This window comes from Mustela lutreola, chromosome 7 (assembly GCF_030435805.1).
Source record: "Mustela lutreola isolate mMusLut2 chromosome 7, mMusLut2.pri, whole genome shotgun sequence".
NCBI classification, from domain to species: domain Eukaryota; kingdom Metazoa; phylum Chordata; class Mammalia; order Carnivora; family Mustelidae; genus Mustela; species Mustela lutreola.
This window is the reverse complement of record NC_081296.1, coordinates 52,533,186-52,655,891: the sequence shown is the minus strand read 5'-3', so window position 1 is coordinate 52,655,891 and position 122,706 is coordinate 52,533,186. Positions and strand designations below refer to the sequence as shown.

The 122,706-nt window shown below is 43.1% G+C and overlaps 3 protein-coding genes across 12 annotated transcripts; 1 reads left to right on the top strand and 2 right to left on the bottom strand.

Annotated features, from left to right (window-relative positions):
- Positions 1–1,560: 1,560 nt before the first annotated feature.
- On the bottom strand, positions 1,561–32,174 carry SLC24A1 (solute carrier family 24 member 1). Its single transcript, XM_059180845.1, has 8 exons — positions 30,180–32,174; positions 16,554–16,674; positions 12,735–12,821; positions 11,536–11,624; positions 7,124–7,735; positions 6,297–6,386; positions 5,282–5,448; positions 1,561–4,173 (listed from the first exon to the last, which is right to left on the bottom strand). Exons 1-8 carry the CDS (start codon positions 32,079–32,081, stop codon positions 3,924–3,926), a joined length of 3,318 nt encoding a protein of 1,105 aa, XP_059036828.1. The 5' UTR covers positions 32,082–32,174; the 3' UTR covers positions 1,561–3,923.
- Positions 32,175–43,896: 11,722 nt separating this feature from the next.
- INTS14 (integrator complex subunit 14) lies at positions 43,897–80,761 on the top strand. Of its 10 annotated transcripts, none has more exons than XM_059180839.1 (13): positions 43,905–44,010; positions 44,355–44,440; positions 48,796–49,062; positions 51,309–51,416; positions 55,354–55,509; positions 56,297–56,415; positions 56,865–57,007; positions 65,589–65,681; positions 66,150–66,294; positions 67,657–67,790; positions 76,147–76,265; positions 78,115–78,180; positions 79,910–80,761. In XM_059180839.1, the coding sequence occupies exons 3-13, from the start codon at positions 48,841–48,843 to the stop codon at positions 80,159–80,161; spliced, it is 1,557 nt and encodes a 518-aa protein (XP_059036822.1). In that variant the 5' UTR covers positions 43,905–44,010; positions 44,355–44,440; positions 48,796–48,840; the 3' UTR covers positions 80,162–80,761. The 10 variants fall into 10 exon arrangements, 9 of the variants coding, with proteins under 9 accessions (XP_059036818.1, XP_059036822.1, XP_059036823.1 ...); XM_059180834.1 differs by having other exon boundaries at positions 43,981–44,010; positions 48,779–49,062; XR_009355424.1 differs by lacking the exons at positions 43,905–44,010; positions 79,910–80,761 and adding exons at positions 79,225–79,493; positions 79,582–79,898 and having other exon boundaries at positions 44,017–44,440; positions 48,779–49,062.
- A 451-nt stretch (positions 80,762–81,212) lies between these two features.
- On the bottom strand, positions 81,213–120,725 carry HACD3 (3-hydroxyacyl-CoA dehydratase 3). The gene is made up of 11 exons (XM_059180841.1): positions 120,461–120,725; positions 103,018–103,060; positions 100,831–100,904; positions 99,406–99,570; positions 97,497–97,548; positions 95,514–95,624; positions 90,410–90,537; positions 88,703–88,815; positions 86,962–87,068; positions 86,255–86,386; positions 81,213–82,846 (listed from the first exon to the last, which is right to left on the bottom strand). Exons 1-11 carry the CDS (start codon positions 120,545–120,547, stop codon positions 82,770–82,772), a joined length of 1,089 nt encoding a protein of 362 aa, XP_059036824.1. The 5' UTR covers positions 120,548–120,725; the 3' UTR covers positions 81,213–82,769.
- Positions 120,726–122,706: the final 1,981 nt, after the last annotated feature.

Below are 122,706 nucleotides of genomic sequence, written 5' to 3'. Positions count from 1 at the left end.
CTCTAATACTTCAGTGCAACTAGCAAGTGTTGACCTGTACAGAGAAGGCTGTGATGTTTTATTTCTAAATACATTGTAAGTACACAGTTAGAAGAGACCTGTGTGTATGGTAATGTCAGATGGCCCAGTTATTTTTATTTCTCCCACTAGAACTTGAAAGCTGCTGTTAGACACTTTATTCCAGACCAGCAAAGGAAAGGGCAGGCTGCTTCTTTCAGAGAGCCCTGGGCCCCCTCTTCTGCTAGGGTTAGGCTGCTCTGCCCTTCCTGTTTGGATATCAGACTAAGTTTTCTTTCAGAATTGCGTTCGTTGACAGCAGCACACCAGTCAGTTTACTTTCATATTCTCAGACTTATTCTTCTCATCCCTTTATACTGGCCTCTTCCTCTGGCCTCAAAGCAAGTACATTTGCTGGCTGAATTATTTTTGTTTACAAAAATTAGCTGTTCACAAATTAATATAGGAATTTGTCTCTTACACAAAAAGTCTGTGCTTGTGCTTATCCTCCAAGATGCCAGGCTCTACTGATGAAGTCTCGGCGGCCTCTCCCTGGTTGCTGTCATTTGCGTGGCTCCCTCCCTTTGTCTGTATAGATTTTTTTTTTTTTTCAAACATTGTGCTGTGATGAAACCACTGGAGCAACTGCCAGGCTTTTCTATAAATGAAATTCTTCAGGTTTTGCCTGCTCGTCACAGTAAGGGGCCTGAAGACCCAAAGCATGCCTTTGGCTATGAAGGCAGCCTGAGACCAGGGTGTGCCACTGGGCTCTCTCTAGTGACCCCCACTCTCTGCACTGGCAGAGACAGCTCTGATCACAACCTCTCTTTGTATCTTCTGTGGTGACCAGTCCCCAAACGCATTGCAAGTGACACCTGGGGTGGGGAGGGGCCTCCCACAAAAAAGGAATCAGACCCCAAGGGTATTCATTGGCAAGGAAGGCCAGCCAGTTCTTCAGATGTACCTACTGGGCTGTGCTGTAAATACTAAATTCTGGTTCCCACCCTCTTTGGTACTCAATCTTTAAAGAAGTGATAATTAAAATATAAACAGTGGCATAAAAGGCCAAGCCTGTAAATTTGGTGGTTTTTTTTTGTTTTTTATTGTTTTTTTTTTTTTTTTTTTGTCAGAGAGAGAGAGAGCGTGAACACAGGCAGACAGAATGGCAGGCAGAAGCAGAGGGAGAAGCAGACTCCCTGCCGAGCAAGGAGCCGGATGTGGGACTTGATCCCAGGACGCTGGGATCATGACCTGAGCCGAAGGCAGCTGCTTAACCAACTGAGCCACCCAGGCATCCCAAGCCTGTAAATTTGATAAAAGCATTTTTAGATTGATTGATGGAAGAACCATTTTACTATGTAAACATTTAAAGAGAACACCGTTCTTCAAAAATATGAATGGTATTTTTTTTTCTTTCAATACTATATAGAACTTTAACCCATTAAGTCAGGGAGAGGCTCACATTTTTAGAAATCGGGCCCAAATCTATCACCAGGGTCACCAAGGAAATGCAGCCCCCAGAGGGATGAAACCATCATCTGGGTAGCCACTGTCCTCCAACTGAGAAGCTCCAGTGGGACAGTTCATGCATCCTAAGGCTGAATGAGTAACCTGGGATTTGTCCCCGTGACTAGATAGGTCACTTTGCCTATCACATGAGAGGACCATCTCACCATTATCTTGACACTTTAAGATGATCCTTCACGCTAAACAGTATAATTTTAATAAATTATAGATTTATAAACATATAACAAAAAATTTCATTTCCAAGCAGAACAAATTGATCTTTTAAAAATTGTATAAGTTTTCCATCTCCCTGAAGTCTCCTTCCTCCCTCCCACCCCAGTGACTTCTTATACATCCATCAACACCCAGCTTTCATTTCACTTGACCCTTTCTGTCACAGTGTGATGTGATCAGACCTTCCTCTCCAAGCAAAGGGAAATACCAGACATCCAGCAAACTGATCATGAATGGGATGTTAGATCATTAGAGTTGACTTTAATCATGAAATGTCTGTTCAGCACTTTCTCATAACAAAATGTTTCACTGTCCAGTACTCCTCATCCATTCTGGGGAAAATATTGGAACCCAGGCTCTCGGGTGATGTCCCTGAGTTGGCTGGAATTGGCTGCAGATGTGCACAGTTTGGCATTGGAATCACCCTTCTGACTCGTTCTGTCCTCCTGTTCTTGGGCCATGCCATATGGAGAGCAGGCAATGCAACAGCACCAATGAGGATAACTAAGAATATGGAATGACTATGTTTCCATGGTTATCTTCTCAAGCATTCCAACCAAGTGACCCAAAGATACAGATTAACTCATCCATGTTTGCAGAATAAAATACCATTAGGACTCACAATTTATTGAAATTTAATAAAAGTCATTTCCAAAGAATGTGAATCCTGGGGCAGGGAGGCAATTAATTAATTAATCAGCCCATCCTAAGAGATGAATTATGGACTTAAGTATTTTGAACACCAAAAGGTTTGATTTTTTTTTTTTTACATCACATCTGTCCTGCTATCTTCTAATCTTCAATGAAGCCTCTCATGTTCATAATTAAAGCTGTATTTACCATCATAATCTATAGTCACCTGAGCTCCTTCTGCTCTGAAACTAGGGACACAGAACTGTTTCATTTCTAATGTGTCCCTTAAATCAATGCTAGTAAAAGCAGCAAGCGGTGGTTTTTAATATGCAAGCACTTCAAATTCCACATGCAATGTTTAAATAGTGACACAATTTGTACAAACACAAAAGTCCTTTAGTGGAAGCAGTAATACTCTCTATCTCACCATGTTGTCATCATGTTAAACATTTTTGGAATTTCTCCTTTATAACTGCCTGGAGATCCACTTATAAGCCACGCAGGAAATCAATCGTCTTGCTTTATAATCCTATCTAGGGTGACACAAAAATAGCATTACCCCACAGGATCTCTTACTTTATAAATCAGACTTGGCTCTACTGATTTTGGGATCTCTTTAAAATTACTCCTTTTCTTACTCACTAGTAGCTGCTGTCACTGTTAGGCGGGAATATGCTGGAGGAGCAAAGCCAGGACTGCTTTTGTATGACTGTCTAATCCCTCAAGGTGACCACTTGGCGGAGACAATACTAACTTGGATTTTCTAGTAAGTACATATGTTTAAATAGCCCTTAGAGTAGTTTTCCTTCCCTAACACTCCCACTTCCAATTCAAGGGTGATGAATAAATTTTAATTTCTTGGGCTACTTACTTTAATTTCAGTTTTGAGAAATGCAGCTGTAAGAGCTAAGGTAGTCCTTTTAAGCTATAAAATACTGGTATACATTTTACTGGACTATGATGTATAATGTAATTGATTCCTATTATACATTTTTTTCTATAGTCTTAGTTCCTTAAACTCACCAATAATTAGACCTGTAATATTTACAAATCTGATTTAAAAAACAAGCCACATTTTAAACAGAAAAAGAGAGGACAGCAAATTGCAGCATGTGCTTGGGCCAGAGGCCCGGGGATGCAGTGTAGACCACATCTGCATCTTCGGATCAACAGCCCTTCAGGAATGATCAGGGACTGTGGGCATGGGGGCTTGCCTTACTGCTACTGTGCCTGTCCCAGCCCTCACCCCCAAGTTATCTCTCATTCAGAAAACCCTCTGGCTCCAGAGGTCCTTCTACGGGCCTCCACATGATAGCTGCCAACAGCAGTCAGGGGCAGGAGCTCCATCCCTCTAGAGGGGAGATTGTTAATCCACAATGAGCTGCAGGTGCTTCCAAGGATAATGTTCAGATGACATTCCCATCAGAGGCTCTTGGCCACTCCGGTCACTCTCCTGGACCATGTTCATTCTTTCATTAATGTGACAAGAAGTACAGTAGCTTCTGGCATGGTTTTTCTGATCCATGTCCATTGTGAGCAACAGTGACTCTGACTCAGACAGATACGGGACAGGAAATGATTCGATCTTCTAACATCACGCTGATTATCAGGAATATAAAGTAAAGGAGGAACATCGTGAAGCCCAGGATCTTGTTCATTCTCCATTTGCATGAGGCAATTGAAGAGATCACAAACAAGAGCATGAGGAAAAGCAAAACAATTGCACAAAACAAGCCATTGCTGCTGACTGGAACAGGCTGTAATCCATTGATGAGAGAGAAGAGCAACCAAGGGGCAGGCAGACTGCAAGATTGAAGAGAAAAAAGTGAATATTCTTAATTTATAATAATCCTACATATAATAACCCCACATATGTAAATACTTTTATAATTTATAGTGTTTTATAATTCATATAAATATATATAATTTATAACATTTACATTTTATAATGTATTTTATAATAAAACAATTTACAAATTTATATAATTTATATACTTATAAAACTCTTATAATTTATAATTTAAAAGCACTTATTTTTACACACACACATACACACAAAGCCTATGAAATAGAACAGAAAAGATTAGCCCCATTTCACAGATGAGGAAACTTAAGTTCAGGGAAATTGAAATTACATGCCCAAGGACTCACAGCTAGTAACGAGAAGACCCTAGATTAAAACTGAAATTTTCTGGGTCCAAGTGGGTTTTTTTCTCCATAATTCATGACGTGCGTATGAGAAACCCAGATGGGTTGATGTTTGACTCTTTAATCTCACAATTTCTATAAGCACTATCTCAGGCTAACATGTTTTTAAAGTCTTCAGTGATCGGGGCTCTCCTGTGCCCCACCCCTCCATACACACACATACACAAATTCATATTAAGGAAACAAAAGTCCCTTCCCAAAACTGGGTTATGCCTACGAAAATGAAAATAGCCCAGAGGTTCTATTCTGACAAGTTGGGAGGAGGGGAAGGAGAGTGGGTACAGGAGGGTGCTGCATTTACTTGTTTAGACAAAATGCTTTTAGAGCCTCTGAGCTGGCAGGACCCCAAATGCCAAGGAGCAGAAATATCAGGAGGTGAAACTGAGTCACTGCTCCATCCAACCCCACTTCGATGGAAGTCAGTGAGCAGAGCATTTGACTGTATTTGGTAATGATTTGATGGACTTTGTTTTTCAACTCATCTATAAATTCTACTTGGTTACATTTCAGGCAGCATTTTTGTCCTATTATCCCATCTGGCCGTGATGGATGGGGAGGACACTTTGCTGCCTTGTAGACACTAATAATATAAATGCCCTATTATTCCACGTGTAAATAATGAAGCAGAAAACCAGCGAACAGAGCCGACACAGTGTTTCCCAGTCATACTTGATAAGCCTTCGAAAGCAACTTTGCCACTCACCCCACGGTGATATCAAATATGTTACTGCCCACAGAGCTTGACACGGCCATGTCTCCCAGGCCTTTCCGAGCGACAATCACACTGGTGATGAGGTCAGGAATGGAAGTGCCTGCTGCTAGGATCGTCAAACCCATTATTTCTTCAGAAATCCCTACTGTTTCACCAACCTGGTAAAAAGTTACAGTGATAAGAAAGCACAGCAACAGCAAGGGGAAAACCTGAGGCTCTTCAAAGCACCAACCACATGCTATTTCGTGCAAGCCCAACGCCTTTCCACAGAGCCCAGCACTCTCCTTTAGCCTGGGAGAGATGGGCCACACAGAGAAAGAGCAGGGCCCCTGCTCAAGGCTTCAGGGAATGACGCAGCTCTTATCTAAATTGGACTACAAGTCTATCTTTAATACCACCTCTAACTGTCATTTCAGCTCCAACACCTCCAGCTTCCCAAAAGAACTGCCCCTCCAAAGACTTGTTCATTTCATGTTTCCATTTCCAGAACAACCATGGACACCTGCTGTGGGCCAGGAACTAAGTTAGAGGCCAGAGATAAAAGTATGAGCATCACAACACTGACCCTACTCCCAGCCTAGTGAAAGAGAAAAACTTATAACCAGCGATCCCAGGTAGAAGAGAAAAGCCACGGGCACTCGGAGGAAGACTGACAAAATGCCCAGCAGAAGGCAAAACTGAGCTTGCTCTCACAAGTGTGCACTGCATCACCAAGTGGAGGGGAGCAGGGCATGCGTGACAGAGAAAGCCTGGAAGAAGGCTAATAAGCAATGGTTAGCTGGATCAGCCCTTGATCTATGTCAGGCTGCAGCGTGACTGTAAGACAAGACCCACACTTGAATATACTACACTCACCAGAATAAAGAGTCAACTTTTGAGCCTTTACAAACAATGTAGGACCTACAAATTCACTTGAGCCTCACCATTGCCTGGGTACTAGACCTTCACCCTGAAGGGGAGAAAAAGTGCCCTTGGGCCCTGATGATGCAGGATTTAGTTCACTCACCTGGTGAGCCCACCATACCATGAGGTATGAGAACATGGCAATCCACATGACAGATCCCAGGAAGGTAAAAACAAAAAACTTCTTAGACTCCTATTAGCAAAAAGGAAGAGAAATAAGTCACAGAGGCTAAAGGTCTTTGACCCCTCCGAGGGAGCCCCAGAATCAGTGACAGGATCTGCTGGGGGAGTGGTGGAGAGGATCTGGAGATGGTCAGCTGAGATCTGGGTCTCCAGTGAGGACCCTGAGATGTCTGGGGAAGGAAGGAGATGGCGGCCCACTGGGCATCCGGCCAGCAGGGCATTCAGCAGTCACCAAACTGTGAAGGGAACTATTTGCTTGCCCTAGAACCAGACTGGTCTAGGCGTGCCGTGTGGTATCTACAACCTCCTGCTGCTCTCCTCACCTTCTGACCCCGAGGTAGAGTATGGACAGCCTTTGGGTAGGGCCTGTTAGTCAAGAGCTTTCCCTATAGATGAGAATTCTGGGTAGAAATAATACTTTCCCCCTAAGTTTTCAGAATATCCCTGGGACATATTGGTTGGGGGAAGGGGGAACTTGGCATTATTCCCATATTAAAGTCAAGAAACTGGTAATAGGAATTGTACTAGTTCACACACTTATAGTGATGGAAACAAGCCCATTTGAGGGCCTCCCAAGCCTACCGGTATGTCCCCCTAGGCATGGGGTCCCTTCTGGAGCTGCAAGGTGCATCCCAGATACTTTCTGTGGTTGAGCCCTGCCAAGCCAGTTTGCCCCATCTTCTCACCTCTTGCATGAGAGGCCTAAAGACTCCACAGACTCCCTGGGATACAGCAGGGAGAACTCACCAGCCTCCGGACGTCGGGCACTGTCAGCCACAGTGGGAACACAATGGGCAGGAGGAACAGGTAAATGGCCTGCTTCTTCCTCGTCTCGGGCCACTCCAGGGACAAAGGCTCCTCATTTGCCTCCTCGTCTTCCTCCTCTTCCTCCTCCTCCTCCTCCTCTTCCTCCTCCTCCTCCTCCTCATCTTCCTCTTCCTCCTCTTCCTCCTCTTCTTCCTCCTTTTCATCTTCACTTCCATGTCCTTCTCCTCCCCCTTCAGCATCTCTATCTTTCTCATCACTTTTGGCTTCACTTTTACGTTCAGCATTGAGTTCCTGCTCCTCATTTTCACCCTCGTCAGCTTTCATTTCACCATCTTCTGCCTGGAGTTCACCTCCACCGTCATCAACTGCTTCTCCTTCTGCCTGGAGTTCACCTCCAGGATCACATTCATTGGCGCATTTTCCTTCTTCGATTTCACCTTCATGTTCACTTTCTCCTTCTGCTTCAATTTCACCTTCACCTTCCAGTTGAGTTTCACCTCCGCCTTGTTGTCCATTTTCACCTCTACCAGGAGCTTCAGCGTCTTCACCTGTCACTTCACCTGTGCTCTCAGCCTCAGCCACCTCTCCTTCCTGCAAGCCAAAGTCAACAGATTAGTGTGGAAATAACTGCTCTGCTTGTTTTCCTTCCCAGTGTTTCCCCATTTTTGTTATTGTTGTTCTCAGAATGGATCTACAAACTTGAGTATGAGGAGAAAACTAATGCAGTCATTCAGCAAAATTCTCTTCCCAGCATTCCCACCCAGTGGTTGTCCTGTCTATACTCGATCATTTTCAGGGATGGAAAACTCACCACCTCAGGTGGCTTCTGCCTCTTGACAACTCTGATTAAAGTTCTTATTTATGATAAGGTTCTACACTCTGTGTATAGGTTGACTCTTTGAAGCTACACAGAACAAAGCTAATCACCCTTCCACAAGACAGCTTTTTATCCTGAGTTAGAGATTCTCAGGTTCTTCCATCTTTCTATGCTATTGCCCAGAGCCTCCTGCCCATGTTAGTGAACTCGCTCTAGTTAAGTTTATACCCCGGGAGGAAGCTTCAAAAACTGAACACAGAACACCACAGAGTGGAATAGGACTATCACCTCCTTTTCTTAGAAATGTGCTTCCATTAATGTTGTCTAATATAGCTTATCTTTTGGTGGTTACATGGCTGAGTCTACTAAAACTCCTAAATTGTCATATATCTTGTATGTATGAAATGATGATAATAATACCTACTTACTGGGGGGTTTTTATGTGCCAGGCACTATGCTAAGTGGCTTAGATAATAATAGCACTTAGTGTGCTTCATGAGTCAATTAGTTTATAGTACAGACAGAATTAAATCCATCTAACAGATGGAGAAACCAGGGTATAGAGTAGTTAAATAATATACCCATGGTTTACATAGTAAGTGATAAAGTTGGGCTTTGTAATATGGACAGTCCAACTCTCGGCCTCTTAACCACAAAGCTGTCCTGCTTTGCAGTTGCCAAGGCTGAAAGAGACCTTTCAAAGCTGAGTAGCTTGGGGAGCTTAGTAGAAACACAGATTTGCAAAATAAGTGAATAAAATCAAAGAAATGCAGATGTCCTGGCCCCATGTGGACCAACTGAATTAGAATCTCTGCGATGAGAAGCCAGGAATCTATTCTAACGTGCTCACAAGTGCTCCTAATACATCCGCTTGCAGACCAGTGTTTGGCCACAAGGGACTGACTCCATATGTAATCCAAAAGCCACTAATTCTGAGTGTCCACAGATTAGACACCCAACTGCCCTATAACAGCATGCCTGGCCAGTCCCTCGAGCAAATGACCTGAACTGTGTGCCCACAGGAGTATGTCATCTATAAAAATTTCATGACACAGCCAGCCTCCAAGGGATGCTCAGTGAGTCTCAATTCTGCTGCATATTCAAATCACAGGGAGGCCTTAAAAACTTTCATGCCCAAGGACCCACCCCAGATACTCTAACTTAATTGCGCATTTTTTAAAGTTCCTCAAATTATTCTAATACGAAACCCGAGTTGTAAACCTCTGATGTAATGGTCAAATATTAATATTCATGGGACCTGGGCTGTGAATTGGAAATGAACAATGAGAAGATTTTAGTCTGGAATAAGTCCTGCCCTCCCTCCCGCACCTCTACCAGGAGAGAAGGTTTCCTGGAGGAGATGACAAGTCATTTAAATCCATAGGTATCGGAGTATCTGCCCAGCCTGCACCCTTTTCTCTGAGAACTATCACGCCTCACACCCTCTGAGCCAATGGCTCTTTTTTTTTTTTTTTCTGTGTTGGAGTCAAAACACCCCACCACTCCCTGCCACAGTTGATTGGACACAGACTGGATCCCTGACCTGGGACCTGGTTTGAAGAATCCAGTATCTTCTGATACTGGAAGCCAGTCATTGGTTTATCCCCCTGTGGACTAGAGGCCCCACGTGGGGGATTAGGGCTCTGTGTGCCCATAAGAAAGCAAATGAAGCCGGGCTGCCAGGCGAAGCTGAGTGATAAAGCCTGCACACAGAGAAGGGGACCTGAAGGAGAGCAAGACAGAGAGCAAGAAGCCACTAGGGTCACAGATCTCCACTCAGGACTTGGTACAGTTCTTTGTGAGACTGATCTTTCCCTGGGATTCCAAGAGACACCTCTGTAGCTTCTTAATTCCTTTTTTTTTTTTAATATAAATTTTTAAATTAACATATAATGTATTATAAGCCCCAGGGGTACAGGTCTGTTAATCGCCAGGTTTACACACTTCACAGCCCTCCCCATAGCACATACCTTCCCCAATGTCCATAACCCAACCACCCTCTCCCTACCCCCCTCCCCCCAGCAAGCCTCAGTTTGTTTTGTGAGATTAGGAGTCTCTTATTGTCTATCTCCCTCCCAATCCCATCTTGTTTCATTTATTCTTTTCCTACCCCCCAAACTCCCTGCCCTGCCTCTCAAATTCCTCATATCAGGGAGATCATATGATAATTATCTTTCTCTGATTGACTTACTTCATTCAGCATAATACCCTCTAGTTCCATCCATGTCGTCACAAATGGCAAGATTTCATTTCTTTTGATGGCTGCATAGTATTCCTTTGTGTATATACACCAAATCTTCTTTATCCATTCATCTGTTGATGGACATCTAGGTTCTTTCCATAGTTTGGCTGTGGTGGACATTGCTGCTATAAACATTTGGGTGCACGTGCCCCTTCAGATCACTACGTTTGTATCTTTAGGGTAAATATCCAGTAGTGCAATTGCTGGGTCATAGGGTAGCTCTATTTTCAACTTTTTGAGGAACCTCCATGCTGTTTTCCAGAGTGGTTGCACCAGCTGGCATTCCCACCAACAGTGTAGGAGGGTTCCCCTTTCTCCACATCCTCACCAGCATCTGGCATTTCCTGACTTGTTAATTTTCTTAATCCCTTTCACTTGAGCTGGCCATAATGAGTCTACTCAGGACACTCATGATGCCATCAAGATGTCTTAGACACTGAATGCAAAACTGCTGGCTTAAGGATGATACAATTGACTGTTTCTGGGTGTTAAACAAAAAAAAAAAAAAAAAAAAAACAGGGATGGAACTTGTCAACTAAATGCTTATTTACTGTCATTACTCAACCCTAACTGAGCATAGCTGTGCCTACCAGGTGTTGCCTCTCTGTGGGAGAGACAGACAGCTCAGATTGTGCATCCTGCCCTCAGGAAACTCACCACCTAGCAGAATAACTAAGACTCCTAAACAGAGTATGGGGAAGGCTGTGCTAGGAGCCCTGAGACAGGGACCAAGTACAATAGGCGTTCATTCATCTGGCGGGGGGTGGAGGGGGTCAGAGAAGCTTGATGGCATGGAGGCATATACAGTGGCCTGGAGAGGTGGATGAGAGAGAGAGGAAGGTGGAGGGGGAAAAGGTATCCTGAGGGGGAGGAAACCAAGGCCCGGAGGTAGAAAAAGCATGGAGATAAGGAATCCAGTTGGCTGGAGCCTGGCAGAAGAAGAGGCTTTGTGGCCATAAAGACAGCGGCGGCAAGACTCTCAAAGCCCTGTGGATAAACCTCAGGGGGTTCCAAAGGCATCCAGCAACCCTCCCCGCCACATGTCTTACTGCCCCCTAGTTTCTGACAGACACCCTGAGAGTCACCCTTATGTTCCTATGGCATGTGACAGTTGGCAACACATTCTCATATATGGCATCTCACTCATACTGAGGTGTTAATGTGAAGTAACTGACCCCATGAGGTATGTGATATTCACAGAAACAGCAGGCTTACCTCAGAGGAATGAACCTCCAATAGAATTTCAGACCTGCAGGAAGGAAGGATTTGGGGCCGGCAAGTCCTTCCTTGGTCCTCTTAAACTCCACCACCAAGGAAGAGGCTGGTGCCTACCTGACCACCGGGATCCTCCTCCTGATCTCCCTTGACTTCTGGAGCAGGGGCTGTGACCATGGCCTCAGGAAGCTGGGCTGGCTCCTCCTCTTTAAAAGATAAACACGGAATAGGTCAGAAACGTCGGCCAGGTTCCAAGGGCGGCTGTCAGAAGCTAGTATAAGGGGCTCTGGGCTACTGGACCTGTCTACCTCGGCATTTCAGGATGTCTGGGGAATTTCTTGTCGATAGGAAAAGCAACATGATGTGACATGAACTGTTACTGCCCCATCCACAGGGATAGCTGCGGATAAGAGGACAGCTGGGAGTGGCCATCCTTGCTCCCCCTGTATTCACAAGCATCTAATCCTGACCAGTGTGGCCAAAGATCCTAGGAACAGCTTGGGCAACAGAGAGAGACAGCAAAGTCCCAGCCCTCAGGGTCTAACCTTTCCTCTTACCCCCTACACGGAAAGGGTTCTGGTGACTTCAAAGACAATAGCTTGGAAGCCTTGGAATAGTATTGCCAGGAACAGAGACTCAGAAAACCTGGAGAGGCAGGTTTAGGAAGAGGCCCTCACTTCTTGGCTCTGCAGCTTTAGGTAAGTCACTCGACCTCTCAGCTAGTGTTTCCTTGTCTGTTGAATGGGGAGAATGGCTGCTGAATGGGGAGAATGGCTGCTGCTCTCCCTCCCTCCAAGGATTGCTGCGTGCATTAGGCAGGCCTGGTGTGCGGTGCAGCACCCACAGGCCAAGAGCTCTCGTACTCTCTCTACCCCCGCTGCCACAGGGATGCTGCTCTTCTGTATTATCAGACCCGTGGTGTCCTTCCCTCCTGGGGTTGCTGATCTTGGACCAATCCCTAATAGCACTGTCCTTGTGTAGAAGTGACAGGAAGAAGAAATGGAGCCCAATAGAGTCTCCTCTGGGACAACATTTAGTGAAAAAGAATCTCACTCACACACACACACACACACACACACACACGCAGCCTGGCCTGGCCCATCAGAGGAGAGTTTGCACAGAGCTGTCCAGGGCCTCCCTCAGGATAGCAATCCTTGCAGAAAGGGAAGACCCCGGGAAGAGGAGGCTGACATGCGGCACCAGATTATCGCTCCAACTGACTGGCTCCCAGAGGCCAAGAGGCATGTCTCAGCCCTGGGCCACCGGGAGGGAGGAAGGTGGCAGGAGGAAACCTAGTGGTCTGGCCATCCTCTCACCTTCTGGTTTGTTCTCTGCTTTAGCATGAGGCTTGGCTTTGGCCTGCTTACTCAAGCTCTCCTCCTCCTTGTCCTTGGAGTGGCGGGCTGCAAATGAGAAAGGGAACACATCTTATCTGGGACCCTTCAGCTAGGCTGATGAGTGGAGCGGCCAATGCTGCTGAAGCGGATGGGAAGAGGCTGGCCTGGGAGTTGGGGTCTGGATGCTGGTCTTACTAGGCTCACTCATGCCACCCAATTCCCAGACTTTCACCCTAAATCCCCTGCATCATTACTAACTGGCTGTGACCTTAGGCAAGTCACTTCTTCTCTCTAACCCTATCTCTTCTCTGGTAAAATGACATGGTTGGACTCCGAGGCAACAAACGGGATTTATTTCCGTTGTGAGTTCAAGTGCTGGCTGTTAGAGCGCGAGACTAAGGAGGACTCTGATCCAGGGTGGGGAGGAGGTGACCGTGACTCATCAGTGATGTGTGCAGTGAGTAGACCAAAAATGGCAGAGAGATATTTTTGCCATCCTTGAACAAGATTATCTCTTTGGTCCTTAGCCGCTCACTTTCCACGAATCTACCAGAAGCTCTACTGTACTGGTCACTACTGGTAACCGTGTTCATGAGACTTCCTTTTCTGGTCAGAAAAGCTGACCTTTTCCGGTCAGCTGACCACCAAGCTCCCTGCCATGTGCTTTCTAACCCCAGGTACCTGGAGCCCAGGGAGGGCCTCCTTCCACATCCCTGTGTACACGCTTGGCCAGCAGCCCACAGAGCACTCCGTGCACAATAGTGCTGCTCTGACATCGAAGAAAAATGAGGAGGGCAACCTCCTTCAATGTGACGGTGTCGTGGGCAACATGCAAAGCACTTTACCCGTGTGGTTCAAGGTGGGAGACACGGAGACTGAGGCGCAGGGGCTCACGAGGTCCTCCTCACGGCTGTGTGGCCCGGGAGGGTGAGCTCAATGGCACATGTGATCAGGCAGCGAGGTGCCGTGGAGTCTGTTCTGGAGTCCAGGCTGGCTTCCCCTGCAAGTGCTGGGCCACCTCAGGAAGCTTGCACACCCTTGCCAAGGCTCAGTGTCCCCCTCTAAGAAGTCAACATCATGAGACACACAGCTCTGATGGGAGGGTCCATGAGACAAAATAAATAAAAATATTATTAACTGGTATGATTAAATTTTGCTGTGTTAGCTGGAGTTCTGGAGCCACAGAGCCTGGGTTTGTATCCTAGTGAGGCCACTTGCCAGTCGAGGGCCTAGTCAACTGATTCCTTACCCTCTCTGTACCTCAGACTCTTCCTCTGTAAACTCTCACAGGGTTGTTAAAGGAATACATAAACTGATCCATGAATGTGCTTAAAACAGGACCTGGCATCCAGAAAGCCCCGTATAAGCATGAGCTACAACAAGGACGAAGTGAGTAGTTGAGAGCATCATCCTTCCCAGGAAGCAACTCTGCAGGGGCCCAGACTCCAGAGGGTTTGAGTTAGAAGGGACCCTGGAGATCCTCTGGTTCATGACACAGACAGATGGAGGAGGTGCAGTGCAGAAAGCTGCCGGGACCAAACGCTGCCTGCATCCAGGATGGGCAAGAAAAATAAACAGGTCTGGAATTTCCTCCTTTCCGCCTGTCTCCTACATGCTCTGAGTTGGTTCATCTGTAGCTATGTCTGGCAAGAGGCTCCATCCTGCGGGGCCACCCCTCGGGCACACGAGGCCCTTCCAAGAGTCCTGGTGGGCGGGCCCTGCAGCTCCGCGCCAGAGCCGAGATGTCAGGAAGCCGGCATACTACAGCCTCCCTCATCCACACAGCTTCGGTGCCCCCATGGCACAGATGGAGCACTGCCGTCTTCTGCCGAGCAGCACAGAGTTGCTGTTATCCCAGGAGAGCTCCTTTGGGTTGCAGTGCTGGCACTGAGAACATCTGCTGACTATGGGCTAGAGGGGCTGGCAAGGAAAATCAAGTCCTCGTGTTTCCTTCTGAACTCTCCTCGAATACCCTAACCTCTCATCTCCCACGGCCCTGAGGAAGGCAGGTCAGCTGCAGGGCCTCTTTCTGGTCCCCTCTCCCTCTCTCTCTCATGCACACACACACACATCTAAGTGAAATCACCATAAAAGGCATGGGATCCCAGAGAATAGAAGCCCTTTCCCACGGGAGGGGAGAGCTCAGACCACACATCAGCTCTGTGGAAAGAGCTGGAACACCTGGAAAGGGTGGAAACATCTGGACAGCCATTTGGAACCAGCAGATGGAAACACAAACATGTATCTGGAAAGTCTTGGGAACAAAGGCCTTCATCACTGCTCTGCAAGGTCCCAACGCCTCCTGGAAGAGGTCTCGGGGTGTAGAATCAGAGCAGAACTTCATCCCACATTGTATCACATCCCATCACCTGCCGTGAGGCCCTTTCCAATGTACCAAGCCTGTTTGTCTTGCTGGGGCTCACTGTCCCTGGCTCGCCCAGAGCTCGTTTCCTCAAATGGCCTCTCTGCTCTCAGCGCAGCCAGATCATCTCCTACTTAGTATCAATCTCCTCTGACCTCGGCCGGGCCGGGCCATCACATAATCTTGTTAGTACAAGTAGGTCAGCTGCTGGTCATGGGAGTGGCCCAGGCAGGAGGGCCTGTGGTCCCATTCAGCAGATCTTTATCTTCAGGCTCTTGGTAGAGTCGGTGATTCCACAAGGAGTGGCCAAGCATAGCCCCGAGATAGGGTTTCCTTCAGAGCCCCAAGCCAGGTGTGCCTCCAGCACCGATAACCCACAGGCTGCTGGGTGCTGCAAACTCCACTCTCAAAGCTCCCAGGGTACTGATACTGGTGGGGGTGGGGGGAAGGCTCTCGCAATGTCTGTTGAGGCTCACCCTGAGGATTTTCAAAGGAAGGTTTGATCATCTCATCTTTGTCTCTACTTCTCCCCGTCCAATACCCTTTTAAATACCCAACAACTCAATACTGTATCTGCAGGGGATACTTCAGGGCGAGAACATTCTGAGCACACCGCCCCCTCACCCCCCACCCCCCCACACCCCGGCCAACATTTGTCCCTGAATCAGAAATGTAAGTCAGGAGGCTTCCTGATGCTCATGAGTCGGTCTCCAGGGTCATAGTCAGCTCAGGCCTCTGGGGAAGGGGCCCAGAAGGCAGGGCTTGGTAAGATGGATGGTGAGAAGCTCAGCTACTCCCATCACTTGTCAAGTTGGACCCCAGGCCCCACTTTACTTTGAACCCCTACCACCCCCAGAAGTGGTCCTGGCAGCTCCTATGGCATTCCTGGCTGGGGAGGGGTTAGCAGTTTTCATGGGACTTCAGAGCTCAACACGGAGCACAGGGGGGTACCACTCAGAGGTTCCAGGCTGTGGGGTCCTACAGGAGGTACTCCCAGGAGTGGCCCTGACTAGTCAGCCTGGGATAAGCTGCCTGGCTGGAGATTCTGTGGGATACTGGAGCCGACTTGTGGGTGGTAGGCCTTGTAGGGAAGTCACTGAAGGCAACCCCAACATAGACTGGAGCAGGGCACACAGCACTCTTGGCCTCACCAACTACAGAAAAACTCTTTTACAGGAAGCGACACGGAGACAAGGAAGTCGTGGGATGCGGATACCTAAGGACCTTAGCTCCTGTTGAGTCCTATGCCTTCGCTCTGCCCTGACTCCCAGACTGCTGACTTCATCCCCCATCTCTCCTCTGCTCTTGATTCCCCACTCTGCCCTCATCCTACCCACTAGGGTAGGGACCTAGTTTTGCAGGTCCCTGTTCTTGTCCAGCTGCAGGAGGGAGGGAGCGGACAAGAGACCGCGCAGGTCTGGGGAGGCCTTACTTACCTTCTCCCAGAGGGTCCAGGCTGTGGAGCATGAGCTGGAAGATGGGGCTGCGGATGGTACTGTTGTGCAGAGAGGCCAAGCTCCTCTCTCGTGTCAGCACTGCTGGGAGCACTGCCGGGAGCTGAGCAGAGAAGAAGAGGGCCTCAGTGGGCCCTGCCCAAGCTAGGGAAGGAGCCACACGCACGAGGGCCTCACTATCCCTGCCCCCTCCCTTGGAGGGCAGAACAAAGCACAGGAGCCTTATCCCGGCCTCCCCCTCCCTTCACCTCCATCAGGAGCATTAACACTGCTTTCTTTCCCAGCCTCCCCTCACTCTTCCATGACTGGATAATTCTACGTACTGAATAATTCCCCAAGGTCTCAACAGGGAGCAGACAATGTGCACGACACATAACGCATTACCTAGGGTCTGTCCTTCCCTGAAGATTCACTCTCACAGAAACACACTCACCCCCACACGCAGACCCCCTGTGCACGGGTTCACTTCACAGTCCCCAGAGCATCATCCTGCTTTATCATTGCCCCAGCCCCAGATAAGCAAGACCGTGATCGCCTTCTACAGAAAAGGAAATGGAAAGTGAACGAGGCTAGGTGGTGTATCCTAGGTCCTGTGGGGAGTAAATGAAAGACTTGATACTAGCGCTCAGGACTTTCAATTCCCAGTTCTGTTCCTTTTTTTCTACCCACAGATGCTCAGGAGACCTTCACAGGCACACACATACTCACACCTATGTGCACAGATACCCACATGTGACACACATAGAAATATCATCTGATTTAGATGCAAAGGAGCATCTAAGACAGACCAATGCTTGCTCAGGCCCTCGCACCCCCCACCCCCATTCCCATCTCTCCGGAGCTGAACTCCTCTGCCATCTAGTGGCTGTGGTAACACAGTACTCCACAGCAGGCCTAGGGATTTTCTTAGGTTAGGACGATTTCATTCAGGCCCCAGCCTCTCTCCTCTCCAGGAATCCCATAATTCTTTCCAAATATCCCACCACCCAAAGGCAGCTAAGATACCAGAAACCTCAGACTCCCCTGCTTCCAGTGCCCCTCCTGTGTTTCTCTTGTTTCTGGAGCATTCCAAATCCACAGGTACTTTTTAGATCAATTCTAAACGTTGGGGCTTGAGTTTGTCTAGTCCACAGTCATTTTACAGATGCAAAAGCTCACACAGCAAGCCAGGGGCAGAGCAAACAGGGACATTCTGGATTTAGCTCCCTAATGAGCATCTCCTCCCAGGCCACCTTGGAGGTGACAGTCCCTCTGGCAAAGGAGCTGGCTCCTTCCCTGGCTCGCCCTGGGAGCACTCCCAGAAGCATCCCAAGCCTGAACCCCACCTAGGACCCTCGGCATCAGGGCCACAGTGCCTAAGTTCTATGGCTGTCCTCCGAGACCCTGCGGTGTCCCCCTGGGCAGACGCCACATGGCACCCACCTTGACCCTCTTGTTTTCCTGTAGCTCATCCACCATGACTGCCCCATGACTGGGCTGCAAATGGGGACTGGAGCTATGGGATGTTTGGAGAGATGCTTGCTCTCCCTCCCTACTACTCTCTCTCTTCGGGGAAACCTCAGGTGGGAACACAGAAACACACCCAAAAATAACCTGCTCTCAGGAGATGTTTTACCATATCCAAACCCCAGCCTGGCCTTTCACGGTCTGGCTTCCGCCTGCACACAGTAGGCCCAGTCAAATGTGTCCACTGTCTACACTTCAGTAACACCAACTGTCTTTCAGCCTCTCAAAAGGCAACATCCTCTTTACCCACTCTGAAACCCTCATCGCGGGACCTCTCTCCCACGCTTGGCACCCTCCTTCCTTCCCTCACTCCCCATATTTCAGGTCTCCATTTACATGCCACCTTCCTCTGGGGAGCTGAGGTGTTGTCTCATTCTCTTGTATAGATTCCTGTTCTTCTCCTCCATAGCGCTTTCCTCAATTTATTTGTGTGTTAAGAAACATTGCTAACGTTGTTAACAAACATACAAATAAATTAACTGCCCCCCCAGCATCTTTTTTTTAAGATTTTGCTTATTTATTTGTCAGAGAGAGAGCATAAGCCAACGGAGAAGCACGCTCCCCACTGAGCAAGGAGTCCAACGCTGGACTCGATGCCAGGACCCTGAGATCATGACCTGAGCGGAAGGTAGATGCTTAGCCGACTGAGCCACCCAGGTGCCCCACCCCCCACCCACCACCCCCTACCCCCAGCATCTTGAAGAAAGATTGCTTATTTCATTCACCACTATGTGTCCAGCAGAAAAACACTCTTGGGCACTTCGCAAAGGTTCAATAAACACTTGTTGCATGATGTGTGGATGAACTGTCCTCTAACTGTCCCCAACCCATTCCAACTCCTGGGGCCTTGTTCATGACTCTTTTCTCTGCTTAAAACGCCTTCTCCATTCCTCCACATCTACCAGTTTCTCAGAAAATTCAGGGTGAATTTTTCTATAAAGTTTTCCTGAATGGCCCCTCCTACTCCCCCCCCCCCACCCGGCTCCAGCTCCCCGTGATCCCTCTCTCCTCAAAAGCTGTATAACAGGGAACACATTTTGTGTTATCAAAATCTGGCTCTGCGATCAAGGGTAAGCACTCGGGTCCTCCAGAAGCTGCATGGCAGCCAGCTAGGAAAAGAGACAGCCCTAGAAAAATCTAAGACGGAGGATCACTAAACACACAGTACTTATTGTCTGCACCACTAGCCTGCCGCCTTGCATTTACCGCTTTATAATGCCATTTGAACTTTTAAAAGAATTATGTTTTAACTATTCACATATGTGAGTTGTCTACCCAGCTAGGCGCAATTTTTTTTTCGAAGTGACAATACAGTCATCTCTATTCTCCTAACCTGCAGCACAGTGTCTTGTATATAGTAGGTGCTCATTAAAGGTGAGCCGACTAAATAGCTATTCCTAAGGAGCTTCTAGTGCTATCTTCAGGCAACATGGTCACCAACAGTTGCCCCCAATACCTGTCATCACCTCCCCATTGCTGGCCTCTATGGCCAAAACTAGAACTGGACTTGCTACCGTCTCTATTTCAACGCAGAAAATGAAATAGTGCCTGAGCCAGGGTGCTTCACCCCCCCATCCTCCCAATTTGTTCATTCATTCAGTTCTTATTTCCTGAGTACCTGCTGCTTATAGGTCAGTGTGCTAGTGCTGTCAGGACGCAAAGATGTCGAGGACACGGGTTCTATGTCCAGAAAGGAACTGGAACCAATACTGACAAAGTAGGGGCGCCTGGGTGGCTCAATGGGTTAAAGCCTCTGCCTTCAGCTCAGGTCATGGTCCCAGGGTCCTGGGATGGAGCCCCGCGTGGGGCTCTCTGCTCAGCAGGGAGCCTGCTTCTCTCTCTGCCTCTCTGCCTACTTGTGATTTCTGTCTGTCGGATAAACAAATAACATCTTAAAAAAAAAAAAAAGTACTGACAAAGCAGAAAGTGGCACAAGAAATGAGAAGCGTAGATGAAGCCGCAGTGGCAGGAAGGACAAGAAGGTTCCTGAAGTAGGCAGAATTCGAGTGAGCTTTGAAGGATGGGGGAGGTTTGAATGCTGGACACAGATGACTAAATGAATTGAATGAATGGATGGATGAACCAATGAATTTGCAAACGAATGAAACAGAGCAGAAATAACCAATCTTCATATGAAGGGAGCACTTCGAATTTCTGAGCAAATCCCCTGACTCTTTCATGACACGCGGTAGTTTTACTGGCATGGTAAGTACGCCTGCTGGCCCAGCCGTCTCACTTTTATCCTGTCCAACCTTCACCCAGTGAGTTTCTGGAGGCAAAAAACCAGGAGGAGCCAGGGTACCCTTTGGGGTAGCTAGTTCTGTCCACAGAGGGGCAGGAGAGATTGACTTCTGCCCCATGATGCATGTGCCTAATGATTTTTCTGCTATTCAGATTTACCCAAAATATTTCTGAGTTCATCGTTCTTTGCACATATCAATATCTTCTGAGATCAGCATGTACTTCCAATTTTCTGAAGCCCTTCATATCCAGTTTCTCATCCAGGACTACTAACTCCACGAAGCACACAAGGTCAGTATTATGACTGCTCTCTGACAGATGACAAAACAGAGATGCGGGAAGAGTGTGGCACTTGCCCACACTCACAAAGTCAGGGTCAGAACTCTGACCCCCTGATCCCCATTAGAAGTATGTTGTTGCTGTTGTCCTTTACTAGCTCGCATTTCTTTGCCCAGGCAAAAATAAGATAATGAGGCAAAATCTCCATTCCCTAGTGGCTTTGTTCCAAATTATTGACATTTTAGGTAAGTGGACACGAATGCTCTTCTCCATTTAGATGTGGATGACGGGTCTATTATTGGTAGCAGTCCTGGCAAGTAGGTGCTTTCAGAATATGCTCTTGGTACAAACACATTTCATATCCAGCTCTGACACCAATCCATCGCCCCTCCCCTCTCTTCAGCCTCATTACCCCACCTTCTCCTTCTCCTCATGAAAATTAGCAAAGGGAGCAGACCGAAGAGGATGTCTTCATGCCAGCCAAACCCCCCAGCACCTGTGATGCATCTTGCTGAGGCTGAGCAGTGGGATCCCTTGTAGCTGCTCCTGAAACCCTCAGGGGGCTCTGCCTCCTGACATCCGATTTCTATCTCCCACTAATACAGCAGTTAATCATTGGCTTCTCCCCTCCTAGACCATCCAGGACACATTCCCTGAACCATGTATTTTAGTCTGTGATTTTTTAAAAAGATTTTATTTATTTATTTGACACAGAGAGGGAGAGATCACAAGTAGGCAGAGCAGCAGGCAGAGAGAGAGGAGGAAGCAGGCCCCCCGCTGAGCAGAGAGCCTGACATGGGGCTCCATTCCAGGACTCTGAGATCACAACCTGAGCTGAAGGCAGAAGTTTAAACCACTGAGCCACCCAGGCACCCCTGTGATTTTTTTTTTTTTAATATTCATTTAACAAGTGTTTTTACTGAATTCTTGGTCTGAGTCCTGCCTTTACCCAAGTTACACTCCAGTAGGAGACCCTTCACTCTAGCCTTTTTCTGCGTACAGTCTTGCGGTCTGATCCACTCATTTTTTCTAAGCTGGAAACCCAGAAGTCTACCCAAATTCCTCCCTCTCCTTCACAGCCCACATCCAATCAGCTGTCAGACCTAGTTTCTAAAAGTCCTCAAATTTAGCTGCATCTCTCCTGCCTACAGTCCTGTAAAACCCTCCTGATTCCTGATCTGTTCCTCTTCCAGTTCATTCTCCATCCTTCAGCCAGAGTGATAATCTGAGCAAAGCACAGATCGCATCCCTCCCCCGCAGGAGCTTACTGTCCTCACAAGGGAGTCCAGACTCCTTAGCTGAGCACCTACTAGCCTCCTCTTATCTCCAGTCCAGCACTGTCCAATAGAAATAGAATGCAAGTCACATACATAATTTTAACTATTTTAGTAGCCACATTTTTTTTATTAACACACAATGTATTATTTCCCCCAGGGGTACAGGTCTGTGAATCATCAGGTAGTAGCCACATTTTTTAATGTAAAAGGAACGTATGAAATTGATTTTAATAATATACTTAAAATATAATATACTTATATATATACTCAAATATACTAAAAATATCATAATTCAACATGTAATTAATATAAAAAGATCAATGAGCTATTTTGGCCTTTTTTTTTTTCATACCAAGCCTTTGAAGCCCAGTGTATATTTTATACTTACAGCATCTCTCAGTCCGGATTTGCCACATTTCAAGAGCTGAGTGGCTCCATGTAGCTAGTCTTACATGCTTTTTCTTAAAGAGTGTCAGGCCCCAGAAAATTTGGATCAATTCCCACTCTGCTAGGCGGAGCTCATCAAGGACTTGGGACTGTGCCTTTTTTGTCACTGTAACCCCAGACCCTACATGGGCCTCATATAAAGGGATTCAATAAATGTTTGCTGAATGAATGAGCATTGGAGCTTTTTATGGCACAGACCTAGGGCCTCCCCCTCCCCCTCTCACTCCCTCTCTCATCCTGTCCTCGATTTTAATTACCACACGTTGTCAGTGATTCACAAATTTCTAGCCCAGACCTTGCTCCTGAGCTTCAGGCCCATGTGGGTAACTGCCTCCCAGACATACCCACTTGGAGGTGCCGTAGGCACCCAAACTCATCACTCCTGACTGGAAACCCTTGAGTAACCCTAACCCTGTCCGTCCTCGAGTCTTCCCTTTTTCACTGGGTGGGACCACCATCTACCCCGCTGCTCAAGGTGAAAACCTGGCAGCATCCTTGACTTCTCTGGCTGTGGCACCCTCCCACCCACTTCATCACCAGTCCAGATGACTCTGCCCTTAAAACATCTCTCAAAGATACACATGTTGGATGCCCACAACAGCCTTCCAACTGGACTCCCTGTTTTTACCCTCGCACACTTACGGTTCATTTTCTACACAGCGGTTAGGACCGACCTCTTAATATGGCTCTTTGTCACTTCCTTCCCTGCTGAGCATCAGTTAAAATCCAAAGTCCATATCTGACACATAAGGCCCGGCAGGAAGCCACTCCCACCTCTCTAGCGTTATCTTGCTCTACTCTCCCCTTATTCACTGACCACACTGGCCTCCATTTCTTTATTCCAATGTACTGAGCTCCTTCTGGGCTCCAAGCCTTTGCAGATGTTATTTCCTCTTCCAGAATTCTTCCCCATGGAGCACGGGGTGATTTCCCTTGTCATTCTGCAGATCTCTGTTTAGACCTTTCTCCCTCCAAGAGGCTTCTCCTGCTCTCCCTCACAAGAGGGGTCCGCACCTCCAGTCCCTCTCCACCACAGGCACGCTTAACTTCACCGCCCTTGTCACTCTCTGAAATTACCTTTTTTTTTTTTTTTTACTTGTTTAGTATCTATATGCCCACTCCCCACACTAAATAAGGTTAGTTTTATGTTTCCAACCTATTCAGGTGGCAGAGTATCTAGAAACCATGCTGTTATTTGTAGACCACCAATATCTAATTTCATACTTAATCCCATCATATACACTAAGAGAAAATATTACTGTGTAGCAAGAATGCATGTAAAATCTCATTTACATGTACACATGCCTCCATGGAAACCACAAGCTGTTGGACCAGGCACAATCAGGTATTTGAATTTTTCTATTCCTATTTGTTTGTTTCTCATTCATTCATTTTGTCATCTTCTAGCACCGACTAGCAGGTGAACACTAAAAAAATGTTATGAGGAAAAGAAGCCTTAAAACTGAGAATTCTACTCTTGTCATCTTTTTCTGACAACGGGGAGGAAGCTAACTATTCCCAAAGGAGGGAACCCTTGGACAGTTAAAGGAGGGAACCCTGGGTGGCTCAGAGCATGCAACTCTTGATCTTAGGGCTCTGAGTTCAAGCTGCATGATGGGTGTGGGGCCTACTTAAGAAAAAATAAAAATAAAATTAAAATGTGTGAATATTATCTTTTTTTTTTTAAAGATTTTATTTATTTATTTGACAGAGAGAAATCACAAGTAGATGGAGAGGCAGGCAGAGAGAGAGAGGGAAGCAGGCTCCCTGCTGAGCAGAGAGCCCGATGCGGGACTCGATCCCAGGACCCCGAGATCATGACCTGAGCCGAAGGCAGCAGCTTAACCCACTGAGCCACCCAGGTGCCCCGTGTGAATATTATCTTGAAAGAGAGAGAGAGAGAAAGCTGGGAACACCTCAGCCCAAGCTAGGAGGGGCTCTTTGGGAGCTAAGTGGATTCCCTGAAGCCTAGCATGAGTGGGGTCCACAGAGCTGGAGAAGTCTTCCTGTCCATAGGGCTTCCTGTCCATAGTCCTGCTGTCTCCACAGCAGACAGCTGGTTATACCGGTCACTGATAGAAGCCCTTGGAATAAACGTCAACCTCGACAAGGGGAGGACTGGCCCCCTTAGGAGGCACCTGGTTTGTCTGCTTAGGGGGTCATGTTCATTGCTTTAATTCAAAACCCTTGCCAGGAAAAAAAAAAAAAAAAAAAACATAAAACAGTTCCCAATGCATTTAAGAAAAGAGTGGCAGACTTTTCCCTAGAGTTTCACATTCTGAAGTATTCTTGAAGGCATAGTGTGTGGACAGGGACCCAAAAGGACCCAAAATAGCTTGTTCCCCTCCCACCTTGGATTCCTTTTTACCACTGGTGCCCCTCAGGCCATATTGCCAATCAGCATCTCCTGCAGATGGCTGGTCCTTGCTAGCTAAGTTGGGAGCTCGCAACTCTCTCTATAGAGAAAGGCCCGTGGCGCTTCCAAGCACAAATAGATAACAAATAGATAAAGCTTTTTTTTTTTTTTTTTTAAGATTTTATTTATTGGGTCACCTGGGTGGCTCAGTGGGTTAAGCCTCTGCCTTCAGCTCGGGTCGTGATCTCAGGGTCCTGGGATCAGGCCCCACATCGGGCTCTCTGCTCAGTGGAGAGCCTGCTTCTCCCTTCTCTCTCTGCCTGCCTGTCTGTCTACTTGTGATTTCTCTCTCTGCCAAATAAATAAAAAAAATCTTAAAAAAAAAAAAAAAGATTTTTATTTATTTATTTATTTAGGGAGAACTAATTACCATCTTCCTACTGAATAAGATTACTAAGAAAAGTAAATAGATAAAGCTTTTTAAGCCAGGTAGATGCATCAGCTTTGCTGTTTGTTGGCCTTCTGTGACTATGCATGGTCACCGCAAGTCAGGTATTTATCATTTCAGGCTAGTATAAATACACTGCGGGGGGGTATAGTTTGTACTCAGGTATAGAGCTTCAGAGCAAGCGAAGTTAGACTGTATCAATAACAGGGATCATAAAAGGCATCCCAAACCAACTAAATGCCGGTTTGACCAATATTGTCTAAAGTGTCTTAGCTTTTATTTCTTTCTCAGCCAGTGTCAAAAGAGAGACTCTAAAATTTTTACTATGTGTCTGTGTCCGACGCTACACCCTTTACTTTTTTTCTAGAAATGCTCTTAAGTGAATTCTTTTTTTTTTTTTTAAGATTTTATTTATTTATTTGACAGGCAGAGATCACAAGTAGGCAGAGAGGCAGGCACAGAGAGAGGAGGAAGCAGGCTCCCCGCTGAGCAGAGAGCCTGATGTGGGGCTCAATCCCAGGACCCTGGGATCATGACCTGAGCCAAAGGCAGAGGCTTTAACCCACTGAGCCACCCAGGTGCCCCTCTTAAATGAATTCTGATAGGATCATCCCCTCCCCACCCCCAGAAAACCCCTTTACCCCAATTCTAAGTTGTCAGAGCAGGATAAAAAGTAAAGTGAAAGGCCCTCCAGCTCAGAAACTCTACAGATATCAGCTGGGTAAATATCCAGCAAGAAAACAAATCATTCTCTGCTGATCTCGTCTCCAGGCTGCTCAGGAAGAAGACCCACAAGTATGTTGGACTTGGGGAAGCAGCGTGTGGCCGCTCCCGTTTGTCGCTGTATTGTCTGTGGCAGCTTTCATGCTACAGCAGAGCTGAGTAGTTGTGACAGAGACTGCACGGCCTGCAAGGCCCGAACGATTTACTGTCTGGCCCTTTACAGTAGCAGTCTGCCAACCCCTGCATGAGATCGTCATCCCACTCACTTTATAGATCAGCAATCTAAGGCCTGGTGGGAAAGCAAAGTGACTTCCTAGCACTTTGTATAGTGTTCCTTCCATGACAGTTACTCTGGTCTGTGCTGGTGCTTCTCATTGAAGCGCTTACAGATAAAGGTTTGTTGAATGGCACTGACTTGCCCAGAGCAACAGGGGCAGTTTGCAGCAGAGCCTGAGTTAAAACCCAGAAATACAGTTTCACGCACCCGTGGTGAGAACCACCAAGAGCTATGGAACGGGCTGAGTTAATGATCCTCTCTGAGCCTCAGTTTCCTCATCGGCAAAATGGAAGCTGCCATCTATCCTTGCAGGGCTTTCGTGAGAAATCGTTGAGATCATGTACATATGGAATAGGCCCTCCATAAGCAAGGAGTCCCTCCCCACTCTTCTCTCTCTCTACCCTGGAACCCCTGAATTGTTAGGGTTTCCTGAGGAAACGGAACCACCTACTTAGCACCTCCTGCTAGAGACGAGAGCCCGGGCTTGCCTCTTTGGGGGATAAAAAGATTGTTCCCCCATGCACTGGCAACGATGAGTCTGATGATGTAGCCACCCTCTCCGCACCTCACCCCAGGCTGGCAAGAGAGGAAGGGAGGGGCCCAGATGTCTTTCCTGTTCCTGTTTCTCTCCAAAGGGAGCTGGATCACTCTGCCCTCCATTTCTCTTCCTGCTGCTTAGACTTCGCGACCACCTGTGGCTCTGACCTTGCCTGCCCAGCCTCCCTCCTTGGCTCCTTACTCCTCTGTCTGGTCATGCCCCACTTCTCTCCGGCTTCTTCAGTTTGGAGCATGGCTGATGGAATAAGCCACTTCCCTGGTCCCCTGCTTTCCTGGGGAAGGGAACCATTAGTCAGGGAGAGGTGTGAGTCAATAGGTCAACAGGAGTGAGACAGTAAGGCATGCTTATTTTCATGTTGAAGTGAAAGAGTTTACAGGGGTAAGGACACCCTCTTGCATAAACCGCAAAAACGAATGCCAACACAGTTTACTAGATCAATGATTGGATTTCCAGAAAATTGTTTCATGAATTCAAAACTGAATGGCTTGCTCCTAGTCTATCAGTGAAGTTCAGGATAATCTATCTCCCTCTGACCGGATCATAGGTTTCAGCTACCCAAACACAGACATAAAGATAGAAGTAAAGACAGTTCCCACTCTTTCTTTCTCTCTCTCTTTCCCTCTCTCTCTCCTTCTTTTTGGCTTTTAGATACCTAAGGTGAAATCCAAGTCCACATGTTTTAAAAACCATTTCAAAATAGCCATAGTTGTGCTCACTTCGGCAGCACATATACAAAATAGTCATACTCCAGGATTCCTGGGTGGTTCAGTCAGTCATCTACCTTCAGCTCAGGTCATGATCCCAGGGTCCTGGGATGGAGCCCCGCATTGGGCTCCCTGCTCAGCAAGGAGTCTGCTTCTCCCTTTCCCTCTGCCCCCTCCTTGTGCTCTCTCTCTCTCTCACTCTATATCAAATGAATAAAATTTATTTTAAAAATAGTCATAGTTCTTATTATTTTGACTAATTTTTAGTGAGAAGTTGTTAATACTGCAAAGTAATAACTATAGGTTATTTTATTTTATTTTTTTTTTTAAAGATTTTATTTATGGGGCACCTGGGTGGCTCGGTGGGTTAAGGCCTCTGCCTTCAGCTCTGATCATGATCCCGGGGTCCTGGGATCGAGCCCCGAGTCTGGCTCTCTGCTCCGTGGAGAGCTTGCTTCCTCCTTTCCCTCCCTACCTGCCTCTCTGACTACTTGTGATCTCTGTCAAATAAATAAATACAATCTTTAAAAAAAAAAGATTTTATTTATTTATTTGTCAGAGAGAGCAGGCAGTGTACAAGCAGGGGCAGCAGCAGGCAGAGAAAGAAGCTGAGCAGGGAGTCCCACATTGGGCTCTGGGATCATGACCTGAGCTGAAGGCAGATGCTTAACCAACTGAGCCACCCAGGGGTCACTCAAAGATTTTATTTTTAAACAATCTCTAACCCAGCATGGGGCTCAAACTGACAACCCCAAGACCAAGAGTCACATGTTCCACTGACTGAGCCAGCCAGGCACCCCTAGATTTTTTTATTTTAAAGAAATAAAGATTGACTTTCAAAAGTATAACCAGTAATTCAACCTGTTGTTGTTGTTGTTTAATGCTGTTAATTAAGATTCATTCTGGATTTGCTTGAGCAAATAAGAACAGAGTTGTGATTGGCACCACGCTCACTGGTTGGCAAAGAGCTGCTAGTACCGCCCTAGAAATCTCTTAAGCAGGTTACAAATTCTCCTTTGAAATCATGACTATGCTTCACAAGATCTGCTTTGATGGTCTTGCCCTCGCAAAATGGAAAATTCAGAATCTGTAGAGCTTAAATGAAAACAGAACTACTGATAAGGACTGGGAGGCCGTTCAGAGGCATTTTGAAAACAGCCTGATGTATACCAAGGCATTTGATGCTTTTCTCAGGGGAGAGTACCAGGCTTCTGGCCACCCTCAGCAAGGCATGCCCTGAGGACTGTAGTAGGAGGGAGGCCCCTGTTTCTTCATATTAAATGTAATGCTCTGAGCCTCCCTTTCTTTTTTAAGCTTCTGGCCTCATGGAGCAGTAAGCTGACAGGCAATAGCACTGAATAGGGAGTTCAGATACTGGGTTCCCATTCTGATTCTGATACCTGCTGGCTGTATAACCTTGAGTAGGACATTTCTTTTTGTGGGGTCATCTGCAAATACGGCAGCTGGAGCTCAGTTGACCAGACCAGACAAATAACCACTGTGCAGGGTCAGCCAGAATTAAACTCACCTGGACAATGATCATTAGACAGGACCTTTTTGGTAACTCGTTGGACTCTGTTACAATTTCTACCAGAGAAGGGAAATGAAGGGAGGGGCTGGTCCAAGGTCACACAGGTAGTTAGAAACAGAATCAGATTAGAATCCAGATTTCCTGACTCCTACTTCTGTGCTCTGGCCAGAATACTCCATCATCTCAAATATCCTAATGGAAGTACATTTCATCTCTGTTGCGTCATGTGTCTCCCAGACATGCTACTGAATTTGGTCTCCATCCTGCCCACTCATCAAAACTGCTCTGGATTAAAGAGCTAAGTCCTTGCACTCTTGCACGCAAAATTCTGCTTGTGCCAGTGGCTTTTCTGAAACCTGAAAGAGGCAGGCTGAGAGCCAACCTTTGCCTAAACCCACCTTTTAGGAACAGGAAAGAACCAGGGTCTGTGTTCCCTAAGGCACCTCACCTTGGAGTCAAGGAACAAAAACTTTGAGATGAATTTTCAGAGATAACGTCCCCACCTTAATCTCATCTTCCAGGTTATTGAACCACACACTGAACTTAGAAGGAAGGTCCTTCGCAAGGGCAAAGAAATTCTTAAGAAAGAATCTTGGAGCCAAGAGAAAGCCTTGGGGTTGGAGCTCTGGTATCTGGTCTCCACTTGGTAAGAGAGAGGGCCCTGCACCCAATGCTGGCTTGTCAGTGGATGAGCGGAGCTCTCATCTTAACCAATATATCAAAAACAAAAACAAAAAACCTCCCCCTTGTCAGACCCTATCCAAGCCACTAGCTCCAAACCCAGAATGTGAACAAACAGGATTAAACGAAAGTGAAGGTGCTTGACAAACCATAAACAGCATGCACATGGAAGAGATTATCATTTTTCCCTGTCTGATATCTCCTTGGATATTCTCCAAAGCCCAGCTGAGATGTCATTTCCAAAGACCCAGTCAGATCAACCCAAGTTCACATCTTGGCTCCACTGCCTATTTGCTCTGTGACCTTGAAGAGTGGTTTAACTTCAACAGTCCTCAGTGTCTTCCCCTGCCAATGGTGGACCATAATAATAACCATTGGGTGACTGGGAGCTGAGCCAAGGTCACTCTTGCCAACTGCCTGGCAAAGTATAGGACTTTAAGTGTCTATTGACTAGCAAAGGGAACCAAAGCACCCATCCCTTGAGGTCTGACCCAGCAATTTCCACTCCTCAGTCACTGGCTTCTCCTCATCTTTTTTGTCCCAAAGGGGCTACAGAAACTTGAGCCAGCCTGTCCTTACCTTGCTGAGGTCCCCTAGGGCCATGACCTTGGCCACTGGCCTCCTGCTGAGCTGCTCCTTCACCCAGACCTCGACCTGCTTATTCCACTTCATGGTGAACACATAGAAAGCATAGCCCAGCAGCAGCAGCAGGCTTTCCCACCAGGCAATGAGGCTGTCCAGGAAGAAGATAATGAGCATTATCAGGTCAAGGATGTAGAAAGAGACATCACGGAATAAGGGCCACCATGTGAGATTGAGGATCTCCCGGGAGAAGAGGGCACAGGTGCCAATGACAAAGAGGATGTTGAACACAGCAGAGCCCACGATGGTACCAATGCCCACGTTGCTGTGGGAGATGAAGACGCCAATGAGGGAGGTGAAGAGCTCAGGGGCAGAGCCTCCAGCAGCCATGAAGGTGGCACCCGCCACATCATCAGAGATCTGTAGTTTATCTGTGATGACACCCAGGGCTGGGACAAAGTACTCATCGCACACAATGGCCAAGGCCACAAACACGTACATCATGCCAAAGATGTGCAGGACCACCCAGCCCTGTTGCCGCTGCTCTATGCTGAACAAGTCTGGGGGGTACTCTCCCTTGGTGTGAAGGTCTGGCCAGCCAGGAGGCAGTGCTGAGGGACTGGAACTGGGCACCTCTGGGATCATAGCTGTTGTCAGGCTGGGGGAGGCGGCAGGGGGCACCACTGGGGCTGGCTCCACAACCACACAGTGATGGACCTGGATGGTTGGATTTGCCCTGGCCTCGGAGGATGCTGAGGGCCTTGGTGCCGTGGAAAGTCTCTTTGCCAGCCCCCAGAAGGTGGTGGAAGAAATTCCAGTGGTCGATGCACTGGTTCTAGACAACGGATTACTAATACTCCAGGTAGCGGTAGAGGCTTTGGTTTCTGTTGGGCTACTGCCTGTTGTGGTGCGTATTGTCACTTGCCCCTCAGAGATGACTGTGGTGTCCTCCAGGACCGTTTCCAGAGGAGGTGTCAGCTTGTTCTTTCTCGCTAACCCCCGGGGCTTGGTTGATCTATTATTGTCCACTCTTCTGGTGGTAGTCAGGATGTTCTCTTCTGTCATACTCCTTGGAGAAGTCAAGATGTTTGTTTCTATGTCATTTACCAGGAAAGTTGGGGTTGTATGAATTTCTCCCTTGAGAGTAGTTGGGGTGGTTTCCTCTACCATTCTCTTAGTAGAGTTGGTCTTCAATATTTTGGTGGTTGTCATAGCTTCACTGTCTTTCACTGTTGTTCTGGGGGTGATCCCATGGCTCTTTGTCATTGTCATGAGTGGAAATGGGGAATAATTGCCTACTATTCTACCAAGTGGAGATGGGGTGTATTTCTTCACCTTTCTCCCAGCCTGAGTTGGGTGGTAGCTCTGCATTTCTCTGCTGGGTGGTGTTGCTGAGGTATGATTCTTTACTGTTGGTCTGCTTGAAGTTGGGGTGTAGTGATTCAGTACTGTGCTGGGTGTGGTTGTGGTGTCTTCCTCCATTCTTTCTGTGTCTGCTGCTGTTAGGTTATAGTTATTCTTGAGTGTTGTTGGAGTGGTGTTGGCTGTCCTTCTGGGTGGATAGGGAGTATTCTCCATTGTTATGCCAGGTGTTTCTTCACCCCTGTCAACTGTAGCTTGGGGCACCAATGTATCACCTGCCATTTCAGAGCTAGCTCTTGGAGGGTCACTGCTCACCATCATCATATCATTGTTAAAGAGGTCACGGCTGGCCAGTTTTACAGGGTGTTGGGAAGACACTGCTGCCCACAATGAGGGGAGGCCCTGGGAGCTCCTCAGGTGCTGGTAAATGGAACCGAAGATCAACGTTCCCAACAGGAAGAGGAGGCGACTCCAATGAAGCCGTTTTGGCCGGAGAAACCGCCTCTCCCGTGTTCCCATTCTGATCAATTTCCCCATGATGGCCAGTTATGCCTGGTTACAGAAGACCTCTCATTCTGTCCGTGAAAAGATGGGGTCTGTTCTGGCGTTCAGGTTGGTGATCAGTGAAGATTTCTCCATGAAGCCCAGCCAGGGGGTATCCACAAACCTAGAGGGTTTAAAAAAAAAAAAAGTGGTTATTTGCCCCTAAGAGGAAAGCTGGGATCCATCAAAACCCTAGAAAAGAGTGATGACAATTCATGTAGGGGCCTTTATGCTAGGACGCAGTTGTTTCTGCTGAAACAAAACTACCCCTACTGCCTGTCTCAGAGAAAAAAGCATTAGTGGTCCTCTGTGTTGTGTAGGCATGCCAACAGCCCAGGTTCCTGAGCTGGGTCTACCTAACCCTCTTTGGGATCCCTACAAGAGGCCTACCAGCACCCCTCAGGTCCAAGCCTGAGTTGCTAGCAGCTCAGTCATCCATAGTTCATAGCCCAGGCCACAGATCTCACCTGGTCCGTGGCAGGAGGAAGATAAGGAGACATGATTTTAAGCTTTAGACAAAAACAGGCAGCAGTGGAAGGCAATGTTGGGAACTTCAAGGCTGTGCGTGGGTGTTTTTTGGTTTTTTTTTTTGTTGTTGTTTTTTTTTTTAATGTTTTGTCCCATTTAAATCAATTCCACAGTATCACCCATAGAGGGCAAAGCTAATGTGATGATGCTTCCCAGACAGTGTGATGTGGTGGGAAGAACATGGAGAATGGAGTCAAAGTCTTGGATTTCCAGCCCTACTGCTTTCCAGCTGTGCCACTCTGGACAGGCTGAACCTCACTGCCTCATCTGTGAAATAGGCATGATAATAGATGTGAGTGATAATAGATGTGTCAGGGAAACTGACATCAGGAGTCCAAGGAAGACTTGTTTTTCAGTATACCCTGATGTTCAGTGTAACTGTTTAACATTTTTACCCTGTGCCATCTCATGATACTTTAAATTTAAATTTAATTTAATAGAAATAACAATAGTAACAATAATACCCATCACAGGAATGTTGAGAGTAAAAACACATAAGTTCTATAAAAAGCATTGTACAGGGGCACCTGGATGGCTCAGTGGGTTGAACCTCTGCCTTTGATTTGAGTCATGGTCTCAGGGTCCTGGGATTGAGCCCTGCGTTGGGCTCTCTGCTTGGTGGGGAGCCTGCTTCCTCCTCTCTCTCTGCCTGTCTCTCTGCCTCCTTATGAGCTCTCTCCCTCTGTCAAATAAATAAATAAATAAAATCTTTGAAAAAGCATTTATACAGAATCAAGTGCTACATAAGGGTTGATTTTATATAAAATTTTAATTTTGTAGTTTTATTTTTTTAAATATTTTATTTATTTATTTGACAGACAGAAATCACAAGTAGGCAGAGAGGCAGGCAGAGAGAGGCGGGGGAAATAGGCTCCCTGCCGAGTGGAGAGCCCGATGCGGGGCCCCATGCAGGGCTCGATGCGGGGCTCCATCCCAGAACCCTGAGATCATGACCTGAGCCGAAGGCAGAGGCTTTAACCCACTGCGCCACCCAGGCACCCCTGTAGTTTTATATAAAGGTTTGATTCTATATTTTTCAGGAGGGGAAGAAGAACATGAAGGGCTCTGAAAAAGTCCTCAGTTTATAAATTAAGTAAATATTTATTAAATCTCTAGTTAGTGTCTACAGATTATTATAAAACATTAACTAGAAGTGGTTGGTTTTGCATTTAAAGGAATATATTTAAAGTGAGATGAGTAACTCAGAGAGTCTTAGGTCACTTAAGGTAAGAGGAATTACAGACACTAGTTAGCGCAACTCCCCATTTGAGACATGCAGAAGCTGAGATCCAGAGAGGAGCTCCACTTGCTCAACATGGCACAGCTCGTGAGTGACTGTGAGCCTTCTAATGCCCCAATCTTCCCAGCAGGCCACACAAATTAGAGACGCAAATGCATTTGTCTTTTAAAGGAAAAAAGGAACAAGCAAAAGAAGAAGTACAGAATAAGTACATTTCCTTCTCTGGTCCTTGATCCTATAACCGTCTTTCCACCATCTCCCTGCAGCTGCTGTCCCATGCCCTGAATTCAACTCTGTAGCAAGCCTGCTTGACTCTCCTAAAGAAACTCTGGAGAAGGTCTTTCTTTCTGGTGTGCCAGTGATGTCTAACAGAGCTGAGCCGACACCCCAGCTGACCCCTCCTATCTAATCACATCATTTACCTTCAAACTTGGACATCTGAGTATCTTCTTAGTTCTGGAAACTTGTCAGAATCCAAGGTCTCAAAGAGTGAGTCTGAAGCTGGACAGCAGAAAACACCCCATTCTTCTGTCCCCAGCTCCCCTACGGAATTCTAATTCAAGGCAGGGTCGGGTGTGAAGGGCATCTCAGGGGAAGAATATCCAATCCCTGCTAATACTCGCCTCTAAGAAGCTTATCAGGGCATTGTACAAGCCCTGGGTCCCAGTGCCTCTGCTAGAGCCCGAGAAGGTGGGCCTTCCACGGGGAAACAGATGGGCTCTCCGCGGCCCCCTGTGGTCAACAGGCAAACGGGAAACTTCCCAAATTTGGCTCTAAGCTCTAGGAATGAGAGATGGTGCAGGGTTCCCATGCTTAGGGGGAAGAAAGATCTGGAAAGATCCAGAAGGTGCTCTGAGGGAACCAGGAGAAAGTGCTTGGGGCTTAAGAGATCAGAAGACCTCAGTTAACACCAGGCTCTGTTTGCTACTGTGTGATTCTAATTGTAATCTAACTGTATGTGTGGAGATAGTAATACCAGATCTTCCTCTTTGTAGGGTGGGTGTGAGAATCAAAATTAAAAATGAGGAAATACCTGCTCAATTTCACGGTGAACTTAAAACGGCTCTAAGAAATAGTTTATTTTAAAACATGGTCCATTCAGAAACATGAGAGAATGTGGGGAAAGTACTCTAAACTTTGCAGCATTTGGCACTTGAAAAATATTTTATTAGGCCTAAGGGAAATCCTCTGTGGAAAGAGCACTGACAGATCTCCGGAGAGCAAGAGGGGACATCCCAAGATACCCAAGGAATTATGCCTCCAGCTCAGGACTGGAGGTGTTGAAATGAAGGTGGGGCAAGGCAGTGGGAACTTATGACCCTTACCCACTGACCTGGAACCCACTTTAATCACCTAGCTCTGCCTGATCTTTATTGACTGCTCCTTCCACCCCTCCCTGTTTCCCCCAGGGATAGAGATCACATGCAGTTTTGATTGTCCTCCTCTGAAATAGCAGGTAATCCCTCACCGCTTCACCCCTTGCCCTGCTTTATCCAGAGTGGCCTATAAGGTAAGAAGGTGCCCAGGTCCCCCTGCTGAAGCGCACAAGGGTACCCACCCCCTGCAGAAACACCGAGAAGGGGGGCTGACCTCTGCCAGTCACCACGTCCTTGTCTTTAGGCTGCTGCAGGCAGAACCAGATCTAGTTACTTCCCGTCTCACCCCCGCTGTCTAACAGCCTCCACATGGCCCAGAAAGATGGAAAGACGAGGGGTGCCAGAGTGATTCAGTCGGTGAAGCAGCTGATTCTTCATCTTGGGTTCATGAGTTCAAGACCCACATTTGGCTTTAAAAAAAAAAAAAAGATAGAAAAAGGAACCAAATTCACAAGGTAGAATTATGAGAGATCTTTTTTTTTTTTCCCCTAGAATAATTCCTCTAATTTTTACAATGCTATTTGTGCCATACAGGAAATTCAGGGGAGAAGCAAATTCCCAGAAAATGAATATTCCTTTTCTCATATACTTATAACTGCTGCCAAGGAGTTCTTTCTAGTCTGTAACCTAAATCTCCCCTGCTGGAGTTGAGCCTGGTTCCTCCTGTCTTGTTCTCAGGGATTGTGGCACACTTGAAATCCAGGCTGTAGAGAGGTCTGCAACTCAACCAAGAGTGGAAGTATGGCCCGGACAGGCAGGGTGCGCGCGGGCAAGTTATTTAACTTCTCAGTGGCTGTAAATCTCTCCTGTACAATGAGGATGATGATACACTATCTGCTTGGTAGGCTCGCTGTGAAGAGAAAGTATATTAATATGTAAAACATACCAACAGGGTCTGGTACTGTTGTTGTTATTCCACTTGTGGAGACCATAGCCTGCTAGGGGCAGCAGGTCCCAGAGCAGTCCACTGTGACAACACCGTACCGTGTACTTACTAGTGTGGTCGCCTGACTCGTGTCTGCATCTCTTACTAGTCAGGGAGCTCCAAGAGGACAGGGATCTTACCTGTATATTCATGACTGAGTCCCCAGAGTCTGAAACAGTGTCTGACACCCAATAAATATATTGTGGACGAAATGAAAAGGGACATCCCAGTGAGGAGATGCTCCGAGACAGGGTGCCTGAGCTACAGACTGGGGTGGGAAGGTGAGGAGGAAATGCCCACTCACTGAGGTTCCTGACCATTCAGAAACAAAGTGCTGGAGAAAGACCAGTACCACTGAGGAGGGAAAGATGATCTGCTTTGTTCTACCACGTCGTCTCATGTTATAATCTCCCTCCAAAAGGGTGGCAGGACAGGTAGGAAAGTATGGGCTCTGACCCTCACGGTAATATTGCTAATATCAGGTCTGAGGAAGGCAGGGTATAGAAACTATGCAAGTCAGCAAGGAGGCCTTTTCCTCCCCAGCTCAAGGCCTTTCCCATTAGAATAGGAGAAAGAGGGAATGAGATTTTTTGCCCAATGGCAAAGGGTTTGTGGCTAAGGCTAGTTTATTTCTGGGCCCACATCTGGAATTGAGGTTTGACCCTACAGCTGCAGAGTAGAAAGGAGATGAGATTTGGCAGGGGTTTGCAAAATCAAATGCCTTCAGGGCCTGGGTGAATAAAATTAAATTAAATTAGCTCTACTCAAAGTCAGCAGAGAGTAATGAGGGCTGTGTCTAGACAGAGAAAGAATGACCCATCAGTAGTCATTCCACTGTTAAAACCATTTAAAAACATTAAAAGGTAGACAAAATGAGCTGAATTAGACCTACAGGTACTACTTTGCAACATCTAATAAAGTAACAAGTCCAACCAGGAGCAAGTCTCCTAAGGTCTCTCGGAGTCTGGCCCCTCATTTATACAACCAGAAAAGCAGAGCTTCTGGTTGGGAAGATGGAAGAGGTACAGTGTGAGCCTGTAGGAAAGTACTTAGATCTGTCAGGCATGGAACTGTCACAGCCCAAGACCTTTTGCTGGTATTGTTTTCATTGTTCATATTATATTGTTTATGGGATACTTTTTTTTTTTTAAGATTTTATTTATTTATTTGACAGACAGAGATCACAAGTAGGCAGAGAGGCAGGCAGAGAGAGAGAGAGAGAGAGAGAGGGAAGCAGGCTTCCTGCGGAGCAGAGAGCCTGATACGGGGCTCGATCCCAGGACCCTGAGATCATGACCCGAGCCGAAGGCAGCAGCCCAAACCACTGAGCCACCCAGGCGCCCCTATGGGATACTTTTTTTAAAGATTTATTTATTTACCCATTTATTTATTTTAGAGAGACAGCACCAGTGGGGCAAGGGGCAGAGGGACAGAAGCAGACTCCCCACTGCGGGTGGAGTCCAAGGCCTTAGATCTCACGCCCCTGAGATCATGACCTGAGCCAAAATCAAGAGTTGGATGCTCGACCAACTGAGCCACCCAGGCACCCCTATAGGGTGTGGCTACACTGCTGTCACTGGTGGGAATAAGCCAAGTAAGCCCCCACACATCCCACAACACTTCATCCCTCTAAGCCAGTGGCTAGAGCCATACCTGAGGCAGGGAGCTGCAGGGTCAGAGTCAGTGTTTGGCCTTCTTAGTCAGGTACTCACCCGGAGGGGCCTGGGGCCTACAGGAGAGGTCAAACAGTGGAATGACTACTGATGGGTCATTCTTTCTCTGTCTAGACACAGCCCTCATTACTCTCAGAGGTCATCCTCTCCAACCCTCAGAGGCTTCAATGTGGCCACACAGAAATCCCCACAGCACCAGTAAAATGAACAACTCCCCTCTAAGTAAAACTTGCCTCATCAGTCTGATTTTACAAAGGAATACCAACTGAAGCAACAGTGAGATTTTTTTTCCTTATCAGTTGACAAAGGCTAAAAAATGTAATATCCAGTGCTGATGATAATACTGTGAGTTATCAATCTGATACAGTAGCAAAAGAGACCTTGTTAAACTGGAAGTCAGGTCATGTCCCTCCTCTACTCCACTTTCCAGGGCTTTCCCCCCATGTCAGAGGAAAAGCCCTTGCCACATCTACAAGGCCTATTCCGACATTGCTTGTAAGAGCAAAAATTGAAATCTATCGAAATTTCAATGGACAGGCACTTGGGTGGCTCAGTGGGTAAAGCCTCCAACTCTTGATCTCAGCTCAGGTTTTGATCTCAGGGTCGTGCATTTAAGTTCTGCCTTGAACTAAAAAAAATAAACATCAATGGAAAACTTGTACATAAATGGTGTCCTAACTTTCCAATAATCAATTATATAGCAGTTCAAAACAATGAAGATGATGCCCAAGATACACTGATATACTAGTAATAATAAAAACAAGATATAAAGGAGAAACCACCAAGGTTTTTATACACCTTGCAGACTCCTATTCTTCTAATACTGACTTTAGTGTCAACTTCGTCCCAGGTCTCACTTCCATTCCAAAGGGGAAAGTGTTCATCCTCTCCAGCCCTCTACTTCCAACTCAGGCTTGGTCTTTGGCCCAGGCTTCAAGTGTGGGCCTCTCTTGGAGGGAAGGGTTGGGGAGGATAAAGGGTGGAGTCCCACTTCCACTTACCAAATCCTTATTTAGGCCACTGCATTGTTTATAAACACACACACACACACACACACACACACACACACGCATGCTCCCAAGCACTCTAGCTTTGAATAGAGCCCTTTGGGGAGGGGGAGACTTAAAGGCAGTTTGTGGTGTGGGGAAATAAAAGAGTCGAAAGAAAGATGAGGAGTTGTGATTCTCCCATTCCCCTCCCTTCCCCTCTTCTAACCCCCTAGTCCCCACCACACACACATCCAGTTTGGAAGGAGCCTCCTTCCAACCTACAGACTCTTGATTTTGGAGCAGGTCATGATCTCAAGATTTTGAGATCAAGCTGAGTGCAGCTCCGCACTCAGCAGGAAGTCTGCCTGAGATTCTGTCTCTCCCTCTGCTCCTTCCCCTACAAATGTGCTCTCTCTAAAATAATTTTAAAAAATGAAAGAATGGAAGGAAGGAAGGAAACTAGTTTTGTTTGCTTTATCTGCCTTTTCACTGGAAGATGCTACCAAAGTTTTAAGAGGGTGAGGGGTGAGCCTGGGAAGAAAGATGCAGGCCCAGATCATGAGGCACCTTTAAAAATTTAGTTTGTAGGGGCGCCTGGGTGGCTCAGCGGGTTAAAGCCTCTGCCTTCAGCTCGGGTCATGATCTCAGGGTCCTGGGATCCAGTCCCGCATTGGGCTGTCTGCGCAGCAGGGAGTCTGCTTCCTCCTCTCTCTCTCTGTCTGCCTCTCTGCCTACTTGTGATCTGTCTATCAAATAAATAAATAAAAGTTTAGTTTGTAATGCTTTTCAAAGAAGAGGTTGTCCTAAATAAAGAAGTTCCATTCTACTTTCTTAGACAAATGTAATATCAAATTATCTCTCTTTCCTGCTTTGAGTTTTTTGTTGTTGTTGTTTTCAAATAGTCTCTTACTTCCTTCTTATCTTCTTTACACAAATGCATACCCAATGTTACATACCAGACCCTTGGGAACCAGTGGTGGGTAAGCCTCACCCTATTTAGAGTGGAGATGAACTGGTATTGTGTAAAATCTCTACTTTGTTCAGTGAGTTTTTCTATTATTTTAGCATAGAGAGAAGTTTTGTGGTTTTCTCAAATGTTGTGGAAAGATTGAGGAGGATTGAGAGCAATTAAAAGAGGGGAGATCACAGTTTCTTCATGAAAGGCACACAAGGGAAAAAAGACATGGAGGGAGAACCTACAGATGACAAGAGACTTCAGAGACGGCATGTCTGGATCTTACTTGGTTCCTGACTCAAACAACCAAAGTAAAAAAAATAAAATTTAGGGGCACCTGGGTGGCTCAGGGAGTTAAGTGTCCAAATCTTGGTTTCAGCTAGGGTCAAGATCTCAGGGATCAAGCCCCACAGCGGGCTCCACATTCCACATAGAGTCTGCTTGAGATCCTCTCCCTCTTTTCTGCCCCCTCCTCACTCATGCTCACATTCTCTCTCTCTTTCTCTGAAAAAAAAAAAAGAATAAGTTTTTAAAAAATTTTTTAGTTTAGGGGCACCTTGGTGGCTCAATGTGTTAAGCCACTGCCTTCAGCTCGGATCATGATCTCAGGGTCCTGAGATCGAGCCCCATATTGGGCTCTTTGCTCAGGGGGGAGCCTGCTTCTCTCTCTCTCTGACTGCCTTCTCTGCCAACTTGTGATCTTTCTCTGTCAAATAAAGAAATAAAATCTTTAAAAAAATTTTTTTTAATTTTTTAGTTTAAAAATTAAAAAAAAATTTTTAAGTAAAATTTATGATATTTTGAGATAACTGGGTATTTGAGAACTGGTATTTGATGATATTAAGGACTCATTTTTAATTATTTTTTATTTGATAATGGTATTATAATTATTGGGTTTTTGTTTTAATTTTTTTAAGTCTCTCACTGTTATGAGAATGCAAAGACAAACTCCACAGACTGGGAGAAAATACTTGCAAGATACATAACCGATAAATGAATGTTATCCAAAATACACAAACAACACTTAAAATGCAACAGTAAAAAAAAGAAACAACCTGATTTTTAAAAGTGCAAAAGACCTGAACAGAACAGACCCTTCACCAAAGAAGATACATGGATGGAAAGTAAGCACATGAAAATATGTTCAACATCTTATGTCATTAGGGAATTGCAAATTAAAACAACAGTGAGGGGGCGCCTGGGTGGTTCAGTGGGTTACAGCCTCTGCCTTCGGCTCAGGTCATGATCTCAGGGTCCTGGGATCGAGCCCCACTTTGGGCTCTCTGCTGGGCAGGGAGCCTGCTTCGTCCTCTCTCTGCCTGCATCTCTGCCTGCTTGTGATCTCTCTCTCTCTGTCAAATAAATAAATAAAATCTTTTTAAAAAATAAATAAAAATAAAGCAACAGTAAGAAGCCTCTACCCACCTATTAAAAGAGCCAAAATCGAGAACACTGACAACACCAGTGCCGCTGGGGAGCAGCAGGAACTCTCATTTATTGCTGCTGGGAACGCAAAATGGTACAGTCACTTCAAAAGACAACTTTTTCACAAAAGTCTAGTTTCTCACAAAACTAAAAAGCTCTCGCCATATGACCCAGCAGTCTCTTTCCTTGGTATTTATTCAAATGAATTGAATACCTATATCCACACAAAACCGTCACAATAGTGTTTATAGCAGCCTTATTCATAATTGTCAAAACTTGGAAGGAACCAATATGTCCTTCAGCAAATGGTGGTACCTCCAGACAGTGGAATATTTATTATTCAGCACTAAAAAGAAATGAGCCATTAAGCCATTAAGCCATAAACAAACATGACAAAAACTTCAGTGGGAATTACTAAGCAAAAGAAACCAATCTGGAAAGGCTACATACATTCAGGGAAAAGCAAAACTATGGACACAATAAAAAGATTAATAGTCACTGGGAGTCGGTGGGGGGTGGGGATAAAAGGGCAGAACACAGAGAATTTTTAGAGCAGTGAAAATACGCTGAATGATACGACAAGGGTGGCTATCCGAATGCCCCTCGAGCCCCAGTACCTAGCACCTATGAGTGGCCTAGAATTTCTGTCACTAACCTTTGCTTTTGCCAGACCAGAGACCAAACCACTCTGCCTTTCAAAATCCTCTGTTGATGTGGTCCACTGTTTCAAAGCAAAAATAAATAAATAAATAATGATAGATTATGCAAAGGAAGTTATTTATTGATTCTCTCTAATGTGTGTGTGGAAACATGCAAATGAAAGTCTCTGGAGTGAGAAAAAGAAATTCATTAGCCATCTATGCCTTGAAAAACAGCTCCTGAAGAACTTCTAACTCTTTGTGCTAGTGTTCTCTGATTATATATTCACTGAAAAACCTTCCGATTTTTCATGGGATTCTAAGACTTTACAAATAAAAACAAAAGACTTAACAGTTGCCTTAAGTGACGCAGTACCCTTGGCAGTTACATTTTACTGTTCCATTTTAATATATCGCTCTTTTGCTTCCGTAATCTCCTGAAAGCCTATGTTCAGAACAAGGTTACCAAAATCTGATCACCCATCAGCAAACTAATAAACTTAAGCTTCAGAACTGGGGAAGGGAGGGCGCCCGGTGGCTCAGTTTGTTGGGCAACTGCCTTCGGCTCAGGTGGTGATCCCGGAGTCCTGGGGTCAAGTCCCACATTGGGCTCTCAGCTCCATGGGGAGTTTGCTCCTCCCTCTGACCATTTCCCCTCTCGTGCTGTCTCTCTCTAATAAATAAATAAAATCTTAAAAGAAATAAAGTAAGAAAACAAAATAACTGAGGAAAGTAAGTCCATGGAGCTAAGCTGGAACTACCAGGAGAACTGCGACCCTCTGGCTGAGTCCTCACCACTTTAGGGGTAACTAGACAAGTCCCGTGTCCTGTACACATTCTTGGCCACATACCTCCCAGGAGGGAAAGAGTTAGAAACTGTGACCAAGTAATCAGGATGCAGCCTTACTTACCTAGATCCCATTATGTTCAAGCATAATAAGGTTTTGAGACAGCGAGGTTAACCAAGTTGGGGAAAGGAGTTCTGAAGCAAAAAGGACAATCTGCAGCTCCCCAGGCCCTGATGCTGGCAGAGAAAGTCTCAGGGACTAACTCTCTCCTTTGGCCACCTTGGACATCAGGAGGAGTCGGGGAAAGAACAACAAACAACTGGAACCTTCACTCTCCCACAGAACAAGCTGTGAAAAGTCAGACAGATTGGGATGTTAAGTTCAAAGCATCCTCCCTCCTTGCCTCACCCCCAGGAGGACCTCACCCCATCCCACCAACTAAAGGAAAAAGAGGCAGAGGTCTTTTTCTGTTCTCACTTGTAATCTGTGTGGTACAACAGGATTCTTTGAACCACAATTACCCAGGCCTGCTTCTCCCTGACATTTCCTGGCTCCCTACGTGGTTAGAAAGTTACTTCTTGCCCCCTCAAAGACCGGAACCGGGCTGGGGCTGCTACGGGGCACCGGGTGGCCAGAGGTGAGGCAGGGAGGGCCCATGGGGCCTCACGGGGAAGTCTGAGTGCAGATCCCTCAGCCAGACACCTCACACTGTCGGGAGAAGCAGTGAACCTTCCCTCAGAGAAGGGCGGGGGGCGGTTGGGGGAAAGAAAGTGAGCCTCGTGCTGAGACCCAGAGGGAAAGTCTTAACTTGTCCATTGGCTGGGGTCAGCTAAGAAAAATATATGGTGTACTTAGCAGGAGCCCTCCTCAGCAGGGCGTATAGTTAAAGAAGAGTTTGGAGAAGATTCTGTCACCTGGTTCAGAGGACGTGAGTGAGGGGGCTCAAGAGTGTGGGCAAAGAGGTGCACGCGTCAGCAAGTGTGAGGCAGGTGCACCAACAAGCCCAGGTGAGTGAGGAGGCTGGAGTGTGAAGGGCCTGAAGAGGTATCTCTTCAGAGAAGTGGGCAGAGGGCCAGAAGGAAAGAGAGAAGAGCCCGAGAAGGGAGAAGAAGGGAGGAAGAGAAGGAAGGGGAGACAGGGCCCGGGCTCCCCAAGGTTGGGGATATTGGGGAGAGAGGTCCCAGCGCTGTGGAGGGACGCCGAGGAGGGCGCGCCCCCTAGCGGCGGCGCCGCGCCAGAGCCCTGCCGCTCAGGCCTTAAAGCCCCGCCCCAGCCTCGTGCGCAGACTGGCGCCGGCTTCCTTTTTGTCCCGCGGCCTCTTCGTTCCGGCTGCGGTGCGCGGGCGGAAAGTTTACGCGGACGGACTGTGCCGGCGATGGGCGCGGGGTGAGTCGGGGAGCCCGAGGGCCTCGGGTTGTACTTCGTTGCTTGTGGAGCTGCAGGAAAAGGGGTCAGGGGTCGGGAACGACGCGGAGCCGGCCCCCGGCCTTCCCGCCGCCCCGCGCGGTCTGTGCGGCGCCAGTTCCGGGCCCTGCTCCCGGTCTCGCCTCACCCGGTAGCTCGGGGTCGCGGGCCCCGCGTGAACACCGCGATTCGGGCCACTTGCTCAGGCCCTTTTCGTTCCCCCTGCCCATAAGACTTCCAGATCTCAGTCGGGGGTTTGGACTGATTTTGAGGTTAAAAAAAAAAAAAATCACTCCCCGACTGCGATTCAAATGCTGTATTCCCAGGCTGGCGGTTCCGAGATGAAGTTGTATCCGAGAACCCGGGAGGCGCTCCTCAGGGCAAGGGAAGTCAGGCTGGCAGAAACCTGAGGGTAGGTAAGGACGCTAACATGAATGCCCGGACTCCTAGAAACCCGAAAAATTCGAGTGGAATCACGCTCGGAGAGCGAAACAGCTGAGAATCCATTCTTTTGCAGTCAGTTGCCAGCTGCAGGGAAGTTGTAAACGTGTTTAGGTGATTTGGCATTAAGGCCGTCAGGTGGCTGGGGTCTGTTCTCAGGCATAGACTGTTGAGAAAGATGGCTTGTAGTTGTCTTAGCGTTACATGTAAGCTACTTTAAATAGTACTTCTGGGAAAGGGGGAGAATTAACCCAAGTGAGAAATACTTCTCGTTCTCAAAAAGTTGCTGGACTGTGGTGGGCATGGAATTTTTTTTTTTTTTTTTTAATCCGGCCTAGAGTGCTGGAGTGAATCATCCTTCAAGAACATGCAAGTCCCTCCTTTAATTCTGTGCTTACAACTTAAGTAATGGTTTCCCTTGATTTTCCACTGTTAAGAATGTGGATGGACGCCAATACATCAGTAGGGAGAAAAAGCCAGCTCTAGAGGTGTTTGCAGAGAAGGCAAGACTGCTGGCTATGGGCACCCTTTCCCGTGTTACAGCGTATTTCAGGGGCCAGAAATGCTTTTTTATACCTGATCTAAATCTTTATATGCTTTCCCAGTCTCCTTGAAGAGTTGAGGAAGTACTTCCCATGATATCCCCAACTTTTTTTTTTTTTTTTTTTTTAAATAAGAGCGAGGGAGAGAGAGCCAGTAAGTACAGTGGTAAGGGGCAGAGCAAGAGGGAGAGAACTCAGGAAGCACTCATCAGGGCAAGGGAACTCAGGCTGCCAGAAACCTAAGGGTTGGTAAGGACCCTAACAGGAATGGGTGGGCCCCTAGAAACTTGAATGGAATCCCACTCAGTGAAACTGCTGGGAATGGTAAAGTGGCTTCATGCACAGCATAGAGCCTCCTGCAGGGCTCAATCTCACAACCCTGAGATCATGACCTGAGGCAAAATCAATAGTCCCCTGCCCAACCAATTGAGCCACACAGGTACGCCCCCCCATCTTGTTCCTCCCCTCTGAACATTTGTTTATTTGAGAGCATGCACATGTGCGCAGGCATGTACATGGGGGACAATGGGCAGAGGGAGAGGAAGAGAGAGTCTTAAACAGACTCTCTGTTGAATGTGGAGCCCAATGTGGGGCTTGATCTCATGACCCCATATCATAAACTGAGCCAAAACCAAGAGTCTGAGGCTTAACCAACTGCACCACCCAGGTGTCCCTTTCCAGCTTTCAATGATGAATAGGGGTCTACATGGAAATGGGACTACCATGTGAGCTGGATAAGCTCTATATGTGGGCAGAGACACAGGAATCACTAGTATTTGCTTGAATGAGGAGGAGAGAAGGAAATGTGTTTCTGGTTTCCCGAATTAACATTCATCCTGTGTTTTGCCAAAGAATGTTCTGTGTGGTGCCTAGGGGTAGTTTATTACTCATTATCAAATATTTGTCAAGCACATACCCTGTGCCAGTTACTGTGATAGGTTCTGAGGAGATGTTGGTGGGCACCATCTGATCCAGTCCCTGCCCTCAGTGACCTTATGGGCTAATATAGTATAATTGTACCAATATTATACAGGGCTTCACTTCTTGAACAACACTAGTAAGACCCAGAAAGAAAATAAAATAAACTGAGAAGATGAAGTAGTACCAAGTTGATACACTTAAGCCCATACATTTTACACTAAAGGAAACCCACAGGCTCTGAGGCCTGTTGAGTTTGACTTTGGGCACAGTTTTAACAAGCTTGATTACCTGGCTTTCTAGCCCATAGTAGCCTAGAAGAAGCAAATTAGGGAATTACTGAGTTAGATAGAATGTAAGCTGATGGACTAAAAATTAATCATAAAAAGGCACCAAAACAGCACAACAGCCTGGACCCCTTGAATACAAGGCATTGTTTCTGTGTATATTCTATGTAATCCCTGTTTTATGGGACCTTCATGGTAATTGTGTAGAAAAGGGTTAAATGGGAAACAGGGTTAGCAAGTTCAAACTGGATTTTTTGCTCTAGAACTTTTCAGTGTCTTTATTAATGCCTGAACTCATTTTTCTTGGAGCATCTCTCCAGAACAGTGTTCTGCAGCACACAGTGCTGGTGTGGGGGTGAAAAAAAAACAAAAACAAAAACAAAACACCAAACCTGAGAACAGCAGGGTGCTAGGCAGTATTAGTGTTTAGAGTGGTGGTGCCAAGTCATCATAGAGTAGGTTATGTTTTGCACAGTGTTTAATGAGGCAGAAAACAGGGATACATATTTTAATTTTGTCTACCAAAATGGCTAAACATTTTGGAATTTTAAAGAGTCTGGGGAAGTAATTTATATCCCTCATTTGATCTTTATTGACGTTAGATACATGAGGCACTACTGTATTTGAAATGTGTCTCAGGCCGCTATGTGGTAAAAAGGCTTTTCCTACTTCCCTTGAGTCCCTGACCCCTGTTTATAACCTTGCTTACATGAACCATTATGTTCTGAGTTCCTGACAGCCTATTTACAAGTGGAATTTTATAATACGTTTGTAGTTGGATACTTCACTGTAACAAGCAGTTTGGCCAGTGTAAAGTGTTTTTGAAGTAAGTTCCAAAAAAGAGGGGCCTCTGGGTGGCTTAGTTGTTAAGTGTCTGCCTTCAGCTCAGGTCATGATCCCAGGGTACTGGGATCGAGCCCCACATCAGGCTCCCTGCTTGTCTGGAAGCCTGCTTCTTCCTCTCCCACTCCCCCTGCTTGTGTTCCCTCTCTTACTATGTCTGTCAAATAAATAAATCAAATCTTTAAATTTAAAAAAAAGTTCAAAAAAAGTGAGCATTTAATTTCTGAACAATTTTGTCCATCCAGGGTCTTCCCTAATTGTATATATGCAGTGACTTTTATGAAGGTGCAATTAGAATATACGTACAATCCTATGACCTGCTTTCTGGCATTTTATATAAATATTTCTCATATTTAAATACATGTCTTTTATTTATAGCTATATAAGAGTTCATTATGTCAATATACTATAGTTGCTTATCAGCAGAGTAGCAGCAAGTTGTATCCCCATGAGCAGGTCTGTATATTTGAACTTTCTTGTTTATTTTTGAGAACAGAACTCTTTTCTTCATGCTAATACTCCATCCGTAATTTTAAAGGAGTCTGTTTTCTCCATTTCTTCTGCATATTGACTTTTTTTTTTTTTTTGAAGATTTTATTTATTTACTTCTTTATTTATTTATTTAGAGAGAGCCTGAGCTGGGGGAGGGGCAGAGGAAGAAGGAAAAACAGAAAGGAAGATCTCAAGCACTGCCAAGCATGGAGCCTGATGCGGGGCTCAATTCCAGGATCTTGAGATCATGACCTAAGCCAAAACCAAGAGTCAGATGCTTAACAACTACAACTGAGCCACCCAGGCAGCCCTCTGCATACTGACTTTTATACATGATTTCCAGAGATAATGTCAGCTGGTCTACATACTCTTTCATTTTGTTCTTTTCCCTCACAATGAAGCATTGTTTCCCAATTTACATACAGCATTACTGAGCTAGTAGTAGTTTACTGCTTTTGTCATGCTTAATGATTTCCAGCTTTATCTAATTTGGATTATGACTCTACTAGCCCTTTAATTTTTACATTTTACATTCATTTTATTAATAAAAATGGCATCAAGCAACAAGATAAATGCTCAATTACTGCTGTATTGATTAAGAAAGTGATGGTGCCCCCAAAAAAGGGTTGCTTGTCAAAAAGCACCACCGTGTGACAATTAGAAATGTTCCTTCATAAATTAAGTGTTGGGGAAGCAATGTAGGAATATTTGTTATATTCAGTTGTATAAACTTTGAAATTATGAAAGTCAAGGGCTACCTGAATTTAATATATTTTTTAATAGAAATATGTGGTCCTTGGGGCACCGGGGTGGTTCAGTCGGTTAAGTGGCTGCCTTAGCCTCCAGTCCAGGCTCCAGGGTCCTGGGATCGAGCCCACATGGAGTTCTCTGCTCAGCAGGGGAGTCCGCTTCTTCCTCTTCCTTTGCTTGTGCTCTCTGCCCGCTTGTGCTTTCTCTCTCTCTTTCTCAAATAAATAAAGAAAATCTTGAAAAAAAAAAAAACATGTGGTCCTTGAGTTATGGCCATTTAGTGGGTGATTCTAGGAGTTCACACAGTGAATTAAGTTGCTTTCCTCCCTCTGAAGTCTCTGCAGTTTTGCCTTTACCTCAACTTAAATGAGGTTTGCTTTCACTCATTTCTGCAAAGTTTGGTTAAAATTAGGGTGGGGGAAAAAACCTTTTTTCTCTCTGTAACATGTAAGACCTAATCATACTTATTTTCTACAGCATTTCTCTGTTCATAGCTGTTTGTTTGCACTCTGACCGGGAACACTGGGATCATTTTCATCATGCCAACAGTGGTGGTAATGGACGTATCCCTTTCCATGACCCGACCTGTGTCGATCGAGGGGTCTGAAGAATATCAACGTAAGCACCTAGCAGCCCATGGTTTGACGATGCTGTTCGAGCACATGGCCACAAATTACAAGCTTGAGTTTACAGCTCTGGTGGTTTTTTCCTCACTTTGGGAGCTGATGGTTCCCTTCACAAGAGATTACAACACACTTCAGGTATAAAAAATAATGAGTTATTATATGTACAGGGCCCAGATTTTTAGGAAGGAAAATAGTGTTATCATATTGCACCAAATATTTATAACTTGGACTTTTTTTTTTTTTTTTTAAGATTTATCCATTTATTGGAGGAGGGGGAGGAGCAGAGGGAGAGAGAACCTCAAAGCAGATTCCGTGCTGAGCACTGAGCACAATGATCTCAGGACCCTGAGATTAAGACCTGAGTGAAAACCAAGAGTCAGGTGCTGAACTGACTGTGCCGTCCCAGTGCCCAATATAACTTGGACTTACTTAATGTTAAGTGTATGGATATGATATCTGAATATGGTTATAAAACAAAGATTCACTGGGGCACCTGGGTGGCTCAGTGGGTTAAGCCTCTGCCTTCGGCTCAGGTCATGGTCTCAGGATCCTGGGATGGAGCCCCGCATCGGGCTCTCTACTCAGCGGGGAGCTTGCTTCCCTGCCCTCTCTCTCTGCCTGCCTCTCTGCCTGCTTGTGATCTCTGTCTGTCAAATGAATAAATAAAATCTTTAAAAAAAAAAAAAAAACAACACTTATTATGACCATCAATCTATGGGCATAATATCTGCGTATAGCTGTGAAACAAAGATTCATAACCAGTAATAAAGGCCTTATGCCTTTGGTAGAGCTAGGAGTTTGAGCTCTGAGTTGTTGCCTTATTTTCTTCCCTGAGTTTTCTGGAATTTTCTGTGGAAAGGAGAGCATAACAGGATGTAGTTCCCCATTCTCTAAGATTCAGGGTACTTTAAATCCAACACCTTATTATTTTCTACTTTCCTATAAAACTTGAGATGAAAAATAGCCCTTCCTTATAAAAACCTTTATTCTAGAGTAATTCAAAATATTTCCTCTCTAATAAATACCCTTTGATTTACAGATGCCAAGAAATTATAATTTTTAAACCTCAGTTGATAGTTCATAAGGTGTTGTCTGGGATACGCCAGAGAATTTGCTTTCTGACAACATCTCTAAGTTATTATTTCCAGCAGTACCTCATAATGGTCAATAAGTGTGGAATTAAAACAGTTTAATACTTGTTGGGCAGGTTAGAGATCCAGGATCAGTGTAGTTTGATTTTTTTTTTTTTTAAATAAAAAGTAATAAGATTTTGTTAAATCATTTATTTTCTCAGTTGTTTCTTTTTAATGGTACTCAAAAGCTCTTTAAAAATTGCACTGGAGGGCGCCTGGGTGGCTCAGTGGGTTAAGCCGCTGCCTTCGGCTCAGGTCATGATCTCAGGGTGCTGGGATCGAGTCCCGCATCGGGCTCTCTGCTCAGCAGGGAGCCTGCTTCCCTTCCTCTCTCTCTGCCTGCCTCTCTGCCTACTTGTGATCTCTCTCTGTCAAATAAATAAATAAAATCTTTAAAAAAAAAAAAAAAAAAAAAAAAAAAAAAAATTGCACTGGATTTCTTGTAAATGAATAGTAAACTAAGGATTTTGGATGTTCAGCAGTTTTGAAATTTAGAGAGTTGCTATCTGAGTTGTTCTGAGTAGTCGAGAAAGCCAGGTACCCTGGAGTTCTACTGATGGGGCTTAAATCTAGACTCTGTCACATCGAGGCATGCAGCCTGGGAAAGTTACCCCATCATTCTGTACCTTTGTTTCCTCATTTTAAAAATAGGTCAGTAGGGGCACCTGGGTGGCTCAGTTGCTTAAGCAACTGCCTTGGGCTTAGGTCATGATCCCATTGTCCTGGGATCGAGCCCTGCATCTGGCTCCCTACTTGTGGGGAGCCTGCTTCTCTCTCTCACTCTACTGCTCTGCCTACTTGTGCTCTCTCATTCTCTCTGTCAAATAAATAAAATCTTTTTTAAAAAATTAGTTAATAATTTATACTTTACAGAGTGTTGAGATAACTAAATGCATATGAAGTGCCTAGGTTGGTGTTTATAATATAGTCAGTCAATGATTTTTGTCTTTTTTTTTTTTTTTTGGCGGGTTTAAAAGTTCTTCATTTTAGTTACTTTCTTCAGGGATCCCTTACAAAGCTATGGTGGACTTTTGACTCTCACTTGAGAATAGAATAAAGGGAAGCTCTTTTAATTGTCCTTTGTGGTTGAGGAAGCCTGTTTTACCGTTTTCTTTGAGAAAATATGCTTTGGGGCTCTCAGAAACACAATGTCCCCTGTGTAACTATTCATGCTTTGAACAGTTTATGTTGTTCTCTAATAACAAAACAGTACAAAATAATGAGCAATTTTATCTTTTATTCGATCAGGAAGCACTAAGTAATATGGATGATTATGATAAAACCTGCTTGGAATCTGCGTTAGTTGGTGTTTGCAATATCGTTCAGCAAGAATGGGGTGGTGCAATTCCTTGCCAGGTAATGATCAATTCCTTTTTTCCTAAGTTAAACCGTTAAACCATTCCTTTTTTCCTAAGTTAAAAACCATTAACCGCTGAGGTGATTTGATTTTCTTTAGGCTCTGACACAGCATGCATTGTAATTTCTATAAACTGCATTATACAACATTATTGGTATCTTTTTTTTTTTTTTTTTTTTTTTTTTTAAAGATTTATCCATTTGACAGAGAGAAATCACAAGTAGACAGAGAGGCAGCCAGAGAGAGAGAGAGAGGGAAGCAGGCCCCCTGCTGAGCAGAGAGCCCGATGCGGGACTCGATCCCAGGATCCTGAGATCATGACCTGAGCCGAAGGCAGCGGCTTAATCCACTGAGCCACCCAGGCGCCCCAACATTATTGGTATCTTTTTAAAAGAAGGCACTAAGTCAACACTAATATGCTCAGAAAACAGCACAGTTATGCCTTAAGGAGAGCATTCTCCTAGCATATTGGCTTATTGCAAACTAGTACTGTTTGTATAAAACATGAAGGGCTCACAATTGAGTTTCAGAGCACTCACTGTAAGGGGTAATTGTAATTTTGAGTGATAGAATTATAAACATCAGTACAAGATAGTCTTCATTATCTCGGTGTAATATTTATTTAGCAAATGTTTGACCATCTCAACTGAGTTGTCTAAAAGATGAGTATGAATGCCATATGATCTGTTGCCCTTCAGATCCACAGTAGATCCACATTAGCATCAGATGAGAACAGAGTATTAGGATAAAAAGAATTAGAAGTTTGCTATAAACAGGTATAAACATACCTTGGAGATATTGTGTGTTTGGTTCAGACTATCAGAATAAAGCTGACGTTGCATAAAGTTGAGTCAGTTGAAGTTTCTGGTTTCCCAGTACGTATAAAATTGTTTACACTGTACTGTAGTCTATTAAGTGTACGATAGCATTATGTCTAGAAGACATAATGTCTATACCTTAATTAAAAAATACTTTATTGCTAAAATGCTAGCCATCATCTGAACTTTCAGCAAGTCATAATCACTGGTCTCAGAGCACTGTAACAAAGGTAATAATGAAAAAGTTTGAAATATTGCAAAAATTACCGCCACGTGACAAACACAAAGCGAGCAAATACTGTTAGTAAAACGGCACCGATAAACTTGCTCAGGGCAGGGCTGCCGTAGACCTTCAGTTTGTAAAAACTGCAATATCTGTGAATATATTGCAACAAAGCACAAAAGTAAATATGCTTGTGCTTTGAGAAGTGGTAGTATATTTTAAAGGAGAAAACAAATCACTAAAAGGAAAATTAGAGTAATCTACAACAGGAGTCAGCAAGCTTTTTGATATTTGTGACAACTTCTCAATTCCATTGTCATAGCGTGAAAGCAGCCACAGTTAATAAATACATAAATGACTTTATTTACAAAAACAGGCAGTGGGCCATAGTGTATGATTTTTTTGTTATATGGTCAAACACCAGTTCCTCAGTAGTGTCAGTGGCATTACTGGTATTTATTTTTTAACTAAGAATAAGATTGTGGTTGCCTGGGGGTGAAGGAACAGTAGGGAATTGACTCAAATGAAGCATAAGGGAAAATGGGAAGTGCCAGGACTGGTCTTTATCTTAATTGTAGAAGTGGTTGCTCACCAAATATAGTTGGAAATCCCAGAACCATATACTAAGAAGGATGAATTTTATTGCATGTAAATTATATCTCAGTAAACCCGCCTTTTAAGTTTGTTTTTTTCTTACTACAAAACCACCTGTTTTACAGAGTATGAGCTCATGGGTTAATGAAGACCCTGAGCTGTTACTAAAAGGTGAAATCATTTTAATAAATGCCATAAATGCCTTTTGATCACTTTCTTTACAGAAATAAAAATGTTTGGCATTCCATAAACATTGTTTGGTAAATCTGCATACAGAATACCATAAGAATATATTGTATATTGAATAAATGAAATTTTGTTGTCAGTATCTTCTGAACTGGAAGCTAGTAGATAGCAGTTTCCTTTGCTGTTGCTTCAGTCATTTTAGAGAAGAAATTCAGAAAATTTGTAACAAGGAAGGTCTTGTGCAACACACAGCCTTCTGTCTGTTAATATTTTTTCTTCCTTTACAAAAGGAAGAATCTGAATTTGAGATGTCCTATACCCTGAGGGCCCGGGGCCAGGCCTGGATCCACTTAGGTTTGCTTGATGAGTTTTAGAGTGAACCACGTCCAAAATACCATACTAGAGATAGAAGTTATTAGTGATTATTTTTATAATCAGTTACTGTCAAATAGAGTTGTTTTAATTTGGAAATTTGTTAACCAGGGTTTCAGACAGCTGGACTGTGTCTCATTATCTGTGTAGTCTGTCTCATTTTGACATTGCATGAAAAATTTCATACTGAAAAAAGTTGGGGCAGAAGTAAATCATTATATAGCAGTTGTTCGTATAAGAGGAAACTGCCTTATCTAGTCAATTGACTGTCTTCCCAGAAAATGACATCTCTCTAGGTGACTGCCATTGAGCATTCTTTGACTTTAGAAATGAGTGTCAGTCTTGGTACTTCACATGGTACGGTCACCTAATACTGCTTTAATGGCCCATTATTATCGAGTTACAAGGCTAGGGTAGGAAGAGCAAAAATAATCCTCGCCTGGAATGCTTGGAAAATCTGCCACCACATAGGATCACTGAGGCAGTGAGGAAGAAATTTAGTTTGTAACTATTTTCCATTGTTGGTATATTTTGAAGGCTTTTTCAGATTACAAATTGGTTAAGGGTGTGTGCTTTGGTGAGTGCTGTGAAGTGTGTAAACCTGGCGATTCACAGACATGTACTCCTGGGGATAAAAATATATGTTTATAAAAAATAAAAAATTTAAAAAAAAGGTATATTATAGTCAAAATGACAAAAAAAAAAAAAAGAATGTACTTTAAAGGCTTATAATGTCTGGTTAAATGGCTTTTATAAATACATTTTTTTAGAGCAGGAGAACGGCAGAAGGAGAAATAGCAGGCTCCATGTCCAGCATGGAGCCAGACATGGGGCTCGTTTTGACAACCCTGAGATCATGACCTGAGCTGAAATCAAGAGTCAGACACTTAACCGACTGAGCCACCCAGGCACCCCTATAAATACTTTTTTTTTTTAGGATTTTATTTATTCATTTGACAGAGAGCACAAGTAGGAAGGGCACAGGCATAGGGAGAAGCAGGCTCCCCCCTGACCAGAGAGCCTGATGTAGGGCTCGCTCCCAGGACCCTGGGATCGTGACCTGAGCTGAAGGCAGAGGCTTAACTGACTGAGCCACTCAGGCGCCCCTATAAATACATTTTTAAAACAGTTGTCATCTTAATTGACCATGGATAAAGTTTGTCATCTTTGAAAATAGTGTCGATGTCAGACTTCTGTGCTGATGCTTCCTAGGGTCACATGTAAAATAGAACCACATGTCATTCTTGACGTCCAGTGCTAGGCTCTAGTTTTAATACAATTTAGTATGAGTTGGTTATGATTTTAAGTGTTTATAAATAGATACTATTTTTTAGGTTTAATTAGATAAAATACAGGAAAGTGCATAGATGTTAAACACGTAGTTTACTGAGTTTTGACAGATGCACACACCTATGTGTAACCACCACTCCAGTTAAGATCTAGCACGTTTCCATTATCCACCAGTTTCTTCACTTTCCCCTTTCTAGTCTATATCCCCCCAACACCCCACAGCTTCTATTTGATTTATCTTAGCTTTGTTGTACCTGTTCTAGAACTTCATGTAGAGAATCACACAGTGTGTCCTCTTTCACTTGACAGAATGTTTTTGAGATTTATTCACCTTGTTGCTTATCTCCCTGCAGAGGTGGGTTTTTCAGTGTAAATACCATTAGGGAGAAATGAGACTGCTTTAAATAAATATGTTATTTCATGTACAAACCTTCTCTCATTCCTTGCAAACAGGTTGTTCTGGTGACAGATGGCTGTCTTGGCATTGGTAGAGGGTCACTGCGACATTCCCTAGCTACTCATAGTCAACGAGGCGAGAGCAACAGGTTTCCGCTACCTTTTCCTTTCCCATCTAAGTTATACATCATGTGCATGGCAAATCTGGAGGAGGTAATACTGCGTTCTTTTTAGTTTGATTGGATACATTTTAGGACTTTATTTTTAATATATTCCATTAGTTTTATATTGTATATACTATAACATTGAACTCCATTGCTTTCAGCTGAGGCTAATCACTAAATTTGGAAGGCTCTAGGTCTCAAATGCTTTTTGAAGATTCAGAGTGTTGTCCATCTCTGGAAACATAGCCGGCAGGAGTTGTTATCTATCCTGCTTCCCACAAAGACTCTTCAGATGCATAAGAGTTAAAATGTTCTTTTTGGTATTAGACATTTACCGTGTTTAGAAATTCTTATGTCCATTCCACCAGAAACACGGACAGAAATGTACTTGAACTTTTTTGGTAAAGTAACATTACTGTGAAGTATGCTTTATTAAACTCTACTTCCTGGTTTTCCCATTTATTTGGGAAAGTTATTTAACATTTGTTCACCTCAGTTTTTCTATCTGTGAAATGTAGATAATGATAGTTCTCACAGAAAAGATGTTAGAAACACTTTGGAGAAAAGATACTGTGTAAATACCAACTGTGGTCACTTCTGAGAATCTTTGTAAAACTACTTCTGAGTAAAATAGCTCTACTGGTATCATTTTATATAGCATTCCTCTTGGTAACCTTGAATCAAAATTGTTACAGTTATTTTCGCCTCAGGTTGTTTAAAAAAAATAATCTCTCTTATTTATTGCCTGTGTTATTGTGATGGGTGTGACCTTGGTGTGCTGATAATAATTTGGCATTGTGTGCCACTTTAAAAGGGTCATCTGTTTTGCTTTGTAGCTTCAGAGTACTGATTCCTTGGATTGCCTTGAACGTCTCATAGATTTAAACAATGGCGAAGGACAGATTTTTACTATTGATGGCCCCCTGTGCTTGAAAAATGTACAGTCTATGTTTGGGTAAGTATATGCTTAGAGCTTTTTTGCCTCTTACAATCTATTATTATAATTTGATATTCAGCTATAATGTCTGTTTCACTCTTTCTAATTATTGTCATTTCATTTTCCCCAAGTTGCACAATTTTTAGACAAAATGATTGGTAGTAGTGATTTTTAAAAGTTCATTCCCTTTTAAATTAAGTGGGACTAAATCAATAATGCCTATAGATACTGACTTCCTTATAATGACTCGGCAGTTTCAAAAAATTAACTTGCTTTTGGGCTTTTCAAAATTGAAATTTCCTCACCAAAAATGTCAGATTTTGTTCTATTTCACAAATGGTCAGATCATAGTTTTAAGAATTGATTTGAAGGGAAACGTAAACTTAACATCTTGAAAAAATTACTTGAAATAAATGATATGTATCGTAGAAATACTCTTCTTATAACAATTAATTGTCATGTTCTAGAAAACTGATAGATCTGGCGTATACACCTTTCCATGCTGTTCTCAAGTGTGGCCACCTCACTGCTGATGTGCAGGTCTTCCCCAGACCAGAGCCCTTTGTTGTAGATGAGGAAATCGATCCCATCCCTAAAGTCATCAACACAGGTGATGTGTTTTTTTTAACTTTCTCTTAGTTCTTTTGTTATCTTTATTTCCTTATAACTTCTCGCATCTTCTCTATCCAGGAGGGTTAAAAAGAAATGTAGATTCTGACACTAGGGTGCTGTTGTCATCACCAGTGTATACATTTTGAATGGAAGGAGGTGTTGCCAAAATGGTGGCAGGCTTGTGGTATTTCATTGTGATCTCCAATCCTAGTAACTATAGCCACAAATTACTAGAGTTGGAAATCATGACCAGATTCACTAGCCATGAAATCCCTGAAGTAATTCTTAATAGAGATACTAAGATTGATTAGCATCATAATTAAGATAATCTTTGAAGAGCTAGCTTCTAGATTTGGCTGTGATTCTTCTTGTGTGATCCTGGACATGTCATTTCCTCTCATACTGACTGGCTAGGTGAGTAGAATCTCTAGATGAGTCATGGTCTCTCTAAGGTCTCCACTCTGATACACCGTACCCCTAGAGCCCTGCTGCTTGTATTTTCACTAAAAGGAGACATGCTACTGCTTTTCCCTGGTTTGTGCTGGAGGTGTGCTTGGCTGAGATTGGCAGAGTGAGTCAGAAGTCATGAGGAAGAGTGGAGAGGAGAGTTGTCTCCAGTTGGTGGATGGACTCCTTGAGTGGTGGGTACACATTCAGCCATCACGGTTTCATCGTTGTACCTTCAGTGCCTAGCATAGCATCTGATGCTTAGTAGGTGTTCACCAGGTAAATGTCCGGTCAACCAGTTATAATAGAATTAAGTGCACAGTAAATATTCATTTCACTTATGGGTGTGCAAATTTGAAGGAGTCTGAGAGTAAAGGGCATGCAGAGGCTTTTTATTTTTTGTGCCTTTAGCCTCTAGCTGTCTGGAAGTCAACATTCATCTCTTTCATGGACTACTGCAGTGTGTTAAGCTGTGCCAAATGTTTTGTTGCCTTCAGACCAGCTATATTCTACTTCCTTCCCATCCTTTTTTTTTTTTTTTTTTTTTTTTTTTAAATTACAGTTCTTTTATTTTTATATTTTTTTTTTTTTATTTTTTATAAACATATATTTTTTATATACATATATTTTTATCCCCAGGTCTGTGAATCACCAGGTTTACACACTTCACAGCACTCACCAAATCACATACCCTCCCCAATGTCCATAATCCCACCCCCTTCTCCCCAACCCCCTCCCCCCGGCAACCCTCAGTTTGTTTTGTGAGATTAAGAGTCACTTATGGTTTGTCTCCCTCCCAATCCCATCTTGTTTCATTTATTCTTCTACCCACTTAAGCCTCCATGTTGCATCACCACTTCCTCATATCAGGGAGATCATATGATAGTTGTCTTTCTCTGCTTGACTTATTTCGCTAAGCATGATACGCTCTAGTTCCATCCATGTTGTTGCAAATGGCAAGATTTCATTTCTTTTGATGGCTGCATAGTATTCCATTGTGTATATATACCACATCTTCTTGATCCATTCATCTGTTGATGGACATCTAGGTTCTTTCCATAGTTTGGCTATTGTGGACATTGCTGCTATAAACATTCGGGTGCATGTGTCCCTTTGGATCACTACATTTGTATCTTTAGGGTAAATACCCAATAGTGCAATTGCTGGGTCATAGGGCAGTTCTATTTTCAACATTTTGAGGAACCTCCATGCTGTTTTCCAGAGTGGCTGCACCAGCTTGCATTCCCACCAACAGTGTAGGAGGGTTCCCCTTTCTCCGCATCCTCGCCAGCATCTGTCATTTCCTGACTTGTTGATTTTAGCCATTCTGACTGGTGTGAGGTGATATCTCATTGTGGTTTTGATTTGTATTTCCCTGATGCCAAGTGATATGGAGCACTTTTTCATGTGTCTGTTGGCCATCTGGATGTCTTCTTTGCAGAAATGTCTGTTCATGTCTTCTGCCCATTTCTTGATTGGATTATTTGTTCTTTGGGTGTTGAGTTTGCTAAGTTCTTTATAGATTCTGGACACTAGTCCTTTATCTGATATGTCGTTTGCAAATATCTTCTCCCATTCTGTCAGTTGTCTTTTGATTTTGTTAACTGTTTCCTTTGCTGTGCAAAAGCTTTTGATCTTGATGAAATCCCAGTAGTTCATTTTTTCCCTTGCTTCCCTTGCCTTTTGCGTTGTTCCTAGGAAGATGTTGCTGCGGCAGAGGTCGAAGAGGTTGCTGCCCGTGTTCTCCTCAAGGTTTTTGATGGATTCCTTTCGTACATTGAGGTCCTTCATCCATTTTGAGTCTATTTTTGTGTGTGGTGTAAGGAAATGGTCCAATTTCATTTTTCTGCATGTGGCTGTCCAATTTTCCCAGCACCATTTATTGAAAAGGCTGTCTTTTTTCCATTGGACATTCTTTCCTGCTTTGTCGAAGATTAGTTGACCATAGAGTTGAGGGTCTATTTCTGGGCTCTCTATTCTGTTCCATTGATCTATGTGTCTGTTTTTGTGCCAGTACCATGCTGTCTTGATGATGACAGCTTTGTAATAGAGCTTGAAGTCCGGAATTGTGATGCCACCAACGTTGGCTTTCTTTTTCAATATCCCTTTGGCTATTCGAGGTCTTTTCTGGTTCCATATAAATTTTAGAATTATTTGTTCCATTTCTTTGAAAAAGATGGATGGTACTTTGATAGGAATTGCATTAAATGTGTAGATTGCTTTAGGTAGCATAGACATTTTCACAATATTTATTCTTCCAATCCAGGAGCATGGAACATTTTTCCATTTCTTTGTGTCTTCCTCAATTTCTTTCATGAGTACTTTATAGTTTTCTGAGTATAGATTCTGTGTCTCTTTGGTTAGGTTTATTCCTAGGTATCTTATGGTTTTGGATGCAATTGTAAATGGGATTGACTCCTTAATATCTCTTTCTTCTGTCTTGCTGTTGGTGTAGAGAAATGCAACTGATTTCTGTGCATTGATTTTATATCCTGACACTTTACTGAATTCCTGTATAAGTTCTAGCAGTTTTGGAGTGGAGTCTTTTGGGTTTTCCACATATAGTATCATATCATCTGCGAAGAGTGATAATTTGACTTCTTCTTTGCCGATTTGGATGCCTTTAATTTCCTTTTGTTGTCTGATTGCTGAGGCTAGGACCTCTAGTACGATGTTGAATAGCAGTGGTGATAATGGACATCCCTGCCGTGTTCCTGACCTTAGCGGAAAAGCTTTCAGTTTTTCTCCATTGAGAATGATATTTGCGGTGGGTTTTTCATAGATGGCTTTGATGATATTGAGGTATGTGCCCTCTATCCCTACACTTTGAAGAGTTTTGATCAGGAAGGGATGTTGTACTTTGTCAAATGCTTTTTCAGCATCTATTGAGAGTATCATATGGTTCTTGTTCTTACTTTTATTGATGTGTTGTATCACATTGACTGATTTGCGGATGTTGAACCAACCTTGCAGCCCTGGAATAAATCCCACTTGGTCGTGGTGAATAATCTTTTTAATGTACTGTTGAATCCGATTGGCTAGTATTTTGTTGAGTATTTTCGCATCTGTGTTCATCAAGGATATCGGTCTATAGCTCTCTTTTTTGGTGGGATCCTTGTCTGGTTTTGGGATCAAGGTGATGCTGGCCTCATAAAATGAGTTTGGAAGTTTTCCTTCCATTTCTATTTTTTGGAACAGTTTCAGGAGAATAGGAATTAGTTCTTCTTTAAATGTTTGGTAGAATTCCCCCGGGAAGCCGTCTGGCCCTGGGCTTTTGTTTGTTTGGAGATTTTTAATGACTGTTTCAATCTCCTTACTGGTTATGGGTCTGTTCAGGCTTTCTATTTCTTCATGGTTCAGTTGTGGTAGTTTATATGTTTCTAGGAATGCATCCATTTCTTCCAGATTGTCAAATTTATTGCCGTAGAGTTGCTCATAGTATGTTCTTATAATAGTTTGTATTTCCTTGGTGTTAGTTGTGATCTCTCCTCTTTCATTCATTATTTTATTTATTTGGGTCCTTTCTCTTTTCTTTTTGATAAGTCGGGCCAGGGGTTTATCAATTTTATTAATTCTTTCAAAGAACCAGCTCCTAGTTTCGTTGATTTGTTCTATTGTTTTTTTGGTTTCTATTTCATTGATTTCTGCTCTGATCTTTATGATTTCTCTTCTCCTGCTGGGCTTAGGGTTTCTTTCTTGTTCCTTCTCCAGCTCCTTTAGGTGTAGGGTTAGGTTGTGTACCTGAGACCTTTCTTGTTTCTTGAGAAAGGCTTGTACCGCTATATATTTTCCTCTCAGGACTGCCTTTGTTGTGTCCCACAGATTTTGAACCGTTGTATTTTCATTATCATTTGTTTCCATGATTTTTTTCAATTCTTCTTTAATTTCCCGGTTGACCCATTCATTCTTTAGAAGGATACTGTTTAGTCTCCATGTATTTGGGTTCTTTCCAAACTTCCTTTTGTGGTTGAGTTCTAGCTTTAGAGCATTGTGGTCTGAAAATATGCAGGGAATGATCCCAATCTTTTGATACCGGTTGAGTCCTGATTTAGGACCGAGGATGTGATCTATTCTGGAGAATGTACCATGTGCACTAGAGAAGAATGTGTATTCTGTTGCTTTGGGATGAAATATTCTGAATATATCTGTGATGTCCATCTGGTCCAGTGTGTCATTTAAGGCCTTTATTTCCTTGCTGATCTTTTGCTTGGATGACCTGTCCATTTCAGTGAGGGGAATATTAAAGTCCCCTACTATTATTGTATTGTTGTTTATGTGTTTCTTTGATTTTGTTATTAATTGGTTTATATAGTTGGCTGCTCCCACGTTGGGGGCATAGATATTTAAAATTGTTAAATCTTCTTGTTGGACAGACCCTTTGAGTATGATATAGTGTCCTTCCTCATCTCTTATTACAGTCTTTGGCTTAAAATCTAATTGATCTGATATAAGGATTGCCACTCCTGCTTTCTTCTGATGTCCATTAGCATGGTAAATTCTTTTCCACCCCCTCACTTTAAATCTGGAGGTGTCTTCGGGCTTAAAATGTGTTTCTTGGAGGCAACATATAGATGGGTTTTGTTTTTTTATCCATTCTGATACCCTGTGTCTTTTGACAGGGGCATTTAGCCCATTCACATTCAGGGTAACTATTGAGAGATATGAATTTAGTGCCATTGTATTGCCTGTAAGGTGACTGTTACTGTATATGGTCTCTGTTCCTTTCTGATCTACCACTTGTAGGCTCTCTCTTTGCTTAGAGGACCCCTTTCAATATTTCCTGTAGAGCTGGTTTGGTATTTGCAAATTCTTTCAGTTGTTGTTTGTCCTGGAAGCTTTTAATCTCTCCTTCTATTTTCAATGATAGCCTAGCTGGATATAGTATTCTTGGCTGCATGTTTTTCTCGTTTAGTGCTCTGAAAATATCATGCCAGCTCTTTCTGGCCTGCCAGGTCTCTGTGGATAAGTCAGCTGCCAATCTAATATTTTTACCATTGTATGTTACAGACTTCTTTTCCCGGGCTGCTTTCAGGATTTTCTCTTTGTCATTGAGACTTGTAAATTTTACTATTATGTGACGGGGTGTGGGCCTATTCTTATTTATTTTGAGGGGCATTCTCTGAACCTCCTGAATTTTGATGCTTGTTCCCTTTGCCATATTGGGGAAATTCTCCCCAATAATTCTCTCCAGTATACCTTCTGCTCCCCTCTCACTTTCTTCTTCTTCTGGAATCCCAATTATTCTAATGTTGTTTCGTCTTATGGTGTCACTTATTTCTCGAATTCTCCCCTCGTGGTCCAGTAGCTGTTTGTCCCTCTTTTGATCAGCTTCTTTATTCTCTGTCATTTGGTCTTCTATATCACTAATTCTTTCTTCTGCCTCATTTATCCTAGCAGTGAGAGCCTCCATTTTTGATTGCACCTCATTAATAGCTTTTTTGATTTCAACTTGGTTAGATTTTAGTTCTTTTATTTCTCCAGAAAGGGCTTTTATATCTCTCGAGAGGGTTTCTCTAATATCTTCCATGCCTTTTTCGAGCCCGGCTAGAACCTTGAGAATTGTCATTCTGAACTCTAGATCTGACATATTACCGATGTCTGTATTGATTAGGTCCCTAGCCTTCGGTACTGCCTCTTGTTCTTTTTTTTGTGGTGAATTTTTACGTCTTGTCATTTTGTCCAGATAAGAGTAAATGAAGGGGCAAGTAAAATACTAAAAGGGTGGCAACAACCCCAGGAAAATATGCTTTAGCCAAATTAGAAGAGATCCAAAATCGTGAGTGGGGAGAAAGGGGATAAAAAGAGGTTCAAAAAGGAAGAAAGAAAAAAGAAAAAAAAAAAAAAAAAAAAAAAAAAAAAAGAAAAGAATTTTTTTTTAAAAAAGAAAACACCTAAGAAAAATGTAAAAAAAAATATATATATATTAGATAAACTAGTAAAAAATCGTTAAAAAAGAAAAAGGTAACAGTTAAAAAAAAAAAAATTTTACCCGAAGGCGAGAAAAAAAAAAAAAAAAAAAAATGAAAAAGAAAAAATTAAATTAACTGCAAGACTAAAAAAAATCACAGGAAAAAAGCCATGAGTTCCGTGCTTGGCTTTCTCCTCCTCTGGAATTCTGCTGCTCTCCTTGGTATTGAAACCGCACTCCTTGGTAGGTGAGCTTGGTCTCGGCTGGATTTCTTGTTGATCTTCTGGGGGAGGGGCCTGTTGTAGTGATTTTCAAGTGTCTTTGCCCCAGGCGGAATTACACCGCCCTTACCCGGGGCCGGGGTGAGTAATCCGCTCGGGTTTGCTTTCAGGAGCTTTTGTTCCCTGAGCGCTTTCCGTAGAGTTCCAGAGGACGGGAATACAAATGGCGGCCTCCTGGTCTCCGGCCCGGAGGAGCCGAGAGCCCAGGGCCCCACTCCTCAGTGCGCCCTCAGAGAACAGCGCCCAGTTACTCCCGTCTGCCTGACCTCCGGCCGCGCTCCGAGCTCACCGAGCCTGCGACCGGTTCAAGGTAACACGGAGCTGCGAGCTTACTGTCGGCTCTGTCTCTGTAGCCGGCTTTCCCGTTCCAATACCCGCAAGCTCTGCGACACTCAGACACCCCCGATCCTTCTGTGACCCTGCGGGACCTGAGGCCACGCTGACCCCGCGTGGGCTTCGCTCCGGTTTAGCCTCTGGAGCGATGTCCCTCCGCGGAGCAGACTTTTAAAAGTCCTGATTTTGTGCGCGGTTGCTCCGCCGCTTGCCGGGAGCCGGCCCCTCCCCCCGGGGTCTATCTTCCCGTCGCTTTGGATTCACTTCTCCGCCGGTCCTACCTTTCAGAAAGTGGTTGTTTTTCTGTTTCCAGAATTGCTGTTCTTCTTCTCTTCGATCTGCCGATGGATTTTCAGGTGTTTGCAATCTTTAGATAAGCTATCTAGCTGATCTCCGGCTAGCTGAAGCAGTCTCAGCTTGCTACTTCTCCGCCATCTTGACTCCTCCCCCCCTTCCCATCCTTTTTTGATGGGTAACTTTGAATAGATCTCTTTTTGTCCATATAAACTTTTAGTCCAAGATCTTTGTCATAGCTTACACCACTTTGAAATGCAGACCTTTTGCTACTCGAAGGAAAAATACGTAACTGCTTATGCTGACTCATTTGTTATTCAGCTAAAGAAGGTAATGGCAGCAAACCTCCAGAGAAGCAAATTTCCTGACATAGAAATACAGTGTACTCACCATGACCCTGATTTTTTAAAAAATTGCTTTGAGAGGGGCTCAATCAGTTAAGCATCTACCTTTTGCTTCGGTCATGATCCCAGAGTCCTAGGATCAAGCGCCATGACAGGTTACCTGCTTAGCGGGGAGCCTGCTTCTCTCTCCCCTGCAGCCTGCCACTCACTCTTCTTTTGCTCGCTCGCTCGCTCTCTCTATCAAATGAATAAATCTTTTTTTAAAAAAATCATTTTGAGAATATGAGTATGTCTGTGCCTGAAAGACTGAAAAGCAATTCAATAAAATATTAATAGATGTTTCTTTTGATGGTGAATAATGAGTGACCTTATTTTTCTTCTTTACAATTTTTAGTGTTTTCTAAGTTTTTCTACTATTTGTGTAATCAGAAAATAAACTTTTAAAAAGTATTTTGGGATAAAACTTATTTTTTACCTATTAGGTTTCCAGCAAGTACTCTGGGTCTTTAATAGCTTCTGTAAAGCAAAGAAATCATTGTTATATTTAGACTGCTACCTTGGGCTTCTAGTGAATGTATTTCTTTCTCACGGAAATGTTTTTAATAGTAGCTTTACAGTCCAAGGACATTTGCTCCTCCTGCAAGGATGGAGTGGTGGAAGTGCTTGACTATGACGCCCCCTGCCGACCCTAACATCCTTGACTAAACAGAGGGATTGGATGTTTAAGCTTTTGCCTTGGCTGGGGTCCTAGCCTCATAAAAATAAAGTCTAACTGGTTTGTCTTACAACTTAAATCATTAAATGTATTTTGAGCTGTTGAAAATGCAAATTGTGAGTCATCCAGAGAAACGTCTAATAACCTTCCTAGTCACATCTGAATTCCTCACCTAAACGCTGTATTTGTGAAACCTAGTACATAGAAAATAATGTATTTCCCTATCCATTAATTCAGTGTTGATTCATTCTTTTCAGATTTGGAAATAGTGGGATTTATTGATATAGCTGATATTTCAAGTCCCCCGGTTCTATCCAGACATCTGGTCCTACCAATAGCACTTAACAAAGGTGAGTTCTCTTCCTATTCTGATCATACAGATGAAGCATTTTATGATCTAAAGCTATTCTTAAATGTATATAGTTGATAGTAGGATAGCCCATTTTGCAGAATTAGGGGAAAGGAATAGTTACTGGATTTGAATTTTTGAAATGGAATGTTTCCTAATAATACTGCAAGACCATTTCTGTGATTTTAATTTCAGCACCAGAAAAGAAACCCTTTAGCTGTCAACCCCTAGCTTTCCATCTCCCTCAGCCCCAGGTAACCGCTAAATGTTTTTCTGTTTTTATAGGTTTACCTATTTGGGATGTTTCATTTAAAAGGAATTCATATAATATGTGAAAACTGAATTTTATATGGACATAGGAAAATGAGAAAAGGAGTTTCTCTTTCTTGTTACAATATTTCTTTGTAACTGAATACTCTCCTTCCAAGGCTAGAAACAACCAGCTAATCTTATTCTGATCTTTTCACAGAAGGTGATGAGGTGGGTACTGGCATAACTGATGACAACGAAGATGAAAATTCAGCCAATCAAATTGCGGGCAAAATACCCAACTTCTGTGTCCTGCTCCATGGCAGCCTGAAAGTAGAAGGAATGGTGGCAATAGTTCAGTTAGGGTAAGGAACTTTGTTTACCTTTGGTTGAATGAGGGAGAATCAATTTACAGAGTGAAATATTTCCCAGATTTTTCCTTATCACCTTTTTCTTCCCCCTGCCATACTTTCCCCACCTACCATCACCTCCTAAACTTGTACTTATCCCCTAGAATAAGTACAGAGTGAGCCTTTTAATTAAATTGCTTTTATATTATATCCTTTTGTAGTATATCTTTTTATATTACATTCTTTTATATCATATCCTATAGTTTTCCTCTTTTCTATCTGGGAAATCTGGATTCAGTTATAACAGTTCTGCTACTTGCTCAGGGATCTTCAGCAATATTCACAGGCTCCTCAGCTATAAGATGAGGAGGTAGAACTAAGTGAAAAAGGATATCAAGAATATGGATTGAAAATTTTACCATGTGCCAGGCGCTCCTCCAGTCACTTTATGTATATTAATTTTATGTAACCTCTCACAACACTATACAGAGGATGTCATTGTTTTCCCTATTGTATAGATGAGAAACTGAGGCTTAGGGAGATCAGGGAACTTGCTCAAGGTCACACAGCTTATAAACGAAAGAGCCAGGGTCCTTATCCTTGCATTCTGTCTCCAGACCCCATATTCATAACCACTGTGCTGTAACCCTTCCCTGTGGGGAACACCTCTCTAGCTTTTACATTTGCTACAGTCTTGAAATTTGCAAAACCATCTGCTTCCCTTTCTGTAATACCTATTGTTAGGAAAGAAGAGGTGACTGATCATCTTCTGGCCATCACCTGGGGTTGACTGGTATAGAAGTTGAAGAGGTTAGGAGTACTCAGGTGAAGCTCCATTTCTACTTGAGTTAAAATTACCTGGTTCAAAAAGAAGAATGCAATTCTTATTAGGTATTATTTTGCTGTATTTCTTGATACCCAAGCTGCTTATACTGACTAGCTCTGAATATGAGAGTTCCTTAGGGCCTTTTGAGAAGCAGGAACAGAGCTGGGTGATGGCTTGTGCCCTTTGTTAGAAATCCTGCTCTGTGTTGGTGCTGCTGTGAATGACTCAGGGAGGCAGCTGAAACATGGGTTGCATCCCTTTGTCCTCCCCACCTCTGTAGCTATTTGTTGCCCTTGTGATTTTTTTCTTTCCTAAGATTGCTTTTGATTTCTATATCTACCTAATTGAATAATAATACATTTCCCAAAGGAATGGCAATATCAGAGGACAGCAGGATGCATTTTCAGTTTTAGGATTTGGCTTTAGTAAAAAAGCCTAATTTCAAAGCTGAAGACCCATGTCTTTTCAAGAGAAAAACACTGGCTAGACTTATATAATTTCATAATCCCAGGCTTGACATTCTTCTGATCTTCCATCTTCTCTCCATCTAGTCCTGAATGGCATGGAATGCTCTACTCCCAAGCTGACAGCAAGAAGAAATCAAACCTCATGATGTCTCTCTTTGAGCCTGGCCCAGAACCTCTCCCATGGCTAGGGAAAATGGCACAGTTGGGTCCTATTTCAGGTATAACCCAGATCAGATTTTACTTATCTTGACTTTGTTTTCTCTCTGCTATTCTGAATGGCTCTGACTGCAGTCAGAGAGCTGTGTGATCTCCCTGCCGCATGTGCTGTGGTCTCTAATGCGGATATGTGCATGGAAAACCCCAGCAGAGTGTGATGTTTGAACTTTCAACTTTACGTCAAGGGAAACTGACATTTAGGTTGCTTTAAGTAAACATAAGTGCTCTGACTGCTTAGAGTGAAAAGCTACTGTCCATAAACATTTTTTTCTTCAGTACACTGTTTTCAACTTAGTAACCCCAGTCATTTGTGGATAATTTAATCCCCTTCCTTCTTGAAAATGTTTTCCCTTAGATTTCCTAATACTGCATTCTTCTGATACTTGTTTCTTTAGCAGCTTTGCCTTATCTTGTTGTCTTGTCTTCCTCTTGCCTCATGATTTTCAGGATGTTTTCCTTTGCCTTCTTCTCTTGGATTATTATTCTCTCTTGATTATTCCATCAGCCATTATAGCTTCAGACTCCCCTAGATGTATAACTCTGGTCCTACTTGATCTCTCCCTGAAACTTACATATCATATTTCCAATTCCTAGTTAGACCTCTCCACCTGGCTATTCTGCCATATACCAAGCAGCTCAGCATGTTTGTTAGAGAAAGCATCGTCTCTTAACTCTTCCCTCCTAAGCTGTTCCTTTTTATGATTTTCCCGCTCCTGATTGAGGCCTACGTATTCCTAAGTACTCAGGCTCCAACTGTAGAGTCATTCTGGACTCATTTGGGCCCATTTCAATTTCAGAACATCTACTGAACAAACTTATAGGGGGTAAAAGACTTGTACGAGATCAGGGTTGGCCTGGATGATCGGCTCTGTGTAGAGGACGCAGGAAAAACTTCACAGAGGGACACCCAAACTGAGGTTTGAAGAAAAAGATTTGCTGAGCTAATGAAGGAAGAAGAGGCATTCTGGACAAGGGGATCACCTATAGAAAAGCAAAGCTAGAACACAAAGCATGAGGGTGGGGCGGGGAGGGCCCAGTGGTGGGTTAGAAGTTGGCAGTGGCTGGAATAGGGCATACCTCCTCTGAAATGTGAAGAGCTGAGACTATTCTGCAGATACTGGAAAGCCACTGAAGGGGAGGCATATGAGAAGTGGAGATACCAGTTAGGAGACTTTTTTTTCTGGGTACTGGTAGTATGGCTGAAATTCAAGTGAGAGCTAATAAATTTGCATTTAGAAAGATAATTCTAGGGATGTCTGGGTGGCTCAGTCAGTTAAGCATCTGACTTTGTTTTGGTTTCAGCTCAGGTCATGACCTCAGGCCCCACATTAGGGTCTGTGCTCAGTGGGGACTCTGCTTGAGATTTTCTTTCCCTCTCCCCCTGGCCTGCTCAGGCACGTGTGCTCTCTCTCTCTCTTTCTTTCTCTCAAATAAGTAAATAAATAAAATCTTCAAAAAAGAAAGAAAGAGGGGCGCCTGGGTGGCTCAGTGGGTTGGGCCGCTGCCTTCGACTCAGGTCATGATCTCAGGGTCTTGGGATCGAGTCCCGCATCGGGCTCTCTGCTCGTCAGGGAGCCTGCTTCTTCCTCTCTCTCTGCCTGCCTCTCTGCCTACTTGTGATCTCTGTCTGTCAAATAAATAAATAAAATCTTAAAAAAAAAAAAAAAAAAAGATATTGTTGATCTTTAAAAAAAAAAAAAAGAAAGAAAGAAAGATAATTCTATAGAGTGTGGATTTGGAAAGGTAAGAGCATCCAGCAGTTACAAGTCTGCTGTGACAGTCCTGGAGATGTAAGGATGAGAGCCAGAACAGGGGCAGTGGCTGGGAACAGGGAGGGTAGGGATCCATGCAAAAGATACTCAGAAGGCAGAATCAGCTTTGCTCATTTTGCCTGTGAGATTTAGGTAGAGGAGGCTAGAGACAATTCGTGCAAGAGTTCCTGAAAGAGGATAGAGTTGAATATATAATTTTTAGTTATAAGCATAGTTAAAATCATGAGAATTAGGACAATTGCTTAGGGCAGTGGTTCACACATTTGAGTTTTTGTGTACAAAACTAAACAAAAAACAAACAACCCAGAACTTGTTTAAAAATTGTTTCCTGGGCCCCATTTATGGAGATTCTAATTCATTCGGTCTGGATTCCAGCCCAAAAAACTTGCAGTTTTAGTGTTCTCCAAGTGATTACAATCCAGGTAATCCATAACCACACTTTAAGAAGCCCTTGTCTCAGGAAAATATGTAATTAAGGCAAAAAGAGAGCCAAGAACCAAACCCCTAGAGAAGATTAACTATGGGGTCAGTGGAAATAAAGGAAAATGAGAAGGAATAAGTAGAAGGAAAAGTGGAAGAAAGTGATGTTACAGAAGCCAAGAGAATAAAGAGACGAAAGAAGAAAGTAGTGTCTCATACACGTGTACAATACATAGCCTGCTTACCCTGTCTTAAACAATGTACATTTATGTTAGTTAGGCTTGAAGGATGCCTTTGCCACTGAAGCCTAGAAAAGATTTTGATTGAATATTGACCCTAGAAGCTAGGCAGTAAGGCTTTTCAGTAAAGGGTCAGATAGTAAATATGCTAGACTTTGCAGACCATATGATCTCTGTCATGACTACTGAATTTTGCATAGTATAGCACAATACATATTGTGCTATAATACATATACATATATACATATATATAATACATATTGCATATTATTGCACAATACAATATTGTAGCACAATACATAAATGAATAGGAATGACCTATTCCAATAAAATAATCATATGGACAACAGAATTTGAATTTCACATAATTTTCATGTGTCATGAAATATTTTTATTTCCCCCCATCTATGTAATGTAAAAACCATTTTTTTAAAAAGATTTATTTATTTATTTGACAGAGAGATCACAAGTAGACAGAGAGGCAGGCAGAGAGAGAGAGAAGCAGGCTCCCTGCTGAGCAGAGAGCCCGACATGGGACTCGATCCCAGGACCCCGAGATCATGACCTGAACCGAAGGCAGCGGCTTAACCCACTGAGCCACCCAGGCGCCCCGTAAAAACCATTTTTAACTCAAAACCAGGCAGTTGGCCAGCTCTTGAGCTAGGATGCAGGGTCTGGGGTTCTAAAGTTCACACAGGAGAAGAGATACAACTTTGTTTCCAAACCAGACAACTGAAATCTCAGTAAAGCTAGGAATGTGGAAGGTCTAGCCCCTCAGTGAAAGGACAACAAGAAAAATTCTACCCATTGTTTTTACCTACTTTTCCAGATGTTTAAAAAAAAAAATTAACATAATTAGCATACAGTGTTAGTTTCAGGTATACAGTATAATGATTCAACAATTCTGTGCATTACTCCGTGCTCATCATGATAAGTGTACTCTGATCCCCTTCATTTCATCCTTCCCCCACACACCTCCCATCTGGCAACCACCAGTTCTGTTTAAGGTCTGGGTTTTTGTTTGTTTGTTTTTTAATTATTTGACACAGAGAGAGACAATGAGAGAGCACAAGCAGGGGGAGCTGCAGGCAGGCATGTGGGCAGAGGGGGAGGGAGAAGCAGGCTCCCTGCCAAGCCAGGGTCCTGATGGGGGGCTTGATCCCAGGACTCTGGGATCTTGACCTGAGCTGAAGGCAGCTGCTTAACCGACTGAGCCATCCAGGTCCCCTAAGGTCTGGGTTGATTTTTGTTTTTTTGTTTTTGTTTTTGTCTCTTTATTTGTTTTGTTTCTGAAATTACACATATGAGTGAAATCATGTCAGGTCTTTCTCTGATTTATTTCACTTAGCATTATGCCCTCTAGATCCATCCATATTGTTACAAATGGCAAGATTTCCTTCTTTTTTATGGCTGAATAATACTCTGTGTGTGTGTGTGTGTGTGTGTGTTCCACATATTCTTTATCCATCTATCTATAGACAGATACGTAGAGGTTGCCTTCATATCTTGGCTGTTGTAAATAACGCTACAGTAAACATAGGTGTGCATATATCTTTTTGAATTTGTGTTTTCATTTTCTTTGGGTAAATACTCAGTGGAATTAATGAACCATGTAGTTCTGTTTTTGATTTTTTGATCGTGTTCCACAGCAACTGCACTCATTTGTATTGTCACCAGCATGGCCCAAGGGTTTCATTTTTTCCACATCCTGGTCAACACTTGCTTTTTGTTTTGTTTTGTTTTTTAAGATTTATTTATTTATTTCAGAGAGAGAGTATACATGTGGAGATAGGGGAGAGGGAGAGAATCTTTCAAGCAGACTCCTCTCAGAGTGGGGGAGCCTGATCCAGGGCTTGATCCCATGACCCATGATGTGACTGACCTGAGCTGAAACCAAGAGTCTGATGCTTAACTAGCTGAGCCACTCAGATGCCCCTATTTTTTGTGTTTTTTTATTTTAGTCATTCTGACAGGTATAAGGTGGTATCTCATTATGGTTTTGATTTGTATTTCCCTGATGATCACTGATGTTGAGCATCTTTTCATGTGTCTGTTGGCCATTTGTATGTCTTCTTTGGATATGTCTGTTCAGCTCCTCTGCCTATTTTTTAATTGTATCATCTGTTCTTCTGATATTGAATTGTATAAGTTCTTGGTATATTTTGTTATTGACCCCTTATTGGATATAATCAATTACAGATATCTTCTTCCATTCAGTAGGTTGCCTTTTTGTTGTGTTGATGGTTTTCTTCGCTGTGCAAAAAGCTTTTTATTTTGGTATACTCCCAACAGCTTTATTTTGCTTGCATTTCCCTTGCCTGAGGAGACATACCTAGAAAAATGTTTCCACGGCCAATGTCAAAGAACTTGTTTTTATTTATTTTTAGTTAAAACAAGGCAAGCAAAATGGTGCAGTTGTTTATACCTATCCCTCCTATTTCTCATTCTGTTCTTAGTAACAGCTACTTACAACTTCTAATTTTAAGAGGGTTTGGGGGGGGTTGGTATTTACATTTCTAAATAATATAAGTATGTATTTCATGACTTTTTTTCTTTTCATTTCAAATGTCATTTTGACTTTTTAAGGTTGAGTGCTTAGCTCTCTTACCACCACTGTCCCAACCCACCCACCCAGGAAGAACATTTTTCCCTTCCTCTATCCTTCCAGTGGGATTATAGTGTTCTTTTTGGGTGAAGTAGTGTTCTGTCCTTGTTAGATGATGTGAATGTTATTTATGACTAAATGACTAAGCCGTGTGGTACACTGAGTTACATTTTGTTTTGGAGCTCTTTGTTCTCTGCACCAGTTTTTTTTTTTTTTAAAGGTACTTTTTTCTTTTTTGTAGCAGGCAAGATAAATGTGCAGTTGATCCTTGAATAATGTGGGGGTTATGACTTTTAACTACCCCAGACTTCACTAGTAAGAGCCTACTGTTGAACAGAATCCTTACCAATAACATAAACAGTTGATGAACATGTACTTTTTATGTTTGTGTATATATATGTATTTATATATACATATATATGTATATATTAGTGTGTGTATATATGTATGTATTATATACTGCATTCTTACAATAAAGAAAGCTAGAGAAAAGAAACTGTTATTTTAAAAACCCTGAGGAGGAGAAAATAGATTTACAGTACTTGTATCTTTAGGAAAAATTCTGTGTGTAAGTGGACCTATACGCTTCATACCCATGTTGTTCAAAGGTCAGCTGTCTTCTAACTTCCTTTAAAGGAAGGCTCTTGGAAAGACACTGAGGTTCCTCAGAGACTCTGGGAAAGAGCTGGGCAGGCAGGCTGTGGGGGCGGCGAGCAGCAGCAGATGAAGACAGCCAGCCCTCCCTTTGGGCTGTCTCATGGCCTTCCCCTCATCTTGCTTTACTTTGCTCTTTTCTGTGTACTTACTGTTAATTCCTAAGTAAAATACATTCTTCAGGTATTTTTGTCCGTTTTCTTTTTTTTCCCCTTAGAATCCTTTCCCTTCTGCTTGTTGCATAAGTGGACTATTTGTTCTCTGCCTGCTGGGTAGCTGTCAGCCTTCCCTGCCTGTCTCTCCTGAGGCTCCCCTGTTTCGTGACTCCTCCTGAGAAAAGGCTACATGGGAAGTAGACGTTTGAAATCTTGCATCTTTGGAAATGTCTATGTTTCATCCCTTACACTCAGTTGTTGATTCTGTTGGATACTGAGTGCTGATTGGAATGACTTTACCTTAGAGTTTTGATGCATAGCTCCGTTTTTCTTTTCTGGCTTCCTGTGTTGCTCCTGAGAGTCTAGTGCAATGCTGTCAGGGCTTTGACCCAGATCTCTTTTTCCTCTGCACTACTGGAGGTGCTTCTTTGTATCCCTTGTGTTCTGGGTTTTCAGAATCATGTCCTTACTTGTTAGTTTCTTCATTCATTGTGCTGGGCATTCAGTGGGCCCTTCCATCTGGCAAGTCCATTCTTTAGTCCTGGGAACATGAATCATGTGTTTGATTTCCCCCTCTCTGTATCCTCTCTTCTCCCTTTTCTAGAACATCTGTTGATGATTTTTATATAATTTTCTTATCTTCCACCCATTTTTCCATTGTTTTCTAATTTCTCTAAGGTATCTTCAGCTTTACCTTGCAGCTGGTTGTTTTGGTTTTTTTTATTTCTGCTGCCATATTTCTTATGTCTAAGAGTTTGCTGTTCTTTTTTCATAGATGCAGTATTTTTTGTCTGTCAAACCAGTCACCACATATAGGCTTCAAATAATTAGAGACCATACAAGATAGACTGTGGTTAGATATTGCAATGTTTGATACTGATACTGAGTGCTACAGTAGAAAAGGTTCTAGAGAAAGTGCTGTGTGCCAGAACACTTGGGACAACTTTGTGGAGAAGGAGGGATAAGATCTGGACCTGGAATATAAGTAAGTTTGGATGTGTGAGGAATGGTGAGGTTGAGTGGTAGAAAAAGTATTACCTTTGCAAGCAGGCCCAACTGAGTAACTGTGAAGCCTGTGAAGATCCAACCTCTTTGAGCCTCAGTTCCCTCATCTTTCATGGGACCAATAATATTTCCCCCCCACTAGGGTTGCTGTAAGGAAAGAAGGTATACATTTAACGTGTTTGGAACTTAATAAATATTCTTTATTCTGTAAGTTCCTTGAGTCTAGAAAAAAATCCTCTTCAGCCACACTTCCTAGCAGAGTGCTTGCTACATAGTGGGAACTTAGTATAGCAAGTGAGTAAGGGAATAAATGGATGAGGGAAGGGGAGCACTCCAGTCAGGGGAAATAACCAAAGTAGTGGCAGGCAAGTTAGAAATAAATGTGCTACATGGAAAAAGACTGCTGGGATCCTGGCCTGCCTAAAAGGTCTTATATATATGCAAGTTATTTGTGGAAATATGCCTGGAAAACTCGGCCGATACTTTTTGGAGGGGTTGGGTGGGGGGCACTGACACATAGTGTGGGGCCAGTATAAAATATTTAAATTACCAAATTGGGGTTAGAGAGCTTCTGGCTCAGAGAAACTGGGTTCATTCCAGTTGGAAGTATGAACATTTGGACAAGGGATATAAGCTCCCTGAACTTGGTGGGGAAATGATCCCAGCTCTGTCTACCCCAGAAGGCAGTAGTAATCAGGATAAAATGAGCCAGTAGATATAAGTGGGCTTGTGAGTTTGTGGCAAAGTTTCATTGGCTTGGGAAGCAGGTAGAAAAACAGAAACCTTTATTTATTCACATGGCTAAAAAACCAGCTGAGCTTTAAATGTTTGAAAGCAATAACTAATAAGCCCTGATGACCTAGAGTATATTTCACCAAAAAGTATTTCTTCTCTTGCCCTTTTCCTTAATGTGGCTACCTATAATTTTCCTCTGGAATTTTCTCAGTGCTTAGACCTATGATGTCCAGTCCAGTAGACACTAGATACCTGAGGCCATTTAAATTGAAATAAGTAAAATTTAAAATTCAGTTCCTCAGTCACTTTAGCCACAAGTCAGTGTTCAGTAGCTGCATGGGCCGGTGGCTACCATTCGATCATTGTAGAAAGTTCTCTTTGAGAGCACTGGGCCAGACTATAAAGAATTATATTATGTGTGTTTATATATTCTTTAAATATGTACTTTAGAATGTATGTATTAGTTTTATTCTCTCTGATCTCAATTGATAAAGCAAATAAGTGAAGGTTGTCTCTTTAAAAACATTAAGCTGGGTTTGTTTTTGGTTTTGGTTTTTTACCTACTTGGGCCTCAGTTGATTGTTTAGTCTCCTACATCAGTGGCATTGTTTGGGAACAGGTTCCCTAACCTGAGGGAAGTGAATGGATTTTCTTAATTAGGGAAGTAACAGGATGAAGAAGATTGAATGATTCAGAGAGCGGCTAGCCTAATTGGAAATGTAATTGATTATGTTTTGCCAGATGTCATTTCAAGATTGTGTTTTCCTTTTAAGATGCTAAAGAAAATCCTTACGGAGAGGATGACAATAAGAGCCCATTTCCCCTGCAGCCCAAAAACAAACGCAGTTATGCTCAGAATGTGACCGTCTGGATCAAACCCAGTGGCCTGCAGGTAACATTACCATTCAAGTTGCTTTCTGCTGGGGACAAGGGGAGGGATTCTGGCAGGCAATTAAGACATCTGATTTGATTTTCCTTTCCTTTGATATTTAGTAATTCACTTACTTCTAATGTTTGTCATTATTTCCAAAAAGGATTTGAGGTGGCCTACAGTAAAACACGTATGCAGCAAAATCACTTCTTACAAAATTTAGAGCAGTACAAAACCTAGAGGAAGAGGGGAGACAGTTGCACCGGGAACTCAAGGCGAAATGATTATATTTGAGCAATTTGGCTCCGAGCTTTCTGCTATCAGGGTCAGAAGAGCAACATGTAGGGTTATATATAACCTTTCTTGTCTGACAGAAGGAAGCATGTCAGTTCTAGAGAGACATACTTTCCTGGCATTGAATTTCATTGTAAAATTTTTGACATGGTGAGGCATTGACAGAACGGGTTTAATCTTTGACAACAGTTTTTTGAGAAGGATATAAAAACTTCATGGGTTTATTTTTCTGTCCCCACAGTAGAACCCAAGCAATGGCAGTACACCTTAATAACAACACTTTTATGGAAAGCTAAGATTACACTATTCTCGAGGTATGCTGCTTTTATGCAAGCTCAGTGATATTTCTCCCTCCACTGACTTACTGACTTACTTAGGCCACCTGACAGGGGAAATAGCTTCTTGATGGCACGGTTTCTTCTTTGCATAGAGACTGGACACACCCTGTGGTGGCTGTGGGGGAGGGGTTTTGTTGGAAAATCAAGTTCTCTCCTGCCATCCCTGACCCCAGTACTTCCCTGTCAGAAGGAAAGCTGAATTTTTCTCAAATGACTTTTTAGATTTTGTTCTGTTCTGGATGTATTTTTTTTAATTGTGAAAAACACATAGCATCAAAGTCACCATTTCAGCCATTTTAAATTCAGTGGCATTTAGTACAATCAAAATGTTATGCAACCATCATCACTGTGTAGTTCTAGAACATTTTCCTCACCCCAAGAGGAAACCCTATACCTGTTAAGCAAGTCACTCTACATTCCTGACTTCCCCGAGTCCTTGGCCACCACTAATCTGCTTTTGGACTCTGGATTCATCCTACTCTAGATATTTCATATAAATAACAGCATGTAACATGTGACTTTTTGTGTTTGGTTTCCTTCACTTAGCATAATGTTTTCAGCATTTGGCCATGTTGTAACATAGATCAGTACTTCCTTCCTTTGGATTTCATTCAGTTGATGAACATTTGGATTGTTTCCACCTTTTGACTACTGTGAATAATACTGCTAAGAACATTTGTCAATTTTTTTCTTTTGTTGCTATGCTGCTGTTGTCATAATTAAGAAATCACGACCAGTCCAAGGTCATGGAGATTTATGCCCATGTTTTCTTCTAAGAGTTTTGTAGTTTTAGCTCTTGCAGTTAGGTCTCTGAACCATTTTGAGTTGTTTTTTTTGTTTGTTTTATATGGTGTGAAGTAAGAATCCAGTTTTGTTCTTTGCATGTGGATAGCCAGCTGTCCTGGCACCATTTGTCCAAGAGCCTGTTCCTTCCCCCATTGAATGGTCTTTGCACCCTGGCCAGAAAGCCGCTGGCCATAGATGTATAGGTTTATTGGGTTTATTTTTGTGAGACAAGTTCATTTCTGTTACTAAGGGATTTATCATCATCAAACATTTTGAAGGAGGGAGATGCTTTACTAATGTAAATTACAGTGACATTGACTCAGAGGGATCCTCATCTTGACATTGCACCTCTATTCCCAATTTCTTTCCTCTAAACATCTAGCACCACCCTTTTGTATTCTTTCCCCTTTTACCACAGAACCCTAATGTTGAACTGTTATTACCCTTGACAGACAGATGTACAGAAGATTTTAAGAAATGCAAGGAAACTACCTGAAAAAACACAGACATTCTATAAGGTAAGACTGTCAGAATTACAGTGAGGTGGGGGGAGGGGGGCTGGGATATGTCCCCAAAATAAATGGTTCACAGCAATTAGAGTATGGGGTAAAAGAGTGAACATGGACAGGCATGAGAAATGTTTGGATTGTACCTCAGTGTTTTCATTGTAAAGTCCATAGAAATGATAGGTTCACTGCTGCCCTAAAAATCCAAGAATTGGAAGTGTTTAAGTGGCCTGATTCTGTACACAAGGGCTCCTCTGTCTTGATGCTGCTCTGAATGGCTGAGAAAAGGAGTCAAAAGAATCTGTGAGTCAAAGCCCTGAATTCTCCGTACCACTCTCATATGAGTGTCCAGTCTAACCCTGGACAACCAGGGTGACTTCCTGGGATGATGATCTCCCAGAACATTCTTATGCTACCAGAGAAGCTGCTTCCAGGAAGGACTACTAAAATTGTATTTATATGAATTGCAAAAGGATGGCCCTCCAGAATCCTACCTAGCTAATCCAGAGCTATTGGTGGAGGGAATAAATTTATAACCAGTGGGTAGAGTTGGGGGTTCATTTAAGTAAACACCTTGTTTCTTGCCTTTCCATCTGGTGTTTGCTGAAATTAAATTGAGTGGCAGTGTGAGGCATGCTGTGTTGTCAGTTGTAGCCCAGCTACTAATATTTTATGGTGCACATAGCCTACCTAAGGCTAGCATCTCTTCCGGAGAACAGACGGGCTACTTTGTCTGGGTGTTATCTCATTACCTTTATGTCACTGTTGTTTTCAAACCTAATTATGTGGCAAGCTGGTGACCTCAAGCAGGAGCAACCTTAATCAGAGTTCAGAGAGCTGCTCAGCCAGCCATGCCCTCCCTCCCCTTGAAGCCCATAGTTCACACAGGCCCTTGATGACCCCCCTTGGCAATAGTCCCTTTATCCCCTACAGTCGTCAGCTGTCTATTCAAGAAGGCACACTTGTACTTTGGCCCTCTTCTGAACTTTCCCCCTTGTTAACAGATGATAGTAGAGAGATGGTCAGAAAGCCCACTTCTCTTTTCTGGCTTTACAGAGTCCCACATATCAGATGTGGAAGGGCCTCTGCCGGGCAACTGCGTGAGCCCCCACAGCAGGCATATGGAAGAGATCCTCCTTCTCACTCTACAGATGAGAACACTGAGCCTCAGAGAGGCTACACAAGTGGCCTAGTTGCACTGCTAAGTGGTTGATGGGGCTCTTTGTATTTCTCTGCTTCCATGCACTACCCAACCCTTCTTTTGGTGGCAGTCTTTCAGGTCAGACTTCTTGAATCCTCCAGAGCCTCCTCCAAACATGTTCACTGTTGTTCAGTCTGAGGCCCAGCCAGAGAAGAGGCAGCAGAGGGTTCATAGTCCTCTGAGGTTTGGGGCTAGCCTCTGCCATGCCTGAGTAACGGGAAAAGTCATCCTCCTGACAGTTAGGAGTGAATGAAATGATGTGTGGGAAGTGTCTCACCCTGTTTGGTGTAAGCGCTCACCCACTGTGGTGATGACTGCCTGTTTCAGTCAGCCATTCTGATCACCAAGAGGAATCCTCTTGGCAGTCTCTTGTTACTGGCATCTCTGCACAAGCATTTGTTCTGTAAAAATGCTCACAAGTTCAGGGATCAAGAAAAATTTATTCTAAGTTGAGCACTTAAAAAGTATGTGACAAGAAAAGTACATTTCAGGAACACTGGTGGGTTTTTTTTTGTTTGTTTGTTTTTTATCTTGTTTCAGGAGCTAAACCGTTTACGAAAGGCTGCCCTGGCATTTGGTTTCCTGGACCTGCTTAAAGGAGTGGCTGACATGCTGGAAAGGGAGTGCACGCTGCTGCCCGACACAGCGCACCCAGACGCCGCCTTCCAGCTGACCCACGCTGCCCAGCAACTCAAGCTAGCCAGCACCGGCACGTCTGAGTATGCCGGTTACGAGCACAACATCACACCTTTGCATACAGACTTCTCTGGGAGCAGCACTGAAAGAATGTGAAACTGACTTTGGGAGCCTTCCTGCTTTCTTTCATGACAGGTGAAAAGGATTTAGGGTAAAAACTCCAGTTTGTTCACCTCTGCAAGAACTCCCCTTCCCCCCAACACTTCCCTGAGGTTGCCTCGGAAGCACCACTTGCTGGGCTGTGCTGCTTGGGCTTTGACCTTGGTTTTCTGGAGCGGAGTCTGTAAGCCCCAAAAAACCACTGTTGCTCCCACAATGGGCACACCTCCTGAGTAACTTAAAGGACTGATAAATACAGAGCTCTCCCCACTTCCTCCTAATCAGCCGGGGTTCTCGGGCTAGCTAAAGGTACCTCTTCTCCTCTCCAACCATAAGGACATTTTCCAGCTTCTGTCCTTGGAATGAGCAGCCCAGCCCAGACTGTCTGGGACTTGCTAAATGTGAGTCCAACACCATTAAGTTTCAGAACTGTCCTTAGAACTTGGGCAAAAACTTGATGGTAACCCTCTGGTGTAGTATGTCTTGAGATACAGACTTAAACAGCAGCTATAAATGTATAAAATGATTCCTACTTCAAGTTTTGGTTTGGTTTTGTTTTTTAATGAAAATAAAATACTTGATTTTCTAGAAAATGGATTCATTGGGAAACTAATGGGTCTTTGTCTTTTGGTCTGTCCTATCACCTGGATGTAATTTCACCTTCCTAAGTGGCACAGATTTCTTAAGTCCTGAGAGTTCTTGGGTTCCATATGGACTTATTTCTGACACTGGTTAGGTCTCTGCCTCAGCCAGGTTCTACCCCGGTGGATCTGACTGTTCTCTCATCAGTATGGTATCAATTCATTCACTAGCTTCAGGACCTTAGGCAAGTCAGGTAACTTCTCCAAGCTTTCTGCCATCAGTGCTTTTCAGATTGCTCTGTGGACTCCAGAGGTTAACCCTCCTGCAGGCTTCACCCCAAGCAACCATTTTCACACGCTGAATTTAACATTTCACCACGCAGTGCAGTATAATATTTTGTCTGGACAAATGACTTTATCATTAGCAACCTGAAAACCCAACAGACCAAATGATCTTTAAGCACAAGTTGTTAGGATTTTGACTGTAAATGTTTAATAGAAATACACAATGTTTTGCTTTCTCAGATAGCAATAAAGGAGTTTATAACAATCACTAGGAATACAGGCTTCTGCCACAAAGATGCAGCATATACTGCAAAGCTGATCTGTCCAAATAAAGTCAGGTGAAAGAACAGAAGTTAACACAAACAAGTGTTGACAGAAGTTACAAACATGCAAAATATCCTTCAGTGCAATGAACTTATTAAAAAAAAAAAATCAGCCAGCCTATGCTAATCTGATGTCTTTAGTAGGTCAAACCAAGTTTCCATATCCGGCTCAGAGAAACAGTGTAACTTACGGAGTCCCCTCTCACCCAAGAACAACAGAAATGGCAGAACAGAAAGAGCTACCATGTTCTTAAATTCTTTTATACAAGCATTACTTCTAACACATATTTTATTTGGTGAACCTGGAATGTTTTAGAGGAAAACAATGATATTTTTGACAATGGTCAAACTTTACAATGTCTCTACTTTTCTCAGTTCCTCTATGGGTGGGTTTCCAGCCCGGAAGCTTTTTCAAGATTCTCTAGCCAAAATTCCCACTGTTTTCCCTCTCCAAGAGCTGACCAGTGAAACAACAAGAGAGCAAAGGCAGGCATTTCTGAGGTCGGTTCCACCAGCCATTCTGACAGGTTTACAAGGAAATGGACTTAGCCAGCACAGAAGAAGGAAGAGAGCCGTTTTATGTACGTGCACAGGCTAGGACTGGACTGCCTGCGCATTTCTTCTGCTTCCTGTTTGCCACAGGCCACCCTTCCGGCAGCTGTCTCACTAACGGTTTGACCCTTCTGACACCTGTAGCCATTTGGGTTTGGAACGCTTATAATCTCACCGTTTTCTAAACTAACGTTTCATCTTTCTCTAGTGTTGAAGATCATTCTGATTTAGCTAGGAATGAAATAAGTGATCATGGTGTTCCAAGGTTCTGCCTCTCGTTTCTCCCACATCATTCTGTGCCGCCTCGGTGTGCAGACAGGTAAGCACTGTCATGACAGGTGGTGGTAGAAGCCAAAAGATGCTCAGAAGTAATGTGTTCTCTAGCCCCACTCAGACTCAAATATTTTATCAGTGCCACCCCTCAGGGACAGAATGTATAAGGTCCTGCCTGAACAGTGCCTTTTTTTTTCCTTTTCTTTCTTTTACCCTCCAAGCAACAGCTGAAATGAACAAAGGCCAGCTGTAAGAATGGCCAGTATCTGGCAGGGTTAGGGCACTGAAGTAGGACCTCTGGCCCGTGTGAAAGCGACTGGACAAGGAGTGCTTGGGGGTAGGGCTGTCTCTTGCTGTCATTAATGGAATATACAAGAACAAACCTGTCCTCAGATATCGGGAATCCATGTCATGCAAGTACTACACTAAGATAATAACGGTAAATTCAGGAATGTTACGGGGGGAAGGGAATATAGCCTCACTGAGAATTTAATCATTTAACTTTAAAAAAACTTTTACATCAATACAAGAAGGTAAAACTGTAAGAATTATAGATTAGGCTCAAACTGGCAAGAAGTCTTCAAGATCTTTTTAGTGGACCTTTTTCTTTTTTTGTCCGTAACGCCGCCTGCGCTGTTTATAAAGGTGACGGAAATTTATGTACAACCCTGAAAAAGAACAAAGCCAATGAGAAAATGGAATCTGTCTCTTTATAACCAGAAGCTCTTGGGACAGGGACAATTTCTAGATGGCTGCTTGTCCTGTCCCATGGCACGGTGCTTAATGCAGGGTGCTCGGGAATTACAAGTCTGGCCAAGTTCTCAACAGTGCATTAGAGACCACTCTTTTTTCCCAGTGGGTTTACTGTTTTATTTTCTCCCATATTCTAATATGAAAATTTTCAAACCTATAAAAAGTAAAATATTGTTCAGTGAACCAACACTTAGATCTAAACTTAAACTTTTTCTTATATTCACTTTGTCACCTGCTCATTCCCATCTGATTTTTGATGTATTTCACTAAGTTGCAGGAATCCATACTCTTCACCCCTAAACATTTCATTAATTAGAGTTCAGTTTTCCTTCATTCTTTCAAGGTAAGATTTATATAAAATGAAATCCATAAATCTGAAGTATAAAAACAACCCACAATTTTTAATTCAAGGCTACACAATAACATGCATTAAGCAATAGTCTAAAAGGTATGAAACTCTTTTCTGGGAAGTAAATTAGAAAATGCAGGATTTCACAGGGAGAGGGTCATGAGGCAGCCATCTCCCTGGACTCCCAGCATGCTACTGTCGTGCCCCGAGTGCCCATTTGGGCCACCACCCAAAAGCTGTTGCTTTCCTGTGTCTGTTTCCTGCAGCCCTTCCCCAAGGGGGCCTCCTGGAATTGCCCCAGTGACTGCTAGTAAAGCTTTGCCTGAAGTGCGAAAAAAAAAAAGAAAAAGAAAATGCAGGATTTCAGTGTCAGAAAAATCTTCCAATCCTGCTTGACCACTAACTAGTTCTGTGGCTTAGCCTCTTTCTGTTTCCTCATTGTACAAGAGGGTTAAAAACACCAATTTTACAGACTTAGTATGGGAGAATATATGTTTACAAAAGCACTCTGATCTATATGCAAACATAACTGAGTGTAGTACTGCTTCTAAATTACATAAATTTAAGATCTATTTCTAAAGAATAAGAACAACTACATTGTGGGCAAACTAGGCAGGAGTATAAAACCTTGTAAATTAGAGTGTACGAAAACAAAGCAAAGCTGGTAGGGTTAATGCACATTAAAATGCTTCTACCCTTCTAGCTTTTCAGGTAAGATATTTTAAGTGTCTTTCCAATACTTAGTCCTCTCTTAACATATTCAGTATGCACACCTCATGGAGCCTGGCTACAGTAACACTAGATTTATCCAGTAATAGAAGTAAAGAATTCTCATAATGAGTCCATTTTCCAAACTGAAGCATACTCCCTTCAAGGGCCAAACATTTTCACATATTTTGGTTAGAAATCTTTCTGAAATAGAAAAGGAGAAACTGAATAAAATTTAACCTTTGACCAAAAAGTAACTTTGGGCAAATCATCTATACCCATAATGTATAATATTTAATTGTGTTTCTGCCATGTGCTGGTTCCCTGAGGGGCTCCTAAGGGTGCAGGGCTCTTGTCCCCCCATGCTAAATGAACCAAGCTTTCTAGCTTCTTGGATTTACTTTTTGTAGTCTTCCTCTCACTGGGGCAGCTAGCCTCCCAGATGGTCCCCAGTGATCCTACCTCTTGGTATCTCATGCCCTTTTGTATTCCCTCCCATACTATAACAGGTTGGTCTGTATAACCAACAGAATACAGCAAAAGTGGTAGTATGTCACCTCTGAGATTACAGGTGACAAAAAGCAGGGCAGACGTGATACAGGTACGAGTCCTATCTACCAGTGGTAATCATATTACAGTATATAAGTGAATCAAATCAACATGGTGTACACCTTAAATTTATACAATGTTATATGTCATATTTCTTTAAAAAATAGATGCTTTTTTTCAAAGATTTTATTTGTCAAGAGAGAGAAAGAGCACAAGTAGGGGGAGCGTCAGGCAAGTGAGAAGCAGGCTTTCTGCTGAGCAAGAAGCCTGATGTGGGACTTGATTCCAGGATCCCTGGGCCTATGACCTGAGCTGAAGATAGACACTGAACTAACTGAGCCACCCAGGCACCCCTGTAGATCCATTTTTTTGAAGGCAAAAAAAGTGTGGCTTCTGGCTCTCAAACCATTTGCCTTGGGGGAAGCTGTGTTCCTGAGCAGCCACCTGGAGAAATACTGTGGCAAGAAACTGAAGCTTCCTATTCACAGTTACATGAGTGAGCTTGGAGCAGATAGATCCTCTAGCCCTCGTCAAGTGCAGAAATGGCAACCGCCCGCCAGACTGACAGCCAGACTGAAACCTCAGGAGGGACTCAGAGCCACCCAGTTAGGCTGCCTTCTGACCCTCAGAAGCTACTTGAGATAATAAACATTTGTTGTCTTAAGCTACTAAGTTTTGAGGTAATTGGTTACACAGCAATAGATAATTAATAGACTATCTGTTGTCATATCTTGTTGCTAGAAGACCACACAGCCATACTTAGGGCCACCTTAAGATTTTTGTAAACTAAAACAAGAGAATATGTAAATTATATTAAAATGCATTAGAACTGGGCCACCTGGGTGGCTCACTTGGTTAAGCATCTGCCTTCGGCTCAGGTCATGATCTCAGGGTCCTGGAATGGAGCCTCACATTGGGCTCTCTGCTCAGTGGGGAGCCTGAGTATCCCTCTGCCTGACACTCCCCCTGCTTGTGCTCCCTCCCTCCCTGACAAAATCTTTAAAAAAAAAAAAAAAAAATTCATTGGAACTTTATCTAAAGTAAACAGTCCTTATGCTTAGGAAGCTTTTAAATCTCTCATACTTGGAATAATTAGGTTTACTTCTTTTAGTTCTTAGTTTTTATGAATTAAGGCAACTGATTTTATATAAAAGTAAATGAATATATAAGCTGTTTTTACATGAGGAGTGGCGCTGGAGCGGGGGGTGCTTTCCTATTGTTTGAAGCTTTATGACCTTTCTTGGCTGCTCAGAGACCTTGCCTGCCTTCTTCCTTCCTTGCTGTCAATGGTATTATCACCTCTGTAAACTCTGGATAAGGAATATGTCACTGAAACTAGTAAAATTAAAATGTACTTATTCTATCTTTTTTTTTTCTTATTCTACTTTAAAAGAGCTTCTTCTTAAAAAAAAAAAAAAAAAAAAGAAGAAGAAAGAAAGAAAGAAAAGCTTCTTACATTGTTTTAAACATGAAATATGGTGAATTCCCAGTGACCAAGAGCACAACCAAGATCCCTCAGTCGCTGGCGATATAGAAGAAATACATATAGCATTTGTATATATGTCCTCGGGAGGTCTGTTGTAAAAAATTATGTTTCTCTAACTCTATGTTCCTCTTCTGAAAATAAAAATCCTAACAAAGGCTTCGAAAACTTTGTATCATTTAACTTTGCCCTCTAAGAAGTGACCAGAAAAAGTCTTACAGAGCCAGTACTTACCTAAAAATAATAAGATAAGATAAATCTGAAGAAAAAAGGAAAATCTAACTTTGATTTTCACTGGATATGGCAATGTGAAACTGAATCTTCCTGTTTCGTTGAATACTGGAATGGACTGGATCACTGAGACAGCTGAAAGGAGAAACACGAACCTGTCAGAAGCAAATGAAATACAGTGCCCTCTAGTGAGAGAAGCTTCTACCCTCCACAGTGTCAGTTCTGGGTGTGCTGAAAATGCTTCCCTCCTGATAGTACAGAGGGGCTGGCACATGCCTATTCCATTTCTCCCCCTAGTTTTCATAAACGATGAGCCTCTAAGCTGACAACAAGATGAATAAGAAACACTACTTTTGACAGCACTGAGCTTTAGTTTTCTATAAAGTGGAGAGAAAAACCCTACCTGACTCACTCACTAGGTTTCTGTAAGAATAAAAGGAAATCATTGATAGGAACCTGCTTTAGAAAATTCTAAACACCATATAAATAGGAAGCATGCGATACATGAATGCCCAGCTTCCAAACCTTATAAAAATAAGCTACTTCCCTGGAATAGTCTGGGTACCAGGAGTATCATGGAAGGAAGCCACTAGAAAGAAATTCTTAAAAAGTCTAACACCTGTATGTCAGAGGAAGGAAGAAAGCTTTGGCCTATCAGCTTAGCTATCCTTTGGAATTAAGCTTATAAAACCTAGGGTTCTTGAAAGTACCTTCTGCCAAACATCCCAGAGGATACAAGGGAATCCACACAGTGTAACGAAGCCACGTGAGCACCTTCCAATCCATGTCAATGCAGGAAAGCATGTAGAAGGGGTACCTATTGAAAATAAGAAATTTGGATGTGAAAAGCACTTCAGGTCCTGAGTGCAACCCTAGAACGTCATTCAAGAAGAATAATTTCACACTTAGCCACACATGGCTTCTTCAGAACAGAATTCTAATCCTGGGTTATCTACCCACAAACTCCCATCACACTCTTCCCCCAATTTTCAATGGATGTGAACTCTCTGACAGTAGACTAAATTTAGGTCCTATAAGAACCCTCTTTACAATAGTTCAGCATGTGGAATGAATGCTCAAAAGCTCTTTGCCTTTATTACTAGATCTGATCTATGTTCTAAGTAGGTGAGGATGACAGACACCTTGGCAATTTATCTCTGGATAAATGATTGTTATCAAAGTAAACAGGGGCCTACGTGACTCGGTTAAGTGTCTGACTCTTGATTTCAGCTCAAGTCCTGATCTCAGGGTCATGGGATCAAGCCCCACATTGGGCTCCATGCTGGGCATGAAGCCTGCTTAAGAGTCTCTCTCCCTCTCCTCCTGCCCTTCCCCTGCTCGCTCTCGCTCGCTCTCTCTCTCTCAAAGAAAGCAATTTCAAAATTATACAAAAGACCTCTCATCTAGAATCGGACACACTCTTTAAAAAGCGGTAACAAAAAAAAAGAAATTTTTCTTTCCAGAGTTAATATTAAGTACTTAAAATCTCTTTCACCTTTGTATTAGTAGATTAGAGGGTATAAGGGATATTATGGAATTCAGACAACAGTTAAGACACAATCTAGGAACAAGACGAAATCAGAGAGGGAGACAAACCATAAGAGACTCTTAATATCAGGAAACAAACTGAGGGTTGCTGGAGGGTTGCGGGGAGAGGGAATGGGGTAGCTAGGTGATGGAACAGTGGAGAGGGTATGTGCTATGGTGAGTGCTATGAATTGTGTAAGACTGATGAACCACAGACCTGTACCCCTGAAGGAAATAATATATTATGTGTTAACTTAAAAAATTACCTCAAGACACAGTCTAGGGCTGCTACTGTCTCTTCTCCCTTTCAACTTAACTTTGCCAAAATATCCCCAAAACTAGAGCTGAGGAGTCATTTTGCAAAACCCCTGCTCCACCTGACCAAAAAAGAAATGGAATATGTATGGTCTTCAGGCGAACAGTACCTCTACTTTAATTGGATCTTTTTTTAATATTTCTTCTATTGACAACTGAGAATAGCAGAATCAGATAAGAGGTTGACTCAAACTTCAGTAATCCCGTAGTCAAGATTTATTTCTATCTTTCCTTCTAGAAGGTTGGTATTCACTAGTTCCAGCCTGACTACCCCTTCAATCCCATGTTTCTTCCCCTTCCAAAATTCTTCCATGTGGATGAGTCCTCTTTCCAACAAGACAGCAGGATTCTGAAGGGCACGCTGGGTCTTCCACCTCTGCACCTCTCGACTCCCTCGGCTCTCCAGTACCCAGGCTGGTACTATGATCCAAGGATTGCTTTAAAAAAACGTGCCTCACCTTTTCAGAGCACAAAGATGCAGCTAGAGCTCCCTACACACGGAACCCTAATCTCAAACCAAATGAGACTCTGAAAAAAACTCCCTCCAGAAGAGAGCAGCCCCAGAGAAAGGAAAAGCATTCAATCCACTATGCTGGCATTTCTACCCACCTGAAAATTTCAATTGCGCTCCATGAATAAAACACAAAGAAAACCACAGCTTTGTTTTGCATTTCTTCCATGGTGCCAAAGATGATAAACAAAATGAAATTTCTTCCACATAGCTATTAAAAGAACCCAAAAGAGAGGAAAAAGTTTAAAAATATATTCCACAAAAACTATATAAATGTGTTACCTAAAACTTAGCCCCACTAAATTCAGGGTAAAGAGAAAAAGACTGAAGGGCACCTGGCTGGCTCAGTCAGTGGAGCATGTGACTCTTGATCTCAGAGTCATGAGTTCAAGCCCCACACCGGGGGTAGAGATTTAAAAATTTAAAAATAAAATCTTAAGGGGAAAAAAAAAAAAGCCTGAGCTCAGCTAGTGAAAGCCTCTGTTCTAGTTTGGAACAAGTTAAAGTACCCCAAGCAGTCTTTCTGAATAGACTGTGTATATCTGTGTAAACAGATCATCACAAATAGTTGATTTTCAAAAGCACTCATACACACTCGAACACAGTGTAAAGAGTACTGCCAAATGCACTTTTGTGTCTGCGTAAAGCCGGGTGAAAAACGAGAACATTACCAGTATAGCAAAGCCCATCAGTAACTACTACCTTGGGTTAACCATTCCATTGCTTCTCTTTATAGGTTTCCTGCTTATGTACGTATTTCTAAATAGTACACTGTTTCACTTTGCCTGTTTTTAAACTTTCTGAAATACAACGTAGTAATCTGTAACTTGTTTCTACTCTGCGTTCTGCTTCCGAGCCAGAGCTGTGTTGGCGCGTGCCCAACTCCCGGGGGCTGCGCTCACACTGCATTCTCCATGAACGGCCCTCCTCAGAGCGGTGCGATGGGAGGGTACTGAACGCCTCCCTTCCATCATAACCTAGAAATTCCAGCCTCATGCTTATCTGCACTAGTCCTTGACATACAAAAAGTACTATTCCACATCAGTGGGTCCCTCACTATCTTCTTATTTTATAGACTGAACAAAAGCGGCTTCTCTCCAAGAACAGAAACCCCAGGAGTAACAAGGCCATTGGATTAAAACCCTTTACCCTGCAACTGCTACTATCAGCATGCCAGGGCCGGTATACCAGGAAAGGGTAGAACTACAGAAACAGGACTCCAGAAGAGACTAACCAGAAATCAATCACCTGTTGCCTCCAGAGTCAGCAGTGGGGGGCTGTATTTAATAGTATATGATTACACAGGAAAGAGGGCAAGGAAGTTAAGACTCTGATGCCCCATTCCTGATAGCAATCTTCCAAACATGAAGAAACAACATAGACCTATCAAGGGGAGGGGGAATCCCCACACCAGTCAAAAGAATCCCCTTCGTATACGGAAGAACGTCCAAAGTGAAAAGAGCTCCTAGGATTGCACTGCCTTCACCTACCCAAGTTGGGAGGAAACCAAGCATATCACTACTTGAGAAGACTGTGGGTAAGTTTTTCTGCTCCTGCTTGAGAATCAAGTTTCCCTAGTTTTAAAACCTTTTATAACTTTGTGATTTCATGAAGATATTATAAACAAACCAGACCTGAAATGGCAAAAGTCTACTCTGGAAAATATCCTTGGGCTTAAAAGTTTTCCTCCTCTTTCAGATAAAATAATGCTATTTCCATGCAAAGAGATTTTTACTCATTGTAACTTCTCACGGAAGTATGCCATACATACTAACTACTGAAATCTGAGGTCAATTGTTCAGTACCTGGATAAGAGAAGGCATCACTGGTGACTTAGTGACACCAATCGCTGCATTGATCATTTCCACAGCTGACAGCATCTGGCAGAAATACATCATGTCGGCCAAGGTGTGGAATGTGTCATAGAAGGACTCTATGGGACAAATACACAATAAGAGTAAATCAGGAGGTGAATTCCAACAGGATTATGTCTCAAACTACATACCTACTTGCATGAAAGGAATTTAAGGAAAAGTATAATAAATAGCCACTCAGATTCAAATTTACTATCCAAACTAACCTGGAGGGGAACAAACCTGTGAGGTCATGAATAGTAAACTCTACTGGTTATGTATGTCCTTCTCATTTTAAAAGGCAAGAAAAAGGGCCCCTGAGTGGCTCAATTAAGTTCTGCTTTCAGCTCAGGCCATGATCTCAGGGTCCTGGGATGGAGGCGTGCACCAGGCTCCCTGCTCAGCAGAAAGCCTGCTTGTCCCTCTCCCGCTCCCCCTGCTTATGTTCTCTCTCCCTTGTTCTCTGTCAAATAGATAAAATCTTTTTAAAATACTAATACTAATAATAAAATGCAAGAAAAAAGCTATTATAAGCTGAAAAATCTATGTATCAGGTATGGTGAGAAGTCAGATCCATTATTTAATTTAAAATTAAACTACAGCACATACAATGAATGCAATCTAGCCTTTTAAAATCTCAAAATCATGCCTTTTAAAATCTCAAAATCATGCAACCATAAATAAATGCAGAGGTGCAAAAGTACTAAGTAAAACAAACTTTCAAAAACCATATTGGCGGAGGAAACCAAGCATATCACATGTGATATCATTTACATGTTTCATACTAGTAATTCTTATTCTAAGAATCTATCCTAACTAAAAAATCTAAAACAATACAAAACAAACAAGTTTCTTAGGAACAACATTGCTCTCTGAAACATTTTTCCTAAGTAAATTAAAGTAGAAACAGTCTAAATGCCTAAGTGTATGGAAAGTTTGATAATAAATCCACTTCATGGACTATTATGTAGTAATTTAAAATGACAGTTATTGCTTATAGAACATCAGTGAATGCCATATCAGTTCTGAGCAGACCATTATATAAAATCCTTTACTTTTCTTACTGATCCTTACTTGACATCCTGCCTTCCTACATGCTTCTTTGCCTGTTTCTCAACCACGGTACTACTGACAATTCTTGGGCCTACACGGTGCACTAGGTTTAGGATTCCTGAGTCCTTGTCTTTCAAACACAAGGAGTGCCTCCAAGGATCTGGCACAGTTAGGCCAGTGACCACCAAAGACAGCATTTCTAGAAGGCTCAAAAGAGTACAGTTTAAACATCAGCTTAGGGGCACCTGGGTGGCTCAGTCAGTTAAGCCTCTGCCTTCGGCTCTCGGCGCTCAGTCTGCTTCTCCCTCTCCGTCTGTTTCTCCCCCTACTTGTACTCTCTCTCAAATAAATAAAATATATATATTTTTTAATTTGCCATTTACCAACACCCTTCATTCAAAAGGAGAAAACTCCAAAGGGCAAACTGGGTGCCAGGCACCAGGTTCTTACCACGTCTCTGACGCCTGATAAGGGAAGAAATAAACCAGCAGCTCCATTCTAGAAGGTGGCTGGTAAAGAGCTGAGAGCCAAAATAGAAATGAGAAATCCAAGCAGCTTAAACACATGACCCAGATAACTTAGGAGCTTTTGGACTAGATCACCTAATGGCCTGCAGGCTTGCACAGGAACAACAGAGAGTCAATCTAACGATGTTAAATTAGATGATTGGGTGTTTGCATGTCCCTGTTCGTTCCATGAGACTTGTGATCAATCCACAGTAAGAAAAACTGCAGGTCTGAAACTTGCCTCCTTTTTTTAAGTAACTCATCTATAGGCCTTTGGTCACATGAGACTCTTTTTTTTTTTTTTTAAAGATTTTATTTATTTATTTGACAGAGAGAAATCACAAGTAGGCAGAGAGGCAGGCAGAGAGAGAGGAGGAAGCAGGATCCCTGCTGAGCAGAGAGCCCGATGCGGGACTCGATCTCAGGACCCTGAGATCATGACCTGAGCCAAAGGCAGCGGCTTAACCACTGAGCCACCCAGGCGCCCGGTCACATGAGACTCTTAAGACAGAAGGCATTTGTGAAGTCTTCACTAGCCTGCCGCTGTGCTTTTGCAGAATTCTAAGGTCTTAAGAAGGCTGGAAAGACAACATGCACTTCTTTGAAATGACTCTAGAGCTAATAACAATTCACCCACTATAAACCCCTCAGATGGGAAAATTAAGGGCTAAAAAAAAAAGACTATAGGATTTTTTTTTCCCTTTTTGTAAACAGAGCTTCTATTTTCCATTATACTGATATTTTTCCTATTTCTTCTACAATATAGGGACAATTTTTTTTTAAGATTTTATTTATTTATTTGACACAGAGAGAGAGAGATCACAAGTAGGCAGAGAGGCAGGCAGAGAGAGGAGGGGAAACAGGCTCCCCGCTGAGCAGAGTTTGATGCAGAGCTCGATCCCAGGACCCTGAAATCATGACCTGAGCAGAGGCTTAAGCCACTGAGCCACCCAGGTGCCCCATAGGGACAAATTTTTAAACTGTCCACATCCAAACCATTTTCAGATGGTGCATTCCTTCCAATCTTTTTGCATGTATTGGTTCAGTACTTTCCCCATTTTATATAATGTGATGTAACTGGAAGAACGAATTTATACTTTACTTTTGTAGCCTGTTGTATTTCTCCATATTACTATAAACTCTTTAAATATTTTCTATCTGCTTCACAACATTCCACTGAATGAATATTCTAAAGTAAATCCTCATTGATGGGCATCTAGGCAGCTTCTAATTTGTCACTAATCTAAACAATGCCATAGTGTATACCTTCTGAAAAAGCTTTTTTTGTAGTTTCGGTGATTTCTTTAGAACATGCTTCCAGAAGTAAAATAACCGGCTTCAAGGACATGAACAGTCAGGTGTCTTGATGAGCTTTGCCAAGTGATTTAATAAAAGAGCTGTGCTCATGCCCTTTCCAGTAGCCACTGGTGTATCTACTTTAGCATATGTCCTCTTAAATTAGTTATCTTTTTTAACTTTACAAAACTGACAAAATCGTATTTTTATTTCCTTCATCATTATTGAGTTAAACATTTTTTGTATATTTAATTGGTTTTACTCCCTCTTAGGAACTACCTGCACATGACTTCTATTTATCTATTCCATGGGATCTAGATATTTTTAGATCAATTTGTAACAAATTCTTTATATGTAATCAACCCCTGCTAGTGTCTGTTGCAATTTTCCACAAACTCCATCTCCATGCTACTAACCTCCATATACTTTTAATCTGAGTGTTGTTTTAGTGGGGTATTTTTAGATATGCAGGAATTTACATATTTTATTGTAGTCAAATATATTGACTTTATTCTTTATGATTTCTTCTCTTTTAAGCTTAGAAAGTCCTAACTTGGGGCGCCTGGGTGGCTCAGTGGGTTCAAGCCTCTGCCTTCTGCTCAGGTCATGATCTCAGGGTCCTGGGATCGAGCCCCGCATTGGGCTCTCTGCTCAGCAGGGAGCCTACTTCCTCTTCTCTCTGCCTGCTTGTGATCTCTGTCTGTCAAATAAAATCTTTAAAAAAAAAAAAAGAAAGAAAGAAAGAAAGTCCTAACTTTCCAAATGAGATTTTTATAAACATTTACTTGTATCTTGTTACATTTTAAATTTTTGATATAGGACTCTTAAATCTTTTGGGGGGAATTTATTTTTGTACACAGTGTGAGGAAAAGAATCCAAGAGAATCCCTGCCTCCTTCATGCACCCAAACCTAACCTATTTTCCCTGGAAACATTATTAGAATTCCCATCCAATAAAAAAGTATTGGATATTTCCCTTTCCACTGACTCATGATTCCTTTAATATTGCATATATAATTGTGAGATAGATACATAATGTAAAAGCTATTTCTGGACCACCTAATCTGCTCTATTGATATTCTCTTCTTATACTAATCCTGTATTACTTTAATTATCTTTCTTTCATACCAGACAAAGTGCTCCCTCATTATCCTTTCTTCCCACAAATTTTATTACCGATTTATTATTTATAATACAACTTCAAAACACTTTAGATCACATTCTCAAAATTTTTCCATTGTCATTTACTTTATGTCAAAATTCTGTTAAATATATAGTTCAAAAAACATACACACAAATTAATGTATCAAGAACGAATATCTTGGGGCACCTGGGTGGCCAGTGGGTTAAGCCCCTGCCTTCAGCTCAGGTCATGATCTCAGGGTCCTGGGATCGAGCCCCACATCGGGCTCTCTGCTCAGCAGGGAGCCTGCTTCCCCTCTCTCTCTCTGCCTGCCTCTCCACCTACTTGTGATCTCTATCAAATAAATAAAATCTTTAAAAGAAAAAAAGAAAAAGAACAATTATCTTTATGATAGTCTTTTCATTCAGTTTTAGAATAGGCCATTTGAGAATCTACTTGGGCTCCCAAAGGGCAAGACCACTTTTGGACTTGCATTAACTCTAGCACTGGAAATACCACGTAAGTTTATTTGGTTACAAATGAGCTACCATGTAGTGAGCAGAGAAAGGAACACTAGCCCAAAATGTGCCTCTGGCCAGCTGTGTGAATGTGGAGCATTTCTAAGCCTGTTTCCTCCCCTGTTAAATGGACACAATCTCCAGCCTGCTTGTTTCACAAGGCCAAGGGAACTCAGACACGGAAGTACAATGAAAGGCCTGAGTGCTACACAAAGGTGGGGGGTTATTATTAATACCAAAGGCAGGATACTGCTGACACCTTCAGTGGATAATAGGCTAAACTACTGACAAAAGAAAATCAGTGCTGGGGCACCTGGGTAGCTCAGTCGGTTAAGTGTCTGCTTTTGGCTCAGGTCATGACCCCAGGGTCCTAGGATGGAGCCCTACATCCAGCTCCCTGCTCAGTGGGGAGTCTGTTTCTCCCTCTCCCTCTGCCTGTCACTCCCCCTGCTCATGCTCTTCCTCTGCCTGTCAGTTCCCCTGCTCGTGCTCTCTCTGTGTGTCAAATAAATAAATAAATAATCAAAAGCAAGAAAACTAGTGTTGAAATTTTGTGCTTGCCTTTTCCCAAAATAAAGAACCGCACGGTCATGTTGACAAAGATCCAGGAGAATCCCAAGAACTGCACGAGATTGTACATGAACAGGTATCCTTTCTTCAAGCTTGTAAGAGCTGAAAAGCAAAGCAAGACAGGAAACTATCACAAGCTGAGCTGCAACAGACAGGTGTGGGGACAGACCTGGTGACTCCACGCCTCTCTCCCACTGGGTACCCTGAGCTCCCAGACATCTGGCCCAGATGTGCACCAGCCTGGGCTCCTAGGCCCAAAGAGAAAAGGGTAAGGTAAAGTTATGGACACTGCACTCTGAGGTATGTCTTTAGCAGTCTTTCCCCTCATGACCTTGAAGGGCTAAGTGTACAGATATTATAAATCCAAGGAGAAAAATTACTTCTGCCAGGGAGTGACTGATCATTGTACAAGGCATTAAAGAAGGGAGATAAAGCTACACCCTGCTCCTGCTCTTGTCATTTTCATATAATCCCACAATTTTTTAACATCATGTAGGTCAAACTAGCTCAAAGAAATAAAAATGTAACAAAAAAAGAATTTTGATAGTCGATCATATATGCATCCAACCAAGGATCCACTGAACACCCAGAAGCTGTGAGGTCCCGAGGGGCTCTAGTGGGATTCAAAGATGTTGGGAATTGACGTCGCCCTCAATCTGAAAGCCATAACACAAGGGAGAGAGTAACAGGTGGTGTCTTGTTAAACCCTCAAGGTGAGAAAATCAGATTTGGCTGGGGAAGTGAGAAGCAGGCAAGCCTGCAGGGATGACACAGCACCTGCCCTGGGCTTTGGAAGATGGGTAGAATGAGGACATAAGCAAAGAAGGAAAAGTATAGCCTGAGAAGCAGGAGGATAAGGAATGTTAATTTTGTCTGTAGCCTAAGGCTCGGGAAGACACAGCCAATTACAGAGTTAAAGGAGTAAGGAGCTCAGAGTCATGACTGAGTCAAACGAGTGGGGCAAAGGAAAGGATAATTTCAAGAGAAGAGCTATGGAGCTCGGATCTTGCTGCTCCATATTTACTCCTAGGCAACAGACATTCTGCATGTAAGCCTTGGCAGATGCTCAAATAATCGCGCTAAATAGGGTGGTCAGGGGCACCTGGGTGGCTCAGTGGGTTAAACCTCTGCCTTCAGCTCGAGTCATAGTCCAGGGGTCCTGGGATCAAGCCCCACATTTGTTCTTCTAAAGGAATATTCCTCTCCATTAGTGGTTATTCAATCTTTTTCTAAAGCAATGAAACCTCCTTTTCAAAACAAACTTTATTCAGAACCTGACATATAAAACACAGAAGCAGAACTTCTCTGGGTTGAAGAGGATGCGCTTGCTTGGCCTGTCCCTCCAAAGCATCCCTGGGAGCCATGGGACATAGTTCGACAACAGCCACTCTAAAACTCACCCCAGAACGGATACTCTTAGAGAGCCCGTGCCCTGCCAAGTTCATTGGCTCACCCCTCAAGGGCCTGCTACAGAGCTTCCACCCAGCAGTAAAGCAGCAAAGAGCTGCCGCATCTCATCGCTATCGCCCAGAAGACAATACACTTACAGAGCTTCTCGCTTCTCAGTGGTTAGACGGAGAGAAACAAAAACAGAGTTTCTGAGGTTCAGAACCACACTCATCTGGGAGAAAAAGACCAAGCCAGAGAAAATGTAGCTTGGGCCTATGTGGTGTTTCCATGTGTCTAGGTAGGGCCTGCTACCACTGACACTGGGCCAGTCCAGGGGACTAAGGCTCTTCCCCTTCTCCTAGACCAGCTTTGGTGCTGTCAGATGATGTCAGGCTCCAAAGAGAAGGGAAACACTAGAAAAAACGAAGGCTTCTGATGTGGGTGTGCAGAGTAAGCCCTGGCCATTAAGGAGTCCTCAGCACCTCAAACACATCATTTTTAGCTCTCCTGCCGCATCGCACCCCTCCACACCCCCATTTCTGTTGCTGGCTAACTGTAACTACCACAGCAGCAGGAGCAACTTACTTTCAGGAGAGCCTTGGCTTTCAATTCTTAGTTTATTTAGGCGTTCTTCTTCCTAGAATTTGGACAGAAGTTTTCCAAGAACACAGGTTAGAATTCCCAGATGCTTGCAAAAGTCCACATGCTGGGTAAGTGACCCGACTTCCCCAAAGCCACCACCACCAATTGTGTTCATGTGTCACTGGAGCAAATGTCCTAGCTCATTGTGCCCACAGGCCTGACCCCTCCTTGACTAGGGAGCCCCAGCACCATAGAATGCCCATCCAGTGCTCAAGAGAATTCAACCAATCAGCTGGCTTCCAAACTACAACGTGGAGAGTCTCAGAGTCTTGGAGCTGGAAAAGACCTCCAGAAGATGTGTCATGGTTGTAGAAACAAAACAGAATTTTAGGGAAGGAAACAGATTGCTCTTTTTTTTTTTTTTTTAAAGACTTCTAGAATTTTAGCATAATTTTTCCAGAAGCTAAAATCATGTCTCCAACATCAGTTAAGAACTAGCATTAGGTCAACAGAGATACAAATGCTTACATACAGAAATATTTATAGGTAGGGGCAGGGTATGAATGGGCTAGTCTGCACACATATAGTTCCTCACTTTGTCACCTGAGAGGATCTAGAAACAATATCTAGAGCTCAGATCTTGGTTTCCACTATGACTCTCCAATAAAAAGAACAGAACTCCTTGAAGAATGGCTGAGTCTAGGGCTGGAGCAGGGAATCCACAAGATAAGCCTGCAGCAGCTTATAGTGACAGAAATTAAGGATATTTAAAAAAAAAAAAAAAAGCCCCACAATGACGGAGCTTTGTCAAAAAGACAGAAGAGCCAACTGAAAGAGCTTCCAATGTCCAAAGCTAGAACAACATGAACAACAAAATAAATATGAGTAACAGAGTAATGGATTATAAACCAAACTATAAAACAAATATTCATCAGTCCATGTGGATATAAATAAATGACTAAATAAATAAATGGAAGAGAACAGACAAATCTCCCATACAGAAGAATTCCAAATAAAGTATTTGGATGTTCCGCAGTAAGGATGGGAAGCATAACTCCCCAGTCCTTAAGCATGGGCTGGACATAGTGAGTCACAGTGAAGAAAGGCAGGGGAGTTACACTGCAACAGAGAAACTGGACAAACATTCCCTCAGCCAGATTACCAAGATAAGCACCAACAGTGCTAAGTCGTCCTGACAGTGTATAACCGTGATGTGACACAGTAAGAATGAAACCTCTGTGGTTGTCCTCCCCGAAATCCCATCACCCTCTCTAAATTGTAAGAAAAACATTCAATGAATCCCAGTTGAGGGACAGTCGACAAAACATAGGACCAGTACCTCTATAAAACCATGTTTCCAGGGCAGCTGGGTGGCTGAGTCGGTTAAGCATCTGCCTTCTGCTTGGGTCATGATCCCAGGGCCCCCACATCAAGCTCCCTGCTCAGAGGAGAGTCCACTTCTCCCACTCTTTCTCCCTCTGCCCCTTCCCCTGCACATGCCCTCTCACACATGCATGTGCACTCTCTATCAAATAAATAAAATCTTAAAAACAAACAAAAAAATTGTTTCCAGGTCTTTAACTGAATTTGCAATGTTGTCTTTATTCTATCATACCCAGATAGGTATCTGAAGTGGCCCAAATAACTCCCAAATAAGTTGTGCTCCTTTTTTTTTTTTTTTTAAAGATTTTATTTATTTTATTTGACAGACAGAGATCACAAGTAGGCAGAGAGGCAGGCAGAGAGGAGGAAGCAGGCTCCCCGCAGAGCAGAGAGCCTGATGTTGGGCTCAATCCCAGGACCCTGAGATCATGACCCGAGCCGAAGGCAGCGGCTTAATCCACTGAGCCACCCAGGCGCCCCATAAGTTGTGCTCCTTATGATTTGTCTAGACCGGGCAGTTCTTACTGACCTTGGCTCTGAGCTCCATTTCTGCATCAGACTCGTCCAGCCAGCGATCGAAGTCAGGAGCCAAAAACAGTGGGCGTTTCTCCTGCTTAGTGAGTCTCTCCCACCACTGACTCACCTTCTTCTGTACTGTAATGTTTACCTGCCTCTGGGTCAGTTTGTAAACCGGCTAGAAAAAAAAGTGAGAATGTGAGAATGCCCTCTCCTTCCTGTCCCCGACTCCTTCCACTGTACCAAGCCAGGCTGGTTACACAGAGGTGCTGCAGGGCATGCTCGTTCCCCTTTCTTCTCTGTTCCTACAAGGAGTGATGCAAAGAGAACCTCCAGACCAAGGGCTGGCACAGCAAAGTACTGGTACGAACGGCACGGTCCTTCTCTGATCCTCCACTGAAGGACACAGGAGGAAATCAGGGTAAGACAGACAGATAGTTCTGGTTCCAGGTGAGCCTCCTGCCAGATCTCTACCATGCCTGGCACGGCATCCAATCATTCTCAGTACATGTTCACCTTCCAAATCTCCTTCCCATGAAGACGACGGAATTTGAACGGTCAGTAGGCCCCCGCATAGCGAGCCCTTGTTTTGGAAAGGTCTTTCCAAGGCTGGAATTTACTGGATCGGTTACAGCTCTATCACAAGGGATAGCCTAGAACAACCTCCCAGCTATGCTCAAATTCTCAGAGGCTGTTCCAGTTCATTATTCTTCTACATGGCCTCTTCCTTTGCCTGTAAAGCAAGCCCCGTGACAGGTTCTCTACCCCTTAAACCACTGCTGACTATTAAACCAACCGAAACAAATGAGCCCTCCTGCACAGAGAGATCAGTATGCTCAAGCCCCGAGAGAGAAGAGTGTAATTCCAGAACCCGAAACACACCTCCTAGTAGACTGTCTCTCTTCCTGGCATAAAAGTTTCCCTTGAGCTCTGAGAGAAAGGAAACTTCAACAATATTTCCCTCATTCTTTCTAAAGGTCGGCTGCCTCCACCTTTTCTGATTTCCACTGCCCCTGAAGCAAAGTCACATGAAAGCAAGCCCCTGGCGTGGACCTCACCTGCCTTATGTAACTCTGCTCCCTGCCACAGACATACTTCTCTGTGCTCGCTAACACCAGAGAGTATCAGGGCTGGAAAGGCCCCTGAGGATTTCTTAGTCTAACCCTTCATTTCACAAGGAACACAAGGAAACTCACTCACAGAAGTGAAGAGAATTGTTCACGGTGCTAGCAAATGGGAGGCAGAGGCCAGATTCTTCTCGGGCCCTCTGACTTTCCCACTCCTCTGCAGCTAAAATCAGGACTCAGTTCCCAACAAAAAGAACTATATTCTCCTTTGGTTTTCATTCCCCCCCCCCAACCTCTATCCCCCTATTTCACTAAACCACTCATATTTATTTCCTAAAATGTAAAGGGAAGTAAGAAAAGAAAGGACATACCTCTGGTTTCACAAGGTCTAAGAACTCCAAGTGAAATTCATAAACGTTGTCTCCTTTGGCACCGTGTCCCTGAGCTACAAAGAAAGAAATGTGAGTTGAAGTGAGCTGGAGGGCAAGGCCATCGAAGAGCTTGGTGCAGTTCAGAGGCATATGAACAGTAATGGGCCCTGCCCAAACCAGCGGGGGCCCATGAGCAGAGCTACTCAGACAACTGGATAAGCTGAATCCCAGACAAAAGTTTATCTCTGTATGTCCTTCTGACGATCAGTTCCAGAATAATTTACTTCATCTCCCAATGTGGCCTTGATAACAACCAAGTTCAAATAATAGGCAGGAAAAAGAATACTGAAAGCAAAGCCAACGGTATCACAGAGCTATAAATTTAACTTTCACGATTAGTTTGGCACTGAATCCAGGGCAGAGACATACCAGGTAGGTATGTTAGCTTGACTGCAGCTAAGGAAAGTTTCAGGGTGTATGGAAATGCTGGACAACCTCAAAGAAAGCTATGAATCTAACACCTCCCAACCAGGGACAGAAAATGAAGAAGCTGACTTCTCCTTTAATATATCCTGAATGGAGCGAAAAAGAGAAATATATCTAATTTCCTCAGCTCGCTCCTAAGAGAGCATAAATGGATCAGGGAGAAAAGACCCTGGGTTGACCGTTACGCCCTTCCCATGCCTTGACATGGCTCATTTCCCCAAAACAAAAAGGTGCCATGCCTAGGTGCAAAGGACGGCTGGACATCCCTTCTCCTCTAACTCTCTGACTTGCCCATTATTTGGCTCCCTCCTGGGATTCTCCTTCCTCATCTGGCCACATATGGTATAGTTTGCCTAGTATCTGCTCCGGGTGGCTATTGTTCTCTAAGACCATAAATTCCTTAAGGTCGAGCAGTCAGTCCATAACCTCCGAGTGGCAAGGTACACTTCTGTCCCTTAACTGAAAAAAATCTAAGCTGCTACCACAACTGCTCTTGAAAAGCAGATACAGGGGCACCTGGGTGGCTCAGTGGGTTAAAGCCTCTGCCTTCAGCTCAGGTCATGATCTCAAGGTCCTGGGTCTCTGCTCAGCAGGGTCCTGGATCCTGGGTCTCTGCTCAGCAGGGAGCCTGCTTCCTCCTTTCTCTCTCTGGCTGCCTCTCTGCCTATTAGTGATTTCTGTCTGTCAAATAAATAAATAAAATCTATTAAAAAAAAAAAAGAAAGAAAGAAAGAAAAGAAAAGCAGATACAAGAGCCAGGTTACGCGTTCATGCAAGCGTGTGAAGGTAGATGGAACCTCCAGTAAAGCAGAAATTCAACAATATCTCCTACGCTGCACCCCCACCCCAGTCACTTACTAATGACACTCCAAGGACCGAGAACAAAGAGAGAGTAGGGAGAATCCCACCCCACTGGGTGACAAGGAATCCAGACCTGCCCTCAGGCACAGCAGTGCATCTGCTGACAAACCAAGGAGAAAGGAGATTCACAGAATCAAAGACTGTCAGAGCTGCAAAGGCTTCAGGTATCATCTAGAATGCCGTGTTTCTTAAACTGGCCAGTGAGCGTGGACTCAGAGAGCTGCAAAGTCTCATTAAGAAAATTTCTATTTTTTGTTTTGATTATAATATTAAAAAAAAAAAAAAAAGGAAGTGTATTCTGGATCCTCTAGATAACTACCTTATAATCAAGTACAAACACACAAGTTTAGAGGCCGTGTTTGCAGCTGTGTTCCCAGCTGCAACAGAACCAAATATCACTTAAAGTGGCCGTACTTAAATCTTCACATGTTTTCTCAAAAACTGGGGTCCATGGATCCTTAGAACATTTTCTCAGGTGTCCTAAAATTTGAGAAATACAGATTATAACCAAACGCTTTCCTTTTATAAGTCCAGAGAAGTCAGCAAGTGGTCCAAGGACAGCACAATTAGCGCTAGAAGACAGATGTCCTGATTTCCAGCCCAGGATTCTTTCTCACTCTATCTCCTGCCTCTCCAAGAGGAAAGCAGGACTTCTAAGTCCTAGTAAGTTCTTTGACTTTCCTAATCATATGTTTATAAATGATCTAGTTTACCCCAAGAGCAGCAGAGAGGTGAGCATCAATAGAAAGTGAATAAAACAAATAGATAAAAAGAAAAAGAAACCACCACCATGCCTCTTTCGCTGTGTAGAGAGCTGACAGCATTTGCCCGGATACTGACCTTTGAAATGTAGCACATTTTCAGTGATGCTGATGGCAGGATTCTGTGAAAAGAGACCAAGGATGCGAGAAGGGCATTTTAATAGGAGAAAAATGAAATTAAAACCGGGGCTTACTTCCCTCCATCCTTCCCCCTTAGGGACTCAGCCTCCTACCTGTGCCTCCCCCAGAAAATATATTTAGTTGTTTTGCGCAGCTCTGAGCTACATCTAGCTGTACCCATCTGAGATTGTAGGCATCTGTAAGAATAACCCTAAGCTGTTCTAACCGTGCAGAACAATTAGATACTGAGTCAGTCCATTCCCATAATGGCAAATGGTACAAAGGTGCTACGGGAGGTGTTTCCGAGGAGGACCCAGATCTCTACGACTCAGCCCCGGAGCTGTGGAAGCAAAGAGTCTAGTGGAACAGATGATGAGTCATTTCCTGTCAGAAGATCTCAAATAGTACAAGTAACATACGCTCAAGACCAAAAGAGTAGTAAAAAGCAGTTAAGTGTTTTAAGTGTTAAGAGAGCAAGCACAACAAGAACAGGATGGCTGAGGAGAGGTTCACCCAAAGTGAGACCTATAAGGCCGCAGAAGGGCTGAACAATCACAAGGGATTTCACCCAAAATGAAAGGTGCAGTGCCCTCACCTCAGGCTCCATCCTCTTAACCCCCATCCCAACCAACCTAAAGAGATCAAAATTCTCCAGATTGTTCACTTATTCCCAGAAATTGCTACATGACTTTAAAAGCATAATTTAGAGTGTAACTACTTAGCTCTTTTTTCAATGGATGAGAAAGGATTCCCCCCCACCCCCCAGCTCAAAGTTAATAACCAAGGAGCAGCATGTTTCCAGCGCTGTGACTAATTCATTTGTTTTTCTCCTGCAGGCTCAGCTCTCTGTGCTCCAACATGCATGGAAGGAAACCAACAAATGACAGAGAGAAGATTGGAGAGGGGGTATAACAATGGGGAGAGGGGGACTGCATTCTCTAATTCACAGTCAAGAGGGTTAGGAAAAGGGAAAGAATGAATGCTGGCGGGGAGGGGAGCATTTGAGCCAAGCTCTATGTTGAGAGCCTCCCTATTGGGAGAACAGACTTTAGGCTGAGATGCTCACCCAAAGGAGCTAAAATTCTAGATGATCCTCTCTGTGGCAGGAAGAGGGAGTTAGGGAACCTCAATAAAAGAGGTTACACTTCCAAGGGCATGGCTCCTCAGTAAGGGAAACAGGGCTTTGATGCAAGTATTTTCATTAAAGCTAAAGTTCTAGAACGTCTTGGAGGTAAGGTTCCCATCCAGGTCACTTCTTGCCCAACTCAGTACTCTAAATCACTTGGAAGGAAAAAGGAATGAAATTGAATCGGTAGTCAAACTTCTGACAGACAAAAGTCTTCGACCAGATGGCTTCACAGGTAAATTCTACTGAACATTTAAAGACGAGTTAATACCCATCTTTTTCAAACTGTTAAAAAAAAAAAAAAGTGAGGACTAAGGAATACTTCCAAACCTATTCCATGAGACCAGCATTACCCTGATACCAAAACCAGACAGACACTACAAATGAACAAACAAACCAAAAACCCGATCCCCCCCACCCCGCACAAAAAAACACAGACCAATGTCGCTAATGAACACAGAACCAAAAATCTTCAACAAAATATTAGTGAACTGAGGGGTGCTGGGGTAGCTCAGTTAAGCACCCGCCTTCAGTTCAGGCATGGTCCTGAGGTCCCAGGATAGAGCACCACATCACCTCAGGCTCCCTGTTCAGCAGGAAGCCTGCATCTTCCACTCCCTCTGCCCCTCCCCGGGGCTGTGCACCGGCTCTCAAAACTTTAGAAAAAATATTAGCGAACTGAAATCAACAATACATTAAAGGATCACACACCATAATCAAGTGAGATTATTCCAGGGATGCAAAGACCATTCAGTATTTGCAAATCAATCAACATGATACACCACATTAACAAAATGAAGGATAAGGTCATATGATCGTCTCAATAGATAAAAAAAAACCTTCTGACAAACTTTATCCAATGAGAAGCTCAGTGGTAAAATGTATCATCACTTACAATAAAAAACCTCTCAACAAAGTGTGTGTAGAGAATACACTTCAGCATAATAAAGGCCATATAAGACAAAATCGCAGCCAACATCATATATACACAATGGCAAAAAGCTGAAAGCTTTTCTTCTAAAATCAGGAAGACAAGGATGTCCTATCTCTTCACTTTTATTTAACATAGCACTGTTAATCCTAGCTACAGCCATCAGACAAAAACACAAAAACAAAAGGTACCCAAATTGGTAAAAAAAAGAAGAAGAATTATCACTATTTGTAAATGGCATGAAAGTATATTCAGAAAGCCATAAAGACTCCACCAAAAAACTACTAGAATAAACGAATTCCATAAAGTTGCAGGATACAAAATCAATATACAGAGATCTGTACTTCTATACACTAATAATGAATTATCAGAAAGAGAAATTAAGAAAACAATCTCATTTACAATTGAATCGGGAATAAAATAAGCTAGGAATAAATTTAACCAAGGAGGTTAAATTTGTACTCTGAAAACTACAACACACTGAGGAAAGAAACTGAAGAAGATGTAAATAAATGGAAAGATATATTCCATGCTCCCGGATTGGAAGAATAGTGTTAAAACGTCCACACTATCCAAAGCAATCTACAGACTAAATGCTATCTCTATCAAAAATATCAATGGTATCGCGGCACCTGGGTGGCTCAGTGGGTTAAAGCCTGTGCCTTCGGCTCAGGTCATGATCCCAGGGTCCTGGGATCCAGCCCTGCATCAGGCTCTCTGCTCAGCAGGGAGCCCGCTTCCTCTTCTCTCTCTCTGCCCGCTTCTCTGCCTACTTGTGATCTCTGTCTGTCAAATAAATAAATAAAATCTTTAAACTATATATACATATATCAATGGTATCTTTCACAGAACTGGAATAAATAACCCTAAAATTTATACAGAGCAACAAAAAGACCCCAATAGCTAATCCGATTCTGAGAAAGAACAAAGCTGGAGACATCATGCTCCTTGATTTCAAAGCTATAGTGTATGTGTGTGTATAGATAGACATATATATATATTATACTACACAGCTATAGTAGCCAAAACAGTATAGTACTTGCACAAAGACAGAAACATACATCAATGAAACAGAACAGAGCCCAAAAATAAAGCCACATTTCCATGGTCAATTAATCTATGGCAAAGGAGGCAAGAACATGCAATGAGGAAAGGACAGTCTCTTCAATCACTAGTGCTGGGAAAACTGGACGACCTTCTTAAACCATATACAGAAATAAACACAAAATGAATTAAAGACTTAAACATAAGACCTGAAACAATAAAACTCCTTAAAGAAAACATAGTCAGGGGGCGCCTGGGTGGCTCAGTGGGTTAAACCTCTGCCTTTGGCTCGGGTTATGATCTCAGGGTCCTGAGATGGAGCCCCACATGGGGCTCTCTGCTGAGCGGGGAGCCCGCTTCCCCTTCTCTCTCTGCCTGCTTCTTCTCTGCCTCCTTGTGTCTCTCTGTCCAATAAATAAATAAAATCTTTATTTTTTTTTAAAGATTTTATTTATTTATTGGACAGAGAGAGAGATCACAAGGAGGCAGAGAGGCAGGCAGAGAGAGGAGGAAGCGGGCTCCCTGATGAGCAGAGAGCCTGATGTGGGGCTCGATCCCAGCACCCTGGGATCATGACCTGAGCCGAAGGCACAGGCTTAACCCACTGAGCCTCCCAGGCGCCGCATAATCTTTTAAAAAAAAAAAAAAAAGAAAGAAAGAAAACATAGTCAGTATACTCCCAGATATTGGTCTTTGAAATATCTTTTCGGGCAGCGCCTGGGAGGCACAGTCAGTTCAGTGTCCAACTCTTGATTTCAGCTCAGGTCATGCATGATCTCAGGGTTGTGAGATCAAGCCCCACATTGGGCTCTGTGCTCAACCCAATCTGCTGCTTCAGATGCTCTCTCTGACCCTCCCCACTGCGCGCGCTCTCTCTCTCTCTCTCTCTCTCTCTAAAATAAATAAATAAATCTTCTAAAAAAGGAAAGGAAATATTTTTTTTGCATCCTACTCTTTAGGCAGGGACAACAAAAGTAAAAACTAACAAATAGGACTACATCAAACTGAAAAGCTTTTTGCACAGTGAAGCAAACCATTAACAAAACAAAAATGCAACTCACTGAATGGGAGAAGACATTTGTAAGTGATAGGTACCTTAAGGGATTAATATCCAAAATATATCAAGAACTCCTCTACAACTCAACAACAACAACAACAACAAAAATCCAATTAAAAAATGGGCCCAGGATCTGAATACACATTTTTTCAAAGACATCCAGATGGCCAACAGACACATGAAAAGATGCTCAACATCATTCATCATCAGGGAAATGCAAATCAAAGCCACAGTATCACCTCACACCCTGTCAGAATAGCTATTATCCAAAAGGAAAAAAAAAAAAAAGCTTGGTGAGGACGTGAAGGAAAGGAAGCCCTTGTGCACTGCTGGTGGGAATGTAAATTAGTACAGCCACTATGGAAAACAGGATGGAGGTTGCTCAAAATATTAAAAATAGGGGCGCCTGGGTGGCTCAGTGAGTTAAAGCCTCTGCCTCCGGCTCAGATCATGATCTCCGGGTCCGACAGAGCCCAGCATCAGGCTCTCTGCTCAGCAGGGAGCTTCCCCCTCTTTCCCTGCCTGCCTCTCTGCCTACTTGTGATCTCTCTCTGTGTTCGATAAATTTTTTAAAATCTTTTAAAAAAATGAAAAATAGAATTACCATACAATCCAGCAATTCTACATCTGGGTATTTATTCCAAAGAAAATGAAAACACCAATTTGAAAAGACATACACATCCCTATGTTCACAGCAGTAATATTTACAACATCCAAGATACGTAAGCAATGTAACCGGCCATCCACGGATGAGTGGGTAAAGCTGTGGCATAGACACACAATGGAATACCGGCCATCAAAAAGAATGAAATCTTGCCATTCATGACGACATGACTGGACCTAGAGGCTACTATGCTAAGTGAAATGAGTCAGACAGAAAAGGACAGATACTGTAGGATTTCACTTCTAAGTGGAATCTAAAGAGCAAAACAAGAACACAAAACAGAAACAGGCTCAAAAAGTACAGAGAACAAGCTGGTGGTTGCCAGAGAGGAGGGGGGAAGGCGATGAGTGAAACAGGTAAAGAAGATTAAGAAGTAAAACTTCCACTTATCAAATGAGTAAGTCACAGGAACATAAAGTACAGTAAAGAGAATCTAGTCACTAATATTCTAATAACCTCATATGGTGACTAGACTCTGGCAGTGATCATTTCATAATGTACACAGATGTCAAATCACTATTCTGTACACTCAACACTAATACGCCAGCTATAATTTTTTTAAAAAAGAATATAAATTTCCTGCCACCCCTACTTTAGTTGCATCTCTCAAGCTTTGAATGTAGTATTTTCATTATTATTCAGTCTAACATATTTCCTAATATTATCATTTCTTTGACACATGGGTTACTGAGAAGTATTTAATTTCCAAACACATGAGATTTTCTAGTTATCTTGTTATTAACTTCCACCTAAACTGCACTGTGATCGGTGGGCATTCTCTGTATGATTTTAATCCTTTCAAATTTGTGGAGACTTGCATTCAGAAGCAGTATGAATTGTATAAATGTTCGAGTGAACTTGAATGCGTATTCTGGAATTTACATGCAGGATTCTATATATGTCTACTGATTCACTGTTAACTATTTGGTCACATAATCTGTATCTTTGCTGAATTTTATCTTGTTATTCTATCAATTACTGAGAAATCACACTATTGTCAACTTATCTGTCTCTCCTATTTCTGTTACTTTATGCAGTACTGAGGCCGTGTTAGTTACATATAACTTTAATATTGTTTTACCTTCCTGATGAATTCAAACCTCTATCATTATGAACTGACCTTTCTATCTCAAAAATACATCTTGGTCTAAAACTCTTACCCGGTATCAGCGTAGCTAGATCACAGGGATCCCCACTGGCTTCTGCCAGGCACCTAAGAGCTGGGTGTCTTAAAAATAATGACACCAGTTATTATATATAATAATGACCCACTCTACCAGTTGAGACCATTTTTTTTTTAAAGATTTTACTTATTTATTTGACAGAGAGAGATCACAAGTAGGCAGAGAGGCAGGCAGAGAGAGAGGAGGAAGCAGGCTCTCTACTGAGCAGAGAGCCCGATGTGGGACTTGATCCCAGGACCCTCAGATCATGACCTGAGCCGAAGGCAGCGGCTTAACCCACTGAGCCACCCAGGCGCCCCAGTTGAAACCATTTTAAACTAAATTCATGACCTGAGGATTTTTAGATCTTCAAAATTGTGTACATTTGGGCTACATAATCTTTTAAAAGCCAACCAATGATTTTAACTCCTCAAGGACCGTTTCCTCTACTTTGCTCAGTGTTAAGTCCTCTGAAGATGGGGAGCTGGGATGGATTTACTTTTAGTTCATCCTTAGCGAAAGAGTATGGACCTTTGAAGTAGTTTACAGGGAGAAGGGTTTCCTATTACATATTGAATTTGGTGGGCTTTGGCCTTACTTTGTCCCCTGGACTCTGTTGGGCTGTCAAAGCCAAATTTCAAGTTCACTCAGCTGAGCTAATGTTTTTAAGGCAAAAGCAGTTTCACTGTTCAGTTTTATCAGAGTTTCCCCTATAATTTCTAATGATGATTTTAATGATGATTTCTAATGATGATTTTAAGATTTTTTTTTTTTTTTTAAGATTTTATTTATTTATTTGACAGAGAGAAATCACAAGTAGATGGAGAGGCAGGCAGAGAGAGAGAGAGAGGGAAACAGGCTCCCTGCTGAGCAGAGAGCCCGATGCGGGACTCGATCCCAGGACCCTGAGATCATGACCTGAGCCGAAGGCAGCGGCTTAACCCACTGAGCCACCCAGGCGCCCTGATTTTAAGATTTTTACTGAGCATTTTTAGTTGTTTATAGAATCTGCATAACCTAGCCAATCTTTTATTAGAGGAATTATTCCTTTGCTTATAAAAGAAAAATGAATAGGGAAAAGGGGGAAAAGTGACTCTGAAGTTGGATGGACCTGGGTTCAAATCCTAGTTATACCACTTTTTATTATTATTTTTTTTAAAGATCTTATTTATTTGACAGAGAAAGATCATAAGTAGGCAGAGGAGCAGGCAGAGAGAGAAGGGGAAGCAGGCTCCCCAAGGAGCAGAGAGCCCGACGTGAAGCTCAATCCCAGAACCCTGAGATCATGACCCGAGCCGAAGGCAGAGGCTTAATCCACTGAGCCACCCAGGTGCCCCCATTTTTTATTTTTATCATTCACTTTCAAATCCACAATGGTCATTTTTTAATTTTTTTTTTTTAAGATCTTATTTTATTTATTTGACAGAGCACAAGCAGGCAGAGCAGCAGGCAGAAGGAAAGAAGCAGGCTCCCCGCCAAGCACGGAGCCCAATACAGAACTCGTTTACAGGACCCCGGGATCACGACCTGAGCCACAGGCAGCCGCCCAACCAACTGAGCCACCCAGGCGCCCAACAACTGTCGTTATTTTTAAGACAACAGTAACACCGCTCATTTCACAATATTGTTGTAAGAACTGAATTATAATAATGTGTAGAGAATCTGTTAACTACTAAGGACTTAGATTCTCATTGCTTTTCTTTCTCTGCCTTAGAATGCCCATTCTAAGTTTCCATACCTGTTGAATACTATTCACGTCCCAAAGTCCAGACCAAATATTTATTCCTCTTCCCTCCTGCTCACCTCCAACATAAAAATTAATAGTTTCTTTAGTGCTTTGTCTTCACCTGTATTATAATACTTACCACACTGTTCTCCAATCATTGTTTATTGGTTTATCTGCCCCTCTAGACTTGAGTTCCTTGATGGAAGGGGCTGTGTCTTACTCATCTCTGAATCCCTAGTGTCTCATTAACTCTTGAGTGAATTGAAATTAATTCATCCCATTTTCACAATTTCTGACAAAACTACAGAGGTCAGTGAACTATATGCTACCTAAGCCTTTAGACATTTAGAGCTCATCTAAATCACTAGTATTTAGTTTTGCACATGTGTGTGATTAATACAAGCACAAAAAACAGTTATATGGCAATCTTGAGGCTGCTGTCTTTATAAAGGACTGCTTCCAAGATCAGCCCTTGGTTGGCATTAGGAAATCTGGCTTTCCTCCATCCCCTAACAGTTGGTTCACCATGCCTACAATGTGATTAGTGGTGAACACCAACTCTCCTTCTGGGAGTCTAGAATTTGGGTACACGGGTGCTGACTCTCTAATGGGCTTCCCTGGGCAGAAACATTGCACATAAGTTACTGCAGTTTTCATTGCTGGAAAAAAAGAGCAACTCAAGTGTATACCTTCACAGGAAGGAGAGAGGATGAGGAGCCCTGTGCACGGAATTTCTCTACACTCCACCTGTGTTTTTTTAATCCTTTGCTCATCCTGTCATATATCCTTTCATTGTAATAAATCTTAGCCAGAACAACTACATGCTGAATCCCATGAAGTCTTCTAGTGAATTATCAAACACAAAGGTGGGTGCACGGCATCTCCCCCAGAACAGTGTCTCAACCCAATATTTTATTGTGAAAAATTTTAATTCACTTTAAAAATTGAGGAAAAAATAGTATAATGAATACTCACATGGCATTCATCAGTTGATTATATTTAATCACACTTGCTTTTTATACATGACTTTTCTCAGTCATTTCACAATTAGTTGCAGATAGTTCACCTCTAAACCTTTCAGCATGCTGCTTTTTTTTTTTTATAAAGATTTTATTTATTTATCAGAGAGAGAGAGGGAGAGCGAGCAAGCACAGGCAGACAGAATGGCAGGCAGAGGCAGAGGGAGAAGCAGGCTCCCCGCTGAGCAAGGAGCCCAATGTGGGACTCGATCCCAGGACGCTGGGATCATGACCTGAGCCGAAGGCAGCTGCTTAACCAACTGAGCCACCCAGGCGTCCCAGCATGCTGCTTTTAAATAAGGACATTCTCTTACATAATTACAATTTTCTCACACCTAGGAACAAAAATTCTATATCCTTTAATAAACAGTTTCTATTTAAACAATGGCCTGAAAAATGTTTACTTGTTTCAGTTATCTACTGTAATGCAAAACTTGGTGGCTTAAAACCACTATGAAAAAACAAAAAACAAAAAAACACTATTTTATTATCTGACACTAAACTATGCTCAGCTGCACAGTTAGGCTCCACTGGACGGTGGCTACGGCTGTCCAATACTGGATGGGAACATCCCAGATGGTCACTCACATGGCTCAGAGTTGACACTGATTGTCATTTGGGAGTTCACGTGGGACTGTTGACCAGCGTACCCATACGTGTGACCTCTCTGTGTGATCTAGGTTTCTCACAGTTGGGCTGCTGAGTTCTGGGAGGGAACATCTCAACAAGTGTTCTCAAACAGAAGCACAAGCTGGCAGTCCTCCTAAAAGGGTTAAGCCTGGGAATGGCCACAGTATCATTCTGCAGCATTCTATAAATTGCCACAGGACCTGCCCAGATTCAAAGAAAGAATAGAGTCCATTTCTCCATTGAGCTCTTGATATGGCTACTTTTAAACCATTACTATGGGGCACCTGGATGGCTCAGTCAGTTAAGAGTTTTCCTTGGGCTTAGACCATGATCCCAGGGTCCTGGGATGAAGTCCTACATCCAGCTCCCTGTTCAGGCAGGAGCCTACTTCTCCCTCTTCCTCTGTCATTCCCCCTGTCCCCCTGCTTGTGCTCTCTTGTTCTCTGTCAAATAAATAAATACAGTCTTTAAAAAATTAAATTAGGGGTGCCTGGGTGGCTCAGTGGGTTAAAGCCTCTGCCTATGGCTCAGGTCATGATCCCAGGGTCCTGGGATGGAGCCCAGCTTCGGGCTCTCTGCTCAGCAGGGATCCTGCTTCCTCCTCTCTCTCTCTGTCTGCCTCTCTTCCTGCTTGAGATCTCTGTCTGTCAAATAAATAAATAAATAATCTTTTAAAAAATTTTTAAATTAAATTAAATTAAATAAACCACTCCTGCATTTACATTTAAAACACACACACACACACAAATCCAGAAACCAATCAATTTTCATACATTACATTTGACTGTTCTATCTTAACACAATATAGACTTCTACTTTTATTATTTTTAATCCATGCCAGTTGTCTTAGACAATGTATCACGTTATGGATTTGTCTGGACGTTCCTTATTAATCATTTTTGACAAGAATATCTCATAGGTGACATAGGTACTTTTTTTTTTCTTTTTATGAGTAGTTCTTAAGGCATTGTAGGAGAAGGTGCATACCATCAGAGGGGTGATACTAACCTTGATCATTTAATTGATAGGGATTGCCAAACTCTCTACTTTAAAAGTACTTTTTCTTTTGTAATTAGTAAGTAATTTACTCTTTCCTCCAATGGAACGGTCATCCACTGTTAATCCTTGCCTGATTTGGAGACCTCACAGTGATGATTTTCTAATTCAATCATTCCATCTTCATTTTTAGCTGGCATTCTTCTATAAAGAAGAGTTTTTCCCTTTCTCTCTTCCCTCTTCATTTTTTAAATTGAAATTTTTAATAAGGTAATTGTAAATCCACATGCAGTTATAAGAAATAACACCAAGAGATCCCCTGTACTCTTTGCCCAGTCTCTCCCAAAGACAGTATTTTACATAACTATAGCATAATATCACAGTCAGGATATTGACATTGATATGACCCACTTATCTTATTCATAGTTTCCCAGTTTGACTTGTATTCATTTGTGAATATGTGTAAGTACTATACAATTTTATTATAAGTGTAGGTTTGTCCATCACAGATACTGAACTGTTCCAGATCCCTAGTGCTGCCCTTTTGGAACCACACCCACCTCCCGCCCCTTCCCCTAGGCCTCCCCACCCCCCACCCCACACCTCCATCTTCCTTTCGTTTTGAGTATCACTCTGGACTGATGGTTCTTCTTTTTTAGTTCCCTCTGTCAAAGTCCACTACTATTCTTGTTCCTTTTGCTGTTCAAACGATCACAAATTTGGCCAGTGGAAATCCTTTCAAACTAGCTCCTGTGTGATTCTGACATGACTTTATGGCTTTTGAGGATGTACTTTCTCTAGCATAGACCTGGAATAATCAGCCGTTTCTTCATAGAGCCTTGAATGGTAACTTAGAAAACATGATCTGGGGGCACCTGGCTGGCTCAGTCAGTAGAGTATCTGAGTTTAATAAGTCCCATGTTGGGCATAGAGCCTACTTAAAAAAAAAAGAAAGAAAGAAAGAAAGAAAGAAAGAAAAGAAAACATGATCTGGCACATTGAGGTACACTAAATGCTCATTTTTAGCATCTAGCTAGGAATTTTAAAAGTCATGTTGTCATATGTTTAAATTTCCAATTCAAATTTACTATTACAGAGCTTCTCATCTTCTGTTATTCAATATTTTTACCGTTTTTCTTACACCGAAAACCTTGGTTCCTAATAGCATTAACACATTTACTTATTTGATCCTCAAAAGCTTTCGGAATTATATCAGTATTCTTACTGACAATAAACCTACTGAGTGAAGTATGGTTTTTTTTGTTTTTGTTTTTTTTTTTAAAGATTTTATTTATTTATTTGACAGAGAGAGAGATCACAAATAGGCAGAGAGACAGACAGAGAGAGAGATGAGGAGAAGCAGGGTCCCTGCTGAGCAGAGAGCCCTATGCGGGACTCGATCCCAGGCCCCTGGGATCATGACCTGAGCCGAAGGCAGAGGCTTAACCCACTGACCCACCCAGGCGCCCCTGAAGTATGGTTTTTTTTTTTATTCTTAGAATGCATTTTACTAAAGAACCAAAGTACTGTGTTCGAAGTTAGTTTTATTAACTTATTTATCTGGATGGTTATGTTATCAACTTGATATACAGTTACGTCCTTTTGATTCTGTTTGTAATGAATTTCAAGATTTGCCATTGTATTCTTTTATTTTTGAATTATGTAAAATGCTCACATGGGTGAAAAGTCAAACTGTAGAAACAGATCTTCAGAAGTCCTACCTCAAACCCATGTCCCTCCACAACATTTCCTACTCACTACCCACAGGTAAGCATTTCAAGAGCTTCTGTTTTATCCTTCCTCCGTACATGTGCACACACATCTTCCAAAAACTAAGTAAATATACCCAGATAGCCTTATATCCCTTCCTTCCTATATTAAATGTAGAATATAATATACATTCTCACACACCTTGCTTTTTTCACCTAGATCAGTCCTCATCATTTCATAGAGATCTCATTCCTTCTTTTTCCAGCTGCATTATACTGTGGGTGTACATACTAATTCAAATCCCCTGCAATCTACCTTATTTGGATCCAAATTCTACTTACACTTAACAAAACAGGGTAAGGGGTATCTGGGTAGCTCAGTCAGTTAAGCAACCCACTTGCAATTTCGGCTCAGTTTGCGATCTCAGGGTCATGAGCTCGAGCCCTGAGTGGGGCTCTGTGCATAGCAGGGAATGTGCTTGGGATTCTCTCTCTCTTTTTCCCTTTGACCTTCCCCACCTCCCCTCAAATATAAATAAGTAAATAAATCTTTAAAAAAAAAAAAATAGCTCAAGGCCTACATCCTTTAGAAAGAAAACCTTCCCCTCTTCTCTGGACTCCAAGAACACTGCACCACTGATGACTCTGCTCAGCCTCTCCCCCCACCAAAAGGGAGCTTCTTTTTTTTTTTTTTTTTTAAGAAGAAGGTGATCTTTTTTTTTTTTTAAGATTTTATTTATTTATTTGACAGAGATCGCAAGTAGGCAGAGAGGCAGGTAGAGAGAAGAGGAAGCAGGCTCCCCAGGACCCTGAGACCATGACCTGAGCCGAAGGCAGAGGCTTTAATCCACTGATCCACCCAGGCACCCTAAGAGGGAGATTCTTTAAAAGTTACCTATAATCAGGGTGCCTGGGGTGTTTATATGCAACTAATGAAATCACTGAACTCTACCTCTTGAATGAGTAATATACTATATGTTAATTAACTGAATTTAAATAAATTTAATTTAACTTTAAAACAAAAAGCTGTTTCTGGTGGTCTTTGGTGAGGTTGGGGTGGGCGGATTGTATAAAATGTCCCATTGCTGAACAATCTCAACAATAGTTGGTAGTGTTAGACTTTTCATTTTTCCCAACCTAATATAAGAAATATTATCAATTTCTAACAAATACTATCCCTTTAATTTACATGTCCCTGATTACGACTGAGATCAAGCATCTTTTTAGGTTTACTGGTCATTCTTGTTTCCTTTTACTCTGAATTGCTTATATTTTCTGCCCCTTTTTCTAACAAGTAATATGTCTTTTTCTTATTGATTTGTAGGTGGTCTTTTACATATTTCAGATGTTAATTACCTGTCGGTGATACGTGCTGTAGATATCTTTTTCAAGCTTGTCTTAAATTAATCTTCAGGAGTTATGTTTCATGTGTCTTATTTAACACATTATTCCCTGTTCCAAAATCATGAAGATAGTCTCTGATATTTTCTTTTAGTAGTTTTGCTTTATGCATTCTGGTCATTAGCTCCCCTGGAACTGACTTTTGTGGCGAGATCTTATATAATCTTTTTGCTATTTGGATTACCACCTGTCCCCAAACAATTTCCCAAATGGTTCATCTTTTCCCCAATTAATATGTAAAGCCACTTCTGCTGTACAATAAGTTTTCATATATGGATAACTCTGCTTAATAGACTCTACCCTATTCTACTGCCCTTTGTGCTTCTCTCTCTTTTAAGGTTTAGTATCACAACAATAATCCTTTCACTTGAATAGCAAACTAGAATTTACAAAGCACTTTCAAATCCATTGTCCAATTCAGACCTCAAAACAATCCTGTGAATTCGGTGCATTCACATTTATCTGGATGAAGAAACCGAGGGACATAAGGGTTAAATGAATTACCCACGGCCACCAGACAGGAAGTAGAACAAGACCCCAATCTCACTTCTTCGGTTACCCCTCTTTCCACCAGAGTGTCTATCAAGTAAGGACAAAAACAATATCTGTCAAACAGCTCCCAAACACAGGTATGCACATTGTTCACACACAACTAAAAAAAAAAACAAAACAAAACCTTGATAAATTAACGAATGCTTTAACAACTATGGTTGTTGGCACAAACCTGTCAATTACGTTTTTCTTGAAAATAAACTCTATTCTGAAAATAGCCTTGCCCTAGTCCCCTCGACTCCAGCTAGCATCTTTGCTACCACTCACGTCACACACAGGCAAGGCTGCTGTTGGAAGTCTTTATTGTGCATCATTCCTCCTCACATTAGTGGACGTTTCTCGGAGCCACTAGCCCTGTGCTCTAAGGACAGAACAGAGATGTGAAAACTGAACAGTTCTCTGTGTCTCAGAAAGGGAGGGGAGCAGAGTTGATGTCCCCAAATTGGAATTCAACACTAAAACTCAGTAACTATGGGAAACGCCAGAAAGCAGGGGGCGACAGAGAGCTGTCCAACAACCCAATACTTAGCTTAATGAGATAAAAGGAGGCACTCCACACGTGGTCTTCATTGAATAAATGAATTGTTTCATCCAGAGCCTGAATTACAGGTTCAACAGCCGTGCACTGAGCAATTGAGAAATGAAAAGAAAGAAAGAAAAAAACAAACCCAGCAGCCCTGACATTCAGAGAGTGGCCTGTCACTCACAGCTTGGCCATCTTACTCTTCTGTTGGACATAATGGCACAGAATACCAATCTTGGACAAGGCTATTCTGAAACCTCAGTGAAATGAGACAAAGGTCATTTCATAATTTTATGTAAGCACAGACCAATAAAATGGCTGCTATGCCACTCCCAAAATACTTTCTCTTGGCCAAAATGAGTGACTGTGACTTCTCTACCAATTACATTTATTCTTTTGCTAGTCTCTCCTCCCTACAGGTAGGATTTATTCTGATAGCCAACCACAGAATTGCCCGTTTTCTGACAGCATTTAAATCCTACAATCAGTTCTAACCCCCTTAATGAGACATCATCGTCCCGCATGGGGTACGATCTTCCTTCCTGAAATGAATAATAAACCCAACTTGTTTCACCAGGGGTGTTTCCCTGGCACTTTGGCTGTAGTTGCCCCGACACGGTACAAGTCGGGCAAACTAAGAGTCTACGCCTTTCTCTTCCTGGAACATTCTTCCAATCTCAGTTTGACAAGAACACTTCATCTCAGGGTGCCTGGGTGGCTCAGTCATTAAGCCTTCGGCTCAGATCATGATCTCAAAGTTCTGGGATCAAGCCCTACATCGGGCTCTCTGCTTAGCAGGAAGCCTGCTTCTGCCTCTCCCACTCCACCTGCTTGCTCTCTCTCTGTCAAATAAATAAATAAACAAATAAAATCTTAAAAAGAAAAAAAAAGAACACTTCATCTCATTTCAGGAAGTCATCTCTAACTAAGCATAAGAGAGGTAACAGATTCCTTTAACACCAGAGACCTGGTTCATATCCAACTCCAATTCTACCAATAAACATACTCCTACACAAAACTTTTTGTCTGTATATGATAATATGCTTCTTCTAGATAGTATGCTCTTGGAAAGCCGAGACTGTCTGACTCATCTCTGTAAAGCTCTAGTACCTCACACATGGTAGAGGATTTCTTTTATGAGTGGTATTAACACATTGCTTTGGGGGGGGGGGATATTTTTTCCCCAAAATAAAAGGATTTCTCTCTCCAAAAGAAACTTCCTTTTTTCCTCCACCTTTGCATTTCTTTAACTACAATAACTTTCAAATGGATACCTCTCATATTTCTAAATATACCAAAGATGATTAACACGTGTTCCGATTTCTTAACAAAGAGGTTTAGATCTCTCAAGACAAACATAAGTATGATGCATCCTTTCATTTGTCCAACTAATTCCCATTTCTTTCCACTATCACCACCATCCTATTCCCCTAAAAGCACCTTTGGTGTTCGCAGCTTCAAAGTATCCAGAATAGGGCATCCTTATTACAGGATAACATCTAGAGAGGGGAGGGCCTAAATGTAATTGGTCTACATAAGGCTTGGCTAAATTACTTTTTTAAAAAAGAGACTGTCATAGCACATGTTCCACAGTTACTGAGAACCCTCTCCAGATGGAGACTTTGATCCCCACCAACAACGATTTTGTTTGTTTCCTTCTTTCCTGCAACACCCTGGAGCAGAGTGGAGGGAGACAGCACAGTACATTTATTCATCTTCTGATGCAAAAGTATAATTCAGTCTGATTTACCACATTAAATGACACGCCATGCAATGTCACATCCTATTTAAAGGCATTCTGGCCAGTTCTTTCTCTTTCAACGGGAAAACGGGTTTAAATTCCAGAAACAAAGATTCAATTCAACAAATTCAAATCCATACCCAAAGAGCACCTACACTTAGCAAGAAATATGCCACACAGGTGGACAGAGAGAAATATGAACGACTGAGTCAAAGGCAGAGAAAGTTAGGTGGAATGAAGATTACAAATTGCCATAGATGTCACAGATAAGGAGCAAGGATGACTGGAGAAAGAACATTCCAGACTGAAAACTCCATACAGTTTCTCAAAACCTGGAGTCCTGGATGGTTTGGACAGACGCAGGGGCTACACGGGTCCTGGAACCTCCATCATGCAGGAGGCATGGACCTGGTCATACAGGGAGCTAAGGAAATCAAACATAAATGCTCGATGTAACTTAATTTTTAAGTTCTCTATGCAACTCCGCAAACCTGAGCTTACAGCCCTCTGAACAAGGGGGAAATCACTTTCAGCGGGTCTTCCGTATTTTAAAATTAAAATTAACAAGAATGATTTCCATCACTGAACGGTTGGAAGGTGGGTGTGGCCCCTCTGGGGGCAGCGGCGACCGGCCTTGCGAACGTCAGACCGGCCTGGCAGAACCTATCTGGCCAGCGCCAAACGTCCAGCCAGGACCCAGCAAGCCACCGTTCATTCTGCACCCCCGGCCCAAAGAGCTCACCCCATGCCCCGAAGGGCCTAGGCAAACCCGAACCCCGACGGCTAGGCCTCCGGGGCCGGGCGCGGGCTCCATCAGGCCGCAGGTTGGTGAACAAAGAGAAGGCCGGGGCAGCCTCCGAGAGCCGCGTAGGGCTCACGCAGCATCCGAAGGTACCTGCAGCCCTCAGGGGGTTGCGCCCCAGGCCCGGGGTCTACGGGTGTTCCTCGACGAGGGCTAGCCTCTGCCCCGGCCCGGACGCCGAAAAGTGCACCGCGTCGCCGAACCCGTTGGCGCACTGCAGGCTCTCCGGCACGCCCCGGGACAAAGGGGATGGGGGAGATCGGAAGGTCCCCGGGGCTGCAACCCGGCGCTCGTCCCGCCACCCGCACCGGCTTTTACCTGCACGTCACTCAGCTCCACGCGCAGATACAGCTCGCGGTGTCGCTGAGCCCAGTAGACGTGCGGCGTCAGCACCTGATTCTCCATGGCCACACTGCCCAGGGCGCGGGGAGACGGATCGCTGCGCCTCGCTGCCTCGGAGAGTGCGCGACTGGAGCCGGCCGATCACAGGCCACAAACCCCCGCGCTCTTGAGCGCGGGCAGCCGGCCACCTCGAGACGCCCCACGCTCGCAGGCTGCGCTTGCGCAATGAAGATTAGGGGGCGGGGGCGGCGCGTGCTCCTGGCCTCTGCTCAATCAGGGAGGGGGCGGAGCCGGGCAGAGGTGGGTAGGGTCCGTGACGCCAGAGCCTGAGGCGGCCACCGGGAAAGTTCAGAGTCTGCAGGTGGGTGGGTGGTAGCGCTTCTCTCTCTCCTCCAGGACAGTGCTTGAAGATAGGCTTAAAAAAAAAAAAAAAAATGCTGCTGGGGCGCCTGGGTGGCTCAGTGGGTTGGGCCTCTGCCTTCGGCTCGGATCATGATCTCGGGGTCCTGGGATTGAGCTCCGCATCGGGCTCTCTGCTCAGCGGGGGGCCTGCTTCCCCTTCTCTCTGCCTGTCTCTCTGCCTACTTGTGATTTCTGTGAAATTTTTAAAAAAAAATTTTTTTTTTTAATGCTGGAGACACCTAAAGGACCGATCAGCGTGGGAAAGGGCTTGGGACTGGTGTATCTTGAAAGTCCCTCAGGTTTTATCACCTATTAATTCAATGTTTACTGAGCGCCTACTAATAGCGCGGGGCTTCAAAACTAAACACTGGGGGCGCCTGGGTGGCTCAGTGGGTTAAGCCGCTGCCTTCGGCTCAGGTCATGATCTCAGGGTCCTAGGATCGAGTCCCGCATCGGGCTCTCTGCTCAGCAGGGAGCCTGCTTCCTCCTCTCTCTCTCTGCCTGCCTCTCTGCCTACTTGTGATCTCTCTCTGTCAAATAAATAAATAAAATTAAAAAAAAAAAAAACTAAACACTGGAGTTACAGCAGTACGACACAGTCCCTGCCGTCCTGGAATTCTGCAATTACGAACAGAATAAGGATGGTGATGGTTACAGGGGAAGCCCTGTGGGAAGAGGGTGGAAGAGGGTTCTAAGAGGAGAGATCTCGTAAGCCTAAAGGCCAGAGGTTTTTCAGCGCAGGCCCATAGAACTTTATGCCGTGATGGAAATGTTCCATTCTGCACGGTTGAGTATGGTAGCCACTACCCACATGGGGTTTTTGAGTACTCGAATGTGGCTAGTGAGACTGAGAAATTGAATTTTCTATTTTATTTACTTTAATTTATTTAATTTAAATAGCGACTTCATAGCGGCTATCCTATTGGACAAGAGACTTGTCTCTCTTAAAATAGGAAAACCAAACTAGATACAGCATTAATTAGTGTCTAAGCTATCTCATCTGTATCCACCTTCATTCCTGAGTCTGCTACAGTGAAGAATTTAATAGGAAGCAACATTACTGTGAAAACCAGAAGTCCGGGACAAAAATGAAACTTATATTTCAGTTCTGTTAGCACCCCTTTAATTAGCAAAGCGCGGAGCATTAGGATCCGGAGATGAAGAGAAATGATGCAGGCTCTCAGGAAACATTTAAATCAGGGTGTGGATAGTATAAAATATGGGGGTTTTAATATGGTGAATGCACTGAGCTTACAAAATCAGGAAAGTGGAAACTGAGAGTTTTGAAAACCATGGGTGGACATTTGAGAATGAGTCCTTGAGAACGGGATAGTGGAATGTTAGGAGGGATTTGGTAGTGAAAGAAGCAGGAGTAGGATAGCGGATGTATGGAGCAGGAGTCCAAAGGTGAAGAAATGGGGAAATTTCTGTGTGCTGGGATTAAGGGCATGGAGTATAGAAATAACCCTGGATCTAGAAAGGCAAATAAGGAGTGAATTGGGAAAGTCTTTATTTGCTTCAGTGAGGTGTTTGTCCTGTATCCCATAGACTCCTGCGAACCAGGGAAGTTTGTCAAACTGGCAGTTAGCCAAATCAAATATGTGCTTGGCAGGACCACCTGTCAGTAAGGAGGGATTGATAAAAGGCAGACTGGGTGGAGGTGATGCAATCTGCTGGGTATAGGATAACGAAAACAGTAAACTTGATAGTCTTGAATTTTAAAAATAAAATATGTTTGAAATGATCATAGTGTTTTCATTGCATTGCCTTTAATACAATGCAGATCCAATGTAGGACATTTTTTAAAAATTGAGGTATAC

Excerpts from the sequence above, each read along its gene's own strand:
- INTS14 (XM_059180835.1), top strand. The coding sequence starts at position 48,841 with ATGCCAACAGTGGTGGTAATGGACGTATCCCTTTCCATGACCCGACCT. Across the intron at positions 66,295-67,656 it reads GTGGCAATAGTTCAGTTAGG|TCCTGAATGGCATGGAATGC; the intron begins GTAAGGAACTTT and ends CTCTCCATCTAG. Across the intron at positions 67,791-76,146 it reads ACAGTTGGGTCCTATTTCAG|ATGCTAAAGAAAATCCTTAC; the intron begins GTATAACCCAGA and ends TTTCCTTTTAAG.
- SLC24A1 (XM_059180845.1), bottom strand. The coding sequence starts at position 32,081 with ATGGGGAAATTGATCAGAATGGGAACACGGGAGAGGCGGTTTCTCCGG. Across the intron at positions 7,736-11,535 it reads AGGAGGATCCCGGTGGTCAG|GAAGGAGAGGTGGCTGAGGC; the intron begins GTAGGCACCAGC and ends TTTGGCTTGCAG. Across the intron at positions 5,449-6,296 it reads TGGTATGGTGGGCTCACCAG|GTTGGTGAAACAGTAGGGAT; the intron begins GTGAGTGAACTA and ends ACTTTTTACCAG.
- HACD3 (XM_059180841.1), bottom strand. The coding sequence starts at position 120,547 with ATGGAGAATCAGGTGCTGACGCCGCACGTCTACTGGGCTCAGCGACAC. Across the intron at positions 100,905-103,017 it reads AAATGTGCTACATTTCAAAG|CTCAGGGACACGGTGCCAAA; the intron begins GTCAGTATCCGG and ends CTTTCTTTGTAG. Across the intron at positions 90,538-95,513 it reads GTTCTTTATTTTGGGAAAAG|AGTCCTTCTATGACACATTC; the intron begins GCAAGCACAAAA and ends TTTGTCCCATAG.